Genomic DNA, 141,250 nt, shown 5'->3' on the forward strand with positions numbered 1-141,250 from the left:
AAGAAAAGAAAAGAAAAGAAAAAAGGGCTGGACACGGTGGCTCACACCTGTAATCCTAGCACTTTGGGAGACTGACGGGGGTGGATCTCGAGGTCAAGAGATTGAGACCATCCTGGCCAACATAGTGAAACCCCGTCTCTACTAAAATACAAAAATTAGCTGGGTGTGGTGGTGTGCACCTGCAGTCCTAGCTACTGGGGAGGCTGAGGCAGGAGGATTGCTTGAACCTGGGAGGCAGAGGTTGCAGTGAGCCGAGATCTCACCACTGTGCTCCAGCGTGGTGCCTGGTGACACAGCAAGACGCTGTCACAAAAAAAAAAGAAAGAAAAAGAAAAAAGAAATTGCATGTGTGTACACACAAGCAAATTTCTCACACCCTGGTTAGAATAGGAGGCAAACAGGTAGAAAGAATGAACAAGGGGGTGGAGTGCAGTGGCTCATGCCTGTAATCCCAGCACTTTGGGAGGCCAAGGCAGGTGGATCACCTGAGGTCAGGAGTTTGAGACCAGCCTGGCCAACATAGCGAAACCCCATGTCTACTAAAAATACAAAAATTAGCCAGGCATGGTGGCGCATGCCTGTAATCCCAGCTACTTGGGAGACTGAGGCTGGAGATTTGCTTGAATCGGGGAGGTGGAGTTTGCAAGGGAGCCAAGATCACAACACTGAACTCCAGCCTCGGCAACAGAACAATACTCCATCTCAAAAAATAAGTAAATACAAATGAATAAGGGGCATTCTTCCTTTATTGAAATAAAACTCATCCACCACCCCAAGGTTATTCTTGAAATTCTAGAAGGAAACTCTCCACCAAGAGTGATGGCACTAGACATATACTGAGAGACCCCCAAGAAGGAAGTGAAGCCACGGAGGCATCTGGGCTACATAGTTTATCTTGCCACATAGGTAGGCCCTTTACAGGGCTAGCTGCCATTTTTCATCCAGACAGGACAGGAACCTTCCAAACAGGGCAGCCTGCAGGCCCTGCACCCTTCAGGCTCCATTCTCAGATACCCGTACAACCTATTAAGCCAGAGGGACTCACAGCTGTTTCTAGAAAGTTCTTTGTTACCTGACTCCTTAGACACAGGGTCGGACTGAGGGGGCTCTCTCTCAGCTTGAACATCTTATGAAACCCCTTGCCACCCACTGCGTTGCTGTCCCAAATCAGCTGAAGGTGGTGGCTGGTCCCGCATAAACCCTCCAGCTCTGAGACCAGCCAATATCCCTGGACGCTGCCCTCTCCCTCAGCAACAAAGCCAAGAATTTTCTGCAAAGCTTATAGTGAGGAACTGGTATCTTAATTCTTTTTTTTTTTTTTTTTTTAGATGGAGTCTTGCTCTGTTGCCCAGGCTGGAGGGCAATCTCAGCTCACTGCAACCTCTACCTCCTGGGTTCAAGTGATTCTCCTGCCTCAGCCTCCCAAGTAGCTGGGATTACAGGCATCCACCACTGCACCTGGCTAATTTTTGTAGTTTTAGTAGAGATGAGGTTTTGCCATGTTGACCAGGCTGGTCTTGAATGCCTGACCTCAAGTGATCCGCCTGCCTCAGCCTCCCAAAAGTGCTTCGATTACAGGCATGAGCCAGTGCGCCTGGCTGCTATCTTAATTCTTAAACCAGGGACCCTACTAAAGTGTCTTCATTTCAGGTGGACTCATTCAAAATGACATTTTCAGGCTAGGTGCTCAGGTGGCTCAGGTCTGTAATCCCATCATTTTGGAAAGCTGAGGCAGGAGGATTGCTTGAAGCCAGTAGTTTGAGACCGGCCTGGGAAACATGGTCAGGCCCTGTCTCTACACCATAAAAAAAGACATTTTCTCTTCCCCATGCACCTTCCAACTCCCATTTAAAATGCCTTTCCCCACAAAAATGCAGGGGAAGAGGGAAGATTGTAGGCTATTTGAAAACAAGGCCATGAAGTTTGTCAGTTCCCTTGTGTCTCCCCACAGCACCTGTATTCCATTAGTGTAGTGGCTGACAGCAATGGACACCATGGGCAGGATGCCAGCTAAGATCCTCTAATCATCTTGGGAAAGATGCCCTCCCGCAGATGCACCACCTCTTCCTGTGCCCCAGGGTCCTCTCCTTGTGGCCCTTCACATCTCATGGCTTCCAGTATGTGGGCCCCTCTCTGCCTGCACAGCTGGTGCTACCTTCCAGCTGCCATGTGATGGGTGGGCAGGGACTGGGGCTCCCGCATTGCATTCCTGACTCCAGCACGTGGCTGAGACACTGGGCCCTGAGACTGACTGTGACTACCCTCTTCCCCTTTGCCAGGTCCTGTCTCCCACTTGTGACACCCTCACTTAACGCCAGACAGACCCCTTCCCATTGTAATGTTATTAAAATAAAGCTGCATCCCACCCTTCCCTTCTCAAAATATTTCCAGGGCTCCCCCTTCTGTTAGTGCCTTAGACGAGCGCCTCTCACCTATCTAACCTCTGCTCTCACCATGTCCTGGCCACAGTGTGCTTTTCCTCTTGCCATTCTCTCAGCAGGAGTGTCCCTACCTCAATTCACTCCCACATCAAGTGTGGCTCAAGCTGTGTCCTCTAGGAAGCCTTTCATTATCACTCAGCTCAGAACCGGCTCCCTTCTGGGCACAACACTTCTCCCAGCCAGCCGCCCACTTCACTGTCTTTCTGTGGACAAGTCTATCTCCTGAACTAAGGACATAAAATCCTTGGAGACAGGGTCCCATCAGTCACTGTATTTCTCATGGTGCCTGACAGCGCTTTGTCTGAATGGACATGAAATGAGAGCAAACACACTCCCAGCTTCCAAGAAAGATGTGTATTCTCCCTAGCAATAACAAAAGATACCTAATGGGCCGCTCCCTGAAAGGAGCTCTCAGCTCTTTTACCATGTAGGTGGAAGGTAGGAAGGTAGGAAGGAAAGAAGGAAGAAAGGGAGGGAGGGAAGGAGGGAAGGAAAGAAGAAAGAAAGGGAGGGAAGGAAGGAAGGGAATGAGGGAATGGGGGCAATCAAGGCCTGGGACTGCCCTACAGGAGGCTTACAGGTCACATTCCCAGACTATCTCTACCCCCATGCCTCTCCTAGTAAGATTCATTGCCTATGACTTCAAAGAAGGTGCAGTTTCTAGGGAGTGATGGAATACGTGAAATATACAAAATAAAAAGAGAGGAAAACACACATATTATTAAATAAAATTTAAAAATAGGAAAGGCTGGGTGCGGTGGTTCAGGCCTGAAATCCCAGCACTTTGGGAGGCAGAGGCAGGTGGATTACCTAAGGTCAGGAGTTCGACACCAGCCTGATCAACATGGAGAAACCCTGTCTCTACTAAAAATACAAAAAATTAGCCGGGTATGGTGGCATATGCCTGTAATCCCAGGTACTCACAAGGCTGAGGCAGGAGAATTGCTTGAACCTGTGAGGTGGAGGTTGCAGTGAGCCGAGATCATGCCATTGCACTCCAGCCGGGGCAACAAGAATGAAATTCTGTCTCAAAAAAAAAAAAAAAAAAAAAAAAACTAGAGGGCGAAAAAAGTGCAGTTTGTAGTGCAAGCTAGAGCCCAAAGAAGTCTACTTAGAAGTCTGTTTTCTCCCACAGGATAGCTAGAGTTCGAGCCACTTTCTCTTCTGTAGCCCACCAGAGGAAGCAGTGTGAAGAGCTCAGGGTTTGAAGGCTGGACCTTGGTCAGGAGTCAGCTTTTTCTAGCTGTTCCAGAAAGACCTAGAAACTTCCTCTGTGAAAATAATCAGGATTAGGAAGCTCTGGGGGTGAAAATGCCATGCACGGAAGTGGCCCACATCAAGTCCCTTCTAACTATTTTATATTAGGGCCTTAGCTGGGCATAGTGGCTCACGTTTGTAATCTCAGCACTTTGGGAGGCCGAGGTGGGTGAATCACCTGAGGTCGAGTTCAAGACCAGCCTGACCAACATGGTGAAACCCTGTCTCTACTAAAAATACCAAAAAAATTTGCCAGGAATGGTGGTGCACACCTGTAATCCCAGCTACTCAGGAGGCTGAGGCAGGAGCATCATTTGAACCCAGGAGGTAGAGGTTGCAAGTGAGCTGAGATCAAGCAACTGCACTCCAGCTTGGATGACAGAGTGAGACTCCGTCTCAAAAGAAAAAAAAAAGAAAAAAAATTAGAACCTCATAAATGTCTCCTTCTTCTCTGAGACAAAGTGAACAAACCACATCAGGAAAATTATGACAGAAAAATGACAGGAAATGAAAGGCAGCCATTGGCATTTCCATTCTTATTTGTTGTTTCTGGGTTTTGTTTGCTTTCATTTTTAATTTTTTTCCTAGAAAAAAAAAAATACAACCAGGGGAATTTATATGACAAACTATCAGTGTCAGGATGACAGAGGAAAAGAGAAAGAAGGGGAAGGCCAGAGACATGGGAAGTGAATAAAAAGTGGGTTCCGGATTGCATGGAATGATCCACAGGGTCATGTACAGGTCCTCAGGAGATGACCGGTCCCTTTGGCATGCATGTCTGGTGCCTGGTCTTCTGGTCTGCCTGTTCAAACACCCATGGGCAGAGATAGCTGGCCACATGTAAACCTGCCAACGACAAACTCAGGATTTTACAGAAAGACGTAGTTCAGTTCCTTGGCTTTATGGTCAGGCATCACACAGCAGGCAGCCAGCAGCCTTTCTTGCCTGAGAGAAGAGTCCAGAAAAGCAGGAGAGTCACCTTTGAAGACACTCTGGCATCACAGCAGTGAGCTGCAAGCAGCCACCCGCTCATGTGCAGATGTGGCCCTCACCACCCATGCAGGCATCTGTCCAGACATCTCCAGTCAATCTGGCCAAAGGATGGGACATGACAGTCCCTTTCTAGCCACAGCTTCATAGTGTTGTCCATTCTCCAGTCTTTCTTGAACTGCCTATCACCTTAAAGGTTGGAGGAAATTGGAATCCATTTCCTTTTCAGCTCAGCAATGGACGTTCATTCCCAAGAAGCAAGTAACGTAACAAGGACAGGTTGGCCATCTGGATCTACACTGAAGGTCTTTCAAGTTTCATCCACTTTATACCTAGAGCTCAGAGCAGAAAATTCAGCCAGAGCCAGAGCAAACAGGGTGGCCAGAGTAATGGCTGAGAGAGAAAGTGCCAGCAGCACACTGCAAGGCCAGAGTACATTTAAGAGGGGGAGAGGGGCATGCGGCAGGTTGGAGCCCCAAGTCAGAGTCTAGGGCAGCACTGAGTCTGAAGGACACAGCCCGGCCTGCTGGGCTGACAGGGTGAGTCTGATGCCTCACGTTATGGGGCCCCACTGGTTGTATTCCTATGTGGAAGGTGGTGGGTTCCTGCCCCGTTGTGGCCTCTGTTCCTGAACTGAGGCCAGGTTCCATCTCAGTGCCGCAGTCCTGAAGAGCACCACGCTGGCCCGCCAGCCAGGCCACAGTCCTCAGCCCCTCTGGGTTCCACAAGAAAGCCCCAGGGAGCCATAGTCGCTGGGAGGGAAGGGGCCAGGGAAGGGAGGCTGCATTCTGCTGAGAGAGACTCAGGGAGGGACTACCATGGGCTTGGAAGAAGCTACGGGCCAAATATTGCAGAGCCAAAAGGAATGAGATACATTTCTAAAAAGTGACAACAGTCTTGTCCCTATTTTAAAAACAGAATATTGTTGCCGTTGCCTGGTTTTGTTTTTTTCCTTTTAAAACAACTCACATTTAAAAGGTGAAAGGGCTGGGAGATGTAGTCCTCTTTACTTTCATCCTTGGTAGGCACCAGGAGGCCTCAGTCTCATGCTGGCTCCTGCTCTCCTTGTCTGGGCTCCAGTCACACAAAGCAAGGCCAGGGAGGGCAGCAGCTGTTCTGCCTTCCCAACAGCAATTCCCTCTCCCCATAAAACCAGGGCACACGTGAGAAGTCCAAAGAGTAAAGTGCACAGAACTCCCCGGAGCAGGTGGCCTGGGGGTGGGTCACTCTGAGAAGGAAGAGGGCTGGGGGCATGAGCCCAGAGCCAGTCCCTTTTCCCTTGGGCCCTCTGACACTTCTTCCTGGGACTGTCCACTCTCAGCAGATCTCCAAGGAAAGTCTCAGTCCCAAAGATATGGCCCATCCTGGGGGAAACTTGGATTGATCTTCCCTGGCTGCTAATGACTCGTGAACATGAAGGGAGCGGGATGCAGCAGGAGGGAAACAGTGCATTATAGAAAACCAGTGGACCCCCAGTTCTGAGAGCAGGGATACTCGAATAACCCTAAAGGCAGAGTCTCTCCTGGGGAAGGTTTGGAGAACATGGTCAGGATCCTACCAGTGAGGCCTGCTGGAGAAAGGAGCTCCTCTGGGTGCAAGAGGAGTTGCAGAGTTGGGGGAAGGGCTGCCGAGGAAGAGAGCCCAAGGCTGGCATTAGGGTGTGTAGGCAGGAGGTGGCTGGAACTGGTTGATGACCTCATATTCCGCTGGGTAGGGCTCGTTCTCCTCCATCTCAGAGAGCAGCTCCAGAGCCTGCTCCTCTTCCTCTGTGGGGTAGTGGCGAAGGAGGTTGGCTGCCGTGGCCAGGATTGAGGCTCCACCAGCTCCTGCCACCAGGTAGAAGCTAACAGCGAAGGTGACATAGACCTGGGATCCATGGTACTTCTTATGCTGCTGCTGCTGGGCCAGGATGAGTTCAGAAGCCCAATAAGAAAAGCCAATGACAGTGGCACACTGCAGGACTAGGGGACAGAGGGACAGCACAGAAGAGGGATTAGCAGGCAGTCTACAACCAAGATGCTTGAGGACCCAATCGCAGCCTCACTACCCAATCCCCATTCTCAAAGAACCTGCCTGGCCCCACACCCAGCAAGGAGGAGCTCTCTTGGCCATGGGATTCCTGACCTGAGGCTGGGGACAGCAGTCTGACCTGATGTAGGCCAGATTCCCACTGTCTTAAGGAACAAATAGGGTTATGCAGCTTGGGAGCTGGAGTGGGCATACCACAGTTCAAACCAACACAGCAAAGCAGGCATGAGGGAGGACAGCAGCCACATACAAGAAAAGGCTGGTCTGTAGGGAAGCAGGAAGGTGGAGAGGAGAGAATCTGACCAGGAGCTCCAGAGGAGGACAGGGAAGACAGCCTGGTTTCTTCTTCACTCATGCCGGGTCTGAGCTCAGTCGGGCTTCAAATGCCATTTTAGAGAGCTGTGAGCTTCCTTGCAGAATTTCTAGCAACATTTCCTCTCTATAGCTGGGCTGAGTGGTTTGTGATCCTGACAAGTTAGCAGCTAGACTGGAGCAGGCTGCTGACACCCTGACACTCTGGGAAAGGCTGGAGCTTCGCACATGAGCTCCTGGAAGGGTGTCTGCTCACAGAAACCAGAGCCCCCACCAGCAACTCCAGACAGGATGCCCCCGCCCTGTGGCAGTTCCTCCCCGACTGTGAGGGGGACCTGGGCTTACCAGTGAGGATATGGGCGAAGGCATAGCGACGGGTGATCTTCAGGGCGGGATGCTTGGGACCAAAGACATCCAGAAGGAAAGCGGAGAGACTACACAGGATGCCCAGGAAGCAGAAGGCAGCAATGACCCGAAGGAGCAGCACTGTCTGGGGATTCATGCAGAAATCTGTAGGGGGAGAACCAAACCTTCAGGGACCCATGTAAAACCTGGTGCAGGAAATCTCGACCTAGAAGGGGCTTGATCCCCTCCACCACAGTCCTGGGGAGCCAGGGCAGTTCTGGAGGACACTCTCCTAGCTCTTGCTCCTAGATGGTCTACAGGGGAGCTGGAACAAATTCCACATTAGCAGACAGAAGCCCTGGGCCACTGCTCTCCTATACCTCAAGTCTTCCTCTTTCCAAGAAGATAAGCCTAAGTGCGGAATTCCACTTCACTGTATCTGTCATGCCCTTCTAACCATTTTTAAAGACAATGACAATTAACCTCACATGTTAATGCATTCTGCTAAAGGAAAAGCCTAAGCAGGCAGGACAAGCCTGACTTCTGAGTTGAGACAGCCAGAGAGGCTAAGACCACAGGTCAATTATGTTGATTGTCCATTTACTCACTCATTCATTCCCTTTTTGTTCCAAAAAGACGCTGAACTTGAAGACCTATGCTAAGCGAAGTCAACAAAATGTTTTATAATTCCACTCATACAAGATAGTCAAAAGAATAGTCAAATTTATAGACAGAAAATATAATAGTGGTTGCCAGGGGGTAGGGAGGGGGGAGAACATAAGTTATTTAATGTGTACAGAGGTACAGTTTGAAATGATGAAAAAGCTTTGGAAACAGTCGTGATGCTTGCACAACAATATCAATGTGCTTAATATCACTGAATTGAACACTTAAAATAGTTACTACTTCGGGTGGCTAAGATGGGAGGCTTGCTCAAGGCCAAGAGTTTGAGATCAGCCTGGGCAAGACAGTGAGACCCCATCTCTCTGAAAAAAAAAAAAAAAAAAAAAAAAAAAAATTGCTGGGCATGGTTGCGCATGCCTATAGTCTTAGGTCCTTTGGAGGCTGAGGCAAGAGGATTGCTTGAGCCCAGGAGTTCGGGGTTACAGTAAGCTATAATCACACCACTGTACTCCAGCCTGGATGACAGAGTGAGACCCTGTCTCTTAAAAAAAAACAAAAGGTTAAAATGCTAAGTTTTATATTTTGTATATTTTACCACACACAAAAAAAAGCGAAATAAAGAGGAAGAAAGAAGTTGCAGCAGTTTAGAGAAATGTGTAGCTACAAGAAAGTATTACATAGATTAGAAAAGGGAGTAGACTATACTGTCACAATGAGTTTTGCTCCCTCCCCAAACCCTACAAGAAGAAAAGAATTTTTTTTAAAGGCATAAACCCATACAAAAAGAAACGGAGGTATAAAACAAGGTTCTGAAAACTGGAAAGTAAAGGGCATAGCACTACCTAGAAAAGACTCAGCAGAGCTGGGGAACAAGCCAGCAATCGGAAAAGCTAGGAAACAACCACATTTATGCCACAAAAGCCCCAGAAGGCTTGGACATTGCCAATGTGCACATGTCAAGGGCATAAATGAAGGAAAAGGAAGAGACTGAAAGGAAAGACACAGTACTCAAGGAGTCCCTGGGCGTTATGGTGCAGGGAGAGCCCATGACGACAATCACGCACCAGACACACAGAGCAACTTGTATTTCCCTTCTCCAGTACTTTAACTATTCTTTTTTTTTTTTTTTTTTTTTTTTGAGACAGAGTTTCGCTCTTGTTACCCAGGCTGGAGTGCAATGGCGCGATCTTGGCTCACCGCAACCTCCGCCTCCTGGGTTCAGGCAATTCTTCTGCCTCCACCTCCTGAGTAGCTGGGATTACAGGCATGTGCCACCATGCCCAGCTAATTTTTTTTTTTTTGTATTTTTAGTAGAGACGGGGTTTCACCATGTTGACCAGGATGGTCTCGATCTCTTGACCTCGTAATCCACCCGCCTCGGCCTCCCAAAGTCCTGGGATTACAGGCTTGAGCCACCGCGCCCGGCCTTAACTATTCTTTTTAAAAAACATTTCAACTACACAACACTGTCTGTTTCCTTTGATAACTATGCAAACTGCCACAGCTCCCAGAAGCATAGGGTAGAATAAAGGCTGAACCAAAAAGAAACCAGGCTATGATTAGTATTTTTAGCTTTAATAAAAAGTAGGAAATGCGGCTGGGCAGGGTGGCTCATGCCTGTAATCCCAGCACTTTGGGAGGCCAAGGAGGGTGGATTACCTAAGTTCAGGAGTTTGAGACCAGCCTGACTCAATATGGTGAAACCCCATCTCTACTAAAAATTTTAAAAATTAGCTAGGCGTGGTGGCATGCACCTGTAGTCCCAGCTACCTGGGAGGCTGAGACAGAAGAATTGCTTGAACCTGGTGGGCGGAGATTGCAGTGAGCCAAGATCATTACGCCACTGAACTCCAGCCTGGGCAATAGAGCAAGAGTCTATCTTAAAAATAAAAAAAAGTAGAAAATGGGGCTTTAACTTCCTCTCCCTTCTCTGTTATAGCCACTGGCAAATTCTTTTATTTGGGCCATGGGTCAAGTGATTTAGGAAAATTTGGAAAGGGCTGGCAAGACTCAAGCTATATAAGGTCCTTTCCTGAACTTGACCTCAGGTTGAGAGGGTGTGGGGTGTGATCATAAACCTCTAAGGCATACCCAAACCACTGTGGTACTGGCTGAAAGCATGTCCCCAGGTCCTCAGAGAGTCCGAGGGCCTGGACAAGGGCCTAGGAATCTGGATTTTAACAAGAAGCCCAGGTAATCTCCGTGCAGGTGATCCAAGCCCCACACTTCAAGAAACACTGGTTCCAGACCTCAGAGGAAGGTGGACTGATGAGGGAAAGTTTAAGAACCTGGAGAGGGGACCCAAACCCAGCAAAGCTGACTCAGCCCATCAGACACCGGCATCACAGGTTCTGGGTAGAGGGAAGCCCTGCGCCTTTGGGATTGAGCATACATACCCTGCCTCAGGCTCAGAGTTTGCCTGGCAGAAACTGGCTGGGCCCAGACAAGGCTCATATGCCTCTGTCTGGCTTTGGGTCACCCACCAAGCAGCCCTCAGAGCTACCTTTCATGATCTCTTGTCTGCTGATCATGTTTTGGGCCCAAGCAACCAGCCTGGGTAACTGCCTACTTCTTCCAGAAACCCTGCCTGTGTATGAGGCCCGCCAGCAACTGGAACCAGCCTTCATCTAACCTCTGCAGAGCTGTAGTGCATGGGGCCTCACTGGAAGAAAAGCTCCAGGAGACAGGGGCTATTTCCTGACTTTATTTTAAATATTATTAAAAGCTGAGAGAGTTCTTCTTGGGGTCCACATGGCATGTGGCAGGGATGGGGCAGTGTTCTTACAGTGCTTCCAAGAATAACCTGCCAGAGGTCACATGCTGCTCTGCAGCAGGCCATGTCAGATTCCACTCACATTACTAATGAGGCCAGGCACTTGGAATGAGAAAAGTAATACAAGGGAGCTTCAAGAAGACTGTGTTGTTTCTTTGGCTGGATGATGAACACAAGGATGTTTATTTTATTATCCTTAAAAATGGACATCCATGACATATACTCCTACTGTCTTGTTTCATTATACATGAATTTTAGTAATAAGGAGACAAAGCTTCCGAGAGGACGTCCCTCTCCTTACAGATGCCCACCAGCTCCTCCCCAACATTGTTGGAGGGACCTTGTATACCCCTCCCGGGACTGCCTGTGTACACAGATAGGTCAAATGGGATCCTCGTTAAGCATCACTGTCCCCTTGCGGGATTTACCACACAGCTCAGATGAGGAGCTGGGGGCTCCAGGAGGTGAAATGGCTTCCTCCCTGCCACATGCTGCAGCGCTAGCTTCCAAACTATGGTCAGGCTCCCCTGTACTGTGCTGCTCAGAATGTATTTTTCCCTGGAGATAATCAATCAAATCCTAAAGAGTTGTGCATGAATGAGGGGGTCAGCAGCTAACAGGAATGCTGTCGGAGCCATCCCCGGAGCCAGCTGTTAAGCTTACTAGAGGAACAGCTTGAAGCATGAAATCTCTCAAACAAACAAAGAAAGGTTTGGGCCATTAAGCCCTCATATGAGGAATTATTGGGCAAAACCTATCAGGCATGATGTCTACGCTCCTGCAGCACTACAACCGTCAGAGCTTGCTCTTGGAAGTGGTCAGGACACCAGAAAGGCTCAGGACCTGGTGCCAAATCCTAGCTCTAGCAGAGACTGCATTACTTTGAGCAAGTCCCTTGAGTGTGCCGGGCCTTTGTTTTCTCATAGATCAAATGAAAACAATAGCATCTGCCCCACCCACCACCAGGGCACGCTGGGTCAGCTGATACCGTGCCCATGAAAGAGCAGCCACCTGTTCTGTTACTAACCTCGGCATGCCTTTCCTTCTTCTACCAAGACTTCCTTGACCACACGTCAGTCTGTGGAGACCAAAGCCTACTAAAGCCAGACTAAGGGCCTGCTCTACTAGTGTGACAACGTGATAGAGAGAAGGGGCTTTTGACCTAAAACTCCAACAGGTTTTGTTTCAATGTAACTGCCTTTCTCCACTCCAAAGCTGTGAGTAAACCCTTAGGGTTAGTGAGAAAACGAAATGTCAACTTCTCTCTGGGTAACGTTAACAAGATACCCCAGGGGCCTGCCCATGTAACAGGTGGGCTTTCCTCAGAGGGTCTTAGAGCACACAGGAAGAACAGGCAGTTATCCTAGACAGGCTTGGAGCCCAGCTCAGAGACTCTTCCGGAGTTAGTATCTCTGTCTTTCTCTTCTCCCTTCCGAGACATCAGTACAACAGGGAAGGCAACAAACACCTGCTCCCACGAGGGGACTGCTAAAGAAAACCCCCGAAGGTTAATTATGTAGGATTTTATCTGAGACAAAAATAGCAAGCAAGGCAGGACCCTAACTTGAAATTCAAGCCAGTGGTGTGGTCCACGATGCCCCGGGTAGACACAGAACATGTCCTATCCTCCAACTGTGCTCTGGTCTGTTGATTTTAGTAAACACTTCTTGGCTGTGCCCTCTAGTCATCAGGGAAGTAGGTAGCTGTAATAGGATCCCATGGAACTGACTTTGCTCAAGGTCACTGGTGAGTCACCGGGCTAGATTTGTTTTGAAGGTCCTGCCTCTTCCTGTCTAGCTGCCCATTGCTCTAACCACTCCCAACCCAAACAGTTTATAGGCAGAAAGGCTAAAGGGACTTCTGTCCTACCCCCGTCCCTCCTTGCTGGAGTCCCTGTGAATTAGAGATACTTTCCCACTGCCCCAGTCCCTCTTAGCAGCTGTGCAACCTGCTCAGCCTCTCCCCACCGTGACTTTTTTAGCTTTCAGATGGGCCTGTGACACAGGCCTCTAACAGAGCCCTCTAGTGCCTAGCCGGGTCATCCCACAGATACCAACAGGCCCCGCAGAACCTGGCAGTGTTATTTGCCCCAGTCACCACCTGTCAGGCACATAGGCTCTCCCTGGAAGGCCCTTGATCTTCCAGTGGCTGCTGTCAATTGTGATTCTCCCAACTTCCTCTCCCCAGCTTCCTCATTCTCCAAAGATGCTTCCTGGGGCTGTTGCCAATGCCCTTTGCTGGCCACACTTGAGAGGCAGAAAGGCTCAGAAGAAATGACTATCTGAGGCCCCTCTTTCTGGGGCCACTAGAGGTCTGAGTCTATCTCCACCAAGGGCCAGGTTGAGAGCTGCGTGAGAAGCAGGCACCACTTGCAGGGGCAGTGGAGAAAATCCAGGATGGGGTCTTCTTTTTTTTTTTTTTTTTTTGAGACGGAGTTTCGCTCTTGTTACCCAGGCTGGAGTGCAATGGCGCGATCTCGGCTCACCGCAACCTCCGCCTCCTGGGTTCAGGCAATTCTCCTGCCTCAGCCTCCTGAGTAGCTTGGATTACAGGCATATGCCACCATGCCCAGCTACTTTTTTGTATTTTTAGTAGAGACGGGGTTTTACCATGTTGACCAGGATGGTCTCGATCTCTTGACCTTGTGATCCACCCGCCTCGGCCTCCCAAAGTGCTGGGATTACAGGCTTGAGCCACCGCGCCCGGCCGGGGTCTTCTTTTTTTTTTAGAGAAAGGGTCTCACTCTGTACCCAGGCTGGAGTGCAGAGGCATGATGATAGTTCACTGCAGCCTCAAATTCTCAGGCTCAAGTGATCCTCCTGGCCTCCCCAAGAGCTGAGATTATAGAAGTGAGCCACCATGCCCAGCCCAGGATGGGATCTTTGGAGCCAGGTTTCATTGGCTAAAGCCTCTGAAGCTTTGTGAATGACAATGGGAGAGTGGCTTTGCCCTGGGATCACCAACTAGAGAGCCCTGACACTGAGGTGATGAAGTTATGATAAAAAGCACAGCTTTGGCTGGGCTTGTGATAAAACTCAATTAGAATAGGAAAGTGATAAGCCTTGAGTAGCTTTGATGGGAAATAAACTGGAGCTCACTAAGGTGTTGTGGTAAGAGTATAGACCTTGGAGTCAATGTCCATTCAGATTAGCTGAGCAAACTAACTAGCCTCCTTGAGCTGGGACCTTTGTGAAGTGGGGCTGATGATAGTACCTACCAAATAAAGGTGCTGTTTAGGAGGAAAAAAGCAGGCATGGGGTGTGATTAGCATAATGCCCAAGTGTGGCACTTGGGCAGGGGCTGAGAAATGGTAAGGCTGCTCCAGGGCCTGCTGGCTGCCCAACTCCCATCACCTGGAGAGACCTGGCAGGGTCTGTTCTCCCTCTGGAAATATCAATACGCAGCCAGGAGCGGTGGCTCATGCCTGTAATCTCAGCACTTTAGGAGGCCAAGGAGGGTGGATTACTTGAGGTCAGGAGTTCGAGACCAGCATGGTCAACGTGGCAAAACCTCATCTCTACTAAACTACAAAAATTAGCCAGGTGTGGTGGCACCTGTAGTCCTAGCTATTCAGGAGGCTGAGACAGGAGACTCGCTTGAACCTGGGAGGCAGAGGTTGCAGTGAGCCGAGATGGTGACAGCCTGGCAACAAAGACTCCATCTCAAAAAAAAAAAAAAAAAAAATCTATATGCACCACATCTGTGTTTGACGGCTCTGCTCCCTCTTGAGATTTGGAATACTCCAGGCTCCCAGGTCAGGACATCTGTTAGGCCCTGAGAATCACGACAGTCATACAGGATACTACCTGTCTGAAGGCCCACTGGGTACCAACAAACACAAATAAAAAGGAGAGAAGACACAATCAGGGACCTCCGGATTCCTCACTAATTCTTCTACAACAGCTCATGAGGCACCACTGACAACACTCCTACTAATGGGCACAAGGTGTTCCTAGGAGATGGCCACAGGCAAGCAAGCAGAAACTATATACATGGGTTAAGATCTCTAAATATGTGAGCAAATATAATGTAAAGGTTAAGAAAACATGCTCTGCAAAAGATAAAATGGAGCCTGAAGAATTTTATTTTTTGTTGTTTTTTTTTTTTTTTTTTGAGATGGAGTCTCACGCTGTCACCCAGGCTGGAGTGCAGTAGTATGATCTGGGCTCACTGCAACCTCACTTCCTGGGTTCAAGCGATTCTCCTGCCTCAGCCTCCTGAGTAGCTGAGATTCCAGGCACCAGCCACCAGGCCTGGCTAATTTTTGTATTTTTAGTTGAGATGGGGTTTTACCATGTTGGCCAGGCTGATCTTGAACACCTGACCTTAGGTGATCCGCCTGCCTCGGCCTCCCAAAGTACTGGGATTACAGGCATGAGTCACTCCCAAGCACCTGGCCTGGCCTGAATAATTTCTTGGAAAGGGTAAATACACATGTAAACAAAGAGCTGCACCAAAAATTTACTTTTTCCTTTGAGACAGAATTTCATTCTTGTTGCCCAGGCTGGAGTGCAGTGGTGCAATCCCGGCTCACTGCAACCTCCACCTCCCAGGTTTAAGCAATTCTCCTGCCTCAACCTCCTGAGCAGCTGGGATTATAGGTGCCCACCACCATGCCCGGCTCAAAAATTTACTTTTATTTATTTATTTTTTGAGACAGAGTTTCACTCTTGTTGCCCAGGCTGGAGTGCAATGGCGCAGTCTCGACTCACTGCAACCTCCACCACCCAGTTCAAGTGATTCTTTTGCCTCAGCCTCCCGAGTAGCTGGGATTACAGGAATGCACCACCATGCCTGGCTAATTATGTATTTTTAGTAGAGATGGGGTTTCTCCATGTTGGTCAGGCTGGTCTCAAACTCCTGACCCCAGGTGATCTGCCTGCCTTGGCTCCCCAAAGTGGTGGGATTACAGGCGTGAGCCACTGCGCCCAGCCCTACTTTTATTTTTAACATGCCTTCAACAAGGATACCCACCAAAGTGAAATAATTATGAGATTGTTCCTATGACAGCTGAAGTAAAACAAAGGATAAAAACCATAAATGAGATAGCATCATCTTACATTGGCATCAACAGATGTGGGGTAGCCCCAGCTCTGCCACCCCCAATTGGGTAGCCTTGGGGAGATCATATATTTTTTGAGCCACAGCTAAGCACACCCTATGTCGTGCTGGATTTCAGAGATCTAGTTTTCTTTTTTTTTTTTTTTTTTTTTTTTTTTTGAGACGGAGTTTCGCCCTTGTTACCCAGGCTGGAGTGCAATGGCGCGATCTCGGCTCACCGCAACCTCCGCCTCCTGGGTTCAGGCAATTCTCCTGCCTCAGCCTCCTGAGTAGCTGGGATTACAGGCATGTGCCACCATGCCCAGCTAATTTTTTGCACTTTTAGTAGAGACGGGGTTTCACCATGTTGACCAGGATGGTCTCGATCTCTCGACCTCGTGATCCACCCGCCTCGGCCTCCCAAAGTGCTGGGATTACAGGCTTGAGCCACCGCGCCCGGCGAGATCTAGTTTTCTAGATCTGATGGGTCTAGTGGTGGGAAGGTGGTATGTGTGCTTCAAAGAAAGCAAGTGCAGGGCAATGAGCTAAAAGAAAAACCACTAAGACTCACTCAAGCTTAATGCTCTTTGTGTGATCAGCAACATGACAGAGAAAAGGCTGCATATCACAAGGCCTCTGTCATGTGCATAACTTTGGCTTTAATGAGCCAACCCAGCAAAGAGTATCATTAAGGCAAAATCTAGAATCAACCAGAAGCCCCCACCCTTCTACAAAATCATCCTACAGCCTCTAAAACGCAAGAGAGATGTAAAACAGTAAGAAAACACTCAGAGAAAGACAACAGTTGGCCACAAGGATGATGCTTTTCAGCCTAGACCTGCAGAAACACAGTATGGTCCAATGCACAGACAGGAACTTGGACCTTTTCACCAAATCCCAGCGCCTGAATCCTTCAGGAGGTAACATGCAGATATCTAACAAGTGCTTCTGATAGGCGGCTCAGTAAACTGGTTCAGAATGCATAACAGCCAGGGAATAGCACAGAGAGGATATAAGACCTTCAAAATGGTTCAAAAGACCTTGGGGTTGATGAACTATGCTGTTCTAAGGACTCTTTGGGGTCCATTGATTATTGCTAGGGTAAAAAGCAGGTGTTAAGAGTACAGTCCTGTCCTCACATTAGTTTTTACTGGGCATGATACTGGGCAGGATGAACTATGGGGGCCCCTAGGACCCTCCTATAGTCTGTTGTCTGTCTGGCTGGAAAGTATGATAATGAACAAAGCAACCTTGCCTCTGTCAGGCACACTTGTAATGGTTCCAAGAGCCAAATTCCAACTGTTGTACTGAGGGTGGCAATGGAACAGTTTTCTGATTACCTAAAATGCCACAGATCCCCTTCTTCTCTAATACACAACCAATTATATAGAACTCTAAAACATCTTTTAAAACCCACTCATATTAAAAGTTACTTTTTCTCCATTAATCAGCCTGCCTCAAAGAAGGTTTCCCATATCCCACAGGTCCCTTTTAGAAGGGGCCAGCTAACTGTGATACCTAGCACCCTTATCTTTTCTTGATACACAGCATCCTTCCTCCAGCAGAATCCTAAAATAGCAGCAGTCAGGATTAACATGGCTGTGAGAAGTAGGTGCTTAGCTGAATAACATCAGAATTAATGAGGGGCCGGACCCCAAACAGAGCCACCTGGTGGGCAGGAACGCCAGGCAGGAGTGGGGCCGTTTCCTTCAACCAAGTGTCTGGTCCCTGGCTATCTTTGCTTCAGCGGGAACCACACTCTGCCCCCCGCCGAGGCCTGAAGGGCCAGTGCGCAGCACCCTCACCTTTCAGCAGGTCCGGGTGCACATAGCCCAACACGTCGGAGACCCCCAGCTCCTGGCGGGAACAGGTGCCTCCGTGGATGTGCAACCAGGCGGGCTCGGCGAGGGCAGTGCACAGCGCCGTGATGGACAGGGCGCCAGGCAGGGCCGAGGCCAGGCTACGCTCCGGCTGCTTGGGCAGAGCGCTGCCTCCCGGGCTCCTCCGCCGGCGCCCGCCGGGCAGCCCTGCGCCTCCGGGGGCGTACATGCCCGGGGCCGCCCGCCGTCGCTCCGCAGTCGCTGCTGGTTGCCGCCGACCTCGGCGGGGCGCGCAGAGCCTCACAGTTCGGTGGAGGAGAGCAACGCTCCGGGTACGCTGCAGGTGAGGCCGGCGCTGGGCTGTCAGGGTTGACACCAGAGGATGGGGGGGTGGGACCCAGGGCTGACGGAGACGGGGAGGGCTGCGGGGATTCGGGGGGCGGTGACAGGAGACTCCGAAATGGGACTGCGGGGAGACAACCGGAAAGGGCCAGAGGCCAGGTGGGGTTTGGGTAGACTTGGGTGGGGGGTGGAGGGATAGGGGATCCGCTTCTGCTGGAGGAAAGACCCGCACTCAGGGTCTCCGCCAGAGGGTGTCGAGGGGCGGCAGACCGGGCTGGGCCGCGGGGTTCGGTGACCGGTGATATGAGACCGGCGGTTTGGGGTGCGACCTGTGCGGAGAAAAGACCCTTCCCACGCCGCCCTTTGTTCCTCACCAGTCAGCAGGCCTCAGGGCTGGGATCGCGCCGCTCAGCCCAGTCCCGGGCTTCTCGGCTGCCGGGGGCCGAGTGTTCCCAGGCCCCAATCCCGCAACGCCCGGACAGACCCGGGTCCGATGCACTTCCGGCTTCCTCCTCCTCTGCCTCCGCCTCCTTCGGCTGCCCGCCCCGTCCCCTGTTCGCGTCACAGCCTGGGCGCGCCGCCGGCTCTCCGCAGGGCCTCACGGGACTGGTAGTTCAAGGCGTCCTGTGATGGTTTCCCCACGGAGGTGAGGGAAGCGACTACAACTCCCAGAGGGCCACGCGGCCGCAGCAGTAGGCACCTGAGTTCCCTGGGCGACCCTGGTCCTCCGGCGGAAGCGGGAGCCTCTGGCGGCCGCAGAAACCTAGAGTGGGGCGGCGCGCCGCTTGAGACCTGCTGTCTGCGCAGCTGACTCTGACCGCCCCCACTTCTCCCTGCGTCGGGCTGCCATGAAGGACTCGCTGGTGCTGCTGGGCCGTGTCCCGGCGCACCCGGACTCCCGCTGCTGGTTCCTGGCCTGGAACCCCGCGGGGACCCTGCTGGCCTCGTGCGGCGGCGACCGGAGAATCCGCATCTGGGGCACGGAGGGTAAGGCCTAGCCTGGCTGCGCGGCCCTCGGCGCTGAGGGCTCCGCCTGCGCGTAGTGCGGGCGCGCAGCCTGCCCGGGAGGCTGACCCTGTTCCTGACAGGGAGAGTCGGATGTTAGCCGCCCAGAGAAGGGCTTTACAGGCAAAGAAGTCTGCAACTACTGGGAGTAAAAACGTCAGCAGACAAGCTGAAATGCAGAGGGAATTGTAGCTGCTGAAGCAGGAAAATGGGAAGAGAAAGGTGTTAGGAAAGTGGCCTGCAGAGTAACTTGAGACTGGATGTTCAAATTTCATACCGAGGGCATTGGGGAACCAATGGCAATTTTAGATCAGATTTGTTTTAGAAAGATGCCTCCAGAGGCTGGGCGCACACGCCTGTAATCCTAGCACTTTGGGAGGCCAAGGCGGGTGGATCACCTGAGGTCAAGAGTTCAAGACCAGCCTGGCTAACATGATGAAATCCTGTCTCAAAATGCAAAATTAGCCAGGCGTGGTGGCGGGCACCTGTAATCCCACCTACTCGAGAGGCTGAGGCAGGACATTCCCATGAACCCAGGAGGCGGAGGTTACAGTGAGCTGAGATCGTACCATTGAACTCCAGCCTGGGCATCAGAGCAAAAAAAAAAAAAAAAAAAAAAAGGGAAAGACCTCCAGAGGAAGAGGAAGTAGAGTCAGTTGCATCTTTGTAAAATCTGTGAAATACACCCCCTGAGCTTTCCCCCACTAGCCTGACTCCAATGCTAGCTAGCCCCCCCAATATCGAATAGTTTCATGGTGCTGCACCCAGCTCCAGAGCCTGGCCTGCGCTCCACCTTTAGGTGACAGCTGGATCTGCAAGTCTGTCATTTCTGAAGGCCACCAGCGCACCGTGCGGAAGGTGGCCTGGTCCCCCTGCGGTAATTACCTGGCCTCTGCCAGCTTTGATGCTACCACTTGCATTTGGAAGAAGAACCAGGATGACTTTGAGGTACCCAGGCTGGTTGGGACCAGAATTATTGCCTGTTTGCTCCCCAGGGCTGGTTCAGGAACCTGAGCCAACCTGCGCCAGTTGGGCTGAACCCATGGGAAGGGCCTCAGGGGAGTTAGCTGCTGTTAATTTTTATTTTCCTTCCCCCTTCACAGTGTGTAACCACTCTTGAGGGCCATGAAAATGAGGTAAAGTCAGTGGCTTGGGCCCCATCTGGCAACCTTCTGGCCACTTGCAGCCGAGATAAGAGTGTTTGGGTCTGGGAAGGTGAGTCCAGGTCCCTCCAGGTGGATTGGGAACCACCTGACAGCCCCTTCTGTGTCCCTGACAGGGTCGGCTCTTGGGTTCCCTTCTTTTTCTGTCCCACAGTTGATGAAGAGGATGAGTATGAATGTGTCAGTGTTCTCAACTCCCACACACAGGATGTCAAGCATGTGGTTTGGCACCCAAGTCAGGAGGTAAGAGTCAGCCAAGGTCTCTTGTGGGAAGGGCTCTGGTGTGTAGGATTGTGCCCAGCCTTCCTTTGCTTTCCAGCCTTAATTTAGCTTTTACAGGAATCACTGTCTGTGAACAAAAAACATTAGCCCCTCTATAAAAACAGATCTGGCCGGGTGCAGTGGCTCACACCTATAATCCCAGCATTTTGGGAGGCCAAGGCAGGAATTCGAGACCAGCCTGGCCAACATGGTGAAACCTTGTCCCTACTAAAAATACAAAATTAGCAGGACGTGGTGGTGGGTACCCGTAGTCCCAGCTGCTCAGGAGGCTGAGGCAGGAGAATCGTTTGAACCCAGGAGACAGAGGTTGCGGGTGAGCCAAGATTGTGCCACTGCACTCTAACGTGAGCAACAGGAGCGAAACTCTTATCTCAAGAAAAATAAATAAATAAATAAAAATAAAAGCAGATCCCTGGGACTGACCTGTCCTGCACTTCCTGGGGCACATAGACACATGTTGGGTCTCCTTTCCCTCTTCCCCCAGCTCTTAGCCTCTGCCAGCTATGATGACACAGTGAAGCTGTACCGGGAGGAAGAGGATGACTGGGTATGCTGTGCCACCCTCGAGGGCCACGAATCCACTGTGTGGAGCTTGGCCTTTGACCCCAGTGGCCAGCGCCTGGCATCTTGCAGTGATGACCGTACTGTGCGCATCTGGCGCCAGTATCCACCAGGCAATGAACAAGGTGAGGGTCCATTAGTAGAGCTAAAGACGACCCGTCTCTCAAGGGATTCACAGTCTGCTAAGACACATATATGAGTCAGAGCAAATCAGGGTAAAAGGTAAGATGTACCACAAGAGGGCTCTGGATGGAGTGCTGGAAGATTTGGGAAAGCTTTGTGGAACAGGGGCCGTTTAATCTGCATTTAAGAGGGTATATAAAATTTTAACATGATAATTTCACTTGAGAATTCCAAGTGAAAACACTGTGAGTAAACGTAACAGTGGTGGAAATGCCTAGACTGATGTGAGGAGTGGTAATTCATTTAAATGGGGCATAGGATATCTAGGGTTTGAAGAGGAATAAAGTGGGTGAGTCAGCTGGTGGGTGGCCTTCACAGGCAGACTTAAGTAGTTACATATAGTCTGCAACAGAACAGGGACATTTCCTTCTCAGAATTCTGCTTGAGAAAGGCCAGTCCGGCCATAGTGTGTAAGATAGATCAGCGAGGATGGGGACAGGAATGGAGATGTGGACTCATAATCAGTTGAAGATGAGGGTGAGGGAAGGTAAGTTAGGTTCTTTGAGGTGCCTAGGACATAGGAACGTCTTAAGTTTAAGAGAAGTCTGTCTTGCAGGGGTGGCATGCAGTGGCTCTGACCCCAATTGGAAATGTGTCTGTACTTTGTCGGGCTTCCACTCAAGGACTATTTATGATATTGCTTGGTAAGACTCTATCCCCCACCCCCATCCCATCCCCATAAAGCAGAGATTTCAGAGAAGGCATGACCCATGCAGCCCTCTGCAACCTTGGGGGGTGCTTGGGAATTGAGGGCAGCCATCCCCATTCCTTATCAGCCCTGACTCTACCATGCTGGTTTACAGCTGGTTGGGCTGGCATTCACGGGAGCAAGAAACAATTCCAGGCTGTGAGGACAGCACCAGTTCTCAGGGTTCACACAGCTTGTGCTGTCCAGAAGTTGTTATTGAATCTGCATTCATGGCTGGGGTTTTTATGGCTTGGTAACACTGACTCTTGTCCTTTGGAAGCTGGGAAAGCTGCACCATTTATACAGGAGAGTAGGTCAGAGGGTAGTTCTGGCCCTGAGAATTGATCCCTAGGAAATAATCCAAAACAGTGAAAAAACAAACTGATAAGGACTCAAGCTTGCTTTATATTAGCATTTGGGAATCACCTATTCAACGAAAGTGAACTTCAGCAAATTACGATAGAACTCAGCTTGTCATATCACTGTTTAAAGAAAGGGGTTAAGAGGCTGGGCACGGTGGCTGATGCCTGTAATCCCAGCATTTTGGGAGGCCAAGGCGGGTGGATCACCTGAGGTAGGGAGCTCGAGACCAGCCTGACCAACATGGAGAAACCCTGTCTTAAAAAAAAAGAAAAGAAAGGGGTTAAAAATACTTTATTTTGGCTGAGCAAAGTGGCTCATGCCTTTAATCCCAGCGGCAGGTGGATCACTTGAGGTCGGGCGTTCGAGACCAGCCTGGCCAACATGGTGAAACCCTGTCTGTACTGAAAATACAAAAATTAGTGGGGCATGGTGGCACACAACTGTAGTCCCAGCTACTTGGGAGGCTGAGGCAGGAAAATCACTTGAACCTGGGAGGTGGAGGTTGCAGTGAGCAGAGATCACGCCACTGCACTCTAGCCTGGGCGACAGGGCAAGACTCCATCTCAAAAAAAAAAAAAAAATACTTTATGACATGGGAAACTGCTTATGCCAAGTGAGAAAAGTACAGTTCATAACTGCATGTAGTTTTTTAGGGTAATCATAGTAGGAGAAAAACTAGATGGCAGCATCTGAAGATGTAAGTGGGTAATATTTGTGACTCCTTATTAGTTAGGGAAACATTTTAAGAGGAGGTTTTTAGCTGAGGCCTGAAGTTAGGAAAGAGAACAGGCCAGGAACTATGGAACAAGTATCGCCTGCCTAATCAGTCAGGTATACCCACTGATGTCACTTTCCTTCCAGGTGTCAGCTGACAGGGGCCCTGGCTACAGCTTGTGGGGATGATGCAATCCGTGTGTTTGAGGAGGATCCCAACTCAGATCCACAGCAGCCCACCTTCTCCCTGACAGCCCACTTGCATCAGGCCCATTCCCAAGATGTCAACTGTGTGGCCTGGAACCCCAAGGAGCCAGGGTTGCTGGCCTCCTGCAGTGATGATGGGGAGGTAGCCTTCTGGAAGTATCAGCGGCCTGAAGGCCTCTGAGCTACCTCGACTTTGGACAGCATAATGGCTCCCCAGAAAATGTCATGAGACTGCCAGCCCCTGAGAGGACCAGAAGGAGCATCGTTGACCTTCATTTAACCTGGCTCACTTCTATTTAGGCTTGGGTGGAAGTATGGAGCCACAGAACTGCTCTCCTTCCCCTCCTGTGACATGAGGCCCTCAGTAAAGGGCTACAGAACATCAGTACATTGCTATACCACCAATTTTTCTTGCACTAGGGCACAGTATTAAATTTTCTGGGGGTAAATATACTATTTATAATCACTATGTATAGTAGGAGGGGGTATATATCTCAGGCCTTTCTGAAGTTGTAAGACTTAATAATCCATCTGTGTCCTGAGCCCTATTTTATAAGGATATTCATAAAAGAATTCCATGATGAATCTTTGTCTGAAATAGGTCCTGCCTTCCCAGTTTCTGGGTAAATCTTTGCATTAAGACATCCAATCAATATTGAAGGAAATTTTTTTCTGAATGTAGGTTCGAGTGAGGGGCATCTCTGCTTTCCCTTAGAAACCCTCATATACCTCCTGCACTGTTATGCTGTGATGGCAACAGGATAGAAAAAAGTGGAGAAAGACAGGAACCCTAAAAGGGAGAGTTATTACTGGTCACAGGCCCTATATTCTCAACAGGGATGCAAATTGCTTCTTCAGTAGGGATTTAAAAAAAAAAAAAGTAGTTTGTGGTCCTCCTAAGGCCCATAGGACATACAGTGTGGCTGTGGTATTCCATTTTCATGGCAGTGAGTGATCAGGAAGAAGGCTCCTTAGGGGAGTGGTGATGAAAACTAGTTGAGAAACACTGCCTTCAGCAGTCAGTGTTCAGGCTCGCTAAGGTTGTCTTGACAGTCACTTCTAAATAGCTTCTGATGTGACAATGGTCTCCAAAACTACAGCCTTCCCGTAAGTTTAAGCTGTGACCTTGGGTTTTAGAAAGACAGTGGGGTGGTACCTAGAGTAGTGGTTCTCAAAGAATGTGGTCTATAGAACTTAGGAGTCCCAAGACCCTTTCAGGGAGGATCTGTGAGGTCAACTGTGGGCACTGCAGCATGAATCAAGGTGGTGGCAGCAAACTTCTATTAGTTTTGACACATCCTTGATAAAACAAATAACAGTGGCTAACTGTATTAAATGTTGACCTAGCTGGGTGTGGTGGCTCATGCCTGTAATCCCAGCACTTTGGGAGGCCAAGGTGGGCGGATCTCCTGAGGTCGGGAGTTCAAGACCAGCCTGACCAACATGGAGAAACCCTGTCTTTACTAAAAGTTAGCCAGGCGTAGTGCCACATGCCTGTAATCCCAGCTACTTGGGAGCCTGAGGCAGGGAATCACTTGAACCTGTGAGGTGGAAATTGCAGTGAACTGAGATTGCGCCATTGTACTCCAGCCTGGGAAACAAATGAAATTGCATCTCAAAAAAAAAAAAAAAAAAGGCTGGGCGCGGTGGCTCAAGCTTGTAATCCCAGCACTTTCGGAGGCCAAGGCGGGTGGATCACGAGGTCGAGAGATCGAGACCATCCTGGTCAACATGGTGAAACCCCGTCTCTACTATAAATACAAAAAATTAGCTGGGCATGGTGGCACGTGCCTGTAATCCCAGCTACTCAGGAGGCTGAGGCAGAATTGCCTGAACCCAGGAGGCGGAGGTTGCGGTGAGCCGAGATCGCGCCATTGCACTCCAGCCTGGGTAACAAGAGCGAAACTCCGTCTCAAAAAAAAAAAATGTTGATCTTAAGAACACTTACAATATTCTGAGAAAATGGGAAGCATGCATAAAGCCCCTCTGCTATGCACTGAAATATGGGTGCCTTGAGGAAAAGCAACTGTACAATTGAGTTGCAAACTGAATTGGCTGTGTTCAAGGCATGCCCTTTAGAGTTGAAAGAAATGGCAGATTATGGTATTTAGACTTGAATATTTGGCTGACATTTTCTGCAAAATGAATGGAATGAGCCTCTCACTTCAAGGGAAACAACTGATAGTGTTGCCAATGATAAAAGAAAGCTTTCAAGCAAAAATTAGAATTTCTGAAAATCTGTACTCTATCATGAACTTTATTGGGAATATTAACAAGTGTGATTTGTATAATGAAATGCATTTCGTTGGGAAGAATTCAATGAACCAATTTTCCAAGTGACCAGTACATGAGGTTACAAAATCATTCATGGCTCAAAGATTAATTCAAAAGTATAAGACAGGCCAGTGGATTTGAAAGTATTAACAACATGAGTGCATTTTTTTCAGAGTCCACATTGCCTTTAAGAAACTATCATTTATGGTCTTGGTGTGGTATCAAAGAATAGCTACAATTAACTGAAAAGGCTATTTTAAAAACTTTTCCAACTGCCTATCAGTGTGAAGTCAGCTTACTTCAAAACAGTTTGGATGTAGAAGCAGCTGTAAGAATCCAATTGTTTCATCTTAGATACAAAAGAGATTGTAAAATGCCACTTTTCTCCCTGGATTTACTGTTTTAGAAGTTATTCTTCATAAAAAATGTTAATGTGGGCTGGGCATCATGGCTCATGCCTGTAACCCAGCATTTTGGGAGGCTGAGGTAGGTGGATCACTTGAGTTCAGGAATTCAAGACCAGCCTGGGCAACATGGTGAAACCTGTCTCTATTTAAAAAAAAAAAAAAAAAAAAAAAGTTAACATTATGATTCAAAAGTGCATTAACCTAGATAAAAACTTTTTGGGCCAACCTCCAGAACTGTGAAAAATAAATTTGTGATTAAAAAAAAAAAGCTCCTTGAGGTTCTTAGTTTTCAGTAAAGAGGTTCTAAGACTAAATCATTTGAGAACTGCTGCCCTGAGGAAACTGCCCTTCAGAATTGTATTTCAATTTTATACACATTTAAAGAACAGAAGGTAAGAATTTGAAGAAAATCGGAAGATCTGGATTAGAAAACTCTATTTACTAAGACTAGGTCACATCCAGCTGGTACATTTCAGTCCTCCTCCTGGTGCTGTTGCCCAGGAGCAGACACTGCAAAATTTTAGAACACCCGTTTAGAGAAACCTCTAACTTGTGATCTAGCTTCCAAATCTCAGTGTTGGTTCCTGCAGTAGTGCTGATGTATGGGTACCACTGAAGCCAGGCCACAGTCTTATGTTTCCTCCTCCAGGCTGACTCAAGACCTCAGGGGACAGCACACCTAATGAGCAGGTCTGTCCTCCAGATGCACTCATTACAAGCTCATTCCTGGCTAATTTTGGCCATGCCCTTAGGTTGAAGAAAATTTATAATTCGGAATCACTGCAAAGACAAATGGTTTCTACAAATTATTTTATTAGAACGTCAAACTCAAAAGGAACTACTAGGAACATGCCTGAAAATGCTATATATGATTTACATTTGACATGACACCTGTCGTTGCATCCAGGATGTGAATAAGAGAAAAGGAAGTGGAGGTGGGCGGGGACAGCACCAGCCCTGGTTAGCCAGACCTCAGGCCCACAAACCTGGTCCCCACAAACAGGATCCCTACAATGTACACATTGCTAAATCATGCTCAACTCTCCTTTTAGCCAAGAGTAGATACCTCAGGACTCAATCTGAATCACTGTCTGTCTCAGCTTCTTTCACATCCACACTGAATTTGTATTCCTGGTCACATCCCATGTAAGCATCACTCATGAAATACAGAGTGTAGTTGTGGGCACCAGTGGCTGGGGCCACAAAGTCCAACTTCACCTAGAAAGAGCAGGCAGAAATCAAGATGAGCATGGCCACAGGAAGCATTCTCTCACCCTTCCCCCACATTAGAACAAATGCTGGAGCTGGTGGACACACTCACCTTGGCCTTCTGCTGCAGGGTCAGCCTCTTGATGGAGATGAGGCTATTGGACTTGGCATCTCCAATCACCACCCACCAGCCTTCTTCACGTTTCTGCATGAAATAACAACATGAGAGTGCATTAGGTTTTTGCAGTAATTCAAAACCAAGACATTCAGGATGTAAAACTTGATGGCCATAGGCAACCGTGAAAATGGTTATGGTTACAAAAGAAGGATAACAACAATCAGATAACTTTCCAAAGTTTCTTCCCGAAATACAATGAGATATAACATTTAAAACTCAAAAACTGTCTCAAACAGGCTTAATTTTTTAAGTAGGTAGATGAACTCATTTATTGGTTCTGGCTCATTTCCTTGTGCCAAGGTACCTTGCCCCACTTAGTGCCTGCCACTAAGTCCAAGGTACTACTATTAGAGGTCTAGTCTTTGGGGTCTGGTAGCTTTGAGTTCCTTAGAGATAATTTTAAGTACAAGGCAAATCTCCCAGGTGAGAAAAAACTTAACACAGAGCTGAATGTGCACAGAGAAAATAACACAGCAGGCCTTGCAGCCCTGTCTATTGGCCACCCTACTGTCACAAAAACCAAGGTCCCAGTTAAAAGCACTCTTTCCTCAGAACCTGTGAAACAATTAGTTTACACAATTAAGCATGACAGCATCTGGTTTCTGCTGTCAACCTTCAATTATTCTCCCATATAAAAAGAACTAGAATTTATTTCTGGTGGTAAAGAACCAAGCAACCAGCAGTATAAGTGGCAATGAGAAAAAAGAAGAAACAACCAGGAAAGCCCAAGTGTCCTGGAACCACTGGAGTTAAAGACAAATGCATCTCTCCTCTAAAGATGGCAAGATAATTAAAAAAAAAAAAAAAAAAAAAAAAAAAAAAAGACAAATGCATCTTAAACAGTCAGAGAGATGGACAACACTACATGACTGACGGGTTTAACAGTGACCAGTCATCTCAAACAGAAACCAACAGAAAAAAAACCCATAGCCTCAAGATTAATTCTCAGCCTTGTGAACTCATTATCACTCTAAAATTTCCCTCCCTCAGTGACAATGTGTACCAAGCACCTAGCCAATGGATAGGGTGAGTTGACAACCGGCCCAGTGAGCTACCGGGACGCACCTGTGGGAAGAGAGGCGCAATGACAGGGCCTGTGACTTCCTCCTCTCGCTCCAGCTGCACCAGCACCACCACTGGCCCGCCGCTGCAGGGGTAGACAAGGGTCCCACATAAGTGATGTGGCAGTGGGCTCACAGCATACTTCCATGCTGTGGCCAACAGGTACTCCCGGCTCACCTGCGGATGCTGTCCTTATCCACCACCTCATAAGACAGTTCAATATTAGGGTAGCGGTTACAAAAGCGGGCCACATCTGCAATCTGGCTGTCAGTCAGCTGAAGCAATGCATTCCGTTCTTCATCCTCCATCTCCATGATGTCGAAAACACTCTCTACTCCCTGCAGTGAGTATTCAGACATCAGGAAAGAGAGAACACAGGCCAACAGCAAATGACACAGGTGCCAAAGAACCACTAATTTTACCTCCTACATTATCAAGTCACCTAGAGAAAACAGCTGCAGAAAGAACATGGCCCACAGTTGGCAGCCTCTCTAGCATCTCAACAGGGAGCACCTTCAGAGGAACCAGAACTAAAAGTTTCACTTACTGAGACCGACCTCCTGCAACCCACCCTCAGTCCAAGACATGAGGCTCTCAGGCTCCTCCACTTGACCCTCTAGGCCAACCCGGCTCACCTTGTCTGTGCAACGCTTGATATGCTCAGAGGTGAAGTGTGGCAGTTGCTTCAGATATGAGTCCTTGGACCACATGGCTTGGGTGACCATCTGGGCCAGTTCCATAGCTGCCAGAGCAGGGCTGAGCCACCCATTGCTGGACAGGACATCCACGCAAGCCTGGATGAGCCGGATTGCCTGAACAGGAGAAGTCATAAAAGAGCAGGCAGGGTTGAAGCCTAGATGTCTAGAGCAGCACTGGCCCCTCACCCCACACCCACACCCACACCCACACTCTACCTTACTAAGGATTTCCTCCGTATCTGACTGCAGCTCAGCACTCAGCTGCATGCGGGATAGGTGAGCCTGCAGGAGCAGGTTGGTCTTGACATGGGGATCATTGAACTTAGGGTTATTCAGCTTGTGGGGGACCTTCTGGGCCAACTAGAAAGTGGAAGAAAAATAGCTGGTGATGAACAGGTGACCCTGCCTGAGACCAGCTCAGACTGAAGCACCATGGGTCCAGGCTCATAGCCCTTCAATACCCTGAGGCACGTGGGTGGTGGTGAGATGGAGATGGCTGTGAGGGAGGTATGGAGGGGGAGGACATGTAATGGGCGTAGGGGATGCGTATGGGGGTGCCGGTGGCAGGAGTGCCATATGCTCTGGGCACACAGGCCGAGTTTGTTGTTCCCAGGATGGTCTCCTGAAGCTGCTGTCCTCACCTGCCTCAGGAGGTTGTCTTCATGGTGCCGGATGGGAATGTTCTCATACTCTGCCGCATTGGAGATGATCTCAATGAGCCCTCGCACCTTGGTCTTGGCGTTGAGGGACATGCTGAAGAGCTCTGACAGAAAAAGGAAATTTGAGAGGAGTCAAAAGCAGGTGGAGAAGGAGCAGAACTGCCTGGGCTCCCCTGCTCTCCCCTGCAATGCCATCCCACTGATAGACACAGGCACACCTCTCGTCCCAGTGGGATCCCGACCCCTGCGTGAGAAGGCTCCCACAGACAGGACATGGGCTGTGCTGGGCCTCACCAATGGTGGTGTAGTTGATGTAATAGTAGGCAGCGATCATGCCCAGGTTCAGAGGCGCCACATCCATCTCATCCTCGATGCTGATGCATTTGGACTGCTCCAGGTCACTCAGGGTCTGTTCCACCAGCTCTGACAAGTGGTCGGACAAGTGACGATGGGAGATGCCTATGGAGGTGAGAGGTCAGTGGGATGCCTAGGGGAGATGCCCAGCAATGGTTGAGAGAACCACCAAAGAATCATGTGTGTTCCCAAGCCCACTGACCCTGCAGGTTGTAGTAATTAGGGTTCTGTGTCATGCGGCGGTACAGAAAGGTCCAGGTGAGGTAGTCCACAGCATCCTGCTTGTTCTCAATGGTCTTGGTGACGATCTCAGCATTGAAGTGGTCATGCATACAGTGGTCCAAGTGAGACTCTACTGGCAATGGCTCATATAAAAACTTCTTGAAGAAATCCTGTGGGTTGGAAGTGGAGAAGTAGTAATAATCGGTGACAACATGGTCACAAAGGGCCAAGAGCAAATCAACAGGGCATAGACCCTGTGTGAGATACAACTAATATCAAAATGGAAGAAGGCACATATTTAGAAAGCACATCACTGGTGACAATATGCAGTGGGAACAGGGATACAAAAAGTCATGAGGGCATGGCCGGGCACGGTGGCTCAAGCCTGTAATCCCAGCACTTTGGGAGGCCAAGGCAGGTGGATCACAAGGTCGAGAGATCGAGACCATCCTGGTCAACATGGTGAAACCCCGTCTCTACTAAAAATACAAAAAACTAGCTGGGCGTGGTGGCGCGTGCCTGTAATCCCAGCTACTTAGGAAGCTGAGGCAGGAGAATTGCCTGAGCCCAGGAGGCGGAGGTTGCGGTGAGCCGAGATCGCGCCATTGCACTCCAGCCTGGGTAACAAGAGCGAAACTCCGTCTCAAAAAAAAAAAAAAAGTCATGAGGGCAGAGCAGGGAGCAGTCCACGAGGAAGGAGGGAACCAACAAGAGGGCAAAGACTTTAACACGTGGAGCCAAAGACAGTGGCAAAAGGCAGCAAAATTCCATGTGGCTGGTAGGCTCGTTACAAAAGAAATGTGTAAATAAGAGAGGCAGAAGGTGACAGACTAAACAAGTTACGAATATATCTTTCTTTTTCTTTCTTTTTTTTTTTTTGTCATACACTTCAGAAAGCAGAAGACGTCTTTCAAAAGAGAGATTAAAGAATCCATTCTGAGGCTCTGGATTCAAGAGGCTGCATGATTCCAGGACTGACCTTCTTGGAGCCCTGACACATGATGACACAGCGCCCCTCATCATCCTGCAAAGGGCGGTTGGCATGGCCCACCATCTGAAGCACGTCATAGATGGGGTAATCCACGTAGCTGGTGACAGAAGCGGGGAAAGAAGGAAAAGGTCCCTCAACATGGAGACCATGCTCAGGAGTCCCAACTCTCTTTGCCAAATAAGAGTAAAATGCAAATACAGGGAGGCATGGTCAAATCACTGCATGACTCTTTTTATGAATCTCTGCGCTTAGATCTAGCTAGTTTCACTGGTTGCCTGTACATCATTTTAGTATTCAGTGTAAAAGCCATGAATTTGCTGCTCAGTCACCACAAACCAAGCTATAAAACCACCCAATGGGCCGAGCGTAGTGGCTCAGCCCGTAATCCAAGCACTTTGGAGGCCAAGGCAGGCGGATCACCTGAGGTCGGGAGTTTAAGACTAGCCTGACCAACATGGTGAAACCCCCGTCTTTAAAAAAAAAAAAACAAAAAAACACAAAAAAACCCCACCCAATGCCTTTGTTGTCCAGGCTGGAGTGCATTGGCATAGTCATGGCTCACTGCAGCCTTGACCTCCTAGGCTCAAGTGATCCTCTCGCTTCAGCCTCTGGAGCAGGTGGGACTACAGGTGAGCACCACCACTTTCCAAACTTCATAGCTGTGTATTTTGTGAGTCAGAGTCACCTGACTTTAACCCAACCTAGAAGCAGGTTCACCCATTAGAAATGAACCCATAAATAAAATTCATTTCAAAATAATCTGCATTTTGGGAAAAAGTTATTAAGAGTTGGGCTAGGTACCATGGCTCATGCCTAGAATCCCAGCACTTTGGGAGGCTGAGGTGGGTGGATCTCTTGAGCTCAGGTGTTCAAGACAAGCCTGGGCAACATGGTGACAATCTCTCTATATAAAAAAAGAAAGCAAAAATTAGCTGGGAATAGTGGCACATGCTGGTAGTCCCAGCTACTTGGGAGACTGAGGCAGGATGATTGCTTGAGCCTGGGAGGCAGAGGCTGTAGTGAGATCATACCATTGCACTCTGTTGCTCAGGCTGGAGCGCAGTGGCATGATCTCGGCTCACTGCAACCTCCGCCTCCTAGGTTCAGGCGATTCTCCTGCCTCAGCATCCCCAACAGATGGGACTACAGGGCGCCTGAGATTCACCGATGTTGTTGCATTTGTCAGTAGTTCATTCCTTTTTATTGCAGAGTAATAGTCCAGTGTATGGATATACCAAAGTTTGACTATCCATTCCCTTGTTAATGGACATTTAAATTGTTTCCAGTTTGGGGCTGCTATGAGGCTGTGTAAACATTTGTGTAGAAATCTGGGTGTGGACATAAGCTTTAATTTCTCTTGGGAAAATACGTATAAACAGAATGACTAAATTGTGTATGTTTAAACTTTTTTTTGAGACAAGTCTCACTCTGTTACTCAGGCTAGAGTACAATGGCACAATTTTGGCTCACTGCAACCTCCGCCTCCTGGATTCAAGCGATTTTCCAACCTCAGCCTCCTAAGTAGCTGGGATTACAGGCAATTGCCATCACGCCCAGCTAATTTTTGTATTTTTGTAGAGATGGGGTTTCACCATTTTGGCTAGGCTGGTCTTGAACTCCTGACATCAGGTGATCTGTCCACCTCAGCCTCCCAGCACCCAGACTTTTTTTTTTTTTTGAGATGGAATCCTGCTCTGTCACCCAGGCTGGAAGTGCAATGGTGGGATCTTAGCTCACTGCAGCCTCTGCCTCCCAGGTTAAATGATTCTCCCGCCTTAGCCTCCTGAGTAGCTGGAATTACAGGCACCTGCCACCACACCCAGCTAATCTTTGTATTTTTAGCAGAAACAGGTGTTTCACCATGTTGGCCAGGCTGGTCTCGAACTCCTGACCTCAAGTGATCCACCCAACTCAGCCTCAGCTAAAGTGTTGGGATTACAGGTGTGAGCCACCGCACCTAGCACTCTTCTAGCTTCTTACCTGTCACTATATAGATTTATGACCTCAACCAAGTCACTTTTCTTGCTTATCTACAGGATGTTTGAGGTTAATGATGTAATGTCAAACATTACTCCTGACTCTAACTTCCTACCTCTCCAAACTGCTGAATATGGAAGCACAATGACTATAAAGCAAACATGAGCCTAGGTATTGAGATGTAAAACTCTCAAACACTTGGATCTGGTGAAAACTCAGCTGTTAACTTCCCTAACACCTCTTCTTCATCCTAGCTTACTCTTTGTGTATCTGCAGATTCACATTCATTTTAGGAAGGAGGTCTGTGCTAACACAGCACCAGTTGTACTCACGCGTGGATCTTGCCATTGTAGTACTGGGTGTCCATGATGATTACCAGGTGGGCAGCCACATTCATGCCCCAGCAGAGACTCCGAGAAGCCACCACCACCTGGATAGCCCCTGAGCAGCAGAGGGGAGAGGAAGGCTGAAGGCAAGGCTCCCTGGGTGAAGCAGGCTCACTGCCTCATGGGCAGGCCACGGCTTTTCCCTGTGCTATGTTTCAGAACTCACAGTAAGGCTGGCTAGGAACAAGGTCTAACACGATTGAGAGCTAACATATTGCTATGAGGTAGCCCACACTGCTGGTGCCTTGCTCTGGGACTATCCGGGAAAAAACAAAGGTCATCACGGAACAGAACCCAAAGCCCAGGAACACCAAGGCATAACTACTGCTGATGGAATGTGCCTCTCACCTGAAAGTGCTAACATTCATGCAGCCACAGGCTGGCTCAGCCATGCAGCAAAACGGAGATCACTCTAGGCATGCCCCACACAGGGAGATTCAAGGGCCAAAGAGTGACAGGAAGTGATCCTGGCAGGCGGACCTCCAATGAGGCTCCACCAAGCAGTGTTAAAAGGTAAATCTTTGCATAAAGTGCCACAGGTCAACAAGGGACAGTGGTCAGCAAGAGTGCATCCAAGGGAAAATCAGAGCTCTCCTGTGTGCTAATCTCTAAAGTCTAATGACCTTGGTGAGATGGTTTTTGGATCTCTGTCCCCACCAAATCTTGTCAAACTGTAGTCCCCAGTGTTGAAGGAGGGGCCTGGTGGGAGATGACTGGCTCATGGGGGCAGAGTTCTCATGAATGGTTCAGCACCACCTGCCCTTGGTACTGTCTAGTGAGTCAGTTCTCACAAGAGCTGGTTGTTCAAAAGTGTGTAGCACCTCCCTAACTCTCTCTTGATCCTGCTCCTGCCATGTAAGACACCTGCTTCCCCTTTGCCTTTCCTGAAGCAGATGCCACCATGCTTCATGTACAACCTGCAGAACTGCAAGCCAATTAAACCTCTTTATAAATGACCCAGTCTCAGGTATTTCTTTATAGCAATGCAAAAATGGACTAATACACTTGGGGAGTCTGATATCCATGGAGAATCAGGTCTAGTGGCCAAACGTCCTCGACTCTAGAAAACCAGGTTCTGAAATAGCACAACCTGATGTGTCTGCCTGTTTTCTCACCTGGTAAGTAGGGACAGTGTTTGTCCCACCTGCCTCATGAGATTCTTGGGAGAATCAAATGAGTCAATAGCTAAGAATCCTAAATAATATTCTGAAAATGACTAGTATGCTGTAGAGAAATACTGTCACCGCACCCGTCAAGTTTAACCCTTGCCATGCTCTCCCGTGGCCTGACTTACCTGAGCTGAAGAGCTGCTCCACCAAGCGTCGCTCCATGGGGCTGAGCCCCTCATGCAGGTAGCCCACCCCGTTTAGCAGCGTTTCCTTGAGCGTGGTGTCACTCAGCTTCTCCAGGTATGGAATCAGATCCTTCTCAGTGCAGTGCAAGAACCTGTGTGGCACAAGCACTGGCTCAGTTCACAGTGGCCCAATTCCTGGTAGACACCTTGCTAGCTGTGCAGACCGTGGCCCCAAGCCACCTAAGCTAACCCCACCCTCATAAAAAGGACACTCTTGGAGTGGGCCAGCCTCACTTAACCTAACCCCAAACCCCAGAAGCTAGGCCCTGCCCACCTCTGCCGTTGGATATCTGCTGCACATGTGGTAAGAATGTCAATGGCAGTGAGGCGGGTCTGCTTGCGAGATGGTACAAAGACAATGACAGGCTTCTTGGGTGAGTGCTTGGTGATAGCATGATACACAGGCTTGGCCATGGAGAGCAGGCGGGTTTGTGTATGGCTGATATTGAAGCCCTAGAGACCAGGGAGAAAAGATACCAAGGTTATCAGACCTGGGTCACTCAGGATCTTTGTGAGCCCCCACAGAGGGATAAGGAGAGCGGCTCCTACCTGGATGTGCAGCTCCAAGGGGACGGGACGCACATTGGGGTGGAAGTTAAATGTGGAGGTGGCACTGCAGCCCAGCCAGTGGGCCACATCCTTGGCATTGGAGAGCGAAGAACTGAGTGCCACAATGCGAATAGGCCGCTCAATCTGGGAGGAGATGTAGCGCATTCGGGAGCAGATCACTTCTAAGACGGGCTGGAAAGAGGGAGGGAAAGTCGCTGCAGGCCGAGGCTCCCATTCTCTGCCTGGAGGTCCCCTCTGTGAACAGCCTAACAACCTCAAAATGACCTCTTTTTTCCTTCTAACTAGGAGCTCTCCTATCATTGGTTCTAGCTCCTCCACAGCAGCCAACCTCCACTAAACAATACTGTTTTCCTAAAGTACTACCAAAAAAGTTCACATTGTCCTTTTGGAACAGGGCGGCAGGCAGAATCCTCTGGGGGAAGTCCTGAACCTCTGTCCTCAGACCCAAACATTAAGGCCCAATGCCAAGATCACTTAGTCAGTCCCAGCCCATCATCTGTGCTGCAAGGTCACACCATACCCCATTCTCGCCCCCGATAAGGTGGACCTCATCCACCACGAAGAGGTTGATGTTCTGCACGTTCTTCCGCTGCTTCCATCGCCGGGAAAGTATGTCCCACTTCTCAGGGGTGCTGATGATGATGTTGCCTTTGCCCAGCAGCTTCAGGTCTGTGCTGGTCTCTCCTGTCAGGAGCACCACCTTCTTGTTGAGCCTGTCCTGGAACTTCTCATACCAGTCCATGTATACCTGGCAGGCAGAGGAGTGAGGCAGAACAACATCAGGTCATGCCAGGCCTCTCTCACTTATGTGAGGAAAACCTGAGATGCCAGAGAGACCTGTTGACCTGCAAATCTCAAGCCACATTCTAAACCCACAGAAGCCTTTATGTGATGGGGCAGCTTTTTTTCCCTGAGACGAAGTCTCGCTCTTGTCACCCAGGCTGGAGTGCAGTGGTGTGATCTTGGCTCACTGTAACCTCCACATCCTAGGTTCAAGTGATTCTCCTGCCTCAGCCTCCTGAGTAGGTGGGATTATAGGCACCCACCACCATGCCTGGCTACTTTTTGTATTTTTAGTAGGGATGAGGTTTTACCATTTTGGCCAGGTTGGTCTCAAAATTCCTGACCTCAGGCAATCCACCTGCCTTGGCCTCCCAAAGTGCTGGGATAACAGGCATGAGCCGCCACGCCCAGCTGGGGCGGCTTTAATACACAAACTGGGATATGACCTTGCAAATTTCAGGGCTTAGAAAGCCTTTACATAGAATCACAGATAAAATGCTTCTGGGTAAATTCACATGACACAGCGCCACATCGCACCTGCTCTGCCAAGGCCTCCATGGGGGTGATGTACACACAGCGCCCCTCTGAGCTCTGCAGCAGCATCCGCAGGATAGCAAACTCTGCACAAATGGTCTTCCCGCTGCCCGTGGGGGCCCCCACAAACACGTTGTCATCACTGTTGTACACAGTGTTAAACACTGGAAACCAACAGAAAGAAGCAGTATGAGTGTCAAGAGGGAAGAGATGGACTGGAACAAGGACCACTTGTCAAAACAAGGGACAGCATAAGAAATAAAGTCAGTGAGCTGTGGAGTGTAGACAGAGGAGCAATTGCATCTAAGCCTCTAACTCCAGGCCAGCCTGCTGTATACCCCTCACCTGCTCCCACTTTGGTAAAGGGGAAGAGGCCAAAATCAAGGGCCCAGGACCCCTGGAGACACAGGGGATGACAACAAAAGCAAAGCAAAAGAAGCCACATAACCTTCTTTGCTTCTCAGGGACTAGGATGCAGGACAGAATTGGATCCCTTTCTCTGCCCCTTCGATACTCTCTTGCATTTCCTGGAAATAGCCTAATATAGAAAGTAAGAGCCTTAGCCCTGTCATCAAGACTGGATTAAAATCCAAGTTCTACTATTTATCAGTTGACTCAACTGGGGCACCCACTATGCCTCAGTTCCTTACCTATAAAATGGAACACTAGCCAGGTGCAGTGGCTCACACCTGTAATCCCAGCACTTTGGGAGGCTGAGGGGGGTGGATCACCGGAGGTCAGGAATTCGAAACCAGCCTGGCCAACATGGTGAAACCCCATCTCTACTAAAAAATTAGCTGGGTGCCGCAGTAGGCACCTACAATCCCAGCTACTTGGGAGGCTGAGGCAGAATCTCTTGAATCCAGGAGGCAGAGGTTGCAGTGAGCCAAGACCATGCCACTGCACTCTAGCCTGGGCAAGAAGGAGACGCCATCTCACCCCAAAAAAAAAAAAAAAGGAACACTAATGGCAGTCTCTCAAATGACTCCCCTTAGGCTTGGTGGGAGGAATAAAAAAGAAAACACTGGTGATGTACTCAGCTAAAAACTGAGAGCACAGTACCTGCTCTGTGAATGTTCCCGTTATCTCGTTATTTATCATGATGCGAGGGAGGAGGCCTCAGTGCCACCCCATGGCTCCGGTTCAATACTTGAGCGTCAGGGGCAGGCTAAGCCTCCTAGGCCCGAGAAATGACCATGCTATGTAAGGCCTTGCTCTACTGCCCCTCCACAGTGACACATGCATAGCAGCAAGGAAACCAAGGGCTTCTGACAAAGGAAAAGGTCCTGGTGGGCCCGTGGTCACACGGAGTTGCTCCCAGGCCTACCAAGTCCCTGAGGATCCCCATTCCCCTGCATGCCACAGAACACATCTGTCTTCCAATGACTTCAAAAGCCTCCAGAGGAGGGATGGAAACACTCACCCTGGGTCTGGATGGGATTGAAGAAAGGAAATTTATCTTGGTAAAGACTCTCAAAGGCACTGTTTCTCAGAGCAGACACAGGCAAGGGCTGCAGGTCCAAAAGTTCAGTCGGAGGTGGGTACTTCTCTGGCAGGATCAGGTGCCGGAAAGAGACAGGCAGCTGCGTCTCACAAGCTGCCAGAAAAGAAACAGGAAGGAGGTAAGCACTGTTCTCTTTACCTAACTGGCCTCTAGATCCCCTCCATGAACACTGGCAACCTAGGCAGCGTATGTATCACTCTGTCCCTGGCAAAGGCAAGCCCAGAAGACCGGGACAAAGTGCAAGACATTTTTCCACTGTTCTTGGAGGGACTGTTTGTGGGGACTCTGGAGAGGAGACACTCACAAAGCCAGCGGTCAGATACCACTCGGATGAAGTACTGAGGGGGCAGCGGCTCAAACACAGGCACGAAGAACGTGATGAGGTGCTCGTCCTGGGCATACTTGGCCTTGAGGAGAAAATATTCATGGTGCAGAATCACCTCGCTGTCCACATCCTCCACCAGAATCCAGAAAGCCTCTGATGATCCATGCACCTGCCAACAGGAGAACAGGTAAAAGGAATGTGAGCCAACACAGACCAAGCACCTCCAATCCAGCTCCTCTGCCACCAACACAGAGTTGGTGCCTCCAATCCAGCTCCTCTGCCTTGCAAAGTCTCACCTTTTCATCCCACTGGAAGTCTGGCGTGATGGTCAGCTCTACCTTCAGGGTGGAGCGTGTGATTGGCTGCAGGTGCACCGACAACTCCAATTTGGGAAATAGATGGACGTATTTGTGGATAGTCTTCCCCATCTTCGGCATGCGGATAAGTTCCCCTACAGGGAAATAAGAGTATTGAGGCTGCAGCCCACCCTGCCTACTATACTGCACACTGGGCCTGAGGGACACTGTGGGAAAAGGATATAATCTTCCCTTTACTGTCAGTGGAGCCCAGGATTCCAAGTCCCCAGACCAAGGGCCAGCCTGTACTTCAGTGGAACTTGAGAACTGAACACAGGATACTAATGCAGAAGGCCTAGGAACTGGAAGACTATGTAGGCTGACTGGGAAAGACCCTAGGCAGTGAGGACAAGGGCGAGAGCTTCCCACACACCAATCTCATTATGATTCAGGTCATATAGACGCTCGAAGGGGAAATTCTTCTTCTCAATCTTCTTCACTACTTCCTCAGGGAGCTTCCGGAACTGGCGTAGAGGACACATGGACTGCCACCTATCCAGGAAAGAGGCAAAGCTGTTGGTCCCTTCTGCAGGGATGCAACAAACTGCCCACATCATGGCTTCCAATAGTTCAGCAGTGACCACGCAAGACACAGTCATTAAAGGTGGACATTGACACCTTGCCAGCCCTGGCCTCCACCTTTCTCATACTCCCCAGCCCTACCACAGAGGGCTCTACTTCTCAATGTGCACCCAGGTTCAGGTCATATTTAAGATGTCAGGTCTGGAAATCAGATGCACCCTGAGGCTTTCCCATCACACCCTTGGGTTGGGGACCCACTTATGGTGACCAATATCCAGCTCACTGGCCTTACATGCGTTTGTCGATCATCTTGCAGAGGTTCAGGGTCTTGTCTGTAAGCTGTGCCCAACCTCGGTTCAGGACAATTTCAAAGATTGCTCGCATTAACCGGCCAGCCGACTAGGGAAAGAAACAGCATCCCCACTGTTAAGTCTTGACTATCCCCAAGCCTCATGAGCCACTCTACACATGGTTTCATTACCTCCAGCTCTGATGCAATGACCCACCCCAACTCGAAGGCAAATCTCCTCTGTCTTTACACCTTTCTCCTTTCTATATAGTAGATGCTTGCCAAATGGGGAACAATTAGAAAAGTGCTGCTCAAGGTCACTGCACAACATTTTAACCTAACATTCACTGCATGATTTTAGAGCTTTTGACTCATTTAGCATTTAGAGTTCCAGGAAGAGTTAAGGGTACCAGTGACCTGTTCTTAGAGGTAAAGATGAAGAGTGGCTAATAAAACCCTGTGTCATTTCTGGATTTATTTATGAGTTCTGCAGCCACAATGGAACATCACTTCTCTGTTGGGAAGCAGACACTGTGTCCTGTGACTCTTCCTGTCTCTCTGAGGGCTGTGGAGCCTCAAAACATTCCCTCTTAAGGCCTTACCTTTCTCATGTGCTCAAGATGGGTACTACAGAGTGACTGTACCATACATGCACCAACCAACCAACTACCAAGAGCAGAACTAAGCACTCCTCCCATCTCACTAGGGTCAGGCCTCCTTTCCCCAGATTGCATATAGCACACAAGGATTGAACTGTTCAGGCCCCTTCTCACAGCTTCCATAAAACTCTGCCCTCACCTGTGTGACATACACCATGTCGGCCATCAGCGCAAAGCCCTCCAATTTCAGCTGTGAGATGAAGGCTTGCAGAAGAACATTGATCTGGAAAGAAGCAAAATCAGCCAGCAGGAGACCAATCACTGAACAGTCCAAGAAAGGGAATTACATTTCTGCTCTGAGCATTCATGCCAGGTGAGATCTTCTACAGCTCTTGACTTCCAAATACTAAATAATTGATATTTCATATAAAAAGAACATGTAAGAAAGCTGCAAAAACTAGGAGAACTGAGAAGGGTACCACACATGAACTCAAATTCGAGGTTCATCTTTTAGAAGATTATGAAAACTACATAATGTTCATCCTGATCAAAGCAAAGAGAAGAGGAGCTCACCTTTGCGCTGGGTTCCTCGATGCTCTCCTTTACAGGGATAGGCACCCTCTCTAGCAACTTCTGTAGCTCTAGCTTCTCCTCCTGCCATAAGGAGGAAAACGTCAAGGGAAAGCCCAGTAGCCGAGAAGGGAAACCATTCAGTGACTTGGTGAGCACCAACGCCCTGCCCCCAGCACGCTGCATAGGCTCACCTCTCTCACAGTGATGTTTTTGAACTCAGAGGACAATGAGAAGACTCTGAAAAGCTCAATCTCACTGAGGGTGGGCTTCAGCAGCTGGTTGTAGGTCTGCACTGTATCATTGGTGATGTAGTAGTGGCTGGCTATACGGCCCAGTTCTGTCACCTGGAGAGAAGGTAGACTCAATCTAGTGCTGACTATTAATGAGCTCCAACCTCTAACTGTGGACCGTAAGTTATTGTCCTATAGGTTTTTTGTGCAATTTTTTTGTAAAGTATGTAACTCAATGTCCTATAGGTTATCTACCTTACAGACAATTGGATGAATTCACAGCAATACAAATGCCAGGCCCAGGTACATGAAAAAAAAATGGCACAATAAGCTGACCCATAGCATCTGCACAGACAAGACAGTTAAATTATCCACCCCAAGTTATGGGGAAAGCTACCCATTTTTCCACTGTTCTAGGCAACAGGCGATTAGATAGGCAGTACTCACACAAAGAGAGCAATCTGAAAAATTTTCTCCTGGGTTGACTTTTGCTGAGACCTTTCCCTCAAAACCCTCACCCACCACATACCTGGAAGTTGCCTGTCTTCTTGTCGTACTTGACCAGATTGTTCTTGTCCAGCATCAGAGCAGCCGTGTGAACCAAATCTAGTCGGCGCTGGTCCAGCAGGGGATCTCCCTTGAGGTCATCATGAGAGATGCCATAGAGGGTTGGGGATCGCAGCATTCGGATATACAGGTAGGCATAGCCCAGCCAGTTCACTGCATCCTACAAGACACAGCTCATGGTTCTTAGCATGGAGAAACTCTTGATGTCCAAATGAAAGGCTTCCATTAATTGCTTAGAAATTAATTCCCAACTACAAGGATGCATATTATATCATATCCTGAATGGTTTTAACATTTCATTACTAAATAGATCTAAGCGTCTTCAAAGATGTTAGTAATAAGGGAAACTATCTGCCAGACCCAAGATGCGGGTGCAAGGATGGAGGGCCTTGGATACTGCTGGCCCATAGCACAATAGGGACCAACCCACTCCTGGTGCCTTGGTGTCTGCGGGGAAGGCACAAAGTGTCTTGGGCAGAGCCCTCCCCTACCTTGGCATTCTGGACATTCCCCAGCACAATTTCTGCATTGAGCATGTCAGGAAGCTTTGAAACCATCTGGCTTTCAATAGGAAGTTGTTGATTGAGGAGGGACAGGTAGTACTGTAGCTCCCCATGAGATGTGATGAGTATGCCTTCGCCCTTGGTGTCGTACTGGGGTCGTCCGGCACGTCCCAGCATCTAGATCAGAGAGAGCAAACCAAGAATGTTATGGCAAGAGAATATCTGATTTTGATCCAGGGATCTATATTACAGAACTAGGCCTCTAATCTGCCAGCTTTCCAGCATTCCTGCATTTCAGGCAAGGATACTGATCCCCACTGAGAATCAACTCAAAGGCTCTATACCTGCAGAATGTCCAGTGCTCCCAGTTCTGTCCAACGCCCCTTCTCTGGACTGTACACCTGGGTGCCTTTGATGATGACTGTATGTGCAGGGAGATTCACACCCCAAGCTAGAGTTGCTGTGGAAACTAAAACCTACAGAGGCAAAACAAGGTAATGAGGAAAACAGACATTACCACTAGGGGGTTAATATCCCTGACTTCTCTAGGCAGTTGGCCTCAGAGCTTCTATCAGGACTAGGTGGGGAAGAGGAGGGGCCCCAGTACTTGTTAATGTGCCACCAGAATAAAGAGGAAAGGTTTCCTGGGGTTCCTCATCTATTCAGGAATGAACATTACAAGGTTCCAGAGGCACAAGGGCAGACTTGTATTAAACAACCTTAAAGTTACTAGAAAAGGTAAAACAGGCTATCTGTAAAGAGGGAATGACAAGGCCATGCATGCCTCCATGAGGCACTATTTAAAGCTATCTGAAGTCACCAAAGTGCTTGCTTTACTGTGGTCCTAAACTCACTCATCTCTCACTCAGGTGTGAAGAGTTGGGAGAGTGGCATAAGGTTCTATTTATTGTATCCACAACCCTCTGACCTGGGCTAGCTGGGACAGAGGCAATAAAGTACCAGGAACAAACATGGCACAACCTTTTACATTGCCAGTCTTCTGAAGTATGTCTCACCTGCTCCTCCAAAAGCTTTGCCCCCCACTCACCTGAATATGTTTATCAGCAAAAAGATCCTCCACAAGTGTTCGGTCAACCCTGGTCATGCCTGCGTGATGAATAGCAAAGCCATAAGGCAGAAGATCCTTCAGCTCTAGGTTCTGTGGAAGAAAGAACACGGGATGAGGTGAGCCTTCCTGTAGGACTTACCAAGGAGTAAGGAAATCTCCTCCTGTGAGACCCTGCCCCTTAACTAATCCACATAACCACATCCAGACAATCAACCTTAACCCATGGCAAACAAAAGCATCACAGTACAGTCCTAGATGGACACAGCTGCCTCTGAGGCCTCTGATGGACACAACTGCCAGTAGGAATGAAGAAACCCAGCCAGGCCCTCCTCACCTTGCACTGCTCAGCTTCTGTTCGCAGGACTTCGGTGGAGGCTGAGCCCTCCCTCAGAAACAGACCCAGAGTGTCCTTCTCTAGGCACATGTCCCGGATGGCCCTGGCCGTCTTTCCAGTCTCCTTCCGGGAGTGGACAAACACCAGCACCTGAGGAGAGGCCACAGTTGACCAAGATCACGAGATACTCACAGCCCCAGGGCATCTGTGGCAGTAACCAGAGGTTGCACCATCAGCACCAGAAGCCAAGGTCCTAGAGAGGAGCAAGGGCAGGAATGTATGCAGGCTCAGGGGAAGCCTAAACAGGGCTGGAAAGACTCTAAGGGAATGCACCCACCAAGTTCACAGTCCTGGAGCTGGGAAATTAAACTAACTCCAACACCTTATCTTAAACAGCAAGTTTAAACAGACTATGCAAATTTAGGCCTCTCAACTCAGAATTTATGTTTAAGCACCTAAGCTCTGAACTTGTAAGTCAAAGATGAATGAAAACGTGCCTGCAAAATAGCAGCTAAAATATTATATTATTTATAAAAGGACTTAGGAAATAAGTCTTACAATGGTGTAGGAAATAAAGTCTTCATTTCCTACACCATTAGTTCCAAGAAAAGATCTGTCTTTTCATATAAATTCATGTGCTTCTTTTCATCAGAAAAAAGAAATACAAAACCAGTCACTTTTCCTTATTTTTTGTCTCAGTTAACATTGCTCAACTCAACTTTAATTTGAAAATTCTATCACACTGTCCTAGTAAAATGCCCTCTTCACTAGTTTTTTGTTTTCCTCTTACTTTTATTGTCTTGTATTTTTAGTGTAAACTACCCCAAGTCTTTTACGTAAGGACCCGGGATAATGTGAACAGACAGAACGATTATCTGGGACTGGAGGCTGCTTCTGGAGGTTGTGGGGGCATTAATTCTCAATCCAACCTCTCTAATGGCTGTGGAACTCTTCAGGTTATGTATTTCATCTGCACTGAGTTTTGGTAGTTAACTGGTAGTTGTTGGAGAACTGGTTCATTTCTTCTGAATTTTTAAAGTAATGAGCATAAAATTACTTATAGTATTCCCCTATTATCCTTTCAATGCGTATAGGTTCTATAGTAATATCTCATTTCATAACTGATATTGGTGATTTATGTTGTCTTCTCTCTTTTGATTTCTGTCAATCTTGCCAAATTATTGGTAAATCAAACATTCAAAAGAATAGAATTCAAGAGTAACAACAAACCAAGGGCAAACCTGATTTTTTCCAGCATGTTCCATGATTTTCTCATAGACTATTTCATTCATGATCTGGAAACGCTTGATAGCTTTTTTCTCTGTGATGCCCACATACGTCTGTTCCAGAGGCACTGGACGGAAGCTAGATGTTCAACAGTTAGACAAATGAGGTTTCTGGCACAAAATACTGAGGGAATAAACAGTCCTTTTCATTGCCCCAAAAGCAACATTTCTCCTTTTTGATTCCCCTTGGAAAAGGGGAAGGAAAGCAGGATGGTCACCTTGGCAGAACTTCTCCCAGTCTTTTCTCATACCTGTTGTCAAAGTAGAAGAGACCCTTGGCAGGGTCAACACGTAGAAAGGTGGCCACATCTTCATAGTTGGGTAGGGTGGCGCTGAGACCAATGAGTCGCACATCCTCTTGGGTCATCTCAATGTTTCGGATGGCCCTGGCCACCAAAGCTTCTAAGACAGGGCCTCTGTCATCGTGGAGAAGATGGATCTCATCCTACGGAATTGGAGGACACCGATTACGTCTAGCACTGGAGATACATCACCCATTTTCCTGGAATTATCTCATACTGTAGGCATACAACCTAATATGCCTAACAAAAAAGACAAGGGATCCTAAGCCAGAAACACCGAAAGGATGGAGACAATATTTACCATGAAATACTCCAGAAAGTAGCAGACTCTGACCATGAGTTGCTTTGATAGAGTTCAGTGAAATACTTTATAACAAGAAATTCTAAAACTCAGGTAAATGAGTTTATTCTTTTACTTTAAGATAAACTTCTTCATGAAAAAGGATATAAATATGATTTAATCAAATCAGAAGCTTCACCTCTGGCAGTTATAGTTCCCAAGAACAAAAGCTATCATGCATCAAATGATGAGTTCGCATAGTCTAAAGCAGTGCTTCTCAAATTTTGTTAAGTATACCAAAGCCAGGGGATGTTGTTAAAATGCAGATTGTACTCAACAGGTGTGGGGTAAGGCCATAAATCCTGCATTTCTAATAAGCTCCTATTCCATGCTACCACTACTACAACCCCCACCATGAATCAGGCTTCAAGTAGCAAAGCTCTAATGTAGGGGCCAGCAAACGTTTTTTTTAAAGCCAGATAGTTCTGTCTCAAAAGAAAAAAAAATGCTGGGCACAGTGGTTCACACCTATAATCTCAGCACTTAGGGAGGCTGAGATGGGTGGATCAACTGAGGCCAGGAGTTTGAGACCAGCCTGACCAACAAGGAGAAACCCCGTCTCTAATAAAATAGAAAAAATGAGCTGGGCATGGTGGTGGGCACCTGTAATCCTAGCTACTCAGGAGGCCAAGGAAGGAGAATCACTTGAACCCGGGAGGCAGAGGCTGCAATAAGCCGAGATGGCACCATTGCACTCCAGCCAGAGCAACAAGAGTAAAACTCCATCTGAAAAAAAACTCAGATATTCAATATTTCAGGCTTTAAACCACGAAGCCCCTATTGCAAATATTCAGTTCTGCTAATGCAATACAAAAACAGCTGTAAACAATACATACAAAAATGGGTATAACTATGTTCCAACGGAATAAAACCAGTAGCCACAGACTGTCGACCCGTTCCAGAACACTGAAAACCAACATGTGAAGCTCCTTTCTTGCTTTCCCAGACAACTTAAACTACACTCAGACTTAGTCACTAATATCCAGAAGCTTCTGTGTATTTGAAATACAATATCCTGATTCCTTACTCATTCCTTCAGAGAATAGATTCTTTTATTTATAAAGCCCTTCATGATGTTGGATATGATGGTTTTTTTCTATCTGTTTATGTTTGTTTCAAAATATTTCAGACACTGCTTCTCGGCCTTTGGGCTAAGATGAAGTGTAAAATATTTCAAACATAAAAAAATAGATAAAGAATAACATGGCAAACACAAGCTGACAACAGTTATCATTACAAAGCCTAGTGCCTACAGAAAAAGACACCTAAGAAACATTTCACCTGAAAACCCAGCAAATCCTCCTTGACTACAACTAGCTTCTATGTTCTATGAGTGCTCCTGACTCACCAGAATGATGAGGCGCACCAGCTGGGTGTAGGTGCGCTCACCACCCTTGCGGGTGATGATGTCCCACTTTTCGGGGGTGCAGACAATGATCTGAGTGGCGCTGATCTCTTCCTTGCACAGCTGGTGGTCTCCTGTCAGTTCAGCAACAGTGATGCCATAAGTGGCCAGGCGCTAGGGAAGGAAAACTACATCAGAAGGAGTGTTTGAAGGGGCCTGGACACCACGCTTTCTGTTTGGGCAGTTGGAGTGTAGGACATTGGGAGCAGGTACCCATTAGGTGAACGAATACGAGGCAAATCAGACCTTATAAGCATATCTCCCTCAAACAAATCCAAATTTCACTGAGGCAAATAAAGAGGACAAAAGATCTCTGAGGGCCAGGCACGGGTGCTCACACCTGTAATATCAGCACTTTCAGAGGCCAATGCAGGCAGATTGCCTAAGCCCCGGAGTTCTAGACCATCCTGGGAAACACAGTGAAATATTGTCTCTACATAAAAATATAAAAATTAGCCAATGTGTTAGTACATGTTTATAATCCCAGCTAGTAGGGAGGCTGAAGTGAGAGGACCACTTGAGCCTGGGAGGTAAAGGCTGCAGTGAGCCACAGTTGCGCCACTGCACTCCAGCCTGGGCAACAGTGAAACCCTGTCTTAAAAAGAAAAAAAAAAAAGATCTCTAGGAACTCTGTACACAAGAGAAAGAAATGGAAACGTGTAGATAACAAGACCTGGAATAACACCACTAGGTCTATTATCATCCACATCCATGAAATGTTTCGTAAATACTTCAATAACACAAATGATACCAACTACAGAAAATTGCCATGGAGAGGATGAAAGAAAGACACTAATCCTTGTAAGAGATGGCTCAGAACATTCTTACTTCAGAATCTCTATACCTGGGTTAAGTTCCACCTTGGACGTGGGGAGAGAAAAATAAAAAATAAAAACAATCCCAGGAGGCATTCAAGAGATTCCCTAATAGAAGCAGCAGTGAGGTCCAGGCCTGTTCACAACACTTTGTTAGCTGCGCCCAGTATCCTCTAGAGGAAAGTTCTACTCTCTTACCTTTCCAAAGCTGCCCACCATCTCCTGCACCAAGGAGCGCATGGGGGCAATGTAGATAATCTTGAAGTCATCCACATTGATGGTGCCATCCATGTTTATGTGTTTCCCGATTTCTCGAAGCATACACATCAGGGCCACGTTGGTCTTCCCGGCACCCTACGGAAGAGGTCAGGGATGAGAACGCCTGTTCACCTGGTTATTCTCACTGCTGTAACATCCATGGGCTTATTTCCCAAGCAGAGAATAGAGCTTGTCCTGGGCACTTTATCCTACCATTTAACCTCTCTTCCATCAAAGGACAGAGAATTAGGGGGTGGGGGTGGAGATTAAAAAAACAATCTTGCTACAGAAAGTCCAAACCATATTCTACAAGAAAAAAAGCAGGCGGGGTGGTGCTTACAGTAGGAGCACACAGCAGCAGATTCTCATCTGTCTCAAGGGCAGCACGGTAGAGTTTACTCTGGATCCGATTCAATGTTTTGAAGCCCTCAAACCCAGCCTGGGCATACTTTGGCAGCTTTTCCACTGGAAGCAGTTGCTAGAAGGAAAGAAGTGCCACTGATATCATGTTGGCAGCATCCTTGAGCAGATGTTTTTGTGGGATTGCCATGGTTTTGTTCCCTGGCAATCTCTTTGCATTAACTCTCCATTAAAGGTCAGTCCAGATATCAATATTGTCCCCCAGGCTCAAAATCAGAATGGGAAAATTCTGTTGCAGCTTTCAGTCTTGAAATAAACTATTTAAGAGACAAGGCTACATTCTGGCCAATGGTTGAAATCCAAACCAGGAGATGAACTAAGGAAAGTGATTCACTTACTTCTTCTGAGCCAAAGGGCTTGGGCTTCAGAGCAGGCACATGCACCTCTTCATAGCCCTTACGCTGGCGACGGAAAGATCCATCAGGAAGCTGACAGCGTTTATTGGCCATAAAGTGGCTCCCTTGGGTAAAAACCAGGTCCTCCAAGTCCAGAACCTGTCGTGGAGCTAGTGCCTGGGAACGTGAAAGACAAAAATGCAAAGGAGGTGAGCAAGCTGAGCAAGCGAGTTTTCCAACCACCAAGGTCTGGGAAATAAATTGCCCTGGATCCTACCTCTCCGCCCTGGTCAAGATCCATGGTTTCCAGATCTGTGTCCATTCGAGACTGTCGCACTCGCTCTCTCCGCGACCTTTCCTCCTGTAGTGGAGAAAGATAAAAATCACAGAAACAATTCATCAGAATCATAGATTCTTGTCCTTTTCTGTTCCTGCTTAGCCATACTTGAGTCACAGGTGCTGACTAGTAAGTCTCCAAACAGAAAGACAACACTTTACCTGGGGACCACCAGAATGATCAAAGCAAACAAACACATTTAAAGGGACAATGCGCAGTACAGGGATGCCAGAAATAGACATTCTTTTTTTTTTTTTTGAGACAGAGTTTCGCTGTTGTTACCCAGGCTGGAGTGCAATGGCACGATCTCGGCTCACCGCAACCTCCGCCTCCTGGGTTCAAGCAATTCTCCTGCCTCAGCCTCCCGAGTAGCTGGGATTACAGGCACGCACCACCATGCCCAGCTAATTTTTGTATTTTTAGTAGAGACGGGGTTTCACCTTTTTGACCAAGATGGTCTCGATCTCTTGGCCTCGTGATCCACCTGCCTTGGCCTCCCAAAGTGCTTGGATTATAGGCGTGAGCCACCACGCCCAGCCCAGAAATAGACATTCTATAATTAAGTACTGAGGGCTACCCCTGAGGGGTAGAAATGTGGGTTCTGTTAAGCAAGCACATGTATTCTGTTACTCTATTTTAGTAAACACCACATATTTACTATGTAAATAAACAATAAAGGTCCCCATGGTGCTGGTGAAAGCAGCAGGTCACTGGTCTCACAACCAAACCAATGTGGATGTGCTGATTCTAACCTGTATGTACTGATAAACCCCAAATAATTTAGAAAAATTACTTTTCCAACTTCCACTTTCATTATGAATTTAGCTTCATGCTGCAATCTTCTAGCCACTGTTAGCTCAGAAATCAGACAGATAAACCAACCCAATCCTTACTCGGATCAGATCCTCCTTCTCTGTTTCGTGAAGTTGGTAGAGGAACTTCGATAGCTCTGGGTCAGCTTCCATCTTTCCCATGATCCTTTCTTTTTCAGCTTCACTTTGTGCACTGGCCAGCAAGGTACAGTATAAAACTATCCACAACAAAAGGAAGAAAGGAATAGTGAGGAGGAAGAAATGCAAAAATCAACCTTCATCCTTAGGGTAGAAAGAAGAAAAATAAAAGAAACAAGCACAAAAGTTATGAAAACAACAGAATCTCTATCTCACATATGCACATATATGTACCTATTCGGCAGGAAGAGCCCACCATATACTCACTCATCATCCTGTGCTGCCGCAACACTTTAATGAAATCAAAGGTGTTGAAACCAAGCAGCAGTACCAGCTGGTTCTCACACTCCCGATCGTCACTGGCCGTCTGCAGAGAGAAGGTAACACCACCATTAAGGACAAAGCCATCTGCCACTTTATACGTTGTCCCCATGTGCTAAGACATACTAAACATATAACTATTGTTATCTTGGCCATACCTTCAAAATCTCCAGTACTTCATCTGCCTTCTTCTGCGACACAATGGCATCATCATAGAAACGACTGAGCTGCCGCTGTAGCCAAAATGCATCAATATCCCGAGGGTGCAAATCCTTCTTCTTGGAACTCATCAGTTCACCTGAGGCTACGAGCTATGTAAGTAAGCAGGCATTTAGCTCACTAGGTCTCTGCCAGCTTCGATCACTTTCCCACCACCCTGCATCCAAGTTCTACTTGCCACCCTATAAGCCCACCTTCTTGTGAGGACTTTCCAGGGGGAAACTCTCTGGAATATTGAGTTCAGAAGCACACCAGACCAAGATTTTATCAACATACATCTTTGGGAAGGATGAAAACCAACCAAAATCTTAAGAAACTCTACACATTAAGTGTTTATTACACGTCACTCTAGCAAAACGTGGCTCAGTAAATGTAATAGGACCTAAGCATGAAGCAGAAGTACTAACACTCAGAAGTAATCTGGCCTTGCAGCAATGAGAAAGAGCAAACTGAACTTACATTAGCCGAGAGGGTGCAGCGTACAACAGCCTCGTCCCCTTCCATGTCATCATCAGATGCCTCCTCTCGAACCTCCCCGTACACATCTTCATCACCTTCCTGTGGAAATGGCCCCAACTCAACCATGATCTGGAGCTGATTCTGCATCACCACAGAACCTCTCCTTTAAGTCACCCTAAATTAGCTTGATAGTTAGAGAAATGGCTTTGGGGTGAAACGAAGAGCCTATTGGAACCAAGGTTAGCCTTATTCCAGTGGACATGCAATAGAATGGCTGCTTGGCACAGACTTATTAGATGCATCTACTTTCTATTTCTTACCTTAGGCTGCTACAATGGCAATCAACTGGATCATAGCCTCTCTCTGATACACACACAATCAACATTCAAAACCAGCAAATAGCTAGCAAGAGAGAAAAGCTATACAGAGGCATGCCTGGGAAAGCAGATGGTGACTAGGAATGAAGAGACCACACTTAGCCCGCTCACCACTCTATTCACTCATACACTGCACAGTACGCATATTTGGCACAGTGTCACAGTCAAAGCAGGTACTTCAATAATGAGCACTGTTACATGAATGAACTGTTAAATACAAAGCAGTTCACTGCCACTTAAAATCATCAAATCCTATTAACTATACTGTAGGAAGAGGCCTAGCAATCACCTAATGAAATTGCCTCACTTTATAGGAGAAACTGAGGCAAGATGACCTGCCGAGATACAGGACTAAAATTCAGAAGTCTTGGCTCCTAGTCCAGTGCTTTCCTCCGACTCTCCCTGTGCGACCCCTTCTTCCAGCCCCAGTATATAGTCCAGGCTTCATTTTCTCTTTCAGGAGCCAAATCTACTGAGAACTCTAAGGCACTCCATAATTTTTTCAAAGCACCCCAGTTACTCCTATTTAGTTATATTCAAGAAATTCTATTAGATGGTAAGTATTAACCCCAGTGACTTAAACAACCATGTATAGGCTCAGTGTGGTGGCTCACACCTGTAATCCCAGCACTTTGGGAGGCCGAGGCAGGTGGATCATGAGGTCAGGAATTTGAGAACAGCCTAGCCAAAATAGTGAAACCACATCTCTACTAAAAATACAAAAATTAGCCGGGCATAGTGGTGGGCATCTGTAATCCCAGCTACTCGGGAGGTTGAGGTAGGAGAACTGCTTGAACCCAGGAGGTGGAGACTGCAGTGAGCAGAGTCGTGCCATTGCACTCCAGCCCAGGCAACGGTGCTCAAAAAACAAACAAACAAACAAACAAGAAACACCATGTATGAACTATGTCCATGCTCTAGGGCAAATGTGGCAAATGTGCAATCTTTTGAAACAGTGGGACACAGTACTGAAAAATAGGAAATTATAGCAATAAGATTAAAATGAAGTACAATAAGAGCAGATACATTTTCAATGAAAGTATTCACTGTACTTTATCTTTTGTCTTTCTTTTTGCTTATCCACTTGGTATATTTTAAATAATTACATTACTTTATATTTGTTAGTTTCAATTTGCTACAGAAAAGTTAAACGATAACGGCATTTTTTTTTTTTTTGAGGTGGAGTTTCACTCTTGTTACCCAGGCTGGAGTGCAATGGCACGATCTCGGCTCACCGCAACCTCCGCCTCCTAGGTTCAGGCAATTCTCCTGTCTCAGTCTCCTGAGTAGCTGGGATTACAGGCACGCGCCACCATGCCCAGCTAATTTTTTGTATTTTTAGTAGAGACGGGGTTTCACCTTGTTTTTTTTTTTTTGAGATGGAGTTTCACTCTTGTTACCCAGGCTGGAGTGCAATGGCGCGATCTCGGCTCACCGCAACCTCCGCCTCCTGAGTTCAGGCAATTCTCCTGCCTCAGCCTCCTGAGTAGCTGGGATTACAGGCACGAGCCACCATGCCCAGCTAATTTTTTAGATTTTCAGTAGAGACGGGGTTTCACCATGTTGACCAGGATGGTCTCGATCTCTCGACCTCGTGATCCACCCACCTCGGCCTCCCAAAGTGCTGGGATTACAGGCTTGAGCCACCACGCCCGGCCTTCACCTTGTTGACCAAGATGGTCTCGATCTCTTGACCTTGTGATCCACCTGCCTCGGCCTCCCAAAGTGCTGGGATTACAGGCTTGAGCCACCGCGCCTGGCTTTTTTTTTTTTTAAAGCAAAGGAACATATAATGCCTAAGTCTGAAACCCATACAACATGATGAAATTTATCTGGTTTAGACTAGGGAGTTTCTTTACACTAGAAGGGGTCCCTTTACCTTAAACAACTTCAAAAACAAGAACGGACTGGGTCCATTTGCTTTATCACTCACCTCCTCATCTGACTCAAACTGCACATTCACACCGTATGTTTCATCAATGTTGTCATCTGAAAAAATGAAGGATTAGAAAAAGAGGGAAGTGAATAGCTAGTAAAACAAGGGACTCTGGTGCCAATGTCCTCCCCAACTACCGCTCTTCAAGAAAGATCTAAGGGCTAAGGATACACACAGACACTCAGATAATCAACATGAGAGAGCCACCTATGCTGCCACTGCCAAGACCTTCTCCAATCTGCCAGCCTTGAAGACAGCCCAGCCCTGCTTGCTCAAACACTTGAGCCCCCAAGGCTCTGCCCACATTTTCTCCCTTATTCTACACAATAAAGGGTCTCAGAGTAAGGAACAGCTGCTGGAATCTAGGGATTCTGGTGTCCATCAATTTTAACTCCTCAAAAAACACAAAACTAATTATGAGAACTCACTGACACTACGGTTTTTAGATGAATAATGCTAGAAGATGCATGTTTAGGGGTCAACAATCAGTTAACATGATCAGGGCATAAAGAGCTTACTTACCCATATTTTGGATTTCCTTGTCTCCACCATAGTCTGTGATCTTTTTGCCCAAGTTCACTAGCACATGGTATCTGGTATCGTCTGTTTGACCCAGCAGCAGGTCAATCTCCTTTCGTCTTTCCTTGTCCCGAAGCTTTTCATTCTTTAGAACAGCTAGAACTTCATCAGCTGCCCCACAAAGGATATCACGTGGCTGGTGGCAAGAAACAACCAACAAATATGGAGCACAATGACAGGCAGAACATCACCAACTAGGTTTATGTGGCAGCAGCATGTGAAGAGCCACACCTCTTCAAAACCTGCCTCATAATTAGGCTCTGACCTTTTTCATTAATGCTGATTTAAAATGCCACAACTAAAGGAAGACTCATCTGTTTTTAAAAAGATTAGCTAGATGGCCCCAAGAAACAGGACATGGCTTCCAGAACAGCTTGCCATGTTTCCAGGTGGCAGTCACTTGGCAGACTTGCTCTAGCCTGCCACACTTTTGTAAATCTTTGTCCTCACTTCCTCTAGCATCCCCCTCAGCAGAGCTTCTCAGACTCATAATGGTCCCCAATCTAATCACACACACATGTGTAATGGTTAGGAACACAGATTCTAGAGATAAACTACCTGGATCATATCTTGGCTCTGCCAAATACTACTTATGTGACTTGGGAAAATTACTTAACTATTCTTGCCTCACATCTCTCTTCTGTAAAATAGAAAATGGATGTTAATAGCACCTATTCACGGAGTTATGTGACAGGGAAAAAAGAAGACATGTCCTGTTTCATACAAATTGAGTGCTCAGTAAATATTAAGCCACTTCTGTAAACCAGCACGGCCCACATGGGGATCCAGAGACAAGGTTCATCTGGTGTCTCCCAGCTGTGACCCTCTCCCTTTCTAACACATGGTCCCACCCTCTGGCCACCTCACTCTGAGAATACAGAAATAAAACAAACTCAGTTTTTTCTTTTTTTTTTTTGAGATGGAGTTTCGCTCTTGTTACCCAGGCTGGAGTGCAATGGCACGGTCTCAGCTCACCACAACCTCCGCCTCCTGAGTTCAAGCAATTCTCCTACCTGAGCCTCCAGAGTAGCTAGGACTACAGGCGTGTGCCACCAACTAATTTTTTGTATTTTTAGTAGAGATGGGGTTTCACCTTGTTGACCAGGATGGTCTTGATCTTGACCTCGTGATCCACCTGCCTCAGCCTCCCAAAGCACTGGGATTATAGGCGTGAGCCACCGCGCCTAGCAAGTTTTTTTCTATACTCTCACAACAATTAACACAGAAGGCTTCTGTGACGATTCCTCCCCACCAGCAACCAATCCAAAAATAGTGCAGTGGACACAAGCTGGGTGTCTTCAAATTCAATTCAGTTCCAACACTAATTACCTAGAAAGTTTCAGATCCCACAGGTTGAAGACTCAGTCCCACAAGCCTGTCTCCCACTTTATGATGCCAATCACAAGCACAGGTTGTTTGACGCGTGCTTCTCACTGAACAGCTATAAACTGAGGTTTCCATGATCCCATTTTTGGGTTCAACTAATTTGCTAGAACAGATCAGGAAAACACTTATTTTTACCATAAGCCATATTACAAAGGATGCCTACCAACGGACAACAAGTGGAAGAGGCGCACAGGGCAGGCATATGGGAAGGGGTTTAGTGTGCCAGGCCCTCTCAGGTGCACCACCCTCCAGAAACCTCCACCAGAAACCTCCACGTGAGCAGCCGAACTCTCTAAACTTAGTCCTTTTGGGGTTTTTATGGAGGCTTCATTACGTAGGCATGATTCATTCAGTGACCAGCCTCCATTCTGAAGTTACCTAAGGGCTGTCAGCCATCAGTCAACTCATCAGCATACAAAAGATATTACCACTTCAAAGATTCCAAGGATTTTAGAAGCTGTATGCCAGGAAATGAAATAAAGAATGAATATATATTTCACAGTATCACACTCACCTGGTCCCCAAGAGCAGCCTGGATGAAGCTGAGTAGCACCTCATAGGTCTCCCGAGTCTCCTTAGTTTTGGGCTTATAGATGATGCCCACCATCTCATCAATGCCCTCTGACAGCAGAGTATAACCCTTCATCTTGTTGATGTCATGCCGGTCCTCATCACGCTTTCTTCGTCTAATGGACACGTAATGTGATGTTGAATGGCAGAACCTTTCCTCCCCAAGGCAAGACTGGATCAAACCCACCCTCCTCAGCTTCATGGCAAGAAGCTAATAACTGAAAACAGGTACCCCAGCCTCAGCAAATGATTCCTGTTTGGCCTTAATCACTTGTAGGAGTATTTCTTTTCTTTTTTTTTTTTTTTTTTTTAAGATGGAGTCTCACTCTTCTTGCCCATGCTGGAGTACAGTGGTGAAATCTCAGCTCACTGCAACCTCCACCTCCCAGGTTCAAGCGATTCTCCTGCCTCAGTCTCCCAAGTAGGTGGCTGGAATTACAGGCACTCACCACCATGCCCAGCTAATTTTTGTACTTTTAGTAGATACAGGGTTTCACCATGTTGGCTAGCCTGGTCTCAAACTCCTGACCTCAGGTGATCCAGCCTGCCTCAGTCTCCCAAAGTCCTAGGATTACAGGTGTGAACCACCATGCCCAGCCAGAAGTATTTCTTTATGGGACACAGTGACAGAAAGAAAAATTCCCTATCATCTTCTCACTAGATGCACTAAACATTATAATGAGATGCTTCTCATTTTAAAAATACAACCCTTCGGCCAGGTACAGTAGCTCATGCCTGTAATCCTAACAATTTGGGAGGCCAAGGTGGGCGGATCACCTAAGGTCAGGAGTTCAAGACCAGCCTGGCCAACATGGCAAAACCCCATCTCTACTAAAAATACAAAAATTAGCTGAGCACAGTGGCAAGCACCTGTAATCCCAGCTACTCAGGAGGCTGAGGCAGGAGAATCGCTTGAACCCAGGAGGCAGAGGTTGTGGTGAAAGGAGATCATGCCAATACACTCCAGCCTGGGTGACAGAGTGAGATTCCCTCTCAAAAGAAAAAACAAACAAACAAAAACAACCTTCATACTGTGTATGAGAATATTATATAATAGGATTTTGACTAGTTTTTCACCTCTCAGACACATTTTCCTTTACCAGCTAGAGAAACAAGCTCCAACAGAATCTACTGTCATTGACTGTCAACAAATTACAACAAAACTGGAAAAGAAGATATAGCGCAAAGTGGAGATAATGTATTAACTCATTTCAAACATAACTACTTTAATCAAACTAGGCCTAGGAATTTTGGAAACTTCATCATAGGAAAGGGAGGAAGACACCAAGATATTCAGGGTCAAAAGATAATGGTGAGGTAAAGGTAATTTTTGAAATATATTCCCAAGAAATCTTTTTTTTTTTTTTTTTTTTTTTTTTTTGAGACAGAGTTTCACTCTTGTTACCCAGGCTGGAGTGCAATGGCGCGATCTCGGCTCACCGCAACCTCTGCCTCCTGGGTTCAGGCAATTCTCCTGCCTCAGCCTCCTGAGTAGCTGGGATTACAGGCACGCACCACCATGCCCAACTAACTTTTTGTATTTTTAGTAGAGACGGGGTTTCACCATGTTGACCAGGATGGCCTCGATCTCTTGACCTCGTGATCCACCCACCTCAGCCTCCCAAAGCGCTGGGATTACAGGCTTGAGCCACCGCGCCCGGCTATCTTTTTTTTTTTTAATTTAATTTTTTTATTAAGACAGAGTTTTCGCTCTTGTTGCCCAGGCTGGAGTGCAGTGGCTGGATCTTGGCTCACTGCAATCTCTGCCTCCTGGGTTCAAGCGATTCTCCTGTCTCAGCTTCCCGAGTAGCTCAGATTACAGGGGCGCACTACCACACCCGGCTTTGTATTTTTAGTGGAGACGGGGTTTCTCCAGGTTCGTCAGGCTGGTCTCAAACTCCTGACCTCAGGTGATCTGCCTGCCTCGGCCTCCCAAATCTTTTTTTTTTTTTTTTCCACTCTTGTTGCCCAAGCTGGAGTGCAATGGCGCCATCTCAGCTCACCACAACCTCCACCTCCTGGGTTCAAGTGATTCTCCTACCTCAGCCTCCCAAGTAGTTGGGATTACAGGCATGCACTAACACACCCAGCTAATTTTGTATTGTTAGTAGAGATGGGGTTTCTCCATGTTGCTCAGGCTGGTCTTGAACATCTGACCTCAGGTGATCCTCTCACCTCGGTCTCCCAAAGTGCTAGGATTACAGTCATGAGCCACCATGCCTGGCCCAGAAATCTTTTTTGTTTTAAAGAAAGAAAAATGGAGGGGAGGGAAGCAAAATAAGAAAAAACCTGTCTTTCATACTATGGATGTTTAAGTTTATAACAAAATAAGTAGGAAGTAGACAAGAGCAAAGGGAAAAAGCAGGGGGAGGAAGCTAGTAATGGAAAAAAAAAGAAAAAGAATTCCTGATACATAGGAATAGCAAGGGTCTTGAAAATACGCTGAAGAAAACTAAGATCTGTCTATGGACCAGAAACACATATGTAAGAAAAAGGTACCAATAAGTTATTTCCCACTTTAAGTTTATTTGTTAAAGCCAAATAATCTTTAAATCTCCTGTTCTGCTTTTACCTTTACTAAATTGTTTTAATGCCACTGATCTTACAGCAAGCATTTCAGCAAAAATGCTGCTTGAATGCTAAAGGGAAAAAACTTTGGATCTGAAGGAAAAAACAGTATACCCTTGGCACTCACTTGGCTCTTCTTTCCTCCTGCATCTGCGGTTTGGTCCGTTGAGCCTTGTCTCCCATACGGGTGCCCTCCAGCTTCCCAACCAGGGACAGCACCTCTCCTGTGGGTTCATCCCGGCGGGTCCGGTCAATGAGAGAGCGATCAGCTTGGAGCACAAGATTCGAGTTCTGAAAAGATCAAAACATTACTGAAGCTCTGACATGGGCAGGGCCAATTCCTATTATCACAGTTACCCCAGCTGATGGAAGAGTCGTAACTAGCCGCTTATAATCACTAATCGTAATAAAAAGAAACTTTCCTTAAGAGTTGCATGGTATAACACCGTGCAGAGGCACAGCGTAGACTAAGTCTTACGGTCCGTAGAATCAGTTGCACAATTCTTGTTCGTAACAGTGCCCATCATAACCCACATCTGGAGTGGGTTGGGAGTGACATGTGGAAGGCTTAGCGTTGAAGGGACTCGAGAAACCCCTCCTAGAGAGATCTTAGTACTCCCCAGACCCCGGTAGATTATTCACGCCATCGTATAAGCCCACCTTCGCCCCGATTCCATTGCTCCTCCGTTTTCGTGGCCCTCCTGCAGGCCTTCAGACTGAAACTCCCTTTTTCAGTCTCCCTCTCCCCTTTGGACACCCAAGCCCGGAACCCTCCCTCAAGCCCAAACTCACAGCCTTGTACTCGTACTGCAAACTACGGGCGGTTACATCCGCCATGGCCGCGGCTACTCAGAGGCTTCAGAGCTGCACGACTCCCCACCGCAAGCGGCAGACCGCCGCAAATCTTCGCTCCCGTCGCGCCGGAAGGACGCAGGACAAACGCACTGGGGAAGGAAAGAAACGAACTCCCTTCCGCTTCCGGGTTGCGCCCCGGAAGTGCAAGGCGTGTCTCTTGGGTGTACGCGCGGCTTCCTCGCAGCCCTCTGCGCGGAAGGTGTGGGGCTGGCGCACCTGGGTACCCGGATCCTTAGACTCCCGCTCTCTTGTTCCGGCGGCTCCCTGGCTTAAGGACCCAGGGTCCAGCCCCCGGTACCCCTCACATCCATAACGAAATGTACGGCTGCTTAACCCCTGTTCTGTCCCAAGGCCTTTTCTTCCGGTTCCTTCCTCTGGCAACAGCCCCATGAGGTAGGCAGGAAGAGGGGCTGGAGAGCCCCATTTCCGTTTGAGGTAACTAAAGCACCAAGCGAGCAAGGTGACGCGCGCCTGTGTGTGTGTCTGTGTTTGTGTGTTTCAATGATTGGTGGCTTGCTTTGGGTTTCTTCTGTGTTGAGCAATTGAAAAAGAAAGCTACTGTCCCCTGCCAATCCCACCTATACCTGTGCCCCCAAGACCCTTATTCTCACCCAGCTGAACGAACAGGGCCGGGCCCCCCATTCGCTCCCAGCTGTCGGTGACATTCCATGGCAGGGCCCTCTTTACCGCCCAGGGAAACCGGTGAAGGTACCGCCCTCCTGGCAAGGCCAAATCCTTGGTGACAATGACTTAATCTCTTCCCCAGCTACAAAGCCCTCCCTATACCACACTCCCCACCACTTCTCGCCAGTAGAATGGCACCTTATGGCTGAAAGTGGCCTCCCTCCTCACTTAGAGCATGTTTTCTTTTGAAAAGATGAATGAACAGGAGGATGGGTTCATTCTCAATAGCAGTCTCCTAGGCCAGATTTGTTCTGTGGTGGCATTGTGTTTGGCTCACTGTTGGCTCCTTCTTTAAAAAATGGGATCATTCATGCAAAATCTGGCTTCCCCCACCATCAGTTTCGAAACTATAAAATCAGTCACATGACACCCACACTCCTGCATGGCTTGCCTGGTGATGATCAGAGGATAGACATGTCCTTCCCACTGCTCCTAATTTCTCATGCCTGCCCATCTTCTTCTTTTTCACTTGCCCAGTCCCTGTAGGCATGGAGTTTGTTGCTTTGGCAGGTGTTTTTATATATACACATACATATATATATATATATATATATATATGTAAAACTCATCTTCCCAAGGGACAGTAGAGTCCTTGGTAGCTCTGTTCCTCAGTGGCTGTGTGACTTTGAAGTAGCCACTTGGCCTCTCAGTGAGCACCATTTTCCTCATCTTTAAAATTGAGGCAATTGACTGGGCACGGTGGCTCACACCTGTAATCCCATCACTATGCGAGGCTGAAGCAAGTGGATCACTTGAGGTCAGGAGTCCGAGACCAGCCTGGCCAACTTAGTGAAACTCGTCTCCACTAAAAATAGCTGGGCATGGTGATGGGCACCTGTAGTCCCAGCTACTTGGGAGGCTGAGGCAGGAGAATCACTTGAACCCAGGAGGCAGAGGTTGCAGTGAGCTGAGATCAAACCCTGCTCTCCAGCCTGGGCAACACAGTGAGACTCTGTCTCAAAAAAAAAAAAAAAAAAAAAGGTAAGACCATTGTGATTAATCATTTAAAAGCACCTAGCAAAGTGCCTGACTCAAGGTGAGAGTTCATGGAAGGTTATTGAAATCTGAATCCTTAAGGCTGACTTTTACTCCATGATCATCCTGTGGCCCACCTACCTGACATAAAAGGATCTGAAAGGTATTTCAGGGATTCCACTATTTCTGTAGAAGGAACATTCATGTTCACAGATGCGGCCAGGCTGTGGGCAAACCTGTGAATCAAGAAAAAAAGGAAAATTTCTCCATTTTTCCTTTTCCTCTCTAAGCAGGCTCTACCAAATGTAAATCCTGCATTTAGTTATTTAGAGGGGCTTGTAAGTTTCCGTAGAATGTTAGAACTGGAAGGAGCCTTAGAATTGGAGTAGTCTGGTTCTCTTATTTTCTACATGAGGAGACAGCAGCCCCAGAACAATCATCACACTAAAATGTAAATAAGGAGGCCAGGCGCGGTGGCTCATGCCTATAACCCCAACACTTTGGAAGGCCGAGGTGGGTGGATCACCTGAGGTCAGGAGTTCAAGACCAGCCTGGCCAACATGGTGAAACCATCTCTCTATAAAATAAAAAAAAATTTTTTTAATTCAATAAGGAAGAAAATAATTATGATTTAGAAAAGAAAACAGCAGGCTGGATGTGGTAGCTCATGCCTATAATCCCAGCACTTTAGGAGTCTGTAGAAAGAAGACTGCTTGAGGCCAGGAGTTTGAGACTAGCTTGGGCAACATAGTGAGACCTTGTTTCTACAAAAAATAAAAAGTAGCCAGGCATGGTAGTGTGTGCCTGTAGTCCCAACAACTTTGAAGACTGAGGTAAGAGGACTGTTTGACCCCAGGACTTCAAGGCTGCAGTGAGCTAGGATTCCACCACTGTACTCCAGCCTGAGCCACAGAGCAAGACTCTTCCTCCAAAAAATAAAAATAATTCTTTAATTAGAAAGGTGAAAAAGTGACAGCCGTGCTTCCTCACTCTAGGGAAGGGGCTCAGGGAAACTTCCTGGGCCAACTTGTTGAAAATGGGGCAAAGGGTCATAGTGAAGATAAGTCAAAGAGAGTCAGTGCCCCACATGAGAAAGGAAAGAGAAGCTGGGATTAGACTGGGATATAGAAAGGGAAGAGAGACCTGGCGCGGTGGTTCACGCCTGTAATCCAAGCACCTTGGAGGCCAAGGCGGGCGGATCACCTGAGGTCAGGAGTTCAAGACCAGCCTGACCAACATGGTAAAACCCCATCTTTATTTAAAAAAAAAAAAAAAAAAAGGAAGAGAAAAGTCTCCAGGAAGCAGGAGAGGCCCAGGAAAATGACAGTCAGCCAGGACCTAAAGGAGCCACAGGCAAAGATAAATTTACTTTACTTTTTTTTTTTTTTTTTTTTGAGATGGGGGATTTCAGTCTGTTGCTCAGGCTGGAGTGCAGTGGCACGATTGTCAGGCTCAGGTGATCCTTCTACCTCAGCCTCCCAAGTAGCTGGGACTACAGGCACATACCACACCCAGCTAATTTTTTTGTATTATTAGTAAACACAGGGTTTTGCCATGTTGCCCAGACTGCTCTCGAACTCTTGTGGTCAAGCAATCCACCCACCTCAGCCTTCAAGTGTTGGGATTACAGGCCAAGCCAGCTTTCCTGGTCTGCGCAAAGGATTTGAACAGACATTTCTCCAGAGAAAATATACACGTGGCCAATAAACACATGAAAAAATGCACAACGGCCAGGCACGATGGCTCATGTCTGTAATCCCAGTACTTTGGGAGGCCAAGGCGGGTGGATCACAAGGTCAGAAGTTCAAGACCAGCCTGGCCAACACAATGAAACCCCGTCTCTACTAACAATACAAAAATTAGCCAGACGTGGTGGCATGAGCCTGTAGTCCCAGCTACTGGGGAGGCTGAGGCAGGAGAATCACTTGAACCCAGGAAGCGGAGGTTGCAGTGAGCCAATATCGTGTCATTGGACTCCAGCCTGGGTGAAAAAAGTGAATCTCTATCTCAAACTAACTAAATATCTCTCTCTATATAGATATATATATCATATATTATTTATATATAAATAAAATATATAAATTTATTTTAAGTAATATTTTAAATATTTCTTAAATAATATTTTACTTGTATATAAATAATATATATTTTTTATATATATAAATTAGCCGGACATGGTGGTAACATGCCTGGAATCCCAGCCACTCGGGAGGCTGAAGCAGGAGAATCGTTTGAACTTGGGAGGTGGAGGTTGTGGTGAGCCGAGATCGTGCCATTACACTCCAGGCTGGGTGATAGTGCAAGACTCCCCCCTCTAAAAATAAAAAATAAAAAGTTAAACATAGAGGTACCGTATGACCCAGCGATTCTACTCCTAAGAATCTACCCAAGAGAACTGAAAACATCTGTACACAATGTCCAGACATTTGTGTACAATGAAAATATCTGTACACAAATGTCCATAGCAGCATTACTCACAATAGCCAAAAAATCGCAACAACGCAAATGTTCGTCAGCTGATGATGGATAAACAGAATGTGTCATTTTGATATAATACATTACCCAGCCATAAAAAGCAATGAAGTAATTATGCATGCTACAATATGAATGAATCTCAAAAATAAATTAAAGCTAGCCACAGTGGCTCACACCTGTAATCCCAGCACTTTGGGAGGCTGAGGTGGACGGATCACTTGAGGTCAGGAGTTGAAGACCAGCCTGGCCAACATGGTGAAACCCCGTCTCTATTTTTTCTTTTCTTTTCTTTTCTTTTTTTTTTTTTTTTTGAGATGGAATCTCGCTCTGTTGCCCAGGCTGGAGTGCAGTGGCATGATCTCAGCTCACTGCAACCTCCACCTCCCGGGTTCAAGCGATTCTCCTGCCTTAGCCTCCTGAGTAGCTGGGATTACAGGCACATGCCACCACACCCGACTAATTTTTGTATTTTTAGTTGAGATGGGGTTTCACCATGTTGACCAGACTGATCTCAAACTCCTGACGTCAGATGATCCACCTGCCTTGGCTTCCCAAAGTACTGGATTACAGGCGTCAGCCACCACGCCTGGCCTTGTCTATTAAAATACAAAAATGCCAGGCGCGGTGGCTCAAGCCTGTAATCCCAGCACTTTGGGAGGCCGAGGCAGGTGGATCACGAGGTCGAGAGATCGAGACCATCCTGGTCAACATGGTGAAACCCCGTCTCTACTAAAAATACAAAAAATTAGCTGGGCATGGTGGCACGTGCCTGTAATCCCAGCTACTCCGGAGGCTGAGACAGGAGAATTGCCTGAACCTAGGAGGCGGAGGTTGCGGTGAGCCGAGATCGCGCCATTGCACTCCAGCCTGGGTAACAAGAGCGAAACTCCGTCTCAAAAAAAAAAAAATACAAAAATTAGGTGTGGTAGTACACACCTATAGTGCCAACTACACAGGAAGCTGAGGCAGGAGAAAGAAGGTTGCAGTGAGCTGGGATCCTGCCACTGCGTTCTAGCCTGGGTGACAGAGCAAGACTCTGTCCCCCCCAAAAAAAAAAAAAATATATATATATATATATATTTATATATATATTAAGGCCTGGTGCAGTTGCTCACATCTGTAATCCCAGCACTTTGGGAGGCTGAGGTGGGAGGACTGCTTGAGGTCAAGAGTTTGAGACCAACCTGGGCAACATAGACCCATTTCTACCAAAAAAATATATATATATATTTTTTTAATTAGCCAGGCATAGTGGCGCACACCTGTGTAGCCTGAGTTACTCAGGAGGCTGAGGTGGGAGGATTGCAAACCCAGGAGTTTGAGGCTGCGGTGAGCTATAATCTCGCCATTGCAATCTGGCCTGGGCCAAAGGCAGAGACCCTGTCTCAACATTAAAAACAAGTTTTCAGAAACCATATTAAATGAAAGAAGCCAGTTACAAAAGACAACATATTATATGATTCCATATATATGAAATGTCCAAAGTAGGCAAGTGTGTAGAGACAGAAAGTAGTGCTTGCCTAGGGTAGGAGGTTGAAGAGAGAGAAGGAATAACTACAAATGGGAACAAGTTTTCTTATTGGGGTGATGAAAATGTTCTGAAATTACATGATATGGATTGGTGGACAACTCTGAATATGTATTAAAAAACACTGAAGAGTATCTTTATTTATTTAGAGACAGGCTCTCACTCTGTTTCCCAGGTTGGAGTGCAGTGGCACAATCCCAATTCACTTCATCCTCAAACTCCTGGGCTCAAGTGATCCTCCGGCCTCAGCCTCCTGGAGTAGCTGAAACTAAGGCACACATCATACCTGGCTAATTTTTTTTTTAGAAACAGGATCTTGCTATGTTGCCCTGGCTTGTCTCAAACTCCTGGCCTCAAGTGATCCTCCCGCCTTGGCCTCCCAAAGTGCTGGGATTACAGGCGTGAGCCACTATGCCCAGCCCAAACAGTACATTTTAAATGAAAGAATTTTATAGTTTATAATTTTTATCTCTCTAAAGTTGTTTTTAGACAATTTTTTTTGAAACAGGGTCTGGCTGTGCTGCTCAGGCTGGAATGCAGTGACACTGTCTCAGCTCACTGCAGCCTTGACCTCCTGGGCTTAAACCACCCTCCTGCCTCGGCCTCCTGAGTAGCTGGGACTACAGGTGTGCATCACCACACCTGGCTAATTTTTGTATTTCTGGTAGAGATGGCATTTCACTGTGTTGCCCAGTCTGGTATTGCCCAGTAAGGACGTTTAGCTTTGTTTCAGTCCATGTACTGTCTCTCTCCAAAGATGACCTTCTGAATTCATTACTCCCCAGACCCAACCCTGCACAGGTTGCCCATATTTCTGCCTGGGTCCTGCATGTATTTTTTTTTTTTTTTTGAGATGGAGTCTTGCTCTGTCACACAGGCCAGAGTGCAGTGACATGATCTTGGCTCACTGCAACCTCTGCCTCCCGAGTTCAAGCAATTCTGTCTCAGCCTCCCAAGTAGCTGGGATTATAGTCGTGCACCACCACATCCAGCTAATTTTTGTGTTTTTAGTAGAAACGGGGTTTCACCACAATGGTCAGGTGGTCTTGAACTCCTGACCTCATGATCTGCCCATCTCGACCTCCCAAAGTGCTGGGATTACAGGTGTGAGCCACCATACATTGCTGTATCTTAAGATCTGTCACTTAATTTAATTACCTCTCAAATATTTATATGTGCTCCATGAGGACTTTTAGGGACTCAGAGAAAGACAAGGGACAGATAAAACCGTTAAGAAATTAAGGTTTCACAGGAGAAGTAAAACATACAAATGTGGTGGTGCACACCTGTGAGGCTGAAGCAGGAAGATCACTTGAGCCCAGGCGTTCCAGGCTATTGTGCGGTATGATCATGCCTGTGGGTAGCCACTGCACTCCAGGCTGGGCAACGTAACAAGAACTACATCTAAGAAAAAGAAAAAGGCCCGGCGCAGTAGCTCACGCCTGTGGTCCCAGCACTTTGGGAGGCCGACTCTTGTTTCAAAAAAAAAAAAAAAAAGAAAAGGAAAAAAAAAGAAAAAGTAGAATGCAGTCAGTGCCACAAGGGGGCAGTATGGGAGATCACTTCTGACAGGAGAGCCTGTGAGGCTTTTTAGCTGTAACGCAAAGGCTGGCTACGGATTTCAGTAGAGGCAGAAGGTGGGAGATTTCAAAGGGACAGGGACAAAGAAAAAGCATCAAGGTGGGAAGACAGAGGTGTGTCTTAGATACTGTTAAGACTTCCATTAATCTGAGTGCAGGGCAAATGTAAAGAATGGAACAATGTGATGAGAGGAGAGTCTGTAATCTCTCTATTAAAAGAAGAATGCCATTGTGAAGAATTTTTTGTTTGTTTTTGTTTTTGAGACAGAGTGTCACTCTGTCACCAGTCTGGAGTGCAGTGGCGCTATCTCAACTCACTGCAGACTCCGCCTCCCGGACTCAAGCAATTCTGCCTCAGCCTCCTGCATAGCTGGGATTACAGGCTTATGCCACCATGCCCAGCTAATATTTTTATTTTTAGTGGAGATGGGGTTTCACCATGTTGGCCAGGATGGTCTCAATCTCTTGACCTCGTGATCCTCCTGCCTCGGCCCTCCAAAGTGCTGGGATTACAGGCGTGAGCTACCGTGCCTGGCCAGAGTTTTTACTTTATTTAGGAAGCAACAGGAAGCCACAGCATGTTTCTTGTCTGGGGAGTTATTTGTTTTTCACATCTTCATAGCATGTATTTCATTAGAGAGAAGAACATTTAGATTAAGCAAAAGTTTAGAGTATATGTGATAAGCATTTGTAAAGTTCCACTTTAGTATACATTATCTCATTGAATCCTCATCAAGCCCTGTGAAATATATTGATGTCCCCTATTTTACCACTGAAGAAATCAAGGGCCCAAGAAGATATTTGACTTGTCTGGCCTCATCTACCACAAAGCCAGGCCTTCTCTTTTCACCCCCTATGCACAGAGACGTCCTCACAGAGCTGAGCTTCAGGAAGGTGATTCTCACAGTGCTGGGTATGGAGTCCTAATTAGGGAAAAGGAATTAGGCTGGCAGGACCAAGGGAAAGCAAAAAGAGAAAGCAGATAAGCCATGAGTCTGCCTTTCTTTATGGTCCAGGCCACATAGCCCTCCTCCACAAATAACACAATCATCCTGCACCGAGCTATCACCAGACACCTGCAAGTTAGCTCACTGCAACCTTGGTGTTATCAGCACTGCATGTAGCACTCTTCAGCATAAGTGCCATCCTATAAAATCCCCAGCAAGCCTTTGTCTCCTTACAGTCAGCCCCCATCTTGCTGATTTTGCTTGTTGCTCCCTTACGATGTATTTTCATACTTTGTCTGATAAATCTGCCTTTCTGTATCTACAGCTATTGGTAAATTCTTCTTACCCCTGAGCCACCGGCCCTGCAACAGCTCACCTGCAACACTGAGTGAAACCTGTACACCAGAGGCAGGGGCACTGCTGGGAGGGAGCAAGAGGTTAGGTGTGCCTGAGGAAGGTAGCATGGCCACGGATTGTGGAATGCAAGAAATGGGGGTGAAACTTAAAGGGACTTGGTGATTGTCTTTGGTGTGTCCAGGAAGCCCTGAGGTTGCCTGAACTCTTTTTCCTTTCTTTCTTTTCTTTTTTTTTTTTTTTTTAATAAAGACAGGGTTTCACCATGTTGGTCAGGCTGATCTTGAACTCCCAACCTCAGGTGATCCACCCACTTTGGCCTCCAAAGTGCTTGGATTACAGGTATGAGCCACCACGCCCGGCCATGAGCCACCACACCCAGCCGCCTGAACTCTTAAGGCTGGGAAAGGGGAGAGCTGGGTCTCCGAAAAGCCTGGCATGAGCTTATAATTTGCATACTGGATGGTGAAATGCTGCCTAACCTAGGATAGAATATACACGTTATAGAGTTAAACTTAGGCTAAAGCATATGATTCCAATAACCATAATCTTATATCCTAAATGGAGAAGGAATTCAGTAAATGAATAGCCTATTTGCCTGGGCCGTCAGTTCACCCAGTAATGCACACTTTGAACTACTATTCATTCATTCATTTGGCAAATTTTATCGATTGCCTCCTTTGTGCCAGAACCTACTATAGTAGGTTCTCGGGCTGCACCAGTAGACAAACCAAATATATGCAAGTATATGTAAGATTTAACTGTGTAGTGACAAAATTGATTTTCTAATTAATTTATCTGGTGTGTTTGTTTCTTTTTTTGAGACAGGGTCTCACTCTGTCACCCAGGATGGAGTACAGTGGCACAATCTTAGCTCACTGCATCCTCGATCTCCCGGCTCAAGTGATCCTCCCACTTCAGCCTCCCAAGTAGCTGGGACTAGAGGCGTGCACCACCACACCCAGCTAATTTTTATATTTTTTTGTAGAGACAGGGTTTTGCCATGTTGCCCAGGCTGACCTTGAACTCCACTCAAGCAATCCACCTGCCTTGGCCTTCCAAAGTGCTGGGATTACAGGTGTGAGCCGCCATGCCTGGCCTATCCGGTGTGTTTCTAAACAGGTTTTTTCCCTTCCAGGTCTTCACTTTAGGAGGCAGTGGTCTATTTTAACCAAGAGGCAGTTTGATGAGGTGGTTAAAAATATAAACTTTTCTGCTAGACTATCTGGGTTCAAATCCCAGCTTCACACCTTACTAGCTGCGTAATCTTAGGCCTGTTTTTAGCTACTCTGGGTCTAACAGTGAGAATTTTACCAATGCCATAGGGTTGCCTGGCACCTAGAACTATGCCAGGAAATAGTAAGTGTAAGGTTTTCTCCAATAGTGCTGTATTTCCTGAAAATATTTCTAAATACTCTGTGTTTGGAGGCAGTTTTATGACTCACAAAACAAAACCTGCTCCATTCTTGGTTGTATCTATCCTTTCTTTTTTTTTTTTTTTTTGAGACGGAGTTTCTCTCTTGTTACCCAGGCTGGAGTGCAATGGCGCGATCTCGGCTCACTGCAACCTCCACCTCCTAGGTTCAGGCAATTCTCCTGTCTCAGCCTCCTGAGTAGCTGGGATTACAGGCACGCGCCACCATGCCCAGCTAATTTTTTGTATTTTTAGTAGAGACGGGGTTTCACCTTGTTGACCAAGATGGTCTCGATCTCTTGACCTCGTGATCCACCTGCCTCGGCCTCCCAAAGTGCTGGGATTACAGGCTTGAGCCACCGCGCCCGGCTCTATATCTATCCTTTCTTATCACAAGTGATCTTACCCAACCTAATGGCCCTTCCACCCAGTGAACTTGGTTATGAATGACTGCTGACTGTTTTCCAAACCAGGTCTCATTGCCAGCCCTGGGTATATTCAATAATATAACTAGGTTGAGTAGCTGTTCCCAGAATGCTGTCAGCTGTGGCTACATTATTAGACTAAGTATGTTGCCATACCAGGTGACTGATTTACAGAAACTGAGAACTCATTTTGGTGTACAAGTTTGTTATGCTTGTTAAAGAAATAGATATAGGCAATCATGTGTCAAGGTGTGACTCACATTGGTTCCAGGATGGATCCATTTGTAGTTGGGCAGCAGGTAGCTTGTAGAGTTGTGAGAACTGGCTTCTGCCATAGATGGAAGACAACCCTTTTGTGACAAGCTAAGTCTCCTACTTTACTGGGCAGCTCCACTTAGGCTTCCCCTTCCCCACCATCTCATTCCCTCTAATTTATCCTGCAGTGTGGAGCCTTTAAAAAAAACAGATCAGGCTGACTCAGTGGATCACGCCTATAATCCCAGCACTTTAGGAGGCCAAGGCAAGTGGATGGCTTGAGTCCAAGAGTTAGAGACCAGCCTGGACAACATGGTGAAATCCTGTCTCCACTGAAAATACAAAACATTGGTCAGGTGTGGTGATGCACACCTGTAGTCCCAGCTACCCAGGAGGCTAAGGTGGCGGAATGACCGGATCCCGGGAGATCGAGGCTGCAGGGAGCCATGATTGCACCACTGCACTCTACCCTGGATGACAGAGTATACCCTGTCTTTTTTTAAAAAAGAAAAAAAGACCAGATCATATCTGTACCTCATCTAATTGTATTTCCTGTCTACCTTCCTCTTTGGGCTCTAATTTTCATTCATCTTGGCAGCTCTAATTTCCTGTCTATTAATCTCCCCCAGCCTCAGACAGCTAGTTGGGATGAAATCCAAGTCCCATGCTCTAATTATTTTTTCCTGAGGCACCATAGTCTTCCCAGCTGCAAATCCAAGAGCTACCACCTTTTTTTTTTTTTTTTTTTTGAGACAGAGACTTGATCTGGCACCCAGGCTAGAATACAGTAGTGCAATCCCAGCTCACTGCAGCCTCTGCCTCCCAGGTTCACATGATTCTTCTGCCATAGCCTCCCAAGTAGCTGGGATTACAGGCGCCTACCACCACCACAGCTGTCTAATTTTTTGCCTTTTTAGTAGTGACAGAGTTTTGCTATGTTGTCCAGGCTGGTCTCGAACTCCCAGCCTCAAGTGATCCACCTGCCCTGGCTCCCAAAATGCTGGGATTATAGGCGTGAGCCACCATGCCTGGCCACCACCAACTTTTTGATAAGCCAGTAAGGCTGGGCATAGTGGCTCATTCCTATAATCTCAGAACTTTGGGAGGCCAAGGCAGGAGGATTGCTTGAAGCCAGGAATTTGAGAGCAACCTGGGCAACATAGTGAGACCCTACCTCTAAAAAACAGTTTTTAAAAAATGAGCCTACAGATGTGGACATAGTGTCCTCCATGTACTGGTGACTGTGTCCATTGTGAGGAGGGTCACCAAGCATAAGCTGTCCTTGGAGGGAGACACAGGCAGCTGAGGCAGACTTAATGAAGGCCTCAAGTGCTAATTCTTGCCAGAGCCCAGCACAGGATGGGCAATCTTTGAGCTGTGGGCATTCTCAGTTCTCCATATGTTGTTCCTGGCACCCCATAGCTGCCTGTCTTAATGGACCTCTGCAATCTCCAGACAGGTGACAAGTGACCTGCCCTTCTGCCAGCAGCACAGTCTAGTGGCATTGCTGCTGACCTTAGCCAGTGCTGCAGCATTGGAGCAATTAATATTTCATTGCATTTAACCCTAATTATTAAATGAGTGGGATTCTTTTTGAGATGGGGTCTGGAGATGGGATCTGGTTCTGTTGTCCAGGCTAGAATGTAGTGGTGCAATCACAGCTCACTGCAACCTCAAACTCCTGGGCTCCAGTGATCTTCCCACCTCAACCTCCTAAGTATCTGAGACTATAGGCACATGTTACCATGCTAGACTAATTTGTTGGTTTTTATTTGGTTGTAGAGATAGGGTCTCACTCTGCTACCCAGACTGGTCTTGAACTCCTGGCTTCAAGCTATCATCCCACTTTGGCCTCCCAAAGCACTGGGATTATAGGCCTAAACCACCATACCCAGCCTGAATGAGAATTTTTAAAAGTGAAAATTGGTGATATTAGTGAAAAAGCAAAGGTTTTATAATTCACTATAGTTAGAAGTCAATAAGCAGGCCAAAAGTAGCAAACCTTTGCCACACTAGTTGGGGATCATTGCACTTAAACCAATCCCTAATGTGTAGAGTGAAATAAAAGAATATGGACAAATGATTTGGAAATGTCATTGAAGAAAATATCTAAAAGGCAACATGTAATTAGATATTCTATATATTTTTTTGTCTGAGGACAAAAGAAACTTAAGGGATCCCTTCTCCCTTACAGTGCTTAGGTTTTTGTTTTGTTTTTTGAGATGGAGTTTCATTCTTGTCGTCCAGGCTGGAGTGCAGTGGCGCAATCTTGGCTCACTGCAACCTCTGTTTCCTGAGTTAAAGCAATTTTTCTGCTTCAGCCTCCCAAGTAGCTGGGATTACAGGCATGGGCCACCACACCCAACTAATTTTTATATGTTTAGTAGAAATGAGGTTTTACCATGTTGGCCAGGCTGGTCTCAAACTCCTGATTTCAAGTGATCCACCCACCTCAGCCTCTCAAAGGGCCGGGATTATAGGCATGAGCCACCATGCCCGGCTGTGTTAAAGTTCTTATTCAAGGCCAGGCATGGTGGCTCAAGCCTGTAATCCAAGCACTTTGGAGGCCAAGGTGGGTGGATCACCTGAGGTCGGGAGTTCAAGACCAGCCTGACTAACATGGTGAAACCCCATCTTTATTAAAAAAAAAAAAAAAAGAAAGAAAGAAAAAAAGTTCTTCTTCAACTAGTACATGTCACCTTTTGTACATGTTCAGGAGTGTACTTAGTACATGTACACTTAGTACTTGTAGTCAGAACTGCCTTAATTTCTTTGACCAACTCGAATGACAATATAATTATTGGCACTTGTTGAGTTTATTATGTGCCAGGCATTTATCCTATTTTATTCTCCAGCACTGTCTGAAGTCAGTGTTGGGAGAGACAGTCTGCATGGTCCAGAGCATGCCTGCATGTTCTTGCTGGGTATGCCAGGAATGCAAGGCCATGGCCACACTTTCCCAGACCCTTTCCCAAAGCTGTGTGTGTAGTGGGCAACCTTGAGGGATAAGATAATGTCTTCTACCAGGACAAAGAGAAGAATGGCCATGAAAGAGGTAGTTTTTCTGAAATCAGAATTCCTTGTCTGCAGTGCAAACCATTCCATGCATAGCATCCACCTGGGCCCCTCCATGTTGCCCCTTGTGGGACTTGGAAGAGCAAGGACAATTGACACAAACATGATTCTAGTGCTGATTGTTGTGCCACGAGTCATAAATTACTCTGTCTCTGACCCAGAAGTCTTGTGTCTTCTGCCAGCATCCATGAAACAGCAACAATAACTATCTTTTAAGTAGGGTAAAATTCCAGACTTTTGACAGTTTGGATGGACAGGATTTAATGTTGTCATGACTGTGGGGCAGCAAGCCTTGCAGCCACAGCCAAAGGCAACATAATTGTGGGTGCTAAGTCACTAGGTCTCTAAAATTTAAACAAATGACATCAGCAATAGGATATAGAGCTTCCAGTGGACCGAAAGCACTGGAACGTGCAAAACCTTGTTTATTGAAACAGAGCTGCTCTCTCCCTTTGTGCAACTGATTCTTTGGACCCCTCCCCAACCGCAGCTATGTTAAGGAAAAAGCTGAGTATGTTGGAGAACTTCATGGAAGGGGCTTTGTTACAGGAACCCAAGTCACCGTCCTTCCCAGTCCTGTGGCAGGAAGTGGTGCTAGGCGCAGCTGGAGTGGTTTTAGAGCAGCCTGAAATAAAAGACACCACTCAGTTCCTCAGGGCCAGAATCAGAGGAGGCTGTGGCCAGGAAAATCCCAGATACTGGATGAGCCTGAGGACAAAGCCTAGGCAGGCGGACACAGGCAGCAACTAAAGGGCATCACAAAATCTGACCCTGCAACACAAAGGGGTCGCTGTCTCGGTAGAAAAAGGAACCAGAGCCCCTCAAGAGTGAATGGATGGACACACAGATCCTCCACCCCCTCCTCATCCACATGGAGAGATCTCCACTCCCTCTACAACTCAGGGTCACAAATTCTATATGGTTTCTGCAGAAGCAAGTCCTCATGCACCTAGTTTTAGTACCTGGAGAGCTGGTCTCTGGGCACCGGGATAAGATGACAACCTGGTAGCCACCAGAAGAAACTGCCCGTCTCTTGGTGCCTGCTACTTGCCCTTCCTATTCCCACATAGTTCCTTTGTCTTTTCTCCATCCTACATGCCTTGCCTCAATGTGGAACTAAAATATATATCGTTATTAGTTGTAGGGTTATTGACTGAATAAAGTTTTGATTCCTAAACTTGTTCGTAAAATGCAGTTGCATTGAACATTTGATTTGTCTTTATTTATTATTATTATTAAGACCATGTCTTACTCTTGTCACCCAAGTTGGAATGCAGTGATGGGATTATAGCTCATTGCAACCTCCAGCTCCAGCTCCTCAGGTGAGCCTCTTGCCTCATCCTCCTGCCTCAGCCTCCCAAGTGGCTAGGACCACAGGCACTCGCCACCATATCCAGCTAATTTTTTTAATTTTTATTTTTGTAGAGATGTTGGAGAGAGGGGTCTGGCTAGATTGTCCAGGCTGGTCTTGAACTCCTGGGCTCAAACTATCCTCTGGCTCAGCATCTCAAAGTTCTGCGATTGCAGGTATGAACCACCCTTCTTACTTGTCTTCCTTTAGAAAACACCGAATTGTCCAAGATCAAGGTGCTGGATTAAAAAAGAAAAAAAAAATCTGGGTCTCCAGTACTTTATCTATAAAGAGGGGTGATGTTGAAAAGACTAAATTAGGTAATACACATAAAACACCTACAATGGTGACTACTGTTGTTGCTATTAATTGAGGTGTGATATATGATGTAGTTTCTCCATCCAAGAACACCCCCAGTTGGACAACATCCCATTGGAAAGCCAAGGAGATAGGAAGCAATACCAATGCAGCAAAGAAATAGGGAAAGAAAGCAAACAGTAGTGTGCCTACCACCCTAGGACCTATGAAACTCCTGGGGGGCCCTTCCCAGTCACTCCTCTCTCATCTCACTGCATCAGGGGCAACTACTTTAACTTTTATGTTAGCCATTCTCATGCTTTATAGTTTTGCTGTCTATGTATGAAATCTGAACAATAGACCAGCCTGGCGAACATGGTGAAACTTCAGCTCTACAACAACAACAACAACAACAAAAATTAGCTAGGTGTGGAGGCACGACCTGTAATCCCAGCTACTTGGGAGGCTGAGGCACAAGAATCACTTAAATCCGGAGTCAGGTTACAGTGAGCTGAGATGGCACCACTATACTCCAGCCTGGGAGACAGAGTAAGATCCTGTCTCAAAAAAAGAAAAAAAATCTGAACAGTATATTGCTCAGTTTTGAAAAAGTTTGAAAAAGTAGCAAGCACAAACCCAACAAAAAAGGGGTTGTATGGCCCCATTTGATGGAGGCCCAAGAGAGGAGATGACACAGAGTTCTGCATTGGAAGCTGGCCTCAGCATCCCTGAGGGACTGTGGGGGTCACCCCAGCTATGAGAGGGCTAAGCCACACAGCAGTTCGTGGAAGCACAAAAGTCAAGGCAGTTTGGCTTTGGCAGCATGGCAGTATAGACCAGGACAATTTTTTAGGAAGGAGCACAAGGAAAATTTTTGTTTTTGTTTTTGTTTGAGACCCATTTTGGCTCTTGTCACCCAGGCTGGAGTGCAGTGGTGTGATCTCAGCTCACTGAAACCTCTGCCTCCCAGGTTCAAACAATTCTCCTGCCTCAGCCTCCTGAGTAGCTGGGATTACAGGTACCCGCCACCGTGCCAGGCTAATTTTTTTATTTTTAGTAGAGACAGGGTTTTGCCGTGTTGGCCAGGCTGATCTCAAATTCCTGTCAGGTGATCCACTGGCCTTGGCCTCCCTAAGTGCTGGGATTACAGACGTGAGCCACTGCACCTGGCTGGATATTTGTTTTTAAACCTCGCATAGCCCAAATTGTCTTTATTCTGCTCTCACATGTGTTTGATACTTTGGCTGAGTATAAAATTCTGGACTGGATACCATTTTCCTTCAAAATTTTTAAGGCATTCTCATTCATCTTTTTTTTTTCTTGTGTCTGTGTGTGTGTGTGTGTGTGTGTGTGTGTGTGTATGTGTGTGTGTGAGAGACGGAGTTTTGCTCTTGTTGCCAAGGCTGGAGTACATGGTGTGATCTCAGTTCAATGTAACCTCTGCCTCCTGGGTTCAAATGATTCTCCTGCCTCAGCCTCCCAAGTAGCTGGGATTACAGGCATGCACCCCCACACTTGGCTAACTTTGAATTTTTAGTGGAGACGGGGTTTCACCAACATGGCTAGGCTGGTCTTGAACTCCTGGCCTCAGGTGATCCTCCCGTCTCAGCCTCCCAAAGTGCTGGGATTACAAGCATTTCACTTTCATCTTATTCTAGTACTATATTAAAAAATCTGGGTCAGTGGGGAACAGTGGCTCATGAGTGTACTCCCAGCATTTTGGGAGGCTGAGGCCAGCGAATCACTTGAGCTCAGGAGTTGAAGACCAGCCTGGCCAAGATGGTGAAACCCTGTCTCTACTAAACATGCAAAAATTACCTGTAATCCCAGCAGTTACAGTGAGCCAAGATCACACCACTGCACTCCAGCATAGGCGACAAAGGTGAGACCCTGTCTCAAACAAAAAAAAGAGAGAGAAAGCACATGCATGCAAAAGAAATCTAACATCATTCTTCCTGATTCTGTGTATGTATCTGTGTTTTTGTTTTTTTTTTTTTGTCTCCAAAAACTTGTGGAATCCTGTTTGACCTGAGTGCTCTAACATTTCATAATCAAGTGACTAAGTGTGAGTTTACTCTCATCCATGGGCTGGGCACTTAGTTCCAAAAAACGTCTTCCCTTTGTATGATGCTTGTTTTATTATTTCTTTGACAAGATTTCTTTCTCTCCATTTCCCGTGTTCCTTCTGGGGCCACTAATCGTTGTATGTTGAATCTACTGGGTTGGGCCTTGGCAGTTTTCATGACTCTTTCCAGCTCTTTACACTTTTACTCTAATTTTGGGAGATTTCCTCAATTTTAACTTCCAGTCTCTCTATGGAGTTTTTCATATTTATTATCGAATTTTTAATTTCTAAGAACTCTTTCTGGACTCTCATTGTATCAGGTCCAATACATCATTCACAGTTATAAAGCATTCAAATAAATATTTGTTGGGACTGAGCATGGTGGCCACTCCTGTAATCCTAGCACTTTGGAAGGCTGATGCAGGAGGATCGCTTGAGTGTAGGAGTTTGAGACCAGCCTGGGCAATATGGCAAAACCCTGTCTCTACCAAAAATACAAAAATTAGCTGCATGGTGGCAAGCACCTTTAACAGCTACCTGGGAGGCTGAGGTAGGAGGATGCCTTGAGCCTGAGAGGTGGCAGTTACAGTGAGCTGAGTTCACACCACTGCACTCCAGCATGGGTGACAGACTCAGACTCCTTTTCAAATAAATATTTGTTGAATGGAATTAACAAATGATTGGGACAGACAGTATACAGAATCTACTCATATCTTTCAAATCCCTATTTAATCAAGAGCACCTATGTTTTATCCTCCCAACAAGTGCTACATGTAAGATGAGAAAAACAATAAGGAAATATGTGAGAAGTAAATAATACACACTGATATGCTGTTCAGATTTTTTTCCTTTTTGTGGAGAACAGGGCCTCGCTATGTTGCCCAGGCATGTCTCAAACTCCTTAGCTCAAGCTATTCCCCCACCTCTGCCTACCTAAGCATTGGAATTATAGGCATGAGCCACCATGCCCACTGCTATTTCAGATTTTTTTTTTTTTTTTTTTTTTTTTTTTTTTGAGATGAAATCTTGCTCTGTCACCCAGGCTGGAGTGCAGTGGCACAATCTTGGCTCACTGCAACCTACACCTCCTGGGTTTAAGCGAGTCTCCTGCTCAGGCTCTGCAGTAGCTGGGATCACAGGTGCCCACCACCACACCTGGCTAATTTTTGTATTTTTAGTAGAGACAGGGTTTCACCATGTTGGCCATTCAGGCCTTGAACTCCTGAGCTCAGGAGATCCTTCCCCCTCCCCCTTGCCCCACCTTGGCCTCCCAAAGTGCTGGGATTACAGGCATGAACCACTGTGTCCAGCACAGATTTATTAAGCAATGGTGGTGCATTTCATGCACAGGTAGCAGCTAATCTAGTAATAATTCTCCTCCATAAATCATTGGGGAAATCATTGCTCTACATATATAGTACAGGGCAATTTTCTACTTTTCCTTTATGTTCAGGAGCATCAGCAATATATAACTCAATGTCTACACAGGTCTTTGTTACACCGCACGAGTCACAAAATGTTTGTCACCAAAGCAGAATAAGTTTTTAAGCTTTTAATAGCAAGAAACTGGTTTGAAGAAAATCTTGCAATTATAAAGTGATTTTTTTGAAATGTGTTGTTGAGATAAGTGACTTGTCATATAGTTATTTATTGTATTAGTTATTTTGCCTGGCTACCCTGATCTCCAAACTCTAACCTCAAACTAAACACTTTATATTTGAGATCTGTTTGATTCTTGGCCATATATCTAATTTCCACATTCTCTTGGTCAGGATTTCGTGTGCATCTTAAGCTTGCTTCCCGTAAGTTATCCCCAACTGCCAAACATCTTATACAAAAAGAAGGTACAGTCCCTATCCCACCGCAAACTCTCTTATTTCTCATAGCTCTATCATCCTGTGTCACTCACTATTCCATAACATTTAGCAGTTGCACACCCGGAATTAAGCTAGGTCTAATTTTGGTCTTTGCCCTTAAGGCGTCTAGGCTGCAGTGTGTTGCTGTAAGGATCCAGTGAACACTGGAGCCCGGGAGCAGGGTGACTAATCCGTGTACTATATATGCTCTACATATATAGTACAGGGCCAGTTAATCTTCACTCCAACTTAGAATAGAAGGACTTTTATCATCATGTTTGCCAGATGAGGAAGTTGAGGCTCAGGAAGGTCTGAAACTTTGCCGGATCGAGTTGGCAGGAGGCGACACAAGGCTCTAAGCCCAGCTCCTGGAGCTCCCCAATCAAGCTGCGTCCACGCCGTTAGGATGCATCGCGTGGGCCTTGGGGACAGGCAGAGCAAAGGAGAGCTTTTTCCCGTCCGCTTGGGGAACAGCGCTCAGGTGCAAGAGGCGGTGGGTCCCGGGACTAGGCGAGTGGCCGGGCCTGGGGAGGGGCCAGAGCCAAGCGAAGCTCCCTGTCTCCCGCCTTGTCTTTCCTCTGGTGGGCCCGCGGGGCTTTCACTGCCCTGAGATTGTAGCTGGGACTCGTTACCAGATTCTGCCGAAGGCAGGTCGTCTTCTGGGGGCGTGTCGCTCAGACGAAGGACCTGCGGCAACCGCTGCCCAGTTCAAAACCGCGTCTCCTTTTTCATTCTGAAATGAAATTCGTAGTTGGAGAAAACGGGCCTCGCCAGCACGATTTACCAGCAAGACGAGCGCTCGCTGCAATCCCTTGAGGAGAAAAGGAAAGGACTAATTTATAACGCGGTCACGAGAGCCTCGGCGCGCCTCGGGCAGCGGCGGCCGCAGGGTCGCATCCTGGGGAGCGCAGGCAGAACGCCAGGGGGAACAACGCACGGCGGACGCTGCAGAGAGTGGGGCCGCCCTGCTGCCGCGCGCACAAGGCTAGTTCCTCCAGCAGGGTCGCGCGTCTCAGCCTTTCGCCCCGTCTTTGCCACCCCAAACTCTCCGGCGACGAACAACACCTCCCGGGGGCTGCTCCGCGGCTGCTCCGGGAGGCGGCGGAAAAGGCGCGTCCGCAGCTCGGGGGACAGGGGCGGGGTCAGGGCCGAAGAGAGACGGCTCCTGGGGCCCAGAATGCTGGCGGGGAGGAGGACCCCCACCCCTGCCACCTCCACTCCCTGCTCTCCTTACCGTGAAGTCGCTGCCCCAGCGCAAAGCGTCTCTAGCCGTCCTAGGCGCACCTGTTTCTGTATAAAACGTGTTTTGTGTTTCAAACATTTGTTTGTGTGAAAAGAATATTTACTTACTGCTAGACACCAGCAATCAGTCCCTCCACCATCAGATCACTGTCAACATTTAGGGATCCGCCCTTTGAAACTTTTCCGAGGCATGTGATGTACACACACACACACACACACACACACACACACACACACACATAATCGGAGTAAAGCATAGCATGGTCTTTGTAACCTGCTTTTTTTCCCCCCCACTTAATAGCTTATGGACTATTTTTCATGTTAACAAAGGTAGATACACATAACCTATTTTTACATATACAGCATATTTGTATATTTTTGTAGTTGTATAATGATGAAAATATGTGTGAGATTTACACAGTAATTTAATTTTGGTAAAGACAGCAGAAATTTATGGGTGTGCCACAGGAATCTTTTACAAAAAGTTTATGGTTTGTGAATCATTTAAAAAATACCTTCATGAACCCATGGCTCAGATTATACCAATGTTCACAATTATTTTTCCATCCATAGTACAATTCACTCTAGCAGTGGGAATCTTCTCTTTGTGGTCTCTTCGCATCTTTTTCCAACATGAGGCAAGAAGATAGTTCCCCTTCTTTCTAACATCAGCAGCATGTTCCAGGCTTACCTTACTTCTTGGGTGTCCTGACAACTTGAGTTGACCCCCTCCAACAAGCTCTGATTTACTTTAGCAGAGAACAGCACAGTGGGCCCAAATCTGGTTTTTGTTTTTTGTTTTTCTGAGACAGTCTAACTTTGTCACCCAGGCTGGAGTGCAGTGGCGCCATCTCAGCTCATTGCAACCTCCACCTCCCAAGCTCAAGCGATTCTCCTGCCTCAGCCTCGGAGTAGTTGGGATTACAGGTGCAGGCCACCCCACTTAATTTTTGGTTTTTTTAGTAGAGATGGGGTTTCACCATTTTGGCCAGGCTGGTCACGAACCCAAATCTGGTTTTAAGAGTGAAGATCTGGGCTGGGTGAAGCAGCTCATGTCTTTAATCCCAACACTTTGGGAGGCTGAGGTGGGAGGATAGCTTGAGTCCAGGAGTTGGCGACCAGCCTAGGCAACATGGAGAGACCTCATCTCTAAAAAAAAAGTGTTTGGATCTGAATGTCTTTGTGTATAGTGGAAACAGAATTGTCCTGGAGTATAAATTCACAGACTAGTGCTTGTTGGAGACAAGCTTTGTAACCTTTGGTAGTAACTGTACTGTATCTTCTCTGCCCCTGGAGACCTCTCTTCCTCTTCTCCTCCTTACTCTGTGCCCTGGGGCTCCCTGCTGATCTAGTTGGTTTTGGTCAGTGGGAGGCAAACACAGCACTCTTCCTATGCCGTACCAGAGGATTGACTGCGTTCTCTCCACTGAAGACCTTCTCCATGTAGCCATCCCCTTTGAATTCTGGTAACAAGCTTTCCTCCCCTTTATACTCAAGCAGAGGTTGGCTCCCAATCGGCATAGACTCCAGGAACATCCATTCATACCTTGTAGTTGTCCCTAAACCCTGAAACTCTTTTGTCCTTAAACTCGCTTCAATTATCCAGGTTGAGTATGCCATCAAATTCTGCCAGGGATACTGATACCCCAGGAGTAAAGATGATTTCTTAAAACTGATTTTTTTATGCCTTTCTATATTTCCTAAGCTTTTCACAATGATGATGTTTTTCATTTATGAATTTTAAAAATGTCATCAAGAAACATTATGAAAGTCCTCTTGCTAAGAGTCATCTGAGCAACTGTGTTCCAAGGGGTACATTTTAGAAATGTGGCACAAATCACATCCAGAAGGAGCTCCTCCTCAAACCTGCAACACTTATCTCTGGGTAGTGGTGTGTCAGGGTTGCTTCCTTCTTCTATTACTCCTACATAGTATGCATTTTTACAATGAATGTAAATCATATTTATCAAAACACAACTTTTTTTTCTTTTCTTCTTTTTTTTTTTTTTAGAAGGAATCTCACTCTGTTGCTCAGGCTGGAGTGCAGTGGTATGATCTTAGCTTACTGTAGCCTCTATCTCCTGGGGCTCAGGTGATCCTCCCACCTCAGCCCCTCAGCCTCCACAGGTAGCAGGGCCTATAGGTGTACATCACCACAACTGGCTTTTTTTTTTTTTTTTTTTTTTTTTTTTTTTTTGTAGAGATGGGGTTTTGCTATGTATTTTAGCCTGGGCTTACCAGGCTAGCCTTGAACTCCTGGTCTCAAGCGATCAGCCCACCTCAGCTTCCCAAGGTATTAGAACCATCAGCCTCTTCACTCCCCTCTCTCTCTCTCTCTCTCTTTCTCTTTCTGTCTCTCTTTTAGCTAGGGCTCAGTCTGCTCAGGCTGGAGTAGTGGTGCAATCATGACTCACTGTACATGTGCACTCCTGGTCTCAAGTAAAGCTCCTGCCTCGGCCTCCTGAGTAGTTGGGACTACAGCCTTGTACCACTGTGCCTGGCTAATTTATTTTTCTTTTTCTTTTTTGTACAGACGTGGTCTTGCTTTGCTTCCCAGGCTGGTCTCCAGCTCCTGGTCTCAATCCTTCTTCCCACCTCAGTGTCCCAAAGTGCTGAGATTACAAGTATGAGCCACCACATCCAGCCATAAAAATATACAATTTTACAAATAGATCTCTGAGGGAAATGTGCACTTTTTGATGCTTAAAAGCAAAGATCAGCTAATTTATTCTGTAAATGGCCAAAGAGTAAATGTTTTAGTGTTTGCAGGCCAAGAGGCAGACTCAAGATACTATGTAGGTACTTACATAACAAGGGAAAACAAATTTCCACAACGTTCTTATTGGCAAAATTCAAAGTATAATAATACATTAAGTACAATTTAGTACTTTTTTTTTTTAAGATGGGGTCTTGCTCTGTCACCCAGGCTGGAGTGCAGTGGCGCAATCTCTGCTCACTGCAACCTCCACCTACCAGGTTCAAGGTATTCTCCTGACTCAGACTCCCAAGTAAATGTGCACCACCATGCCTGGCTAATTTTTTTTTTTTTTTTTTTTTTTTTTTTTGTATTTTTAGTAGAGACGGGGTTTCACCATGTTGGCCAGACTGGTCTTGAACTCCTGACCCCAGGTGATCTATCCGCCTCGGCCTCCCAAAGTGCTGGGATTACAGGTATTATAAGCTATTGCACCTGGCCAGTACATTTTTTTTTTTTCTTTTTTAAAGACGGGGTTTCACCATATTGGTCAGGCTGGTCTTGAACTCCTGACCTCAGGTGATCCCCCCGCCTTGGCCTCCAAAGTGCTTGGATTACAGGCATGAGCCACCACGCCCAGCCTGGCCAGTACAATTTTTATATGGGTCTACTAATGAGACAATGTTATTGGTAAATAACATGTCACTTAATTGGGGTTTAATGTTAGTGTTTCCTATCCAAACAGATTGCAAACTTTCATCTGTTAATAAGCTGATCTGTAATGAGATTTTACAGATTTTATATATTTCTTTGAAAATGTCTTTTCATGTAGGTGGGCACTGTCAAATACTAACATTAATCCGCAAGCATATGATTTCAATTGAGCTTGGAAGGCATTTATATAATTAGAATCTTCTCCTGATATTTGCCTTTTAATATGTCATTACATTGCAGATTAATCAGTTCTAAATGAAGGTTACAGAGAAGCTCTTCAATTGCAAAGTTAAATGAAGTTTGAAATATGGAACTGTTCTTTTTATTAGCACTAATATCTGACGAACTGCTGGAACTGTAGTTTGATAGTTTGAACTCAGAAAATATATCTGCTGCAATTTCTATAGAAATAGAGATCTTGCTTTTGTTTTACCTTTTGTAAGCACAGGAAGTGTATTAATCAGCTCAATATCACTTGTGAGTCAAACAAAATTGGTTGTTGAAATGACTTCATCACAGTATAAGTGTTAACATATAAGCACCATTTTGCCTCATAATTTTAGATTGAATTCATTAAGAAACAGCATCAAGCAGCCAATTTCATTTCTGAACAACCCAGCAACCACTTTTTTTTTTTTTTTGATACGGAGTCTTGCTCTGTCCCCCAGGCTGGAGTGCAGTGGTGTGATCTCAGCTCACTGCAACCTCTGCCTCCGGGTTCAAGTGATTCTCCTGCCTCAGCCTCTGGAGTAGCTGGGATAACAGGCGTGCACCACCACACCCAGCTTTTTTTTTTTTTTTTTTTTTGCATTTTTAGTAGAGACGGGATTTCATCATGTTGGCCAGGCTGCTCTCGAATTCTTGACCTCAGGTAATCCGCCCAGCTACTCAGTAGGCTGAGGTGGGAGAATCACTGTAACCTGGGGTGTGAAGGCTGCAGTGAGCCTGAGATGGTGCCACTGCATCCAGCCTGGGCAACAGAGCAAAATTCTGTCTCAAAAAATCCGTCTTTCAGCAGAGAGATTTTAGTGAGTTAATATCAAGGGGTCATCACTTCTTTTTCTCTTTGAGTAGCTGACACAGGACAGGAAGACTAAGGGCTCTTTCTGATATCTGAAGATCCCTTTCAGGCTTCCCAGAGTTCTGGGATTACAGGCATCAGCCACTGTGCCTGGCCAACAACCACTTTTATAACAAATCCTTAACCATGAACACACATTCTTAAGCACATGCTTTTACAAATGCTGGTGAGAATGCAGAGAAAAGGGAACTGTTGGGTAAGCTAATACAGCTGCTATGGAGAATAAATGGAGGTTCCTCAGAAAACTACAAGTAGAACTACTCACATGATCTAGAAATCCCATTACTTAAACTATATCCAAAGGACAGGAAATCATTATATCAAAGAGAAATCTGCAACCTCATGTTTATGGCTGCACTATTCAGAATAACTGATATGGAATTGACCTATGTGTCCAACAACAGATCAATGAATAAGGAAAACGTGGTATAGGTATACAATGAAATACTACTCAGCCATAAAAGAGAATGAAATCCTGTCATTCACAGCAACTTGGATGGAACTGGAGGATATTAAGTGAAATAAGCCAGGCACAGAAAGATAAACACCACACATTCTCAGTCACGTGTGGAACCTAGAAAAAGCTGATCTCATAGAAGTAAAAGGTAGAACAGAGAATACTAAAGGCTGGGAAGGGGAGGAAAAGGTAGGGATAAGGAGGAATTTGTTAAAGGATTCAAGATTATAGCCAGATGGGAGAACTAAGTACTAGGGTTTCACACCACTGTAGGGTGACTATAGTTAACAATAATAGGCCAGGCATGGTGGCTCACATCTGTAATCCCAGCACTTTGGGAGGCAGAGGGAGGCAGATCACCTGAGGTCAGGAGTCAGGTGGTCAACATGGTGAAAACCCCATCTCTACTAAAAATACAAAAATTAGCCAGTCATGGTGGCATATACCTGTAGTCCCAGCTACTCAGTAGGCTGAGGCAGGAGAATCACTGGAACCTGGGGTGGGGAGGCTACAGTGAGCTGAGATGGTGCCACTGCCTCCAGCCTGGGCGACAGAGCAAAACTGCCTCAAAAAACATGTCTTTCAGTAGAGAGATTTTAGTGAGTTAGTATCAATGGGTCATCACTTCTTTTTCTCCTTGAGTAGCTGACACAGGACAGGAAGACTAAGGGCTCTTTCTGATATCTGAAGACCCCTTTCAGGAAACCCATTCTGTTGGTGTTTCTTAAGATTTGACAAAGTTTGTCCAGCTTCCACACTGTATAAAGTTCTCCTTGATACGCCCATGTGTCAGCAGAGCTGCCCTGTAGGTAGGATTCTTACTCCCACGTGGCCAGTGAGTAGCAAGCAAGGCCCCAAGTAAGGTCTTTGGGTGCTGTCTCTTTCATGAGAGTCACTTTGATAGGAGAAAGGGGTTGGGGAAAGACGCCTGAGTCTGGGCGTGGGCTGGGAGGGAAGCACATTTAGGGTGCTGAAAGCACATCTTATTTTCTGTGTCGTTTTGCTCAGGGCCAGCCCGACGTGAGAATGGCTTTTCTCTTAGTCAATTCCTAGTTTTGCTACCATCATCCTTACATCCGAATCCTAGTAAGTCTATTCTCCATTGAACTCAGCTGAGTGCAGCTGACTGCAGACACGGCAGTGCCCCATTTGCCACCCCAGGGAGGCCGAGCAGCGGCGTGTGTGTGGCCACGGCCCCTCTACTCTCCCAGCAAATTCACGCGGGCCTGGGCGGGGACAGAGAGCCGGTGTGTGGAGGCCGCTGCCCCTGCACACTGGGCCACCGGGGTTTGGGCGGGGAGGAGGAGGAGCCTGGACGGCGGGAGCTACTGCGGCGCGCAGGCACCGTCGGAGCCGCGTGTTGGGGGTTCTAGGGGCCCACTGCGCTCAGACAGACGTTCAGATGCTCGGACAGACATGGTCTATACCCTAGGAAAGGGGAGCGGGTCCACTCCCGCGGACAGCCCCAGCGATGAACCGGTCGCCTCCACCCCGCCGGGGAAAAGACAGTGGCGGTCAGGCCGCGCTGTTTCTTTAAGATCGTGTTCCTACTAACACTGACGGTGAGTAACCTGGTCCTGGGTCTCAGGAGAGATCCCGAGGTGGGATGGGCCCTTGGCCTTCTATGGATGGGCGAGTGAGAGTAAAAATCTCTCGGCGTGGAATTTGGGGAAGTTATGAATGGGGGAGGGGCGGGATCCGATTTGAGCCAAAGCCCCCAGGTACCTTGTACATTTTAACAGGGCTCCTGGAGAGGGCGGGGAAGACTAAGCAAGGCCAAGCTCCAAAGGGAGGAGAGTCCCAGCTGGCTTCAGCGTCCGCAAGGCACAGTCCTTCATGAATCTTGGTAAGCGTGGTAGCTTGTGAATTAGGGTGAATGGCAGAAGCCAGGGCTTCAGGGATGGTGGGCGAGGTAGTGGAACTGACCACTGCCGGCTGTCAGGTAGGCCTTGGGCACTCGGTTCTGCAGTTTTCTGGAGTAAGAAGTGGAGCTAGCCAGCCCACACACGGGGTATCCAGCAGCCCCTTAAGAGCTCAGAGGGCACTGTAGCAAGCAGCTGGCAGCACTGTGCCTCCCTGGCGCTCACTGGGTAGAAGGGGAGAGGATGAGTAATGAGGCTCACTTCCTTTTGAGTGAGCAGAATGAAGACTGTGAAGTCACAGAGTAAGTGGAATGCTACAGCTGGCTGCTGGGGCAGAGGAAAGGTGTCACTCAGGCAGGCTCAGGGCTTTCTGGCTGCGAAAAGGGAGCCTCTGGGATCAGCAAGGCATGTCTGGTGCCTATGGTAGACTGATTAGTCGGGTGAGGCCACCCTACCACACCCCCCCCCATCCTACACAGGAATGAAAACTGTCCCATGTCCACTTTATGGAAGCCTAAATACCACCCACACCATGTGGAAGGAAAGCAGGAGAGAGACCGAGTGGCACATCCTGCCACCCTCCTTTCTCCCAAACCACTTCCCAGGCTGACCACCCTTGCTATGTCCAAGCCTAGCTTTGGGGGCTTTCTGTTCCTCCTGAATAGCTGATGTTCAGAATTTGGGGTACCAGGGCTCTGGCAAATATGTGCTGGAGAACAGATGAGTCTGGAAGATGACCACTGACTCCTACCCTCCTACTTCTCCAGATGCAGAGGCCTCCATGGCTGTGATAAGCCTGCTGTTCTTGGCAGTGATGTATGTTGTTCACCACCCTCTGATGGTCAGTGACCGGATGGACCTGGACACACTAGCCAGGAGTCGACAGCTGGAGAAGCGAATGAGTGAGGAGATGCGTCTGCTAGAGATGGAATTTGAAGAGAGAAAGCGAGCTGCTGAGCAGAAGCAGAAGGCAGAGAACTTCTGGAGAGGAGAGACATCCAGTGACCAGTTAGTGCTGGGGAAGAAAGATATGGGGTGGCCGTTCCAGGACGATGCCCAGGAGGGGCCTCTGGGCTGGATTCTGGGAAACCTGTGGAACACTGGTCTCTTTTGCCTTTTTCTCATCTTTGAGCTCCTGCGACAGAACATGCAGCATGAGCCAGCCTTTGATTCCAGCAGTGAGGAGGAGGAGGAGGAAGTCCATGTTGTGCCTGTCACCTCTTACAACTGGCTTACTGACTTCCCCTCCCAGGAAGCCCTGGACTCCTTTTACAAACACTATGTTCAAAATGCCATCCGTGACCTGCCTTCCACCTGTGAGTTCGTGGAGAGTTTTGTGGACGATCTCATTGACGCTTGTCGGGTGCTCAGCCGCCAAGAGGCTCACCCACAGTTGGAAGACTGCTTGGGCATCGGGGCTGCCTTTGAGAAATGGGGAACCCTCCATGAGACCCAGAAATTTGATATCCTGGTGCCCATTGTCCCACCACAGGGCACCATGTTTGTCCTGGAGATGAGGGATCCAGCCCTGGGCCGCCGCTGTGGCTGTGTGCTGGTGGAGTCAGAATGCATGTGCAAGCGTGAGAAACTCCTAGGAGATGTGCTGTGCCTGGTGCACCACCACAGGGACCCCTCAGCGGTCTTGGGCAAGTGCAGTAGCTCCATCAAGGCAGCTCTCTGCACCGGCTTCCACCTAGACGTGTGCAAGACTGTGCAGTGGTTCCGGAACATGATGAGCAACGCCTGGGCCCTTGTGGCCCACAAGTATGACTTTAAACTCAGTCTCCCACCATCTACCACCTCCTGCAAGCTCAGGCTGAATTATCGCTCAGGCCGCTTTCTCTCAATCCACTTGGTCCTGGGGGTGCAACGAGAAGACACCTTGGTCTACTTGGTGAGTCATGCTCCTGATCAGGAGCAGCTCACCAGTGTGGACTGGCCTGAGTCCTTTGTGGCCTGTGAGCACTTGTTCCTAAAGCTGGTGGGGCGCTTTGCCCCTGAGAACACCTGTCACCTCAAGTGCCTCCAGATCATTTTAAGTCTCCGGCAGCATCAGAGCTTACCCCATGGAGCATCCTGCCCCATCCTCACCTCTTACCACTTTAAAACAGCCCTCATGCACCTCTTGGTACGGCTGCCCCTCACGGACTGGGCGCACAACATGCTCTCTCAGCGTCTCCAGGACATTCTCTGGTTCTTGGGCCGTGGCCTCCAGCAAAGGTCCCTCCATCATTTCCTCATTGGTAACACTTTGCTGCCCCTGACCATCCCAATCCCTAAGACATTTAGGAATGCTGAGCCTGTCAATCTCTTCCAACACCTGGTGCTCAACCCCAGGGCACATTCACAGGCAGTGGAAGAGTTCCAAAACCTTCTGACCCAGGTGAAAACTCTGCCTCATACCCCACTGGCTGCAGCACCTTGATGTAAAGACCATTTATAAAAAAACAGATGAAGGTATTTCTAATTGCTTGGACCACAAAAGCATTTATTTTTCAGATATATCAGTGGTATATGTGACTTTCACCTTGCTAGTGGGGGCTGTGATAGCTAAGACACTTTAAGGAGTGTGTGAGGTGGTCATGAGGATGAGCCTAATGACCCTGCAGGGCCTAATCAAGGGTGGGCCATCTGAGGTTTTCTTCTGCTTAACTTTGATCATGACCCAAAGAAGGTCCAGGGAAATGAATGTTATGGGAGGATTTTGCTGCTAAGGAGAGAGGGGGACTGTGAAGTTGTGTTTTTTTAATCAACACTGGAATCAAGAGAACCAGAGAATACCTCCATTCTGGCTTATTCCTTTTTGTGATTAACTCCCAATATGTTCCTTGTGAATTGGTTTCCTTGTTGAACTGTTAATTCCTATCCAAGCTGGTGGCACTCCATTTTATCCTAAATACTGTGATGGGCAACTTCTCATATTTTAGGATGTAATTTTTCAAAATTTCACTATTTTGAAGATATATCCAAGGCCGAGCACGGTGGCTCATGCCTGTAATCCCAGCACTTTGGGGGGCCAAGGTGGGTGGATCGCTTGAGCTCAGGAGTTTGAGACCACCCTGGGCAACATGATGAAACTCGTCTCTGCTAAAATATAAAAAATTAGCTGGGCATGGTGGTGCATGCCTGTAGTCCCATCTACTCAGGAGGCTAAGGCACAAGAATCACCAGGAGAGGGAGGTTGCAGTGAGACGAGATCATGCCACTGCACTTCAGTTTGGGCCACAGAGTGAGACTCCATCTCAAAAAAAAAAAAATGAAAGAAAAAAGAAAATATAACCAAGATGTTTACATTCCATTTTCTTAATTTAACCCTGTTTTTATATGACAATAGAGATGTTTTTATGCATCTGAAAAAGCTACCTTATTAGCATTGATTCACAAATATTAAGTCAACAGTAACCTGTCTCATAATTGAGATAATGTATTTACTATAATTAATGAAATAGCTAACATCTGATGAACTTTTTAGTGCCTGGCGGCAACATTATACAAGGCTTCACTAGGCCAATCTTTTTGGGGGCTCTGAGATGAACAGTTACTTTTTTTCTTGGGGGAGCCACTTGTTAAATGTAAAGGTTTAGCTGCCATGTTTCGCTGTGTTTTTTCTCAGTCTGGTCATGCCCCCTTTGTATTTTATTTTTTTAAAAATGACAAAGGTATTACTTGAACTGTGTTTGTGGTTTTGAAAGAGGGGCCATCACAATCCAGGTTCATAGTCAGGTTTGTATAGGAAAGGATTGGGAAGCAGTCCACCTCTAAAATAGTGATTTTAGAGATATGATTGGTATATTTTTCCCTTGTTTCAAAACCATGGGATGCTGAGGAGGAGTGTTAAGAAATGCAACTATGGTTATGGGTATGGTTGTTTTGGAAATGCCAATGCCGTTCTATCTGCACTGCCAAGAAGATCTGCTGGGGAAAGTAACCTGTCCCCGCTGAATTTGACCTCAGTGGGGATCAGATGCTGGCTGTTATGGGCTTCAGCATAGAATACATACCTTCCCCTCCAGCAAAAAATAAGTTTAAAAATGTCCCAAAGCCAGGTACAATGGCTCACACCTGTAATGTCAGCACTTTGGGAGGCTGAGGTGGGCAGATCACCTGAGCCCAGGAGTTCAAGACCAGCCTGGGCAACATGTCACGACCCTGTCTCTACAAAAAAATAGCTGGGCCTTGTGGCATACACCTGTGGTCCCTGCTACTCTGGAGGCTGAGGCAGAAAGCCTGGCCTCCTGCTTGAGCCCAGGAGGTCAAGGCTGCAGTGAGCTATGATAGAGCTGCTGTACTCCAGCAAGCCTGGGAAAAACAGTGAGACCCTGTCTCAAAAAAAAAAAAAAGTCTCCCAGAAGCTGATGCCAGTCAGTATTCTGGCTCCTAGTACACAATAGCTATTGTGTTCCCATGTTGCCTGTGTCTTTCAGGTACTGCTTTCAAGGCAAGATGCAATGCTGGTTGGTTCTCTGCTGGTGGGATTTTGGTGTTTTAGAAACATCCATATACTTTTTGTTTAGAAAATTATTTGCTGATGTTTTAAATTACAAGTCAATAAAGGAGACTATTTTCTGTATACATTGGAATCTATGCAGTAACACAGTCAGCAGATCAGCATTCTCACATGCCTGTTCCCAAGAAGTTCGTTACCCTAATAGCTCCATTCAGTACATCCTGGTATTTCTCAATGTACTTTCAACCAGTCTGCCTTGTGGTTTCCCAGTGGCATGGCCAGTAGCCAGAAAAGAATAAGGAACACCTAGGTGATTAATTTTCATGGTACCCAAACCAAAATATCAGCCAAATTAGAAGATCTCAGTGGTTACAAACAACGTGCACAAACTCTGAAAGTCTGCTCAGGTAGAAAGAAGGTGGTATGATTTCTAGGGGTTGGTTGTCTCCAGTCTAATAGATAAAAAAGAAAACAAAGACCAGGTATGGGTACAGTAGCTCATGCAAGTAATCCCAGAGCTTTGGGAGGCCGAGGTAGGCGGATCACTTGAGGTCAAGAGTTCGAAACCAGGGCTGGGCGCAGTGGCTCAAGCCTGTAATCCCAGCACTTTGGGAGGCCGAGGCGGGTGGATCATGAGGTCAAGAGATCGAGACCATCCTGGTCAACAAGGTGAAACCCCGTCTCTACTAAAAATACAAAAAGTTAGCTGGGCATGGTGGTGCGTGCCTGTAATCCCAGCTACTCCGGAGGCTGAGACAGGAGAATTGCCTGAACCCAGGAGGCGGAGGTTGCGGTGAGCCAAGATCGCGCCATTGCACTCCAGCCTGGGTAACAAGAGCGAAACTCCGTCTCAAAAAAAAAAAAAGAGTTCAAAACCACCCGGCCAATGTGGTAGAACCTCATCTCTACTAAAAATTTAAAGAAATTTGCCAGGCATTGTGATGGGCGCCTGTAATCCCAGCTACTCAGGAGGCTCAGGCAGGAGAATCGCTTGAACCCAGGAGGTGGAGGTTGCAGTGAGCCAAGATCACGCCATTATACTCCAGCCTGGGTGACAGAGTGAGACTCTGTCTCAAAAAAAAAGAAAAAGAAAAAGAAAACATAAAAGATGATCACAAAGGGAGCAGTCAGCAAAGCTTGAGTGGGGCAGAGGGTGCAAGAAACAACTAAAAAAAAAAAAAAAAAAAAGTAGTAATGGAAAGAACAGACCTGTATTGCTCTGGGAATACTCTTACAATTAAAGAGGAAACCTCCCCAGATAGGAAGTTAAGCTTTATTCTAAAACAAAACCTGGCTAGCCCCCAGGATACAACAGCAGTTATAGTAACAGGAATGCTTAGTGTTCACTGAGCTTTCCCAGTGTTCAGGACACTGTTCTGATGGCTTTACATCTGGTAACTCATTTAATCTTCATACTATAACCCCATGAAGTGGGCCCTTTCATCCCTTCCATTTTACATGTGAGGAAACTGACGTGCAGAAAGGGTGTGCAACTTCCCCAAGGTCACATAGCTAGTAAGTGGCAGAGTCTGGAAGAAACTTATCTGCCCTAGCAATCTTTCAGCTTGGTCTTGGAAATAAAACAAGATGTACAGGTTAAAGGGCTTTGAAAAGCAAAAAGTACTATATTTTAGAAGATGGTATGTTACTGTTTAGAAATTCTAGAAGACAGAAATTGTTGGTTCGTAGCCCAATCTTAAGGAAGTCAGGAATTTCATATAACATGCAAAAAAAATTAAAGGTATTTACTTAGAGTCCAAAATGAATGCAAAGCCATTTCAACTACTTGCCCACTGAGTCCCAGGGACTTGATGGTTTCTATTACAGACTACATCTTTATATAAGCCAGCTGCAGACTGGGAGGTCAGGGCAAATTTGGAACCAAAAGATTGCTTGTTCAGGTGGCCAACGGATAACGCTATTGTTCCTCACCTAAACTAAGGCAGTTTTCCATTTATCTGGGGGAAGCAGAATCTCCATGAAGAGTAAAATGGGGTGGGGAAGGGAGATGACGACGCCAGCTCTGCTTTTCTGGCAGCCCAGGAGCAGTGGAGGAAGCTTACTACTTTACTTTTGCACAAATAGAGGTATTGAGCTTTGTACACTGACACCAGTGATAAATCATTCACTCTTTTGGCACCCTTCATAGCCCTAACAACAAAACAAAGATGGCATTCAGAGCAGGAGGCGAAAGACCTGCCTGCACAAGGCAGCCCTGGCCCACAGAGATGCTGGGCATGGAGCTGGCTTTGCCTCTTTGTACGTGAAGCTGGAAGCAGCTCAGACGACTCCATTACCCCCACAGAACAGCCTCAAGGCTCACCTATTGGGTCACCTAGTCAGTAGCTTTCCTCTGCCAGGGCTTCCAAGCTGTTCTTCAGAGGCTCCTAATTCAGTGTGTCACCTCCCAACCCTTGCTGCTTAGTGTAGATAAGGAATCCAGAGGATCACACTTGTCCCAATGACCTCCCTCAGATGCATTCAGCAGAAAACAAGTGAGGGAGATGACAGGGACCCTAGCATAGACTGAGCAAGTTCGGTGAAGGGGACACTGCCTTCCCTGTTTTATAGATGAGGAAGAAAATGAGGCCCAGAGAGGTTAATGTGCCCAATCCAAGATTTAAACTTGTCTTCCAGCCGTACTCATTGAATACATATTTAAGTACTTGCTGTGTCAGCCAGCACCAGGCAGTGGGAAAACCATGGTGAGCAGATATGGCTTCATGTGCATGGAGCTGACAGTCTATGGAGGAGACAGACATGAAACAGTCACCCTAGTGCATGTAAAATCGCAGCTCTTACAAGTTCTCCTGAAGCCTCCAGTATGGAGAGTTGTGCATATCAGGGAAGGCCTCCTTGAGGAAGTAAGGGGAGCAGAAACTTGATTGGAACCATGGGGGTGAAGATGGGTATGAAGAGGATCCTAGCTAGAGGAGTGTATGTGAGTTTGTGAGTTTGTGTGTGTGTGTGTGTGTGTGTGTGTGTGCGTGCGTGCAGAGGCCCAGTGTTAGGAGCAGATGTGATGAGGGGAATCTGAAGGCCAGGGGGTGCAAGGTCCCCGAGGAGGTTGGAGAGGCTGCCAGGGTGGGGAGGAGGGGAAGGCAGATCCCTCCAGGGCCTTGTAGGAAGCATAGAGGTTCCCAGGGCAGTGGAACCCCTGAAGGGTAACACTCCGGAAGGAAGTGGTAGGGGAGAAGTGGGAATGACAGCTCAGATTTGGACTTCTGCAAACAACACTCGACCTGAGTGGGGGTCAGAGCAGGCCACTGAGAAAGTAAAGTGGATGGAAGGAGAGAGGCAGGATTGGAGATGTTGAGAAGGTGAAAAGAGGTTGCTTGAAAATGGATTGTGTGGGGAGAGAAAGGGAGGGAGCCCCCCAGGATGACACCTGGGTGCTGATTTGGGTTTTCAGGTGGCTGATGTTATCATTTGCTGAGATGAACAGTGTCAACCCCTTTCCTCTAACTCACACAGCCTTGCACTGAAGATGTGAAGGTGGTCACTAAAACAAGTTTATACGAACAACACATAGGCTTAAAAAGTGGTTTTTGACAAGGCGCAGTGGCTCACGCCTATAATACCAGCACTTTGGGAGGCGGAGGCAGGCAGATCACCTGAGGGCAGGAGCTCAAGACCAGCCTGATGAACATGGTGAAACCCCATCTCTACTAAAAATACAAAAATTAGCTGGGCTTGGTGGAGGGTGCCTATAATCCCAGCTATTCAGGAGGCCGAGGCAGGAGAATCACTTGAACCGAGGAAGTGGTGGTTGCAGTGAGCAGAGATTGTACCACTGCACTCCAGCCTGGGTGACAGAGCCAGACTCAGTGTCAGAAAAAAATGGTTTTCAACAAAGGGTGGCACTTTTTGGTTGCCAAAATGAGAGCACTGATGGCATTTAGTGGGCAAATGGTGTCGGGGAGGATCAAGAGCCCACAGAGGGTAAACATCCTATTATGGCAAGAATTGTTTCACCCTGAATGCCAATAGTGCCCTTGAAGAGAAACAGTATAAAAGATGCCAGATGTGAGAGTTACAATAAACCCTAAAATGTGCTAGGGATATTCCAGGGAATCATCCTTTTACCCCCATAATTCAATCATTAGGGTCAGATGAAGCTAGAAGAACAGACGGCATTTTATGCTCATTTCGCTTTTTCGACCTTTTTTTTTTTTTTTTTTTTTTTTTGAAGAGCAGGGATGGTTTCCAGGAAGCTTTTCACAAGAATCTGAAAACGATGGCCTTCATCTGTTGTTGTTTTGCTGTGTTTTTTTTTGTTTTTTTTTGTTTTTTTTTGAGACAGAGTCTTGCTCTATTGCCCAGCCTGGAGTGCAGTGGCACGATCTGGACTCTCTGCAACCTCCACCTCCCGGCTTCAAGTGATTCTATTGCCTCGGCATCCCGAGTAGCTGGGACTACAGGCGCGTGCCACCACATCCAGCTAATCTTTTTATTTTTAGTAGAGACAGGATTTCGCCATGTGGGCCAGGCTGGTCTTGAACTCCTGACCTCGTGATCCGCCCGCCTCCGCCTCCCAAAGTGTTGGGATTACAGGCGTGAGCCAGCGCGCCTGGCCGCCCTTCATCTTATACTGTATCGCTTTATGCGATATTAAATGTACATACAGCATTTCTGCATCAGTTCTTCCCTCGCCTGGAAGGCTCCTCATTCCCTTGTTGGCTCCCGCTCCCTTCCGTCCTTCTCCCCCAGGTTTTCAGCGGCTGCGCACACAACACAGGGCTCTACGGGAAATAAACCTTGTGTTCTCGGTCATCCGCCTCCCCATTAGAAAGTAAATTCCATGAAAGACGGGCTCGTCCCGCTCGACACTGGGTCCCCAAGTCCAGTCCTGCACCTAGTGCTCAGCGTTTTCATACTATTCAGGGGTTCCACAGACTCCAAGAAGTCCACTCACATACGGCCCTCTAGCCAGAACGCCTCACTCCCGCGCCGTCCGAGCGACCCTTGCCCGCAGTGGTCTGCGCAGGCGCGTTGCTGGCCCCGCCCACCGGCGACGTCACGCGGCCGTTACGGCGCTCAGGCGTCTCGACGCGCGCAATTTAAAACCAGCTCTGGAGACGCCGAAGCAAGATGGGACCTCCCGGCCCAGGTGAGGCGGCGCCATTGGGAGGCGCGGCGGGAAGGGCCCGGAGTGAAGCAGTGCTTCGGGCGGGCAAGGCTGGCGGGCTGGCCTGGGCGGGGAGAGGGGATATGCTCAGCCTGGGTCTCGGCCCTGCGGCAGAGGGCAGAGGCAGGTGTGGGGGGAGGGGAGGGAGGCCCCTGTGCGCTCAGCCAATCAGGATGCGGCTTCGGCTGGCGTCGGAGCCCGCTCAGGACCTGCCCCACTACTCAGTCCCAGCGCGGGCGGTGGGGCGGCTTTCGGGCTCCTGAAGCGTGTTCGGTGTCTCTCCATTAAAAAGGTGGTTTTCCTGGAATAGACGTTATTTTCAGGCCCTTGGAAGCGATGTGGTTACCGTTGTATGCTTGGCAGGCATGGATTTATTTTTGCATTCATTCAAAAGTATTGAGCACTGTCGTTGGGCGCTCCCTCTGAACAAAACTGATAAACTATCTATATTGTTGGAGTTGAGACAATAAGCGAAAGAAATAATTACTGAAAAAGGTGAGGCTGAATGCTGTGATTGAGAATAGCGGGGGGTTGGGGATGGCTCCGCTAGGGGTTCAGGGAAGCTCTTTAGGAAGAGACTAAGGAGCGTGTTTCAGGCAGAAGGAGCAAGTACAGAAATGAGGCAGGGGAGAGCCTGGCCTAGCCTAGCCTAGGATCGGACCAGAACATTGTGACCAAGCTTAGTGAGGTCTGACACGTAGGCAGGGTCTGGAGGCCTTGGTAAGAGGTTTGGAAATTTAGTAACGTTTTGGACATGGTACGTGTGACTTACCCGAGAGACACTCAGGTGAAGGGGACTGTAATCATTTAGATGAAAGTTTGGCTCTCGGGGGAGTTATATGGACCACTCAGGGAAGTGGCCCATGGAGTGAAACATAAATCTCAGATACCATTATCATATAGATCATGAAACCATGGGAACAGGTGAGAACACCAGGAAGGCCTTGTACGTCTAGGACCAACATTTAGAAACTGGATAGAGAAGGATGAGCTGGGAAAACTCAAGACAGTGGTATAGAAGCCAAGAGTGTTTCAACAAGGAAGGGACTGTCAGCTTTTTCAAATGCTGCTGAATTCCAAGAGAAAGGCCAGAAAAGTGACCATAGGCTTTGGCAACATGGAAGTTGTAGATGATCACGACAAGGTAGTTTTCATAAAGCTGGAAAAGGAGCCAGACCAGAGTAGGCTGAAAATGAGTAGGAAATGAGGAAGTAGACATAGGAAGTGTCTTTGAGCTTAGTAACCTTCGGTTGAATGACAGGATGCATAATATGAAAGGCAAGGAGAGAAACCATGGAAACAAGATTTGGGCAATTAAAGCATGCCTCTAATTCCAAGTTCAGTTTCTTAGGCAAGGTTCCCCTTCAGTGCTTCCTATTTCTGTTAGGATCTCTTCTCCCAAAGTCTAGCTTCCTTCCTTAGCCTGTAGCCTGCTGTGCTGACATCCAAATACCGTCTTTGCAAGTCCTCTTCATTCTTTGCAAGTCCATTTCTAAAAATGTCTCTTTCTTCCTTCCTATTTTTACTTTGTTTTGACCCCAGGTAAGAGTTATGTTAATCATACTCTTCAGCTTATGAGAAGCCATCAGGGGACACCTGAGGTTCTTGTATTTTATTTATTCCCTTTTATCCCTATTCACCACCCCTATTCTTCCCTCACATGGGCAACCATTTCGTGTTTATTGTGTATCACTATTTTTAATGTATTCTTATTAAAATATGTGTTGTACATTTTTTCCTTTGTATCATCAATTCTGAACCAGTTGAAGTCTAAATTCTTATTCCCATTTGGGGGACAAAACAAATTCTTAGAGCATTTACTTGCTTAAATTTCACCAGCTAGTAAATGACAGAGCTGGGGTTGAAGCCAGGCTTTCTGGTTCTTAAACTTGGAAACCTTCCCTAAGGTCTCTCAGTTCGGTCATCTCTCTCTCAGTGATCTTGTTTCTTGCTATACTCTAGTAGGCCACAACCACTCACTCGCTACCATAGTCACACTCTAGACCTCGTCATTAATAGGTGCACTACTCTGTCATCTTAACTTTAAGTACTCCACTTCTTTTTTTAAATTATTATTTTTAGAGGCAGGGTCTTTCTGTGTTGCCCAGGGTGGAGGGCAGTGGCTCTTCACAGGTGCTGTCATAGCTCACTGAAGCCTTGAACTTCTGGGATCAAGCAAACAGCCTTCTGAGTAGCTGGAACCACAGGTGCCTGGCAAAGTACCCCACTTCTCAGTACCACCTGTATCTTTCTAATTCACTCTCTCTTTTTCTCTAATTCCAACAATTTTTTTTTTTTTTTAAGACAGTCTTGCTCTGTTGCAGGCTGGAGTGCAGTGGCTCGATTTTGGCTCATTGCAACCTCTGCCTCTAGTGATGCTAGAGGTTCAAGTGATGCTCCGGCCTCAGCCTCCCCAAGTAGCTGGGCCTACAGGCATGTGCCACCACACCTGGCTAATTTTTGTATTTTTAGTAGAGACAGGGTTTTGTCGTGTTGGCCAGGCTGGTCTCCAACTCCTGACCTCAAGTGATTCTCCTGCCTCAGCCTTCCAAAGTGCTAGGATTACAGGTGTGAGCCACTGCACCTGGCCTTTTTGGCGGGGGCCTATTTGGGGAGGGGGGGAGGTGAGACCATCCCCAAGTCTGCCATTGCACTTTCTCCTTACCTGCATCTATGCCTGTTTCTCTGCCTTTTCTCTTTTTGCTGAGGATGGGCTCTCTGTGATCTCTGCAAAGGCAACCTCTTTACCCACTTGAGTACATTGTTCAGCAAATTTTACCCTTTCTTTTGCATGATCACTGTGATAGGCTGAATAACTTCCCCTATAAGGTGTCCAGAACCTGTGAATATGTTATCTTACATGGTGAAATGGACTTTGTACATGTGATTAAGTTAAGGCTCTTGGGAAGGAGAGATTATCGTAGATTATCTGGGCAGGCCTAGTGTAATCACAATGCACCTTATAAGAGGAAGATATTCCTGTCAGAGTGAGAACAGATGTGATGACAGAAGAGGTTAGAGTGATTGGGGGACAGTGAGCCAAGGAATATAGGCAGCTCTAAAGCTGCAAAAGGCAAGGAGCAGATTCTCCCCTAAAGCCTCCAGAATGAATGTTACCCTCCATAGCTGCAAGAGAACACATACATATATATGTGTTGTTTAAACCGCTAAATTTGTGGTCATTTGTTACAGCAGCCATGGAAAACTAACACTATCTCTTTTCTTCATTCTTTCTATCATACTGAGGGTTTTATTTCTTTCTTTCTTTCTTATTTTTTTTTTTTTTTTTTGAGATGGAGTTTCGCTCTTGTTACCCAGGCTGGAGTGCAATGGTGCAATCTCGGCTCACCGCAACGTCTGCCTCCTGGGCTCAGGCAATTCTCCTGCCTCAGCCTCCTAAGTAGCTGGGATTACAGGCACGCGCCACCACGCCCAGCTAGTTTTTTGTATTTTTAGTAGAGACAGGGTTTCACTATGTTGACCAGGATGGTCTCGATCTCTCGACCTCGTGATCCACCCACCTCAGCCTCCCAAAGTGCTGGGATTACAGGCTTGAGCCACTGCGCCCGGCCAAGGGTTTTTTTTTTCTATTTTAAAAATTTCTCACTTCCCTTTCAACTCTGGCCCTCTCATTTCTCTCCCACGTTTGCTACTGTAAATCATCCTTGCACACTTGTCAGTGTTTGCTGTCTCCCATTTCTTCTCTTCTCCCATCTTCTCTTGAACCACTCCAGTTCAGCGTTCTCTCTTACTACTCTAGGAAAACTATTTTTGTCAAGATCACCAGTAACTCTAGGTTGATAAATCCAATGATGAGTTCTCAGTCCTCATCTACATAGTTTATCACATCCTCCTCCGCTGAAATACTTTCTTCACCTGGGTTTTAGAATGCCACATTCTCCTGATTTTCTCCCCACTTCACTAGTTACAAATTTCCTACCTCTTCTGCTGGTTTCTCCTTCTTTCCTACTCTTTATTTTTACTTATTTATTTTTTTGTGACATAATCTCACTGTGTTGCCTCAGCCTCCCAAGTAGCTGGGATTACAGGTGCCCACCACCATGCCCGGCTAATTTTTGTATTTTTAGTAGAAACCGGGTTTCACCACATTGGCCAGGCTGGTCTCGAACTGCTGACTTCAAGTGATCTGCCTGCCTCAGCATCCCAAAGATCTTTCCTGCTCTTTAAACCTGTAAAGTGTTCTGGGACTCAGCCTTTTTCTCTCTCTACTCAGTTATTTAGTGATCTTATCTAATATTATGGCTGTGAATACCCTCTGCATGTTGGTGACTTCCCAATGTGTGTTTCTCACCTGGAACTTTCCCTAAATCTGAGAATAGATATTCTCTCTGGATTAGATATCCACCTGTCTACCCCAGTTGGATGACTAATAAGCATCTTTTTTTTATTTTTTTGAGAGTTGTGTTCTTGTTGCCCAGGTTGGAGTGTGACGGCTCAATCTCTTGGCTTATTGCAGCTTCTGCCTCCTGAGTTTAAGCGATTCTCCTGCCTAAGCCTCCTGAGTAACTGGGATTACAGGTGTCTGCTACCATACCCAGCTATATTTTTGTATTTTTAGTAGAGATGGGGTTTCACCACATTGGCTAGGTTGGTCTCAAACTCCGGACCTCAGATAATTCGCCTGCCTTGGCCAAGTGTTAGGATTACAGGCGTGAGTCACCATGCACCAAGCCATAATAAGTATCTTAAGCCTAACATCCAAAATAGAGCCCTGACCTTGCCTCTTTTCCCTGCAAATATGCTTTTCCTATATCTTCCTGTCTCAGAACATGGCAGCTCCATTTAATCAGTTGTTGGGATAACCTTGCAGTCATCCTTGAGTTCCTTGTTTTCTGTCATGTCTCATATTTGATCAGGAAATCATGTCAGCTACATTAAGACAAAATCCAGTGTCAGAACACTTCTCACCTCCTCGACTGCCACCTCTCTGGTCTGAGGCACTGTCATCTCTTGTCCTAGTTATTAGCAGTTGCCTTCTAACTTTTCTTCCTGTTTGTCAATTCTTGCTCCCTTTTCAGTCTCTTCTTAGCATCATAGCCAGAAGGATCCTCTCGAAGTGTAAATTAGGTCACTTGATTCCTCTTCTTATCATGGTCCAATCACTCCCCTTCTCATTTTATATACAAAGCCCAGTCTTTACAGTGGCCTATAGGTAAGGCTCCCATACGCCTCCCAGGTGTCCTTCCCCTTGTTCTGGCTAACTGGTGTTCCTGCTGGTCCAGGCCCTGGAAAGTCTGAAACTCCTCAGACTGCTGTGCCACTCCCCTGGATTACTCCACTTGAGCCACACTGGCCCCCTCAGACATGCCAGCCTGTTCCCCCCACCTTAGTAATTGCTGTTCTGTCTGTTTTGATATAATTTTCTCCAAGTATCTGCGTGGTCTTTATTCTTTTTTTTTTTTTTTGGGGACAGAGCCTTGCTCTGTCACCCAGGCTGGAGTGCAGTGGTGCGATTGTGGCTCACTGAAATCTCTGCCTCCTGGGTTCAAGTGATTCTCAGCCTCAGCCTCTTGATTAGCTGGGACTACAGGCTCACACCACCAGGCTCACACCATACCTGGCTAATTTTTGTGTGATGGGATTACAGGCATGAGCCCACCTTGCCCAACTTACATGGTCTTGATTCTGATGTTGCCTTTCTGGTGAAGCCCTTCTTGACCACTGTATTTAAAATGACCTCCCACCTCTGTTCCCAAATCTTCCTCATTCCCCTTCCATGATTTACTTTTTTTTTTTTAACCATAGCATTTATCTCCATCTCATATCTCCATCTCACATTTCATATTTTCTAATTTATGAAAATGTTCATACAGGAAAATTGAAAGACTAAAATAGTCTTTATGTCCACCACTAGATCCAACAGTTGCTAACATTTTGCTGACTTTTTAATATTTACTTTTGGCAGATCTAGTTGAAAGTAAGTAGTATACATCATGTCACTTTACCCCTAAATTTTTTATAGTACATCTCCTAAAAATGACATAATTATAATATGATATAATCATAATATCACTGTTATACCCAAGACAGTAAAAATCAATTCCCTGATGTTATCTGATAGACTGTATTCCAAATTTCCCTAATTATCCTCAAAATGTTGTTTCTAGTTTTGTTAATAGCTGATTATTTATCTTTTTTTTTGGACCAAGGATTAGCTCAAAGCTCATACATTATTTTTGATTTTTATAACTCTGTTTTCTTTTAATCCAGAAAAGTTCTTTTACTTTTTTTTACTTTTTTTTTTTTTTTTTTTTAGAAGCAGAATCTTGCTATGTTGCCCAGGCCATTTCTTTTTCTTTCTTTCTTTTTCTTTTTTTTTTTGAGATAAAGTTTTCCACTTGTTGCCCAGGCTGGAGTGTAGTGGTGCAATATTGGCTCACTGCAACCTTTACCTCCTGGGTTCAGGCAATTACCTCGCCTCGGCTGGGATTACAGGCGCCTGCCATCATACCCAGCTAATTTTTGTATTTTTAGTAGAGATGAGGTTTCACCATATTGGCCAGGCTGATCTCAAACTCCTGACCTCAGGTGATCGGCCCGCCCCAGCCTCCCAAAGTGCTGGGATTGCAGGCATGAGCCACCATGCCCAGCAGCCCAGGCCGTTTCTGAGCTACTGATCTCAACTGATCCTCTCACCTCTGCCACCCAAAGGGCTGGGATTACAGGCATGAGCTACCATGTCCAGCCTTTTTTTTTGGTTGTTATCTTTTAAATTAAGAGACTAAGCCAGTTTTCTTTTCTTTTCTTTTCTTTTTTCAGCCAGTTTTCTTGAAAACTGCCCTGCATTCTAGATTTGTTTGAATGTTTCCTTGTGATATCATTTAACTTGTTCCTCGACCCCTTGTTTTTCTTATGAACCGGAAGTTAAAGTTCTAAAGTTATTTGGTTAAATTTAGGTTAAACATGTTTGGTCACAATATTTCCTGGATGATGCTATGAATTTCACATTGTGTCACGTGAGGAGATGAGTTTCAGATTGATTTTTAGTGAGGCTATATTTGACTGGTTAATACCGTGACTGGTAGAGTTTTTATTGTAAAAGACATTTTTCCCTTTGCAGTTAGCAAGTAATCTGGATGAATCTCTGGAGCATTCTATTTGTTTTATATGTCTATGTTGTTTTTTCTCTGTCTGCTTGCCAAGATAGGGAGGAGCTGGGATTAGAGCCCAGCCTGTCTGACTCTATGTCCCATATCTCACCCTTGTCTCAGCACCTGTCTCTCCCTTACCTGGCATTATGGGTTATATGTGTCTGTTGTCCAGTTAGTTTATGAGCTTACCAGAGGCAGCAACATTATATTATCCATCTTTATATCTGTGCAGTACTCATATTCACAATAGCTGCAGAGTGGATATTTGTCTGAGATTAGCAGGGAAGCATCAGAAACGTATGGACTCCCTCCTCCAAGAAACACAAACTCTAGAGGTTCTAGTCATTAAGTATTAGAGTTGGAGAAGATCTTAGTGGGGAGGGCGTGGTGAACATCCACCCCTGTGACAGTCTCAAGTCTTCTTTGAATATAGGAAATGTTTTCTTGAAGGTTTCTTGAGCAAGTGTTTTGTTCCAGCACTGCTAGCCACAATCAATAACTCTTCTTCAGAGACCCGAGGACAGCCACACAGTGCCTGCTCCCCTTCAGAGCGGGTGTTCCCGATGCCCCTGCCCAGGAAGGCCCCTCTCAACATTCCTGGAACCCCAGTCCTTGAAGACTTTCCTCAGAATGACGATGAGAAGGAGCGGCTACAGCGGAGGCGCTCGAGGGTCTTTGATCTACAGTTCAGCACTGACTCACCTTGCTTGTTGACCTCCCCATCCAGCAGGTGAGAGGCTTCAGGGCTGGCTCTCCTTGAGGCAGCTGCCTTGATGTGGGCTGTGTGGGTCCAGGTGTCTCCACGAAACTTCATGGATCTAGGTTTTGAAAATTTAAGCTGTCATGGATTCTTGCCAGAATTGTTTTTGTTTTCCATTTAGGAGTATTGATGTTTCAGCTACTATCCCTAAGTTTACAAACACGCAGATTACAGAACATTACTCCACCTGTATCAAACTATCCACAGAAAATGTGAGTATCTGCTGGTTTATTATTGGAGAAGTGATCCCTTGATCACAGGGGAAATCCAGCTATCGTGTTTATGTAGAGAATGTACGATCAATGATGATAATTCTCCGGTGAGTCATCTTAGTGCTTGTGATTTCCAGTAGTGATGGTGGTTTTACGGTTTCCTCTGGACCCTTGATGCTCCTCCTGAGAGTCTGCCTGCTATCTGCTGTGTATCTGGAGAAGCAGCATGGTGCATGAGTTAATAGTAGAGTTCTGGAGCTAGCCTGAGTGGGAGGCTACATGCTTGTAAGCTGTGTGTGAGCCACTCAACCAGTTTGTTTCTGGGTCCTTCTCTGGACAATGAGGATAGTGCCTGCCTCATGAAATTGTTTGGAGGGTGACTGAGTCCCTTTGTGTGCAGTGCTTAGAGCAGGGCTTCTACACAGTTAGCATTCAGGAATTTCCCTAGCCTTGAACATGAGGACATGTCTATGAGGATTTGGCTCTTGACAAGTGTTTTTGGGAAGAGAGAATAGTGACAAGATGTAGGTATTCCTTTATAAAGACTTAGCTTCCTCTGTTCAGAGTAGTAGTATTTGCATTAGCCTAGGCTATAAATTACAAACCTTTCTGCAATTTTCTGTTTTCAGAAAATCACTACCAAGAATGCTTTTGGTTTGCACTTGATTGATTTTATGTCAGAGATTCTTAAACAGAAAGACACCGAACCAACCAACTTCAAAGTAAGAAGGATGTCCACTTTCTCTTCTGAATTAAATGATGGTGATTTCTACCACTTAGCATAACGTAATTGAATTCTGCAAATACATGAAAGCCTTCTCATTTAGACATTATGTTAATTTACTTCTTTTCCTAAACTGATGAAATACAGAGAGAATATATATTCTGTTTATTCCCTATCAGTCATAGAGTGATCTTTGTCATTGTCATTTACTTGGGGCAAGTAAGTATTTTGTGAAACTTGCTGTGTTTTACCTGTTCAGAAGTCCTTCTTTGTGCATCTTTGTGAGTGCAGCTCTGATTGTTTGACTAGGTGGCTGCGGGTACTCTAGATGCCAGCACCAAAATATATGCCGTGCGTGTGGATGCTGTCCATGCTGATGTATACAGAGTCCTTGGAGGACTGGGCAAAGATGCACCATCTTTGGAAGAAGTGGAAGGCCATGTTGCAGGTAGGTAGATAGGGATTTGGATTTACCTGGCTTTTTTAAGGGAATGCCAGGTAGTTATTTGAGTAATAGTAGAAGGAGGTTACAAGAAGTTAATGATCTCATTTTATTGAAGACAGGACATTTTTAGAACTATATATGGTCTTACATGAGAGGATACTCAAACACTAGAGTTATGTTTCCTTGAAAAAGAGAAGGGCCTTATAAAAGCATTTATATTTTATTTAGACCAGGTTGAGTAAACATCGCCAACTAAGGAGCTTGTGATCTGGGGTGGGGGTCTTTAGAAACTGACTTGCTTAAGAAGCCAAATCTAATAGTTTGGTTTCTCTGTAAGTTGCAGATTAAATATGCCTGATGCTTTGAGAGAACTGCATGTTTTTTGTTTTTTTTTGAGACAGGGCTCACTTTGTCACCTAGGCTGGCATGCAGTGTTGTGATCTTGGCTCATGGTAGCCTCTGGCTCCCAAGTTCAAGCTATCTGCCTGCCTCAGCACCCCAGGTAGCTGGGCCTACAGGTGTGCTTCTCCATGCCTGGCTAATTTTTGTACTGTTTTGTAGAGACAGGGTTTTGTCATGTTGCGCAGGCTGGTCTTGAATTCCTGAGCTCAAGCGATCCATCTGCCTCAGCCTCCCAAAGTGCTAGGATTACAGGCATGAGCCACTACAACCAGCCTCACGTGTTTAAATTACGACCATTCTTTTGAGTTTTGAAGAACTTGAGTTAGTAAGTTCATCACATGCATTTTAAAGCAGCCCTTGCAGTACGCAGTTGTATTTCTCCTTTCAGATGGAAGTGCTACTGAAATGGGAACAACCAAAAAGGCTCCAAAGCCAAAGAAGAAGCACTTACACAGAACCATTGAGCAGAACATAAACAACCTCAATGTGTCCGAAGTGGATCGGAAGTGTGAGGTGAGGAACTGGGTGTGCAGTGTGGTTTCTGACTAATTCAGAACCGTAGGGGCTGAGACTTGGCAGGGCTGAGGCTGCCTTGTTGGTATGTGCCTGTTTAAGCCTCAAGGGAGTAAAACATTCAACTGATATCTCTGCATTATCATCCTTTAGCTTGATAGTAAAGACTAAAAGCAGTCCCTCAGTGTTTCAGAATGATTGGGAAGGAAGAGACTGCAAATTGCTGAGAAATCTAATTGATAAAAAGTTAATTTTATTTCCTAGTAAATGTAGCAGTGGTTACATTAGCTAACATTTAATGTGTGCCTAGTGAACACCATATGTTTCATTAAACCTGTAACCTGTGTTAACTCATTTAATCCTCACAGTGTTCTTGTATCATTTTAGGAAGAGATAACTGAGGCACAATGACTTGCCCAAAATGACATATCTAGTGAGTGAGGAAGAGTTGAAGCTAAGTGGTCTAGCTCCAGAATCCTAGCTTTAAGTTATCTGTCTAATAAATCCTAAGGAATCTGCTTAAACAAATGGTACTGGAGCCCTCATTTATACTTAGCACAGTTAGTTTAAAGCAAACAGAGGTTACTACAACTTTATTTTGTAATTCTGCTATTAAAAACATTGTTTCAGTGAACATCTTAATACATACTGTCTTTGCACTTGTATGGGAGAATATCTATAAGAAAATTCTGAGACATGGACCCAGACCCTGGATAGGGGCATGCTGGCTGGTGCTGGTGTCTCAATAAGGCTGGTTGGTTCTGTGAGTGCCAAAATCTGCAAGTGGGGTTCAGCTGCTACTACAGGTGGGCCCTGCTGCAGCCGGGTTAGAACACTGCTGGGTGATGCTCTCCTAACATGCAGCCTGCAGAAAGGAGCAAGTGCCCTTGGAGCCTGCGGTCTCCCTCTAGTGCCCCTCTTGGTAGAGCCTAACAGGGAGTGGCTGGCAAAGCTTAATGTTCCAGATCCCGCATCACAGCCAAAGAGAGAGGGTAGGCTTAGAGCTGAGAGGCAGTAGCTTAGTAACTGGCACATGGTGAAGAGTCATGAAGATTACTGTCAAAAGGCTGTGGGGTGGGGAGATATATATATATATATATATATATAGAGAGAGAGAGAGAGAGAGAGAGAGAGAGAGAGAAAGTGAAAACAAATGTGCCAAATGCTACGTATTGGGGAATCTAAATGGAAATTTTACAGAGATTCATATTACAATTTCAACATTCTTCTGGATTTAAAATTTTTTATGATAAATAGGAGGAAAGGACTGAAAACACTGAATATAGGCAGTTGTTTTGAAGAGTTTTGCTATAATTTGGAGCACAGTACTGGGAGAGCAAATGGAAGGGAAGAGAAGGCCAAGAGAATGGGAGAAATGACAGCATGTTTTGTTGATGGCAGCAGTCTAGTGGAGAAGGGATTGTTGATGATGCAGCAGAAAGAAGAATTGCCAGGGAATGTCCTTGAGCCGGTGAGAAGGGAATGGATAGCACAGGTGGGGCTCAGCTGACAGGAGTGGGGTTTGGGTGCACTCATGGGGGAGCCTTCTGGAACCGTCTTAAAACAGGAAACCAGGTCATCAGCTGACAGTGAGGACTGGGGAGGAAGGCACTGGGATGTGAGGAGAGGAAAGGATAGGAAAGAGTTCTCTAGGAGATGGGTGAATAAATGGACTAGGGAGATGTGGTGTTATTGTCAGACAGCTTAGGGACTACTTGAAAGTGGTGGCAGATAGATTTAAAATGAGGTCAGTCAGCATGATTTTGTGTCTTTCTCCAGCCGTGATTAGCTGTTGGGTACATTCATGGAGTAGGCAGAGAGTTGGGTTTAATATGGGATCCTGTTGAGCTGAGTGAATGGACACAGCTGGAAAGGGGCACTGGAGGTAAGAGCATGTGTGAAGGTATGATTGCAATCACTGCTTAGGGAATTTTGCCTGGGAAGAGAGGGGACTGAGGAACAGTGGAAAGTAATATAATCAGTAGATTATAGGCCTGGTGGGGTCAAAGACTTCTTAGTGTTGGGGACAAGAAGGTGTGAGCTGGAAATGGAGGTGGTTGTCAGAGAGGGGCTCTTAGAATTGAGCATATGGAGAGGTTGCAGTCACGGTTAATGACTCAACTCAGAGAGTCAACTCAGAGAAGAGGCAAGGGAGCAAATGGCAGAGGCAGGCTGTGGGTCTTACTAGGCTGTCTCGGAGTCCTGGGCTTCTTAGGATGAAGGAGAGGATATCAACCAAGAGACAGTATACTGGATGGATCGACATATGGATATTGAAATCAGCAAGAGCTACACCAGGAATAAGTTTGGAGACTAGTAATGAGCCATGAACTAATACTAAGATCTTCCGAGAAGAGGGGCAGGTTGTGACCTGGGGATTGAAAGATGACTACAACACAGATGTGCAGACAGTGGCAAAGGCTGATGTTGTACTTAGAGCTGGGGGCATTAGCAATTGCGAGGGAATAGTTTGATGCTGTAATCATCTGGCCCACCTGTAGGCCACTGGTTTGAGGGCTGTGAAGAGAAAGCAGCCACTGCAGAGGCCCACAGGGGAAGCTAGTACTCAGGTGGGTACCATGTATCAATTGGAGCAGTGCCCCTCAGCCTTTTTTTTTTTTTTTAATCACCTTTGACCTTTCAGATCCTTTTAGACATTTTGTGCCTACTCCTTCCCCTTAAAATGAAATACTAAGGAATAAGATTCTGTCAGTTAGGGTGGAGGTTAGGATAGGCAAACATTGTAACATCTAATATTTTTTTCCACCTTGCCTCTAGGAAACAATTTTCACCCCTTAAGAGTAAAATGAGAACATTTGAGAATACATAAATTAGGGCAAGTAGGTGGGGAGAATCCTCAGGAACAAAGTGGGCAATAGAGAGAATTTTGCTGATGACTGAGTCTAGAGAGCCCTGGGGAAATAACAGTTTTGGGGGCTGTGGTGGGGTGGGAGGTGGCATCAGAGGTCTGTAGATCTGAGTCCAAGAAATGTAGAATTGTGGGTGTCTTTGGTCTTTTTGTGTGATTAATAAATAAGCCAGATAAAGAGCAACAGTGAGATGAATGCCAGTGTTCTTAATAGCAGTTGGTAGTGGTAAGACTGAGCATGCAGGGGCTAGGGAGGTGGGGCCTTGCCAGGCTTATTCTGAGTGGTAAGGTGAGCAGGGGATTGCTGTTCACGGGCAGGGAGGGGCCAGAGGAAGGAGAGTCACTAAGAATGCAGCCTGAAAGGGAGGGGAGAGGTGAGAGTGGCAGACTGTTGTGGGGAGAGAGAGTTGTATTTTTTGCTTATGTTGTGTGTCAGCTTTGACTGTGGGTGATGCCAGATGTGGAGGCAGATGATGTAAAGTTCAGATCCAAGTTCCTCCACCTTAGCTGTGTGACCTGGGAAGAGGTGAGGTGTGACTCTCACTGTGTATACTGTAAAACAAGAGAATGCTGATCCCACCCACATCCGGGTTTTATATTAATGAATCTGTCAAGGTCTTTAAACATGGTGATATGCTACACACATCTGAAGTGGCATTATTTATTAGTCACAGGAATCCAGAAAGCCCTTTTTACCTTCCCTTCCCCGCCCCAATTCTCCTAATCTGGAATTTGTCTTACTGTTACTCTTTTTTTTTTTTTGAGATGGAGTTTGCTCTGTGGCCCAGGCTAGAGTACAGTGGCACGAAATTGGCTCACTGTAACTTCCATTTCCCCAGTTCAAATGATTCTCGTGCCTCAGCCTCCCATGTAGCTGGACTGTAGCTGCATGCCACCATGCCCAGCTATTTTTTTTTGTATTTTTAGTAGAAATGGGGTTTTACCATGTTGACCAGGCTAGTCTTGGATTCCTGATCTTAAGTGATCTGCCCACCTCAGCCTCCCAAAGTGTTAGGATTATAAGCATGAGCCAGTGCTCCCAGCCTTTACTGTCATTCTTGCTTTTGGTTCTATAGTGAGATGATCAAATCAATCAGGGATCATTAAGTACAGAATGTTTTCCAGTCATCGTCTTTCTTACCAGGTAGACTCAATTCTGGGAGCCTGAGGAAAATGGACTGTTTCCCAGGCTTGCATTAGCCTTTCCCATGGTTATAAAGAGAAAAGGAGAGAGCTGCAAGCAGGGCTGCTTCCTCTAAGCCTGATATTGACAAGCTGTGGTATGTTTATGCCAAGTGAAATGAATACTGTCATGAAGAAATGCCAAATACTCCAATCCTAGAAAGCTTTTTTTTTTTTTTTTTTTTTTTAAACTCTGTAAGCTGCTGTAAACTTGTACTCACTAAGAGTATGGAAGGTAAAAAAGAGGGATGGATTGTCACAAACAGAATTTAAAGCTCCAACTGTTTATTAAACTCTCATTTTCTTTTCTTTTTAAGATGTAGTCTTACTCTGTCACCCAGGCTGGAGTGCAGTGGTGCAATCTCAGCTCACTGCAACCTCCACCTCCTGGGTTCAAGCTATTCTGCTTCAGCCACCGAAGTAGCTGGGCTTATAGGCATATACCACCACGCCCGGCTAATTTTTGTATTTTTAGTAGAGGTGGGTTTTTGCCATGTTGGCCATGGTGGTCTTGAAGTGATCTACCTACCTCGGCCTCCCAAAATGCTGGGATTAAAGGTGTAAACTCTAATTTTCTTGGAGATCAGAAAGCAAATGTGCAGATGTATCTAGACCAGTTGGGAGCACTTTTTTATATATGAGCTGATCTCTTTTGGACACAGTTCTTTAGTGTGTGCAAAACAGTTGCCGTCATAGAGGATTCAGACATGATTATGCTTCAGTTCTTTATACCAAGAGAATGCAAGGTAGATGAATGCAAGGAAAGTCAAGGCGTATACTATAGGAAACCAGAGTTGGTAGGGCTCTGAGTTTGTGGAACAGGCAAGACTTATACTGAGCCTTGAAGGAAGGCTAGATGTCTATCAGGTAGGCATCACCAGGGAGGTGGTCCTAAGCAGAGGTATAAGCAAAAACCACAGCACAGGAAGATTCTGGTTAGGAAGCTGGAGAGTGTACAAATTTGGCTAGAGCCAAGGATTTGCTTATTAGAAATCACCTAAAGAGAACTTGAACTTTATAATTTAGTGTGTTCCAAGGCCTTTTATTATGGTCCTTGCTTACTATGGACCCTTGTTTCAGAAGGTTTCAGCTACTCAAACTACATAGTCAGCCATAATTCATTGTCCCATTGAATTGCTTAGGGATATAAATCCCACTGTTCTCACACATGGTATAATTCTACACACAAGTGAGGAACATTATCATAGTGTTTTCAGCTTTAATGTGGGTCAATGTACAATTTCCATGTTGGCTCTGAAGGGCTGAGTATAATTCCATTAACTCCCTACCCAAGACTTACAGGGATGCAAGGCTCCAGGTAGGAAACTATTACTTTGGATAGCATTTGAAAAGGAAATAGGGGTAACAGCACTGGTATTTTTAGGATGGGAATTGTGAGAAGCCAGAGATAAGGATCATATTGCTGGCCCTGGGGATGGAAAGATGCACTGGGAGGAAACCAACCTGGCGGTCTGGCTGCCTGAGGGCTAAAGAGATGGGAGAATGTGGAGATGATGCATGTGCTGCTCTGGGACAAACAATGATGAGACGGGCTTATGAGCTGGCAGGATTTGAACCTGAGTTCTGATGAGCTTGGACCCCAAGCTAAGGGGGCCAGGGAAGAGCCAGGAAGCCATATCTGTGTTGTTCTATCCAAGCCCCACTCTCTGCCTAGTAGCCACATTCTGAGACATTGGAAAGACCTGTGAACCCAATACCCAACTGCATCTCCTGTCTCAAGGTCACCTGCAGCGTCTCACGGGGGGCGTCTATCCTCTTGCTACATATTTTTGTGGCTTGCCCTGTCTCTGTATGCCCAGCGCCTTCTTTTGACTTTGGGCTTGGTGTCACATGGCCATCAACTCCTCCTAACCCAGCCTTAGGGACCTTCTTACAACCTCTCTCAGGTTTTGCCCAGCCAGCTAGTCCTACTGACTGTGTCTGTCCTTTGCCTGGATAACCTGGGTATGTTCTTCCAAACCTCAGAAGGTATTTCTGTTCAGAAAAACCATAGAGCCTTGTGACTAGCTCTATCACACAGGCTTTTTAAGCCAACAGAATTTGTTAGTGCCTTATAAAAGAAGACCAGCAGCAAGGATACATGTCCAGGTGTATTATATAAAAAAGCCATTTGACACAGTGTACACTTGCTACTACATACTGTCTTTTGGAACAGTATATGTTTATTCATCTTACTATAACCTTTTGAACCGGGATTTTACCTGATCAATCAGAAAGCCACTTTTGTTGGATACAGTGGCTTACACCTGTAGTCCCAACACTTTGGGACACCAGAGTGGGTGAATCACTTGAGTCAGGAGTTTGAGACCAGCCTCGCCAACATGGTGAAACCTCATCTCTACTAAATATACAAAAGTTAGCCAGGTGTAGTGGCATATACCTATAGTCCCAGCTACTCAGAAGGCTGAGGCCCAAGAATCACTTGAGCCTGGGAGGCAAAGGTTGCAGTGAGCTAAGATCGTGCTAGTACACTCCAGCCTAGGTGACAGAGCAAGACTCCGTCTCAAAAAAAAAATCCACTTTTGACCATGTGCCGAGATATTTCATTCCAGTGTCTACACCTGCTACTGAGCGGGGCCAAATGCATATGAGTTTATATTTCTCTTGGCCACATATCATAAATCTTCCTTTTCTTCTCTCTTTCTGTGTTCAGATTGATCCCATGTTTCAGAAGACAGCAGCCTCATTTGATGAGTGCAGCACAGCAGGGGTTTTTCTGTCCACTCTACACTGCCAGGACTATAGAAGCGAGCTGCTCTTTCCCTCTGATGTCCAGACTCTCTCCACTGGAGAACCTCTCGAGTTGCCAGAGTTAGGTTCGGTAGAGATGACAGATTTAAAAGGTAAGTACAAATGATGCCTTTCACCAGAGCATTTCGGTCATTGGGAAATTTTTTACATAACCACAATAAGCTCATCATGCCCTTATATTGTTTAAATTACCCAGAATTTTCCTGGGGATGCCAAATTTGATATCCTTTTGGGACTGCCTAGCAACCCACTCACTTTTGTCTTCTCTGCAGCATGGAGTCTAAAACAGTAAACCATTGCCTCTTGGTCTCAATACCTTAGGTCACCATACCTTCTTAGGTGCCCACTGTTTGCAGCCAGCTCTCAAAGTCACATTTTGGAGCCCTGGATTCCTCCTGGAGTGTCCGAGTTTGTGCTTGGCAAAGGGACTTAGAGAGACCTTTGCCCAGCTAGGGAGGCTTTGTCCTTGTTTGCTCCCCATTGGTGGCTCTGAGGAGAAGAGGGCATTGTGAATTGTTTTGAGACTTCTCTGTGGCAGTCTAAGAACTGATCTCTCCTATTATCAGTCCCCATTTTAGTGTCCCTCCCATTCTACACCTCCACCCCTGAGCTGGGGAATCTCCTCAGGACTTTGTAAGGAGGTGCCAGCAGGTGGGAAGGCCAGGTGCTTGCAGTGCAGTAGCTATACTTGGGCTCCCAGAAAAGCTGCCCCCTTCTGCAGATTTCCACTGCAGTGTCTGTACTCTTGCCCAACTTCATCTCAAGTGTGGTCATTTTTACACATTGAATGAAATTGATACTCCTCCTCCAGGCTGTGTAGTTGTTACACCTCCCATTCTTGTTCTTTCTATTCTTGCCTCAGTTTTGCTTACTATAACTTTTATGCTAACAATCTATTTTCCAAGTTTGTGTTCTCATCTGGGGCTCTAATTCTCTGAGGTAAATCTTCTGTAGTTAGTTTAGTTTGGGACTAAAAATAAGTTAAAGTACTGTTACATGATGGCCTATGCACTTAATGTAGCTTTAAGATGAAACATTTGATTTCCCAGCTATAACAGGTCACAGAGTTTGTTTCAGAATCAAAGTCTGTGCTTTAGGTTTCTCCTCTAGTATTTTACTAAAATTTGTGCAAAGTCAGTGCATAGCCTCACTCCAGCATAGGTATGGCCCATGCATCCGCTCACTCCCAGGAGAGGCAGGGACACAGAGATTGGCAGCCAGCCAGCCACTGATGATACTTGAGCCTTTGCTGGAGGACAATGAGGTGACTGTGCTTCTCATCTCTTGTGCCACTGGCGTCATTCTGAAGGAAGTGAGGAATGCACTTGACCCACTTCTAATCTCTCTTTGTGATCTTGCTGTCCTCTCCAGCGCCCTTGCAGCAGTGTGCAGAAGATCGCCAGATCTGCCCTTCCCTGGCCGGGTTCCAGTTTACTAAATGGGACAGTGAAACACATAATGAGGTGTGGTCAACTTTTAGTAGCTCATGGTTTCAGTTAGTTGGCTCAAGATTGGGTCCTGCCCAATGGGAACCAAAACTGTGGCATCATCTTTATTTAGCCAAGAGTACAGAAAATATTTCCTTTGGCACTTTTGTAGGGACAAAAACCCTGAGGGAGGAGGGTTAGGGTTGTGAACCCCAGCAGGACTATTCTAGAGGTAAGTGAGTTCCAGGATCAGCTTCTTCCTCCTCTCCTGCTTCCCTAGGGTAAAGCAGCCCTGGCATTAATGGGTGAACATTTATAATTAGATTTACTTTTGAACATGGTTATCCCAGTGGCCTCAAATATCTTAGGCGGCTGTCAAGCTTGAGGAATTTCCTGCTGTTTGGGATTGAGTCCCTTGGCACAGAGTTTCTTGAGAAATTGTCATGTGTAGAGCTTTCCTCTGTGTATTTTTAGCATGGCCCCCTTTAGCCTACTTACTACAATTTCCAGAGTAAATGGTCTCCATGGAAAACTTTTCTATAAACATGTAGTTAATGGATACAGATTCCTGTTTCATGTTTTACAAAATGTGCCTGACAACAATGCAGCTTCTTCCTGTGCTGCACAATATAAACTTCCTCCTCACTGTACTATCATGAGAATCCTGGCCCAGGCAGGCAGGGGATGGGGAAGGGTGGCTCAGGGAAAGGAGGCTAGAGGCTGAAATTTAAGGGTGAGAAGCCCGTCCCTCCAGTGGGGAATTGAAGTGCTTATAAGAATGAGAATTAGAGAACCCTCTTTTGTCCCTCCAGTCTGTGTCAGCCCTGGTAGACAAGTTTAAGAAGAATGACCAGGTATTTGACATCAATGCCGAGGTTGAGGAGAGTGACTACGGAGACTTCCCTGATGGGTCCCTGGAGGATGACTTTGATGCCAATGATGAACCTGACCACACTGCAGTTGGGGATCATGAAGAGTTCAGGAGCTGGAAGGAACCCTGCCAGGTTCAGAGCTGCCAGTAAGGCTCTCAGAGTCACAGAAAGTGTTTCCATAGGAGTTTTCCATTGGTTGTTTTTTCTTTTTTTTCTAATTTAAAAAAAAATGTCTTTCTTTTTTTTCTTTTTTAAATAGAGATGGGCATCTCACTGCGTTGCCCTGGCTGATCTTGAGCTCTTGGGCTGAAGCAATCCTCCTGCTTTGGCCTCCCAAAGTGCCACGATTACAGGTGTGAGCCACCATGCCTGGCCTCTGTCAATTTTTAACATTTCCTGCTGGAAACTGATTTCCCCTATTATCAGTCCCCTATATTTGACAGATTGGCTTGACAGATTTTAGCATCCCTCCTATTCTACGCCTCCACCCCTGAGTTGGGGAATCTCCTTAGGGTGTTGTAATGAGGTGCCAGCAGGTGGGGAGGCCAGGTTCGTGCTGTGCAGTAGCTACACTTGGGCTCCCAGAAGAGCTGCCCCCTTCTGCAGATTTCCACTGCAGTGTCAGTACTCTCGCCCAGCTTCATCTTCGCCTGCTGGGGTGATTGAATTTGATATCTGATTGGCTGGGCTGGTGTGCTGTGTCATACACGTCAGCTGAGCCTTTCTGACTCAGAGAAATCACACCTGGCTTTGAATGTTGGCTTAGCCACTTTGGTTATAAAACTGACATTGCAGGAGTTTGTACAGGTTCAAACAATGTAAAGTGTTTGGAACAAAGCACCTGGGATCTAGTAGCTACATCAGTTACCACATGCATTTTGTTAGCACAGAGTATGCTCCCTTTGTACACACTGCTTATAGTGTGGTTGTTGGTGATTCCAAGCCACCACTATGCCACCTGAAGGGTAAGCAAGTGGGGGGTAGGCAGTGTTGGGTTACTAGATGGGTAGACTGGGGATGAGCAAGGCGGGGAAAGCAAAACCAACCAATAAAATTGAGCATATTTGGAGGAAGAAAAGGAGAATTGGTTTAATAATTTAAATTTTTGATTACCCTAGTAAACATTATAAAAATAACCAGAACTTGGTTGGCTTTTATGTACTTAATAGATTATTGTTTTAATTCTAAATATGATTTGGAAGCAGGGTCTCACAACCCTTTAGTGTCATGGTCTTGTAAAGGTCTTGAATGGACCTGGGGGCAGGAGATTCCATGAGATGAGAGTGAACAGTCCCTCTGTTAACTCCTATGTCTATAACAGACCTTTGCAGGACTGGGATTGGGGACAGCCAAGCTGGTTTTGTTTGAATAAAACAGAAGTTGCTTAGTATAATTTCCTACCATGACAAAAATCTATTGAAGAGCCCTGCTTGAATATCTTTCCTAAGCTCTTTTGTCTGCCCTTGTGGTAAACAAACTGATAATGTCTTTTAATTATTATTAGGAATCTGAGGGGCTGAGCATGTGGCACCTCAGGGTGCCACTGCCCATCCAGGCCCAGTAGCACCCTGCTCTCCAGAATTGTACTATTCACATGGCTGCGATTTTGCCCTGTTCTCATCCTGTCTAAGAATGGGGAAATGATAGGTCGATGGGATGAACTCTTATAAAAATGTCATTTTCAAATGTCAGAGAAAAGCTGCCGGGCGCGGTGGCTCAAGCCTGTAATCCCAGCACTTTGGGAGGCTGAGGCGGGTGGATCACGAGGTCAAGAGATCGAGACCATCCTGGTCAATATGGTGAAACCCCGTCTCTACTAAAAATACAAAAAAGTAGCTGGGCATGGTGGCACATGCCTGTAATCTGAGCTACTCAGGAGGCTGAGGCAGGAGAATTGCCTGAACCCAGGAGGCGGAGGTTGCGGTGAGCCGAGATCGCGCCATTGCACTGCAGCCTGGGTAATAAGAGCGAAACTCCATCTCAAAAAAAAAAAAAAAGTCAGAGAAAAGCTATCACTTTCCTTAAATAGTAAGGAAATAGACATCTGAGGGACTGACAGTAACAAAGGGCTTCCATGACTTTTATTTGGTTTCTGGAAGATGTTTTCTGCTGGTTATTTTGAACAAGTGTCTCCACTTCTCTCCACTATTCCAAACAGCACAAAATCTTAGACTCTATTCTACCTAGTGCATTAGGGGCAGAAGGCCGCGTTTCTAGTCTCAGGTTTTATCCATCCATAAATCCCCTCCCCTTGCCACATTACTGGCCTTTCCTGGCAGTTCAGTGAGTGTTTGATCTGGAGTAGACCTGACTGCTGCGGATAGCTGTGAGATGTGGGGCAATGTTATCACCTTTTGTGGTCTTGGTTCTCTCATCCATAAAATGAAGGGTCAGGACCAGGTGATAATAGCAATATCTGATATTTACTGAGTTCCTTATTATTTGTGCAAGATGCGATGTCGGGTGCCTTATGTGTGTTATTTCACATAATTCACATAATATCTAAAATTAGTTATTTTATCCTTATAGCAACCCTATAATTAGGTCTTGTTATGAGGTTCAAGAGAGTTTAACTAATGGTTGTCACCCAGCACCTTTGACCAGTCCTGGCCACACATAGTGAGCTTTGGATGGCAGGCTCAAGTCCACACCGCTTGAGAATCTCAATGGGTACAGGGAGCCAGATATCTCATCACCATCCCCAGGTGATTGTGTTCTACGCCCAGGGTTGAAAACAACCGTATTCTACTGAAAGGTCTTCTGGGGCCTCTGGCTGAAGGTGAGGTGGGGCAGTGCTGAGTGATAAATACGTGTCGTGTAGATGCCTCATGTTATTGATCCCTGCATGGCAGCACATTGACAGCTGCACAGCCTAAGAAGTGGAGCTCTTTGTGCACATGCATTGGTAAGGACTGTCTGCAAAAGTGCTTGACGTCTAACAGTGAGCTCCCTCTCTTTGTGCAGCAGGTAGCAGCAGCAGTCCAAGAACACTTGGAGCCAAGTGTTCTCTGTATTCTCTGACCAACCCTTCTGTAGTACCAGTGTGCTTTATACTGCAGTCATTGTGGTTAAAGCCCTAATCAGGGTATAGGGCCCGGAGCATAGCTTACTCCACGCACGCGAGAATGAAACATTTGACTGCATGCTGCCTGATGTGCCAGGCCAGCTGGGAGGAGACCTTATCTTGCCAGTGTTAGGACACTAAATTGAACCATAGCTAAATTGAAGGAGGCACCATAATATTGTGATATTATGGGGAGGGGATAGAAGAAATAAAGAATTTCCCTGGAGGAACTGGAGATGTTTGAAGTGGGCCGCCTTGAAAAGTGGTTAGGCTGTTTTGGACTATAAGTGGATTTATTTAATTGTTGAGTGGTGAAATTGGGACTGGTAGGAGGCCTGTATTGAATTACTACAGTTCAAAAAGCCTGTAGTGCTTCTGTCCCCCTCCATCCCCAGAATCAGGTGTGGGAGCCATTCTTTCTAATAGAAGAATATCCATCAGAATGGAGTGGGAATGCTATTGAAACTGTCTTCCTTCTCCCTCTAGAGTTTACAGTGCACTGCATTTATTACTTAATAACAGGCTACTAGGCATCAGATTCTGTTATAGCATTAGGTGTTACAAACTAGAAATGTGACTTTTTATAGCACATTTTAATTTTTTAAATTAGGTTTTAATTACACAATAACTATACAAATATAATCTGTTTTTGTTTTTTAAAATTCTGTATATAAAGACAAAATCCCCTTTTAAAAGCCTTTTTAGCTTATTCCATATGGCTGATATAAACAGGAATTACATATGTGCTCAATACAAATACAAAGCCAGTCTGTCTGAAACTTCTTTGTTACCTTACCTTCAGAGGGCAGTGCAGGAGCACCAGCATGCTTTCTGACTTGTCCGAGCCCTTTAGGAGAAAGCTCGTATCTTGTAGAAAGAGTGAAAAAATGGCTAGGCATGGTGTAATCCTGACACACCTGTAATCCTACACTTTGGGAGGCTGAGGCAGAAGGATTGCTTCAGGCTAGGAGTTCAAGATCATCCTGACCAACATAGTGAGACCCATCTCTATTTTTTTAAAAAGTAGAGAGTGAAAACCCAAACCGAAACTGCCATGCTGGACTGACTGCTTAGACATGTCACACACGGCAAATAATAAAGCTGGATGACCTATAAGGGGGCTCCCAAAGCATTAGAGGGACAAAATAATTAGATGAACATTTTTTTCACTTTTAGTAGGAACTATAGTGGTATCTTTCGGAGCCCTCATTTACGGAAGCATGGTGAAGAAAGAATGTCATCTTGTGTGGCAAGAAGCCTGTGTGTGGAAAGGCCCTGAGGCTGGGATTAAGGGAATTGTGTCTAACTCCCAGCTCTGGCATTTTACTATCTGTGGAGTCTTATACAAAAATTGAATCTTTGTACTTTTGTCATCTTGTCTCTCAAATTAGGTAGACTAGCATTTTATGATGCACTTTGAAATGTCCAGAGTACTTGTATAGATATAATTATATTGTTATTAAGGGAAGCAAAAGTACTTGAGAAGTAAAAGGGATTATTAATAATGAAGTATTTGTATTGGACTCAGAAATGCAGCTCATTTGTGGACATATGCTGCTTCATATGTAAAGGCAGCATTGTAATATATGTATTGTACATATACAAATATGATTTCATGTGTGTTACAGAGAAGAAATTATTTCCCTTGGGGATGGAGACATCAGGACCATGTGCCCCCTTCTGTCTATGAAACCTGGAGAATATTCTTATTTCAGTCCTCGGACCATGTCAATGTGGGCTGGCCCGGATCACTGGCGCTTTAGGCCTCGACGCAAACGTATGTAATTCTAGGTGGAACTTTAAGAAAAGAAATAGTGTAGATGACTGCCAGTTATCAGTTAGCCAAGGAAGGAAATGCCAGTCACAGCCCTGTTGTGTCTCTTAATAAGCTGAGGAAGCATACATATGAGCCAGCCTGCTGGTTGTTCAGTTTGCCTGGCCTGGGGTGAAGGGACAGTAAAAATGGAAGCCTCTAAGTGAGAAGAGTAAATACTGGAGTTAGGAGAACTGGGCTCCTAGCTCACACTGCTCCCTAGTATCCATATGACTTCACTTAGTGGCTATGGGTAGGCATGACCACTGGGCTCTAGAGCGCACACAGGAGCTACTGCACACACCGGCATTTTGTAGAACTCCAAAGGGCTGTACCGACCTCGTGTTTTGCATTGTCTCTTTGAAAGAAAAGGATAAACATCTGTTGTTTTATATTTTGTTTTTCTTTAGACAGGGTCTCACACTGTCACCCAGGCTGAAGTGTAGTGGCGAATCATGGCTCTCTGCAGCCTGGGCTTAAGCATCCTCCCACCTCAGTCTTCTGAATAGCTGGGACTACAGGGTCACGCCAGCATACTCAGTTAATTTTTAAATTTTCTGTAGTGATGGGATCCCGCTTTGTTGCCTGGGCTAGTTTCGACTCCTGGACTCAAGGAGTCCTCCTGCCTTGGCCTCCCAAAGTGTTAGGATTACAGGCATGAGCCACTGCACCCAGCCAAGCATATGTTTCTGATGTGTTTTCTTAGCCAAAACACAAATTATACGTTTAGGATGAAAAGAGGGTGTGTGATTGAGTATTCCTACTGTTGTGATGCTCAGACACAATGCTGCCTTTTGGTTTTGAACCTTGATAAGGCTGTCAGCAGATCTTGTGAAATGAATAAATAGTTTAGGCCACAGAAGTGAAGTGTTGACATCTGTGTTCACTCTACAGAAGATGCTCCCTCCCAATCAGAAAACAAAAAGAAGAGTACAAAGAAAGATTTTGAAATTGACTTTGAAGATGATATTGACTTTGATGTATATTTTAGAAAAACAAAGGTTTGTATTGGATTTATTAGGATTATCCTTTCTTAAATTACTCTTCACACTCCTTTTTCCCTTTCAGATGTGACTTTTTAAAAATTCCATATAAATTTAACTCTTAGAGCAAACAGATGGTTTTATTTTTCCTTATTCCCTAGAAGCACTATTGAGAAATAGTCCTAAACTCAGTGGCAGAAAGAATCAAATTTAGAATAAAAAGAATAATGCTAGCAAAATAACTTTTTTTACATAAAACTGCGAGACTGATGGTAGACTCATGCTGCCCAAACTCTTCCCAAGTTGCTTTAAAAAAATTACATGTTTTGACCATTGTTAATATGCCTAAAACACTTTTTTAAAAAAACATTGATAGGCTGCTACTATTCTGACCAAGTCCACTTTGGAGAACCAGAATTGGAGAACCACCACCCTTCCTACAGATTTCAACTACGATGTCGACACTCTGGTCCAGCTTCACCTCAAACCAGGCACCAGGGTAAGCCTATTCCTTGGTTCCCTTAAGCATACAAGTTATCAAGTGGCTGATAGTGTGATGGTTAGGCAGTGCCTTTGAGGAAAGGGGAGAGTGAGAGGAGGGGTATATATTAGCCAGGGGGTGTTACCAGGAAATCAAATAGATAAGGTAAAGAAAGCTAAAAGGAAAAGCTTATAGGATGGATGCACGGTAAAGACTCAGAGATACTTTGCCTGGCTAGAATACTGGACACTGAAGCCTCCACGCTGAAATTAAGTGGGGCAGTGAGTGTTGTCTTTTGGTGAAGTTTCAAAAAAGTTTAGTTATTTCTTGATTCCTTCGCTTTCTCTCTTTTTTTCTTTTTCTTTTTTATTTTTTGAGATGGGGTTTTGCTCTTGTTGCCCCAGGCTGGAGTGCAACAGCGTGATCTCGGCTCACTGCAACCTCTCCCTCCTGGGTTCAAGCAGTTCTCCTGCCTCAGCCTCCCAAGTAGCTGGGATTACAGGTGCCCACCACCAGGCCTGGCTAATTTTTTGTATTTTTAGTAGAGATGGGATTTCACCATGTTGGTCAGGCTGGTCTCGAACTCCTGACCTCAGGTGATCCACCTGCCTCCCCCTCCCAAAGTGTTGGGATTACAGGTGTGAGCCACCATCCCTGGCCAATTCCTTCACTTTCTCATTGAAGTTGTGGATTCACTTACCCAGTGCTTTTTACAGTAAGGTTGCCTTACTCAGAATCCAAGTCAAAGCAAGCCCAGGGTGACATATGGGCTCACATCCTCAGGAAGTCTCCTAGGGCTGAACAGGCTGCCGGAGCTCCTTCTAAGACTCACATGGAGTCTTCTGGATTACCTGGTGTTGCACCCTGATTACTGCCTCCTTCATTTGCCTGGGGCTCTCCTCGCATGTCCCTGCTGATGGGGTAAGCAGTGGTTGGTGTAAACTCCATGCCATTCACCTCCTCTGCTTGCTTACATTACTGGTTGTCCTACTGTCACGGAGGGTATCAACACTTTATAGGTTCCTCTTTATTTTGCCTGTTTTCCCACAAGATTTTAAATATGTATATATATATATTTTCTTTTTTCCTGAATTGATTGATACTGCACATTCTATTTAATTTTTTTTGTATTTATTTAATTTCTTTAGAGACAAGGTCTTGCTCTGTTGCCCAGACTGCAGTCCAGTGGTACAATTAGAGCTCTTTGTAACTTTGAACTCCTGGATTCAACTAGTCCTTCTGCCTCAGCCTCCCAAAGTGCAGGGATTACAGACGTGAGCTGCTACACCTGGCCTCACATTCTGTTTTTATAAACTAAGATATGTTTTTTTAAAATCAATATTATTTAGTTAATAGAAATACTCTCATAAACACAGAAAGAGATGCAAAGTCGCAACAGTAGTGGAAACTATGGCTATGGTCAATATTGGTTAGATTCCAGTAGTGGCTTGCTCTAGTGAAGTACAGATAGGGCCCTGAGGCAGAATACAAAGGAAGGCTGAGTGAAGGTAGGTGGTAGAACACTGCCACCACACCTTGCCCAGCCTCAGAAGGAAGCTGCTTCATAGAGAACTTGTACAAGAACTGTTATCTGTGGCCACAGCCACCCTTCCCTCCCTCCAACCCTTAGGAACCTTTGAGTAATGTGGCCTAGGTGGTAATTTGCATTTTTAGATATGAAGGTGGTAGAAGAGTCATGAGATCATCGCACTCTGGGGCCTAGTTTTTTTCCCTCATACTTGTTTCTTTTCTTTCTTTCTTTCTTTTTTTTTTTTTTTTTTGAGACGGAGTTTTGCTCTTGTTGCCGAGGCTGGAGTGCAATGGCGCAATCTTGGCTCACTGCAACCTCCGCCTCCTGGGTTCAAGCGATTCTCCTGCCTCACCTTCCTGAGTAGCTGGGATTACAGGCATGTGCCACTAGGCCCGGTAATTTTGGAAATTTATATATCATGTAGAAATCACTGGTCTAAGGAAGGACCTGCAACTATTTGAAAGGCTGTGGCCAGTAGGCACTTCTAAAGGAGGAGGCAAAGTTCCATGAGGCTCTGGAAAACAGAATGAGGATGATGGATGTAATTAGAGGGAAGAGCTGGATGTCTCTCCCTTTTGTTATATAGGGAACAGTGGTTGTCATCCAGAAATGAGACGGGCTGTTAATTAAGGTAATGGGTTTTCTTTTTTTTCTTTTTTCGTTGTTGTCATCTTTTTTTTTTTTTTTTTAAAGGACAGGGTCTCAGGCTGGAGTGCAGTGGTATGAGCATGGCTCAATGCAGCCTCAACCCCTGGGCTCAAGCAATCCTCCTGCCTCAGCCTCTTGGGTAGCTGAGGCCACAGTCTTAGAGCACCACACCTCACTAACTTTTTAATTTTTGGTAGTGATAGGGTCTCACTGTTGCGCAACACTGGTCTCAGACTTCCTAGGCTCAAGCAGTCTTCACACCTCAGCCTCTCAAAGTGCTGGGATTACAGGTGGGAGTCACCATTGCCTGACTGGTGATGGGTTTTCTATCAGAATTGTTTAAGTGCAACACGTTGACTTTCAGAAAGCTGGCGGCTGGATTTTCCAACTTTTGTTTTTAGTGAAGGAACCCTTTTTCAAGTAAAATTGTGCAGAAGGCCTAATTGCCACTCAGACAGAAATAGAGCTGCTCTGGTTTATGTGGGATTGGTGGAGGCATTGAGCCCTGTTACTACTCCAGGTTTGCACTGTGCAGTGGAAAAGTCTGTTAGACTTAGATGACCTGTGAGGGCCTTTCTAACTCTAAAATCGTATAATTCTAGGAGGAGATTGGGCACAGGAATTAAGATTTACCTCCGTAACCTAGTTCAGTTTTTAAAAAACTGCTTTCTGCATTTATTATTTCCTTTAGTTACTCAAGATGGCCCAGGGCCATAGGGTAGAGACTGAGCATTATGAAGAAATTGAAGACTATGATTACAACAACCCTAACGACACCTCCAACTTTTGCCCTGGATTACAGGTAAAGCAGGGAAAGGGGCTCTCGAGTGAATGTGTCAACATGTGGATAGGTGTTTAACCTCTGCTACAAAATACTAATTTTGGCTGTTGTGGGATTACAAAGGAATATAAACAATTCATCATCTTAGGAGCTAATATTTTGGCCAGGTAGACAAAACACATAGACATGTGAAGGTGGTATGATGTAGTGTGGCAAAAAATAAGTCTTTATGTGTATCTCAGATAAGCAGGTTTCTAGCTCTGAATGTAGTTCTCATATTGCAAGCTTGTTGTGAACTTGTAGAAGCCACTCTTTATCTTTAGATCATGGTTTAGACTAAATAATTTCCATATCCCTTCTCTGAGTCTACTGATGGGGTGGCTAATACAGGAAACAGAAATTGGAAAAATAGGCTTCCTCTGTGTCCTTGCATGTGGAGAGGGGGAAAAGAACTGGAAACAAAAATTGTATTCACCTTATTTTCTTACTTGGAAGAGAGTTAGGCTGTTATATTTTAGTGAAAATCCAGACTGACCTCTTGTCCAGTGCTTCTCAAACTTTAACTTATATACAAATCACTCAGGGAGCCTAGTAAAAGACTGATTCCTGATCTGTATCCTCCCATCCCACCCCCTGCCCCAAAATCCTGATACATTAACTCTGGATGTGATCCCAAAAATGACTTCCTCACCTGCTTCTGGGTGGTACACCTGCTACTGACCAGATGGCCCCAGGAATCCCCTTTGCTTTCATTGGGTGATATGTGCAGGTCCTATCTGGTATTTGAGGAATGCTTTCTGTAAAGTGGAATCCTAAATTAGGTAGAAGCTGAAGGGGAGACATAGTGGCAATTATGATTATTGAATTCCTTTTAACTCCTGTTCAAAGGGTCTTAGGTTGATAACAGATACCACTCTAATAGGGTTTTTGTGAAACAAGATGATAAATAGAGGCACCTAGAAGTTCATCCTAGTATGACTCAGTGAACTATCAAATGGTCTCTTGCTTTGTAAACATGAAGTCTGTTTCAAGGATGTTTCTAAGCTCCTCTGACAGCTTCCACCAAACTTGAAGAGCTGTTTCTTGCCCAGGCTGCTGACAGTGATGATGAAGAGTCAGATGACTTATTTGTGGGAGCAGTTGGGAACTCTGGCCTCTCACCTTATCCTTGCCATTCACCTAAGACAGCACAACAGAATGGTGACACTCCTGAAACCCAAGGATTAGACATCACAACATATGGGGAGTCAAACCTGATAGCTGAGCCTCAGAAGGTATGGATGAAACAACTGAGAATTACATTGTTTGCCTGAAATCTATTTGATTGCTTCTTAAATGAGAGTCATCTCAGTCTGAGCTCGAGTTTTTTCTTCTCAATTTTAACCTGTTGCTCTCCAAGTTTTAAATATGGTTGTGGGAGTGAGCTGATGCTAATTAGGTTTGTGTGGAACTGACCATCTCTCCAAAGACCTTGATAAGACATATAGCTAGGGAGGAATTGGTCACCCAAGTAAGGTATATGAATGAAGGCTGCAGTCAGAGAATATAAATTTATATGCTAATTCAGTGAGGCTAGCTAGCTGTGTGGCTCTGAAAAATCTTGGCCAAATTCAGTTTGTATTATCATGCATTGAACATTTATTCCGTACCAGGTGGCAGACTTTATGCTTTCCTTAATATTTGATTCACTTCTCTCTTTTACACTGCTAGCCTTAATGTAGATTGCACTTGATCAAAAAGAAATTAGATTTGATATGCGTAACTCTATTTTAGTGTCCAAAGAGAGCTCTGGGGAGGTGTTGTGGCTCATACCTGTAATCCCAGCACTTTGGGAGGCCAAGGCGGGTGGATCACCTGAGGTCAAGAGTTTGAGACCAGTGTGGCCAACATGGTGAAACACCCATTTCTACTAAAAATACAAAAATTAGCTAGGTGCCTGGTAATCCCAGCTACTTGGGAGGCTGAGGCTGGAGAATCACTTGAACTTGGGAGGTGGCAGTTGTATTAAGTGGAGATTGCACCATTGCAATCCAGCCTGGGTGACAGAGCAAAACTCCATCTCAAAAAAAAACAACAACAGAGATCTATTAGCTCCTTGGTTGAAACTGGATTCCTTCTTTAGTTAAACTTCAGACCTTTGTTTTTACAGTGAATTAATGGTAAAAGTTTCTTTATTCTGCTTAGATTTACTTTGTCATATACTTATTTCAGGTAAATAAAATTGAAATTCACTATGCCAAGACTGCCAAAAAGATGGACATGAAGAAGTTGAAGCAGAGCATGTGGAGCCTGCTGACAGCGCTCTCTGGAAAGGAGGCAGACATAGAGGTCAGATGCTCTGCCTGTTCTCTAGGTGCCCAGTATGTGGGGGAGGAGTGGCTCATGTCTACAGCTGAAGATGCCTTGATTTGGGCAATGCCTCGAATACAGAAATGTTCATTCAAAAATAAGAGGAGCTGGGCATGGTGGCTCATATGTGTAATTCCAGCACTTTGGGAGGCTGAAGTGGGAAGGATCACTTGAGCCCAGGAGTTTGAGGTTACAATGAACTATGATGTGATTGTGCCACTGCGTTCCAGTCTGAGCAAGAGTGAGATTCTGTATGTTTAAAAACAAAACAAATTACAACGAAGATGTCATGCCTCTAAGAGAGAAATGAACCAAGTATACAAGCAAGCAGGTCACACAAACTGTGATACAAATAGCAAACTAGCATGTAAGGTGTGATTCAGCCTTGTTTGGTAATCAAAAAAATACAAATGAAAGAATCTTTATGCTACTTCAAAAGAGCAGCAGCAGTTTTACTAATTAAACTGTTTTCTATTACTGAGGAGGAAAATTCGGAGTACTTATTCACTGCTGGTAGCAATTAAGTTGATATATGCTATGACATTTTTAAACTCTTTGATCTAATAATTCTGATTTCTGGAATGTATTCTCAGTAGGAAGATAATAGAAAAGTAATTATTATGCTGTCAGGTTCTACTTCTTCAGAACACGCTGAAACCTTGATTGACTTGGTCCACCTCAACGAAAGGAAGTCTCAGTTAATTAGATTCCTTCTCTCTTTCTGACCCCTTCTGCTCAGAGAATATTCTAAGTTTAGACCTATAGCTGAGAAGTGAAAACTTTTAAGCTGATTGAGGCCCTTAAGCTGTATAGTCTTGGATATCAGAGAAACCTTCAGTCATATTCATAAAATTTTAACTAAAATAGAATGGGATGCAAGTGTGTGTGTTTGGGGTTTTTTTTGTTTGTTTGTTTGTTTTCTTTTTTTTTCCCCCCTACATTTTTGGGTATCTTTTCAGGGTGTTTGTTTTAAGTGGAAACTTTGAGTTTACTTTTAAATATTTATTTTGTGTTGCCCTTAGCAGTGTAATCCAGTTGAAGCTATAAATAGTCATGGCTTTTTGCTACTGCTTTTTTTTTTCTTGTTTGTTTTTGGGGCACCCTAGGACACTCTTTGCAGTGTTTTCTTTACCAGGGTGATGCTGGCCATGACATCCATGTTTACCACAATGTTGTAGAGTAGGGCTGAGGCACTGGTTCCCTTTGTAGATCCTTTTTCTTCAAAATAACTAAGAAATTTGTTTTCATTTCATTTAGGTATAGACTTTTTGGTGATACAACTTTATTTTTGTTGCTCTTTCAAAAGTGCACTAGCCCTAACTGTCTGATATATAAATGTGTTTCTGTTAGGCAAACCACAGGGAAGCTGGAAAAGAAGGGGTCCCAGCAGAAGTGGCTGATGAGAAGATGCTCAGCAGGCTCACGAAGGACCTGCAGAGGAGGTGCAGGCCGGCAGGCATGGGGGCTTTCTGGGGGCTCACCCTCTTTCTGAGCTATCCTTGTGGCGGGCCCTCCACACACAGCCTGTTTTCTATGACACTTGTAGTGGCCGTTCTGTTTTCTTTCTGTGTTGATAGTTAAATACAGACCAACTTTAAAAAGGCGTTTTTCTGTGCGACTGGTCAGAGTGTAACAGCAGATATTTTATCTTCAAATAAGAAACTGGAAAAATCTACTTATAAAATGCATCGGGAAGATTTGTTTCTCATTAGTTTAGTCATTGCATATGTGTATTATTCATATTTGATGAATGAACCTTTGTTTTAACAGTTGCAGTGACCTAAATACTTGCCCCTTTCTTTCCAGCCTGCCCCCTGTCATGGCTCAGAACCTCTCCATTCCTCTGGCTTTTGCCTGTCTCCTGCATTTAGCCAATGAAAAGGTAGGTAATTAAGGTAAGCATGGGAGTGTTAGAATATTCCCTGTTTATGTCAACTCATTTGAGCTTTTTGTTTTATCTTTCATGGGCTACCATAGGATTTCTTAAATCCAGTGACTTAAGCAGTACCTTCAACCCAAATGATTAGCCAGGCACCTAGAAGTAACTTAGAAAAAAGTCATCAGGTTTGATTAGCAGTGAAAATAGTGAAGAGGACCCAAATAGTAAGATTTTAGATGATGGAATGTCATTGGCAAGTTCCCCAACCTAAGAACACAACGTGCTTTTACTTCACTGACTGTCAAAGACTTTAAAGGCCAAAGCCGGCCGAGCGCTCACGCCTGTAATCCCAGCACTTTGGGAAGCTGAGGCAGGCAGATTATGAGGTCAGGAGTTTGAGACCATCCTGACCAACATGGTAAGACACCCGTCTCTACTAAAAATACAAAAAATTAGCTGGGTGTAGTGGTGCGCACTTGTAATCCTAGCTACTTGGGCGGCTGAGGCAGGAGAATTGCTTGAACTCAGGAGGCAGAGGTTGCAGTAAGTCAAGATCATGCCACTGCATGCCAGCCTGGCAACAGAGCCAGACTCCATCTTTAAAAAAAAAAAAAAGACCAAAGCCTGGTAGTACCAAAGTCAAGACATATGGGAGATATGGCAGAGAAAAGAAGAGGGAGATGAGGATGAAAAGAAAACAGTTGCAGGAAGAGAAGAGTACTGATATATGGAGGCAACAGCCAGAAAAGTAAAGCTGTCTGTCACAAGGAAGGAGAATCCTGAAGTGCCAGCTGGGTCAGCATGGCAGACTCCTGTGCCATGCCAGCCAACAGCTGCACAGCCATGGGACAGCTAAGGAGCTGAGTGGTACTATCCAGGGATACCACTGCTGGGAGAGGGCAGCCAGCAGTAAGCCCACACATTTGAGCATCACTGGACACTTGGTAGGCATTAGGGTCCCCAGCCAGCTGATGGACAGCACAGCCTTTGCCACCTACAGTAGAGGGCTATGTACTGGGCCATGGCATGTGTGGCAAGCATGACCTTGGGGCTGGGGCACTGTGGCCATGGTGTGCACCACCACTGTCAACTCCCCAGGAGGTGAGGGTGGGCACTGGAATGCAGTTACTGTCTGAATGCCAAAATGTGCTTTTAGTGGGTGATTATGGGAATGGAATAGTAGCAAAAGTGGGGTACTGGAAGCATCCAGGATTTCCTATATGCCAACATGTGACCTCTGGCCTCATAATGAAATCAGGAGCAGGGAGGATTGGCTCCATTTTTAGGTCTGACACTGCTTTGGAGAGAGCTTGCCCTGGCCTGTGTGGCACAGCCCCTAGCCAATCCCAGTGACCTACCACTTCTCTTGGCAATACCTTGCTTAGCTCACAACCTCATGAAGAAAAAGAAGAAACTGTCCAGTTAGCAGAAGCTAGTTTTTGGTTCTGGGTGGGGAACAGGTGTAGAAGACCCACTGGGCCAGGACCAAGTTCTGTATGTCTCCAACTACCATGCTGACCATTGGGCTTGTAACCACTAGTCTGGGTATTCAAACCTGAGGCCTAAACAAAAGAGCCCAGTGCCGCTTCCCGAGAAGGAACAATTGTGCATCAGAGCCCTTGGGAATGGTTTTAACCCAGGAATGTTGAACTTGCATGGCTACTGTCGGGGGGGCAGTAAGGCTGCAGAGAGAGGATGTGCCCTATTCACTAGCCTGTGAAGGCAGATGTGCCTGCGGTTATGGGAGATGATAGTTTCTATACCTGACACATCCTGAGGTATCCAATGTCATGTGAAAACGACATCAAGAGAGAATGACGAAGAAAAAATTAAAAAATATATTTTTATCATTGCCCTGACAAGAAATCCACAAGGAGCTCTGCTGAGGATACCCCATCTCAGGTGGCTGGTGTGCAGGCCATCCATTTGTCTGCCTTGAGAAGTGTCAGGGGAGGCCTGGAATCTCATTTGCACACCATCTTGGTGGACATAGTTGCTGGCAACTCTCCCACATGGGTATGGATCTCCTAGGACACCAGGCTCCTAAGCTGGCCTCCAAAGCTCAGAAATCTTCTGAGTCCAATTTAAGAGTGTTACTTCTTTTGCTCATCAGCCCCACCTTAGGGTCAGAGTGCTTCCCTGGTCTGTGCCTCCACAGAAACCTGGAGCGGCTTCATGACCCTCACTTGTTTCTTAAAAAGTCAGGCCAGGCTAACACTGCAAAGAAATACAGGTGATTCTGTGGCTTCACTGAGGTCGTGCTGCTCCGACTCCAGCTCTGCATCCCTGCCCCCAGTGGCAATATGGGCTTGTTCATTTTGCTGGGATCAAGTCTCTTTTTAAGGGTCCCAGAGCTCTTGGTTTTTGAAGAATGGGGGAGGGCTACAGCTCATGACTTGTTGAACTGAGCACTGAGGCCATTACTGGTGCCTGGCTTTGGGTTGAGAAAATTAGGCTTGTAACATTGGCCATAGCAGTTACTGTGATAATCTACAGGATCATGATAACTTGGAGTTTAGAGCCACCACGAGAAATATTCTCAACACTTCACAGAAGAACTTGACCTCCTCTTGGACTTCTTTCTCTCCATGTTTCACACTTGTCTGAAGTCTGTTCCTCCACCAGTCTGATAACAATTTCCCCTCACATAGTTTATACAATAGCCCCCTGTTCCTAGGGATGAGGCAGTGGGGCAGTTGGGGGTGCCTGGAGGAGGCGTGCATGGATGGGGTTAATACAGTAGCCCCCTGTTTTCACAGTTTCACTTTCCATTATTTCAGTTACCCACAGTCACCCATGGTCTGAAAATACTAAGTGGAAATCCAAGAATAAACAGTTTATAAGTTTTAAGTTGCAACTGTTCTGAATAGTGTGATGAAATGTCACAGTGTCCCACTCCATCCTGCCCTGGATGTGAACCGTCCCTGTGTCCAGTCAATCCACACTGCAGGTGCGGCTCTCCCACTATACACTTAGTAGCCATCTTAGCTCCCAGGTTGACTGTTGTAGTACTACAGTGCTGTGTCCCAGTCCCTTTTATTTGACATGATTTTTCTATTTTATTATTATTCTCTTTCTGTGCCTAATATATAATTAAACTTGATCATAAGTATATATGTGTAGAAAAAACATGGTATGTTTGTGTATACATATATATATATATATATATATATATATATATATATATATATATATATAAATGATATGTGTGTATATGATTTGGTACTATCTGTGGCCCCCGGTCGTTCAGGCATCCACCAGGGACCTCAGAACACTCCTCAAGGATAAGGAGGGATGACCGACTATATGTATGTGTTATGGCTCCTGATGACCTCCCATCTGCCTCCATTAGCACCTTCAGGCTAATCCTAATCCTATAACAAGGATTGGGAATCATTTTTATCATGCAAGTTATACTTGCTTTGAAACAGTTTTCTTATAATCATGGGACAAACCTTTATAGTCACTACCTTGTTACTGTGATTAGAATTGATGATTCTTTTATTCTCAGTATACCAAAGTCCATGCATGTTTTGGTCTTCCCTCAGAATCTAAAGCTGGAAGGAACAGAGGACCTTTCTGATGTTCTTGTGAGGCAAGAAGATTGAGTTCCCTGTGGAGAAGTCAGCAGCAGGAGGCCCATCACTTACTCAGTTGCCAGGACATCCCCAGTCTGGGTAGAAGAAGATGCCATGGACTTACAGCCAGGTTGTAGCCAACTACCAGCGTCCCTGTTTATTTGTGCTCTTTCCTTCTCTCCATCGCAATCTGAGTGCCAGCGCCCTGAAGCTCTGTGCTTGACTGATTAAACTTTACTCCCTTATGGTGACCATCTAGGAGAGGAGAGGGCAGAGGGGGTGAGGGTGCTATTCTGGATTGAGAAAATCTATATCCATTCTTTATATCAATGTATAGCTTTAGTCTCCTAAATTGATCTGTTGTTTTCCAAACTTCAGTCTTGTAGAAAATTTTCCAGTAGTCACTTAGTGTTGCCCTTAAAGAACTTCCTAATCCATGTACATAAAATACATCATATGTACACTTAAAAATGTATATAGAATGCTTTAAAATAAAATTCTAAATAATTAACTGGCAAAATATTTGCGTGTCCACTAGATGAATATAGATAGACCTAGTCCTTACCTTTGAGGGGGATGCAGTCCTGGTAGTTATTCTGTATACCCACATGTCAATGGGTATCCAGAAGGGGTATCCATGAGGCAGGGGTATCCAGAAGGGGTATCCATAAGGCAGAAGAGGCCAAGATAGTTTGCCTTGAAGGAGAATGGAAGAGATCACTTGCTGGACAGCTGGACATTCAGATTGCAAGACTGGGTCTTACTGAAATCCCAGGATTCTACTGGAAGGAGCTGGTAGTGATACTTGTCCCTTCTGTACATTGCTTCACGTAGCCTTCTCAGCACCCCTAGGAGGAATTTACTATTGTCACTCCCATGTTGCAGAGGAGGAAACAGACACCCAAGGTAGAATAATTTGCATAAGGGCAGCTGGCTAACTGTCAGGGGTGGCCTGAGCCCAGTAATCTGTCTCCAGAGTTTGCTGTCAGCCATTGTGCTATGTGCTGTCCAGATGGATCATACAGACTTAGCAGTGGGTAGAGAGCAGTACTCAGATTTGTCCATCTCCACAGAATGCACAGCACATATGAATGTACAAGTTCTTCCCCTAATCTCAGAGAAATAGGAAAATTAATTTTTCTTGCAATTTGGAATATTGACTGGCTAAATAGAGATTTTGGATATAGGCCAGAAGCAGTGAAGTATATAATTGGCAATTGCTCCTGATAATAACTTGCTCCTTAGCCAAAAACCACACAAAACAAAAATAATCCCCCACAGTAATATGCTTTCCAAATTGTATCCAAAACATTACCTGCTCTGTTCTATTGAGACGGTTAGAGTCTTAAGAGCATGCTTTAGAAAAAGCAGTGGTGCGCTGGGCGTGGGTGGCCCAGCACTTTGGGAGGCCGAGGTGCGTGGATCACCTGAGGTCAGGAGTTCGAGACTAGCCTGGCCAACATGGAGAAACCCCGTCTCTATTAAAAAAAAGAAAAAAGAAAAAGCAGTGGTGCTGCGGGTGAGAATCCATACTCTGTTTTGCTGGGGCTGAAGCCTCCATCACTTTCCCAAGCCAGGTCACTGCTGGGCTTCTTGCTCTCCTTTTATTCCTGAGAGTAGAACTGGCTAGATCCATTCCTTCCCTCAGTCAGCTCCACTTCTTTATAGTGGGGTCTGGGCGAGTGCTGAATTAGTAGTAAAACTAGAAAGATTGGGGCCAGGTGCCAGTGGCCCACACCTGTGATCCTAGCATTTTGAATGGAAGAGGCAGGAGGATTGCTTGAAGTCAGGAGTTCGAGAGCAGCCTGGGCAAAATAGACCAGCAACTTTTTAAAAATGTTTAAAAATGAGCTGGGCGTGGAGGTATGTGTGACTAATCCCAGCTACTCAGAGGCTGAGGTGGAAGAACCACTAGCCCAGGAGTTTGAGGCTACAGTGAGCTATGATCATGCTGCTGCATTCCAGCCAGGGCAACAGAGTGAGATCCTGTCTCTTCAAAACAAAACTAGTGAGGTTGGTACCAACTTCTTTAATGAAATCCCCTTCCCCTCCACCCTGCTTCTCCTGTTTCCCTCATTATGTGGTTGCTGTGGGGTATGTGTGCTGTGGTGTGAATATTTGTGTCTAAAATTCATATGTTGAAATCCCCTTGATATGTTACGAGGTGAGGCCTTTGGGAGGTGATTAGGTTATGAGGGCAGATTCCTGGTGAATGAAATTAGTGCTTTTATAGAAGAGGCCTGAGGAAGCTTGTTCATTCCTTTTGCCCTTCCGTTGTGTGAGGATCCAATGAGAAGGCACCATCTGTGAGTGACGACTCCCTCACCAGACACCAGATCTGCTGGCAACTTGATCTTGGACTTCTCAGCCTCTAGAACCATGAACAATAAGTCTGTTGCTTATAAATTAAGCAGTCTAAGTCATTTTGTTATAGCAGCCCAAATTGACTAAGACAGTAGGTATACAAGGTAAGTTTATTTCATATAAAATACTTTGGGAAGTAGGTGTTCCAGGACTGGTGTGATAGTTCCATTAAATTATAAGAGACCGGGGATCCTTCCAGCTCATCCTTCTGTTTCAGTGTGGCTGCTGCAATCCAGCCATTCACATCCATATTCTAAGCAGCAGGATGAGGGACTAGGGGAAAAGAGAACTGCTGCTCCCTGTTAAATCAGTTTTCTGGGGATCAGTATGAATATTTGCCACCTCAGGATGCCACAAAGGTGGCAAAAGCCTTCCCACCAGCAAGAAGGCTCCCACCAGATGTGGATTCAACCTGGGACATCTCAGCCTCTATAACTGTAATAAATTCCTTTGTTAATTACCCAGTTTCGGGTATTCTGTTGTAGGTAACAGAAAATAATACAAGTTGTAGTGTGTCCAGCTAAAAATTTGGGTTCTGTTACTGAAGGTTAAAAGAAAATTTGAGGTACCCAGCAGTATCTGCCTCAGATGCTGAGAAGCCTTCTTAGATAAGACTATATACCATGTCCATAACTGAAGTTTTAACATTCTCTACCAAACAGAACCAGAATTGAAGGGCAGGAGAATTTGCAAAATAGAATTTGCAATTTGCAAGAGAGGGGCAATTTGCAAGAGAGAATTGTGGGACCCTGAGAGAGAACACATTCCCCAAAGGAAGAGGGAACCAGATATTACAAACTGAATTGAGCAAGAAGGCCTGATATCTGAAGGGGAATTGTAGTTCCCAGTAAAGTATGCAGCTAAGTGCACTTCCCTGGCCAGACCACCCTATAGTGTATGATCCCCCGGGGGAGCAAGAGGCTGCAGGTAACACTTTGGTGCCCTAGCAATTCTGCTGTGGTACAACTACAGTGGATCACAGGCAATCCTTCTCAGCACTGGATACTGGTCATTTCAACCCCACAAGGATTTGCAGCATCTGTGGCAACCAGTTTGGTGTTCTGGAGCAAGGAAAGGAACCGTTCACGGTGGCTGAAGCCAAGCTGCTCAGCACTGAGGCAGCAAGCCATGATCTAGGTCTGCAATTGGTGCATTTAAAAATGTCTTTTGGGGATAGTGGGAATGGTTCATGGGTACCAAAAAAAAAAAAAAAGAAAAAGTCATGAATAAGACCTACTATTTGATAGCACAATAGGGTGACTATAGTGACTATAGTCAATAGTAGCAATTGTATATTTTAAAGAATATAATTGAAAAGAGTAAATGCTTGAGGGGATGGATACCCCGTTCTCTGTGATGTGTTTATTTCACATTGCATACCTGTATCAGTATCTCATGTACCCCATAAATATATACATCTATTTATCCACAACAATTTTAAGAATAATAAAATTTTAAAAATAAATACCTGTTTTGCCTTTATTTTTGAAGGATAGCTTTACTGGGTGTAGAACACTTGGTTGATAGGTTTTTTTCCTTTGGCATTTGAATGTCTTCCAATGTCTTCTGCTTCCACAGTTTCTCAAGAGAGGTGGCCATATACTCTTAACACTATCCTTTGTATGTAATTGCTATTTTTTTTTCTCAGACAGCTTTCAATATCTTTTTTGTATCTTTGGCTTTCATCAGTTTAACTATCGCTTCTCTAGGAGTAATTCTCTTTGTGTTTCTTTACTTAGGATTCATTGAGCTTCTTAGATCAGAAAATGAATACAGTGCGTTCTTTTGGTAGCCATGTCCTATAAAGTCTCTGCAAGCACAGAATTAGCAAATACTTAGCTGTTGCTCCTCGGTAAGATACAGGGTTAGCTTCCTGTGAGCCTCTGGTCAAAACATTTTCATCAGTTGGTTAATATTTAACCTTGTTTTATGTCTGTTTTTATTTAAAGACATTCAATATATTTTACAAATTATAGGCAGTATTTATTAAAATAAAACACTAGCCAAGAAGAGTTTAACATTTTTCTGACCATGGGTAACAAGACTAAATTTATTTGGCTTCTGTCCTCACAAGAGTACCGCCCACTTAAAAAAGAAAAAAAGTCTTCTAATGAATCCACAAATTTCGCTACTTTTTCATTCCATCCCATAGCTACATCATGCACTGTAGATGTTATAATACTTTAGCATTTTCTAGAATGGTTTCATGTAGTATAGACTGGTGAATTTCCTCCTCCTTTCTCTGTATGTACTGTTGGTTCATTAACGTTGAACTCACAGAACAGCACTGTGACTCATGCCTGAATGAAGCTAATGTAATACACATTTCATCACAGCCTTCTCGCTCTTAGGAACACTGGAGAGCGCTTCAGCAGTACACTTAGGAACCATTTTAAACAGCAAAATCACTGAGAAAAAGCACAAAAATGGCCAGGTGCAGTGGTTCATGCCTGTAATCCCAGCACTTTCAGAGGCTAAGGTTGGCAGATCGCTTGAGTCCAGGAGTTAAAGACCAGCCTAGGCAGCATGCCCAGCCCCAAATCAGTTTTAGAACATGTTTGTCACTCCCAAAAAGAAACTGTATTCCCTGACCCCCTTCTCCTCAAACATAGGCAATCACTAACCTACTTTCTGTCTCCAGAGATGTGCCTCATCTGGAGATATCATTAAATGGAATCATAATACAATATGTGATATTTTGTGGCTGGCTTCTTTCATTTAGCATAATATTTTCAAGATTCATCCATGTTGTAGTGTGTTTTGGTACTTTATTCCTTTTTATGACCAAATAGTATAGCATCATATTGTGCTGTTGTTTGGCCCCACTGTGTCTCGTGTTGAAATTTAATCCCCAGTGTTGGAGGCGGGGCCTAGTAGAAGGTGTTTGGATCATGGGGTTGAATTCTTCATGAATGGCTTGGTGCCATCCTTGCAGTAATGAATGAGTGAGTTCCCATGAGAGCTGGTTGTTAAAAGAGCCTAGCACCTGCCTCCTTTCTTGCTTCTGTGCTCTAGCCATGCGATCTCTGCACAGACCAGCTCCCCTTCACCTTCCGTCATGAGTGGAAGCAGCCTGAGGCCTCACCAGAAGCAGATGCTGGCACCATGCTTCCTGTACAGCCAGCAGAGCTGCGAGCCAAGTAAACCTCTTTCCTTTATAAATGACCAAGCCTCAGATGTTCCTGAGGTGTGGACAGACCACATTTTGTTTATCTGTTCATTAGCTGCTGAACTTCGGAGTTGTTTCTACTTTTTGGCTATTGTGAATAATCTACTATAAAATTCATGCACAAATTATGTGGGGTTTTTTTTCAGTTCTTTTGTATATATACTTAGGAAAGGAATGTTTGGGTCTTCTGGTAACTAAGTTTAATCTTCTGAAGAATTGCTAGGCTGTTTTTGAAAGCAGCTGCCCTATTTTACATTCCTACCAGAAGTTTCCAATTTCTCCACATCCTCACTAATACTTGCTACTGTCCACATTTTTGTTGTTGTTGTTGTTGTTATTATGGCCATCCTAGTAGATGTGAAGTGGCATCTCATTATGATTTGATATTCGTTTCCCTGAAGACTAATATATACTCATTTTTCTTTAATCCTTTTTCTGTTGTTCAGATTAGATAATTTCTGTCAATTTCTCTTTGAGTTCACTGATTCCTTTCTCGGCCATCTTCAATCTACTCTTGAGCTCTGATACTGTTTGAATGTTTGTGTCCCCACCAAAATTCATATGTTCAAACCTAATCCCCAATGCAATACTGTTAAGAGGTGGAGACTTTAGGCAGTAATTCGGTCATAAGGGTGGAGCCCTAATGACTGGATTCAGGGCTCTTGTAAAAGAGGCCTTGGGGGAGCTTGTTTGCCCCTTCCACTATGTAAGGTTGCAGCAAGAAGGAACAATCTATGAAGTAGAGAGTGGACCCTCACCAGACAATATGCTGTGCCTTGCTCTCAGACTTCTCAGCCTCTAGAACTGCAATACATTCTACTGCAATAAATGTCTGTTCTTTAGAAGCTTTCCCAGTCTACAGAATTTTGTTACAGTAACCCAAACGATGTGACAACCCTATATAGCACAATTCTTATTTCAATTAATGTCATTTTCAGCTATAAGATTTCCTTTTTTTTTTTTTTTTTTTTTTAAGGCAGTCTTGCTCTGTCACCCAGGCTGGAGCGCAGTGGTACAATCTTGGCTCATTGCAACCTCCACCTCCCAGGTTCAAGTGATTCTCCTGCTTCAGCCTCCCAGGTAGCTGGGACTACAGGCAGGCACCACCACAGTCGGCTAATTTTTGTATTTTTAGTAGTGATGGGGTTTCGTCATGTTGGCCAGGCTGGTCTCAAACTCCTGACCTCAAGTGATCCACCCACCCCAGCCTTTTTTTTTTTTTTTTTTTTTTAATTTAGAGACAAGGTCTCACTCTGTCAGCCAGGTTGGAGTGCAATGCTGTGACCATAGTTCATCATACTGCTGGGCCCAAGCAATACTCCTACCTCAGTCTCCTTAGGAGCTGCAGGAAGTAGGACTAAAGGTATGTGCCACCACACTGGCTAATTTTTTTTTTTTCTGTAGAAACAGGGTTTCAGTATGTTACCCAGGCTGGTCTCGAATTCCTAGGTTCAAGGATCTTCCTGTCTTGGCCTCCCAAAGCACTGGAATTACAGGCATGAGCCACCATGCCTAGCCTAGGATTTCCATTTTTGTTTTTATTTATTTTTCTGAGACAGGGTCTGGTTCTGTCACCCAGGCCAAAGTGCAGTGGCATGATCTTGACTCACTGCAACCTCTGTCTCCCAGGTTCAAGTGATTCTCCTGCCTCGGCCTCCCAAGTAGCCGGGATTACAGGCGTGCACCACCACACCTGGCTGATTTTTGTATTTTTAGTAGAGATGGGATTTCACCATGTTGGCCAGGCTGGTCTCAAACTCCCAACCTCAGAAGATCTGCTCACTTCAGCCTCCCAAAGTGCTGGGATTACATTTTCATTCTTCTTTGGAGATTCTTAATTTCTTCACTGATTGTATATTTTCCTTCAATTATTTGAGCATATTTATAATAGCTACTCTGAAGTCTTTGCTAAATCCAACATCTGGGCCCATGTGGCATCAATTTCTGTTTGTTTCCCCTTTCCCTGAATATAGATCACATATTCCTGTTTCTTTGCATGTTTGGTGATTTTTGGTTGAACACTGGATATTGTAGATACAATATTATAGTGACTTTGGATTCTGCCACGTTCTTCTGAAGATGCTTGGATTTTTATTCCAGTAAGCAGTTAATTTGCCTAGATTCAAACTGCAAACTTCATATCCCTTACAGTATAGTTATTGATAACTTTTTTTTTTTTTAAAGAGACGTTTCACTGTTGTCCAGGATGGTCTGGATCTCTTGACCTTGTGATCCACCTACCTTGACCTCCCAAAGTGTTGGGATTACAGGCGTGAGCCACCGTGCTCGGATGATATCTGTTCTTGTAGTGACTCACTATTGCTTTAAGCCTGATCCCACAGGTCTTTCCTTTGCCTGCCAAATTTGATGGTTAGCCAAGGATTTGGGCAGAGTAGGGTTCATCATGGCTGTGACTTCCTTGGTTCTAGGGTTTCTCCTAATTTCCAGCTGCTCTGCCTGCTGTGGGATCTGTCCTTAATTTCAGCTTTTTGAAACCCAAGATGCATGTGTTTGGGGCAAGGAGCATCAGACCCACAGCTCTTGTTTTGCATAGTTGTCTTTCAAGAGAAGACTCTTTCACCAGGCCTTGAGGGGTTTACTTCATATACGCACAGTTGAACTGTCAGCGGAGCAAAGCAGCTGAAGCCCAGAACTGTGTCTGTTCCTCCTGAGGACCTCTCACTGCTGGGACTTCCCTTTCTTTTTTTTTTTTTTTTTTTTTTTTTTTTTAATTGCATTTTAGGTTTTGGGGTACATGTGATGAACATGCAAGATTGTTGCATAGGTACACACATGGCAGTGTGCTTTGCTGCCTTCCGTCCCCTCACCTGTATCTGTCATTTCTCCCCATGCTATCTCTTCCCACCTCCCCACCCCCCTGCCCCTCCCCCATTTCCCCCCAACGGACCCCAGTGTGTAGTGCTCCCCTCCCTGTGTCCATGTGTTCTCATTGTTCAACACCCGCCTATGAGCGAGAATATACGGTGTTTGATTTTCTGCTCTTGTGTCAGTTTGCTGAGAATGATGG

At 46.0% G+C, this 141,250-nt stretch overlaps 5 protein-coding genes across 8 annotated transcripts; 3 read left to right on the forward strand and 2 right to left on the reverse strand.

Annotated features, from left to right (window-relative positions):
- Positions 1-4,208: 4,208 nt before the first annotated feature.
- Positions 4,209-18,513, reverse strand: TMEM127 (transmembrane protein 127). The gene is made up of 4 exons (XM_010352018.3): positions 18,347-18,513; positions 17,616-17,990; positions 7,374-7,538; positions 4,209-6,649 (listed from the first exon to the last, which is right to left on the reverse strand). The coding sequence occupies exons 2-4, from the start codon at positions 17,857-17,859 to the stop codon at positions 6,342-6,344; spliced, it is 717 nt and encodes a 238-aa protein (XP_010350320.1). The 5' UTR covers positions 17,860-17,990; positions 18,347-18,513; the 3' UTR covers positions 4,209-6,341.
- A 110-nt stretch (positions 18,514-18,623) lies between these two features.
- Positions 18,624-23,723, forward strand: CIAO1 (cytosolic iron-sulfur assembly component 1). Its single transcript, XM_003941263.4, has 7 exons — positions 18,624-18,959; positions 19,777-19,925; positions 20,081-20,192; positions 20,295-20,383; positions 20,907-21,108; positions 21,723-21,810; positions 23,079-23,723. Exons 1-7 carry the CDS (start codon positions 18,821-18,823, stop codon positions 23,317-23,319), a joined length of 1,020 nt encoding a protein of 339 aa, XP_003941312.1. The 5' UTR covers positions 18,624-18,820; the 3' UTR covers positions 23,320-23,723.
- A 2,892-nt stretch (positions 23,724-26,615) lies between these two features.
- SNRNP200 (small nuclear ribonucleoprotein U5 subunit 200) lies at positions 26,616-59,477 on the reverse strand. Its single transcript, XM_003941262.3, has 45 exons — positions 59,323-59,477; positions 58,658-58,821; positions 55,907-56,078; positions 53,950-54,142; positions 53,425-53,480; positions 51,115-51,213; positions 50,595-50,747; positions 50,383-50,482; positions 50,059-50,195; positions 49,106-49,189; positions 48,832-49,005; positions 48,414-48,551; positions 48,014-48,169; positions 46,944-47,114; positions 45,205-45,398; positions 44,909-45,032; positions 43,668-43,817; positions 43,313-43,423; positions 42,609-42,740; positions 42,253-42,441; positions 41,724-41,921; positions 41,156-41,308; positions 40,965-41,045; positions 40,591-40,674; positions 39,796-39,902; positions 39,355-39,473; positions 38,922-39,076; positions 38,605-38,794; positions 38,220-38,393; positions 36,800-36,960; positions 36,000-36,227; positions 35,459-35,650; positions 35,184-35,362; positions 34,850-35,001; positions 33,502-33,610; positions 31,181-31,289; positions 30,182-30,371; positions 29,920-30,084; positions 29,608-29,729; positions 29,183-29,326; positions 28,904-29,080; positions 28,446-28,606; positions 28,272-28,353; positions 27,141-27,233; positions 26,616-27,037 (listed from the first exon to the last, which is right to left on the reverse strand). The coding sequence occupies exons 1-45, from the start codon at positions 59,365-59,367 to the stop codon at positions 26,894-26,896; spliced, it is 6,411 nt and encodes a 2,136-aa protein (XP_003941311.1). The 5' UTR covers positions 59,368-59,477; the 3' UTR covers positions 26,616-26,893.
- A 26,679-nt stretch (positions 59,478-86,156) lies between these two features.
- Positions 86,157-89,991, forward strand: ITPRIPL1 (ITPRIP like 1). 2 transcript variants are annotated; one of them, XM_003941265.4, is made up of 3 exons: positions 86,157-86,417; positions 86,598-86,701; positions 87,485-89,991. In XM_003941265.4, the coding sequence occupies exons 2-3, from the start codon at positions 86,692-86,694 to the stop codon at positions 89,140-89,142; spliced, it is 1,668 nt and encodes a 555-aa protein (XP_003941314.1). In that variant the 5' UTR covers positions 86,157-86,417; positions 86,598-86,691; the 3' UTR covers positions 89,143-89,991. The 2 variants fall into 2 exon arrangements, with proteins under 2 accessions (XP_003941314.1, XP_003941315.1); XM_003941266.4 differs by lacking the exon at positions 86,598-86,701.
- A 6,191-nt stretch (positions 89,992-96,182) lies between these two features.
- Positions 96,183-133,209, forward strand: NCAPH (non-SMC condensin I complex subunit H). Of its 3 annotated transcripts, none has more exons than XM_074403510.1 (18): positions 96,183-96,274; positions 103,915-104,134; positions 104,286-104,376; positions 105,006-105,098; positions 105,410-105,548; positions 106,336-106,460; positions 113,186-113,375; positions 114,655-114,746; positions 115,523-115,728; positions 120,275-120,423; positions 121,354-121,460; positions 121,819-121,941; positions 124,794-124,904; positions 125,975-126,157; positions 127,095-127,211; positions 128,583-128,674; positions 129,039-129,127; positions 132,660-133,209. In XM_074403510.1, the coding sequence occupies exons 1-17, from the start codon at positions 96,256-96,258 to the stop codon at positions 129,124-129,126; spliced, it is 2,145 nt and encodes a 714-aa protein (XP_074259611.1). In that variant the 5' UTR covers positions 96,183-96,255; the 3' UTR covers position 129,127; positions 132,660-133,209. The 3 variants fall into 3 exon arrangements, with proteins under 3 accessions (XP_074259611.1, XP_010350322.1, XP_074259614.1); XM_010352020.3 differs by having other exon boundaries at positions 129,039-129,114; XM_074403513.1 differs by having other exon boundaries at positions 126,068-126,157; positions 129,039-129,114.
- Positions 133,210-141,250: the final 8,041 nt, after the last annotated feature.

Source organism: Saimiri boliviensis, chromosome 1 (assembly GCF_048565385.1).
Source record: "Saimiri boliviensis isolate mSaiBol1 chromosome 1, mSaiBol1.pri, whole genome shotgun sequence".
In the NCBI taxonomy this organism is placed as follows: domain Eukaryota; kingdom Metazoa; phylum Chordata; class Mammalia; order Primates; family Cebidae; genus Saimiri; species Saimiri boliviensis.

Excerpts from the sequence above, each read along its gene's own strand:
- TMEM127 (XM_010352018.3), bottom strand. The coding sequence starts at position 17,859 with ATGTACGCCCCCGGAGGCGCAGGGCTGCCCGGCGGGCGCCGGCGGAGG. Across the intron at positions 7,539-17,615 it reads GCACCCGGACCTGCTGAAAG|ATTTCTGCATGAATCCCCAG; the intron begins GTGAGGGTGCTG and ends CTCCCCCTACAG. Across the intron at positions 6,650-7,373 it reads CTTCGCCCATATCCTCACTG|TCCTGCAGTGTGCCACTGTC; the intron begins GTAAGCCCAGGT and ends TCTGTCCCCTAG.
- CIAO1 (XM_003941263.4), top strand. The coding sequence starts at position 18,821 with ATGAAGGACTCGCTGGTGCTGCTGGGCCGTGTCCCGGCGCACCCGGAC. Across the intron at positions 19,926-20,080 it reads AGAACCAGGATGACTTTGAG|TGTGTAACCACTCTTGAGGG; the intron begins GTACCCAGGCTG and ends CCCCCTTCACAG. Across the intron at positions 21,811-23,078 it reads ACTATTTATGATATTGCTTG|GTGTCAGCTGACAGGGGCCC; the intron begins GTAAGACTCTAT and ends CTTTCCTTCCAG.
- SNRNP200 (XM_003941262.3), bottom strand. The coding sequence starts at position 59,367 with ATGGCGGATGTAACCGCCCGTAGTTTGCAGTACGAGTACAAGGCT. Across the intron at positions 38,795-38,921 it reads ACTTCCAGTGGGATGAAAAG|GTGCATGGATCATCAGAGGC; the intron begins GTGAGACTTTGC and ends TCCTGTTGGCAG. Across the intron at positions 36,228-36,799 it reads TGGAGGCCTTGGCAGAGCAG|GTATACATGGACTGGTATGA; the intron begins GTGCGATGTGGC and ends TCTGCCTGCCAG.
- NCAPH (XM_010352020.3), top strand. Across the intron at positions 104,135-104,285 it reads TTGACCTCCCCATCCAGCAG|GAGTATTGATGTTTCAGCTA; the intron begins GTGAGAGGCTTC and ends TTTTCCATTTAG. Across the intron at positions 124,905-125,974 it reads ACTTTTGCCCTGGATTACAG|GCTGCTGACAGTGATGATGA; the intron begins GTAAAGCAGGGA and ends TTTCTTGCCCAG.